The sequence below is a fragment of the Panthera pardus genome, unplaced genomic scaffold (assembly GCF_024362965.1).
Source record: "Panthera pardus isolate Hobbes unplaced genomic scaffold, ASM2436296v1 HiC_scaffold_17, whole genome shotgun sequence".
Taxonomy (NCBI): Eukaryota; Metazoa; Chordata; class Mammalia; order Carnivora; family Felidae; genus Panthera; species Panthera pardus.
In genome coordinates this window covers 20,478,082-20,590,107 of record NW_026526732.1, presented here as the reverse complement: position 1 = coordinate 20,590,107, position 112,026 = coordinate 20,478,082, and the positions used below count along the sequence as shown (strand labels likewise).

Below are 112,026 nucleotides of genomic sequence, written 5' to 3'. Positions count from 1 at the left end.
AGGTGCCCTCCTCAATGTCCATCACCCATTTTCCCCTCCCCTTTGCCCACGCCCCCCCCTCCCACCCCCCATCAACCCTGTTTGTTCTCTGTATTTAAGAGTCTCTTATGGCTTGTCTCCCTATCTGTTTTTATCTTACTTTTCCTTCCCTTCCCCTATGTTCATCTGTTGAGTTTCTCAAATTCCACATATGAGTGAAATCATATGATATGCCTTTCTCTGACTTATTTCACTTAGCATAATACCCTCCAGTTCCATTCATGTTCTTGCAAATGGCAACATTTCATTCTTTTTCTTTTCTTTTTTTTTTTTTAATTTTTTTTTTTTTAACGTTTTTATTTATTTTTTGAGACAGAGAGAGACAGAGCATGAACGGGGGAGGATCACAGAGAGAAGGAGACACAGAATCTGAAACAGGCTCCAGGCTCTGAGCTGTCAGCACAGAGCCCGACGCGGGGCTCGAACCCACGAACCGTGAGATCATGACCTGAGCCGAAGTCGGACGCTTAACCGACTGAGCCACCCAGGCGCCCCATAAATTTCATTCTTTTTCATTGCTGAGTAGTATTCTGTTGTCCATTCATCAGTTGATGAACATTTGGGCTCTTTCCATAATTTAGCTATTGTTGATAGTGCTGCTATAAACATTGGGGTGCATGTGCCCCTATGATTCAGCAGTTTTGTATCCTTCGGATAAATTCCTAGTAGTGCTATTGCTGGGTCATAGGGTAGTTCTACTTTTAATGTTTTGAGGAACCTCCATACTTCACATACTTCACATGTGTGAAGGTTCCAGAGTGGCTGCACCAGTTTGCATTCCCACCAGCGGTGCAAAAGATTTCCCCTTTCTCCACCTCCTCACCAAATTTGTCATTATTTTTTTATTACAGTCATCCTAGTAAGCGTGAAATGCTATATCTGTGTGTGCATGTTTTTTAAAATAGACTTTATTGTTTTGAGCCATTCACAGCAAAATTGAGTAGAAAGTACAGAATTCCCATATTGCTCCTACCTGCCCCCAACCTCCTTGCTGTCAACACCCTACGCCAGAGTGGTAAATTTGTTACAATAGATAAACATATATTGTTTTTACTATTGTTACAGTCAATATGCCTATATAGACACATTATTGCCCAAAGTCCATAGTTTACATTAAAATTAATCTTTTTTTTTTTTTTTAAGCCACAAGATTTATTACTTACAAATCCCAGAGATGAGAGTGAGTGTGCAATAAGCTGGGAGAAGGGCAGTCCTCTGTGCCAGGTGATGAATAAGCAGGAGATAGAGTTGGGTAGAAGCACTTATTACCTTTCAAGTTGTGGGGGCCGAGGTCATAACTTTTCATGGGCTTAACTCTAAGTGGTTATTTTGTGATTTTATTTTATTTGAGCATAGTTGACACATGATGTTACATTAGTTTCACGTGTACAACTTAGTGATTTGTCAAGTTTATAAATTATGCTATGTTCACAAGTGCAAACATCTCTCCCATTACATCGCTAATATATCACTGTCTTCTTTATGTCGTACCTTTTATTCTCACGACTCATTCATTCATTAACTGGAAGCCTGTATCTCTCACATCCCTTCGCCAAATGTTGCTCAATATCCATACTCTCTCCCCTCTGGCAACCGTCAGTTTGTTCTCTGCATTTATAGGGCTGATCTTGATTTTTTTTTTTAACTATTTTATTTTTTTAAAAGGGTTTCTCTCTCTCTTTTTTTTTTTTTTTAAGTTTATTTTTATTTACTTCGACAGAGACCTAGAGAGCAAGCTGGGGAGGGGCAGAGAGAGGGAGACAGAATCCCAAGCAGGTTCTGTGCATCACTGAAGAAAGAGCCCAAGGCGGGGCCCCAACTCACGAACCCATGAGATCACACCCTAAGCCGAAATCAAGAGTTGGACGCTTAACCGACTGAACCTCTCAGGTGCGCCGAATTTCTCCTTTATAAATAATCCTTCCGCTCAATATAAGTTCCAATACCTTCTTTCCACAGCTTCATGGATTGCATTGCCCGCTCCCGGAATGCGTGCCTGCCCCACTGGATGCCGTCGTGGACACCGGTGATACTCATCTTAAAGGCTTCCCCCCCCTCTCCCCCCCCCCCTGCAAACTTTAATCTATATAAACATTCAGGTCATGTCTAAACATTTTTGGGTATATTTTCTAAGACATATTACAATGTTATTTAAAAGTGGCACCCGAGGGTGATGTGTGAAGGTTTGGTCAGAGAAAACAAAACCAGTGGGAGAGACATTAAAGGACCTGTTGCAGGGCATCGGCTTGTGGTTGCGGAGGCTGGTTTGGCAAGTCCAAAGTCTGTAGTGCAGGCAGGAACTCTCAGCCATGAATGGAAGCTGCTGTCCACAGACAGAATTTGGGGGGGGGGGTGGAGTTGCACTTATTTTTATTAAAAATTTTTTTTTTACTGTTTATTTATTATTTATTATTTTTTTTATTTTAATTTTTTTTTAACGTTTTATTTATTTTTGAGACAGAGAGAGACAGAGCATGAACGGGGGAGGGGCAGAGAGAGAGGGAGACACAGAATCCGAAGCAGGAAGCAGGATCCAGGCTCTGAGCCATCGGCACAGAGCCGATGCGGGGCTCGAACCCACAAACCGTGTGAGCCGATGTTGGATGCTTAACGGTCTGAGCCACTCAGGTGCCCCTGGAAGTTTCACTTCTTCTCTAAAGGCTCCCTCCTTTTTTGTTAAAATTAAAAAAAAAAAAATTTTTTTTTAACGTTTTATTTATTTGTGAGACAGAGAGAGATAGAGCATGAACGGGGCAGGGTCAGAGAGAGACGGAGACACAGAATCGGAAGCAGGCTCCAGGCTCTGAGCCATCAGCCCAGAGCCCGACGCGGGGCTCCAACTCACGGACCGTGAGATCGTGACCTGAGCTGAAGTCGGACGCTTAACCGACTGAGCCACCCAGGCGCCCCGATGTTAAAATTTTTAAAAATGTTTTTATTTTTGAGAAGAGAGAGACAGGGCATGAGCGGGGGAGGGGTAGAGAGAAAGAGGAAGACAGAGAATCCGAAACAGGCTCCAGGCTCTGAGCCATCAGCACAGAGCCCGAGAGGAGGGGCTCGAAGGCACAAGCCGTGAGATCATGACCTGAGCTGAAGTTGGACACCCAAATGACTGAGCCACCCAGGCACCCCCTCCAAAGGCCCTTTTACTGATGGAATCAAGCCCATCCAAGTCATCCAGAATAATCTCCCTTTAGGTTGGCGAATTATAGACTTTAATCATATCTACAAAATACTTTTGTAGCAACACAGAGATCCATATTTGATTGAATAACAGACGATGGCCTAGCAGAGGTGACTCATAAAGCTCAACATCACAGGTGAGAATCACCTCTGTGATCACAGAGTATCACTGTTTATTTCATATTCCTATGGAGACAGCATTTGGCTTAAAAGTCAGCGGCTGTATGCAAATCAACCATTTTTTTTTTTTTTAAACAGTGCATGATGCAAAATTAAATGGAAGACCTTGTTATACAAGGCCCACCAAACTTGCAAACACTGCTGCTGCTGTGGGGGTAGGTCTCTACCAGGCACTTTGACTATGCTCCATGAAAAGGTACATAGAGCAAACTCACTCCAAGCATGGCTAGAAAAATTTGGCCCATTCCCTGCCTTGTTCTTAACAAGACATTGAAGACATTTTATTTTTTTTAAGCTTATTTATTTTGAGAGAGAGAGAGAGAGAGAGAGAGAGAGAGAGAGAAAGCACGTGCAAGCGGGGGAGGGGTAGAGAGAGGAAGACAGAGGATCCGAAGTAGGCTCTGTGCTGACTTGAGAGAGCCGGATGTGGGGCTCGAACCCCCTCATCGTGAGATCATGACCTGAGCCGAAGTCGGATGCTTAACCGACTGAGCCACCCAGGCGCCCCAAAGATACTTTAAAAATAGGCTACTGTAGTTCTCAAACTTTTTGGTCTCAGGACCTTCATATGCATCAAAATTACCGAGGACCTTAGTTAGGGCTTTTGTTTCTATGGGTTGTGTCCTTAGTTTGGGCTGCTATAGGTGCACTGAACTCTCTCCAGGGAGCTGCAGACTGTGTACCATTCAGGGAGGGGCGTTTGCCCTTGGAAGCTCATCTGAGGAGCTTCTCCCACCCTGGAAGTGCACGGACTCCAGCTTAGGAGTGGTTGGGCAGGGGTCTGATCAGTACCCTTTTATGTAGCAGTGGATAAACGGCTTTTCTGATACTAAGACATAAGAACAGAACAGATAGGAAAAAAAGGTAGGAACCGTGGAAGGAAGGAAGGAGAGAATTAAAAAGTGGTTTACTTAGTAAAGATCTTCATCTTAATGCTTGAAAGACCAAAACCATTTAAGAGGGAAACTTGCTAATCTTTTGCTGTATGCATAAAGATTGTAAGTAAAAGAATCATCCCTTTAAAAGAACTTATTGCATAAATTAGATGTCTGCAATAGGAAGACAGAAGTGCTATGTATTTATTTGTATCCTATCACGCCGGTAAGCAATCATGTGGGAGCGGGGTGGAAACGGTCACCTGCAGAATAAAAGCAGTAACCTGTTATCAGTTAGAGACTTAAAAAGTGAGAAGCATTGAGGAGTTTTAAGTAAGTACGGCATTCCACAATGATGCTTAACAGTTTATACTAATTGCTGATAAACTTCTGATACAATAAAGTGAGATCAGGCATTGAAGTACATTCTCTTCTTAAACATAGGTTTGCATTTACCAAAGATATCATTTTGTGACAGACAAAGGAAAATCTTTTCAACACAATCAACAGGGAACAATGCTCTCATCTTAATCAATGGACATTTTTTTTAAAGTTTATTTATTTTGAGAGAGAGAGAGAGAGAGAGAGGCAGGCAGAGGGGTAGAGAGAGAGGGAGAGAGAGAAACCCAAGCAGGCCCCATGCTCAGTGCAGAGCCTGATATGGGGCTTGATCCCATGAACTGTGAGACCGCATCCTGAGCCAAGATTGAGTTGGACGTTTAACCGACTGAGCCACCCAGGTGCCCCAGTCAATGGAAATTTTTAAGAAGAATCTGAAAAGATAACTGGCTGTAGCACTCATTTGATTATAGGAAGCTGGGAAACAGAAGGGCATAAGGTGCCTTTGTAGTTCCGAGTACAGAATTAGGGAAGTGGTAAATATAAACTAAATGGTCTTGAAGGAAGATAAACACGGGTAATCTCAGCAGACATACTCTAAATAAATTATTAATAAAGCGACGGGGAACTAGATTTCTAAGGAAACTTGGGCAAAATGTTTTCTCCAGAAGGCACCGGAGGGGTTGTCAGTGATCAGTTTTGTACTGGCATACGAATCACAGATCTGAAAAGACTTCACACGTACAAAATTGGTCCTTGGACAAAACTGTTCCTTGACCAGGCTCTATCTGGGGTGTGGAGCACAAGTAAGAACAGGTTTCCGGGCTTTGGAGAAACAGCCAACGGGCGTTGGAGAAAGACTAAGAAAATACTGAAGGGACGGGTTGAGAGGAAGAAAGAAAAGGTTACTGAACAACTTAATAACAATAGACACCTGTACAAAAGATCATCATACAGATAATGGAGGCTAAATTTTATTTCCAGCTTGCCAGAAAAAGAACCTGCCTACATAGGCGGCAGCACAAAGGATTCAGTTTCAATTTAAAGAAGTCAGTTTTGAGTCACTGATACTAAATAATGGGATAGGGTCCGCAGGATGGTGTGGGACCTTCAAAGACAAGATATGTGTGTCCCTGAAAGGCTGGCTGAAGGGAAGACTTAAGTTCCCGTATTTTCTGTACGTGATACTGCGTGTTCTCTAACTCAGACGCAACACTGCACACCTATCCTGAGATCCGGAGTTCCCCTGGGGTTATCAATTATCCACAAAGCCCTCCTTTAACGAAAGGCTTGTGACTGGTTCATATTCAACCCTTAATGTGATAGCACTCTTGTGGGCTTCACGATGTAACAGAGGTACATGGAGATTCTCATAAATTTTATAAAATATAGTTAATTGATCCCACTTTGAAGAAATTTTATGAAAGATTAGATTATCAGAATAGATAGGTTCAAGATGCATTTCTTGCACTGCACTGTTTTAATGACTTTTCATTTTTATATTGGTATGCTAGTTAAAAATTATGAATTGACATATTACTGGGGGATTTTGTTTAAATTCTAGAAAAATTGAAAGACACTTTTTTTTTTAAAGTAGGCTCCACACCTAATATGGGGTTCAAACTCAAGACCCTAAGATCAAGAGTTGCATGCTCTACTGACTGAACCAGCCAGATGCCCCTGAAAGACACTTTTTATTCAGTTTATTTAAGCCTGAGGTCATTCAGCATAGGTGATTTTTGCATTTCACAAAGTTTATTCTGTAGTTTAATAAACATTAAGAATTCAAGCACGCTAAATCTTTAATATACTAAATCTAATAGATGAGAGAAGATTTAAAAGACATTATGTTCCTTTGTCCACTTGAAAGGGTTGCTTAAGTTGATGACTAATTAATCTTGCATTGTTAAATTCCATTCCTAAATATTTTGATGAGTAGTGTTAGTTTGATAACTATTTGTAAAGTATTTGTGGTTATGTGTTGAATTCTCATGTCAATAGTTTTTAGTCTGTTATTATTAATATGACATGAAAAGGATGAATTCCTAAAAAAACAAATGCAAGAATCATTCTGCTAAAATCACGTGCAAAGAGAAAAGCTGAAGCTGCAATAAACATAGCAAAGCTATCTGGGTTTGAACAAAAGATTATGGAATTAGGCACTGTATGTAACTCTATCTTTTCAGTCCTAACAAGCTCACTTGGATTCATGCTTCCTCAGATCCAAATACGTTTAAGCTCTTTAAGGATTGGTACTACCTCATTTTTTCTCACTGGTTCATTAGTACAGCACCCACTAAAGAACAACTATTGTGAGCACAGTGATAGTTTAGAAAATATAAAATGAAAGAGGATGGAAGCAAAAAAGCCCTTTGCTTGCAGCCAAGAAGACGTGGGGATTAAATATGTATTTCTTTTGAACAACTGTCTGGAAGAATTTCCACAACTGTTTTGAGGAAATAAATGTCTATAAAATATGGAATTCTATAGTATAAACAATTTTGACATCTTTTGTTGAGAGACCAAAACAAAAAACATAGTGTATGTTCTGCGGCTCGGAAATTAATAAATCCCCAAGTTTCAATTTCCACTAAAATATTTATTTAATTAATGATATCTTACAGAAATAAATAAGAACGGTTTTTTTTTTCTAATACAGATAGGTATATTTATATATATATATTTTTTCTTTTTTTACAAAATTGAAGCATATCAAATTGTTTTCCCTAAAACTTTAGCTCAAAAAGGAATACTAGGAAACAAACAGAAATACTGAAACATGCTCATCATTAAATTACAACCATGGGCCTTCTGAATCTCAGTATGACACAGGATTTACAGAAAGACCATGAGATTTGGAGTAGGGGACCTGGGTTCCACTGCTTCCTTGCTACGTGTCACAAGCATGGCTCTCTGTATTTCTGAACCTTGGTTCTCCAACTTCAAAACAGGAATGATAATAGTTACATCAACTTCACAGGATTATTGGGCAAATTAAAGCTGAATGTGAATGTATAGGAAAGCTCTTTGTAATATGTAAAGAGCTACAAAAATAATAGTTTTGTTTAATTTCATATAAAAGAATTGATGCATATCTTCCTTCAACTGAGGAATAAGCACCAAAAACATGTGTGTGTTTTCTTCAGTTGAATTATGTCACCCTATAAACCTAGAATAAGAAAATGCACCTTAACTAAGCACCAAAGCTTCTTGGACAAATATGATATAAGGGATATTTCTATTACAGTTTTCTGGGCAGCTGAGTAGGAGCTAATGAGTCCTGAGGGTCATTTAAAACTCTGAAGGCTCAAAGAAAACAAAACAAGAACCTCTGTATTACATCAAATGGCTAGGATAAAACAAGCTACTCCTTCTTTAGTGACTTCAAAGTCCATTAATTCTTCACAGAAGAAGAAACACTCAGTTGTTATCAGTTGCAATTATTTGCTTATGTAAATATGACATTCTCTTGTTCCAAAGATCAAATACTAGTCCTTGAGAGAAGTCCTAGTGAAATAAAATAACAAATTATCACAAAGTTAGATACCAGTGGTTAAAAGTCTAGTTTCCCAAGAACACGGGAAAGGAAAAGAACCCAAAACATCAGTGTAATAATGATAAAAAACAAAACAAAAAAAACTAAAAAACCCCCACAAAACCCTGCCATAATTTCCATGTTATAATGATTAAGAACTAAAATTATAAAACTTGCAATATTTACAGACACATCGATCTTAAAACAAGTAAAAACTTAACGATAAGACAAATTAAAAGTAGAGAAAGCAGTTTAGATCATTTTACGGTAAATATGAATATACTTAAAATGCTAAAGTTCACTGCTTACGCTGACACTACCTAACACATCATAGAAATAAGAAGTGTTCAATGTTTCAATTGTTAGTAGCAACACACAGAGAAAGGAATTACTTGCCTAATATTAACTTATTGTTAGGAGTTGTATTACTGTAAAGTTACTATGCATGGAGTTACAGTCTAAAACTACTCAAATAACTAGGAGGTAATATAATTCACCATGTACTTTAAATACTACTAGCAAGATATTGGTGAATCATGTGCTAAAGATACCGAAGGCCCTTCCAAAACTGAGATTTATGTGGGTCAGATATACTAGGTCATATAAAACCAGATCAGTTTACTTTTTTCCCTTCCTCCAACTCTTTTTAAGATTGATCCTATCAAAAAAAAAAAAAAAAAAGAGTACACGTTACCTCTCTTAATTCCCTTGCCTTATCAGATACAGATATTCTTTGGGGCAAAAAATAAATGTTTTATTAGGAGTGTAAAATTAAAAATCTTTATAGATCTTTTGGAAACAAGATATTGGAAAGGACTCAGTAACTACTAGGACACTGTACAACTAAAAAAAAGAAAGAAATTCATTCAATGAAGAACAGTGTATTTACTGACATCTACTGGAGTTTTTACTTAAAACTTTGCTCTATAAGCTATGAAAAAATTTAAATACATTAAAGTCTGTGGATTGAATCAAGTGTACTTCATTCAAGTTCTTCAGTTTCTTTGGTAAACAGGTCTGCCAGATCAGCCAAGGTTAAGACAGAGGCCTCTGGATGCTTCACCGATGAGTTCGTGTGACTGCAGGATTTTCCAAGTGAGCAGAGTCAGAAAGAAACCAAGGAATAAATGATTATATTTGCCTTATATTTTGCTCTAGTCCTGTAATAATCTAAGACATTATGAGATAAGAATATAATATCCTTATAATGTAAAACCGTATTTGTTGATAAGTGTTTGTAAGTCCAGAAACTCTGAGTAGAAGGTTGGTGACAGGATCATTATTACTTCTTGTCAAAATTCGGGAAGACTTCCATACAGTATTTTCAGGCTTTGTTATAAAATGTCTTTTCTCTCCATGATTAATAAAACAAAGAAATAAAACCCATGCCAACAGCTACGAAGGCTCTCACCTTACAATTTACCTTCTTACTATCAAAAGTTAGTGTATTTCAAGAGAATTTCAACAGCTCTTCTAACTGGTATGTCATTTAAGTGGCTTAACTATAATCACTGAATTCTGTTCCACATGGAAACATGAACAAAAAGCCTTCATGTCTGATGCAAACAGCTTTCATGGCAGAATCTTCCCTTCCCATTAAACCACAGATGGAAGGAAACTTCTGGTTTCAAATGGTTTCTTTGCTATGCACACTACCTCTGTAGAGACATCCCTTCTAGGGCAATTATTCTTTTGTATCTTCCAACCATACCTATTTCATAAGGATGTAGTAAGCCACTGGTTTGTATTTTCAAAATGAGTTTATAGGAAATTATAGAATCAATATTAGAAAGTTTTATAATTCTAAAGTTAAGTTTTTAAAATTAAGGCTACCCGGGTCTCTCTGTTTCCGTTGTGCCTTTGGAACTAATCTCCCAATTCCCAGCTGAGTTTTAAGTCCAGATCTTCCTGTGTGTATGTAACTAAGATGTGTGATGTATAAAGAAACACTGTAAGTTTCCTTTCACAGATACCAGACTAAGGCTGTCAGGTGGGGCATAAAGATAGATTTCCTTAAAAAGTAATCCAATACGGCAAAGAAAAGTAGGACGTTTAAATATTTTTATACATTACAATCCCTATTAACAAATTAAATCAAATATAGGATGCCAGAGCATTAACTGGGACATTTTACACGGGGTAAAATGTCCCATCTTGCTTTTAAAAAGTATTTGCACTTAATATTTTTTGGTTGACTAGGTGGTCATCTAAGTGAAGAAGTCCCAAACACTCACAGGACATCATGTAAACAGGAAATGCCCAGGGGCTTGGATAAAGCGTTACCTACCTCTTCTCAGCAGTTTTCAGCATGGCTTGCATTCTTTCTTCTATTGTTGCCTTAATTAAGAATCTGTGTACAATAGTAGGTCTAGAAGGTACATAACAATGATACATTCAAAAACATCTTAAAACTAATTAGGACAAACATGATTTCACATATTATATGCTACATTCATCAGTCACTTAGTGCCACCTGGCAGGTACTCATCAGTGTGCTGGGGGGGGGGGGTGGCGGTCAGTGGTGAATAAAACAAACTAGCCTTAATGAACTGACATTCGAACAAGGGGAGACACACAATAAACACATAAATCAGATGGTACAGATAATGACACAAGGCAGCTGAGACATATGAGTTAAAATATGACCGATGGGAAGGAGGCCACTCAGCAAAGGAGAAGCAGGAAGAGCATCCAAACAGAAGAAACAATAAGTAAATGCAAGCTCTTGAAACACGCTTGAAACAAGCCTAAAACGTCTGAAGGGCACAAAGAAGGCTGGCGTGGCGGAAGGGTACTGTAATGTCGGGGTAGAGAGTGGAAGTGAGATTGCAGAGGTAGGCAGGGACCAGATCGTGTAGGGTCTGGAGGGACATGGCAGGAATCTGGATTTTTATTGTGGTTATGGGGGGAAGCCATCCATGGGTTTTAGGCGTGATTTCATTTGCACTCGCTTATACTTTAGACATCTCTTTGGCTCCTGCATGGGGGATGAACTATTAGGTAGCAAAAGTTAAGGAGTTCTGTAAGAGTCCAGGTAAGGGGTGGGCTGTACGCTGGTTGGGTCAGTGGCAACAGTACATAGCAGAAGATTTGGAGTATCTGGCAAGACAGAGCTGGCAGATAGAGCTGGCAAGACTTCAGTGATGGTGTGGACAAAGAAACAAATCTGGAAGAGTCCTAGACCTCTGGTCTGAGAAACTACACATGAGAGAGGCAGACTATAAGATGGGGAGGGCTTGGGGTGGGTGGGAGCGCAGCCTATGGGAAACTGGAGTTTTCCATAAGCTAGGTATCCAAGGGGAGGTGGAGTCCAGATATGTGTGAAGTGGCAGAACTGGGTGTGTGGGTCTGAGACGGGAGCTGAAGGGGCATGTCTGGACCGGGGACATGCGTCTGAGAGTCATCAGCACTTAAGTGCTACTTAGAGCTCTACGACTGGATGAACTCATTTAGGAAGCATAGATGAGAAAAAAAGAGCCCTCAGGGACCACTGGCAAGAAGTAGGTCATTAATAGCATTTTGAAACCTTATTTTGGTGGCACGGTGAGGACCAAAATCCCACCAGAAAGGCCGAGAGCGGAGGGGTAAGGAAGTGGATGGAGGTGGAATGCAGGGGAGTGTTTCTACAGATGGGTGATACTAAGACATATTTATGTGGTCATGTGTTACAAGAGGAATGCCCTTGAGAGAGTAGGAGAACGGATGGCACCCACGACAGGTGGAAAGGCTGGCTTTTGAAAGAAAAGGGATACTCCTCTGGCTGTGACAGAAGGGAGGGAACATACCGTGCCTTCCTGCTTTTTGCTACTGAGGAAACATCCCAATGCCCACCTACGACCAATGCTGCACTTGAGCGTTGTTTTACACTCTCTCCTCTCTTGCTTTACTAGTTGTTTCTGTCTTTAATGAACCATTCCTTTATTTCTCCCATATGAAAGGAAAAACAACAACAACAAAAAACCCCTCTTGATCTCATACTCTTCCTTTTCTCTGCTCTTTGCAGCAAAACTGCTCAAAATACGAGTCCTACCAGGGTGCCTGGGTGGCTCAGTCGGTTAAGCTTCCAACTTCAGCTCAGGTCATAATCTCGAGGTTTGTGAGTTCGAGCCCGCGTCAGGCTCTGTGCTGACAGCTCAGAGCCTGGAGCCTGCTTCAGATTCTGTGTCTCCCTCTCTCTCTGTCCCTCCCATGCTCATGCTCTGTCTCTCTCTGTTTCTCTAATAAATAAACGTTGCTGCAAGTCCTACCAGCAATGCAGAGGCAGCTGTGTGCTGTGCTTACAAGCACGGACTGGGGAGGCAGAGCAGCTGTTTGAAACCCGCCACCACTTTTGCTAGCTATGTGATCTTGGACAAGTGACTTAACCCCTCTGTGTTAGATAAGTGTTTGTTCATAAATAAATAAAACCCTATTCTCTCTTACACTCAAATCAGACCATCTCCTCCCCTACCGGCTCTCTGACTTCATCTCCTACTTCTCTCCTCTTTGCTTATTCTACTTTTTAGCAACCCTGGCTCCTCGCTATTCCTCAAATGTACCCAGCACACCTCTGACTTAGGGTCTTTGCACTGAGTGTGCTTTCTACGTGAATATTACTCTCCATGACACCTGCATGACTTTCACATCTCTTTCAACTCTTTGTTCAGATGTTAACTTCTCCATAAAAATATTGCATGCCATCCTGCCCAGCCAATGCCCCCTTAATCCTCCTTACCCTGCTTTACTTTTCCAGCTCCTAACTTAGTAGATGTTTTACTTCTGCTTATTGTTTACCATCTCTCTACCGGCTGTCTTATAACTAGAATTTAAGTTCCACAAGGGCATCTCAAATACTTAGAACAGTGCCTGGCACACAGAAGGTGCTCAATGACAATTTGCTGAAGGAGGTATGTGGGTACCGATGCAGGCAGACTGCTCAGGTTGGTGATGGAAAGATGAGATGCTTCAAATCTGAGGTATCTGTTTTGCACATGTGAGGCAAGGCTGCCATCAGTGGGGAGCAGGAAGATACAGAAGACTTTTAAGACCATCTCTTCAGAAAGTGGAAAAATCTATTTACTAGGGAAGCATAGTAAGATGAGTCAAGTAGTGTTGAACAGTCTTTTTAGACTGTGGTCTTACATATGAGCTGCGTCTAGTCTATGCCTTGGAAAACACTGAAAACACAAGAAGTCAATGTTTAAAAGTGTAAGAAAAAACAAACCAAAAAAACAACATAATAAGACATAACTGCATTTTAAATGATACTCAACAGGGCTTAGAATAAGCATGCATTTATCAGTTATGTTACCTTGCCATATTTTACTAAGGGTTTATTTGATGAACATGTCTCTTGCCTGCTAAAAGTTAAAAGCCCTCATTTGCTCTCTTGGCTATTGCTTACAAGGCCCTTCAGTGTTTTGAGTAGGGCACATAAGATCAGATCCCCTGCCACTCCTCTCCGCAGGCTCTATACTCCAGCAATCCCAAACTCCTTCCAGTTCCTAGGAATATCATGGCGTTTATCTGCTCTGTGTTCCTGCACATGCAACTCTCTTTGGTTGTGAGATCAGCCTTTTCTAGCCCAACGTTGAAATAATTATTTCTTCAAGACTCAACCCAATGAAGCCTTCTGTGACTTTCTAGGCACAGCCGATCAGCCCCTTTTGTTACACGGTACTTCTAATGTATTTTTGCACACTCTACTGCAGTATGTCGAATCTTCTGTTTCTGGTACTACACAGTGATTTCCTTGGGGGAGTAGGTTATGTCTTACTCAGTTTGAGTCTTCAGTATCTAGAATAATGCATGACATATAGTTGCTGCTCAATCAACATTTATTTAATGAGTACTCAGTATGGATTTTTTCTAAATATTCAAGGCATCTAATATCTAGGAGGTAATACATCTAAGAGGTCTTATGAAGGATAGTTTTCTATTCTAATATTTGAATAAAAGTAGTAGATATTACATAGTATTCACTATTAGGTTTGCTTTGGGTCTAAACTAAATATAATTATTTCTCAGAGTGGACCTATGGGACTGTCTTTCCCTAAGGGGAAGAATTAAAAAAAAAAAAAAATTTTGTTTTTAACATTTATTCATTTTTGAGACAGAGAGAGACAGAGCATGAACGGGGGAAGGTCAGAGAGAGAGGGAGACACAGAATCTGAAACAGGCTCCAGGATCTGAACTGTCAGGACAGAGACCGACGCGGGGCTCGAACTCACAGACCACGAGATCATGACCTGAGCCGAAGTGGGACGCCCAACCGACTGAGCCACCCAGGCGCCCCCTTAAGGGGAAGAATTTAAAAAGGGGTCATGAATGAGATCTGCCTTCTTTTAAATACAGGCTACTTTAGACAATCAAAAATCAATTCTTCTCAAAGTCACAACGGATATCTTCAACTCTGCAGCTGTCTTAAATATTTTAAGAAACTGTTTTGGTAAAGTGATCAGGGTAGAGTTTGAAGACAAAAATCTGGGAGAATTTGGGATTTGCTCGAGTAGGGAGGGCTGGAAATCGCAAGACGTCTGTTGGTCATATAATGATACTTGGAAAATTTAATACATAAGGAAATAATTAATGAATAGGTTTAATGAACATAAATGAAGAGCTTAAACACTGATTTGTATCTTAAAAACTCGAAGCAAAAGTAAGTGATGTTAATTTTAGTCCTTACTTGGTCTGTCCAATTCGGTGTACCCTCCCAATGGCCTGAAGCTCGTGGGCAGGGTTCAAAATGGGCTCCACCAAGAGAACATGAGTTGCTTCAATGATAGTTAATCCGTTAGAACCTGTGTGCAGGGGCAGCAGCAAAATATTGATTTGGGGATCATGTTTAAATGCTGAGAGGTTCTCCTAAAAAAAGAAAGGTACATTTAAATTTTAGCTGCATCAGTTAAAAATAAGAGCGGTATATTATAGCTCATATTAAAGAAGACTAGTGGTATCCAGGTCATTGTGAAATGTCATAATTAAGACAAGTAAATGTAAAATTATTAATTTTAGAAAATGTAAACTTGTTGTTTGACTTCATGAGGAAAAGTATCACATAAGCCCTCTTGTTCACTGCGATACGGTGGAGGCAAAAGATACATGTATGTGATGGATACAGATTAAACTACATGAGCTTCCAGGAAAGAGAGAGAGAAGGAATGTGTTAAGAGTGAGGATGAGGTCAGAGGTATGAAATCTGCTACATTTTCACTTGGTCTTTTTGTTTTTTGACTCTCAGGGTGTGTGCCTGTCATGCTGAGTGTCATGTAAGGTACTTGGGCCATATAGTTTGCCTGATGCAGTGTCTTGAGAAGTTAATCCTGGTACGATGGCCCTGTCCATTCAAAAGGTGAATCACAGGCTGTCTCCTCTATTAAAGCCAACACCCTCAAGTCAGAAGATCTTAAAAAAGAAAAAAATGATCTTGCTATAGGTATAACTGAACAGATAGAAAATTAATTAGTTTCTCCACTTTGCTTTTGAATGTTAATTTTATAATCAATAACTCAAACCCTTACAGAAGACAATAAATGGAAGTAACCTAGTTCGCAGCAGTTTAAATTTGCAACTAAATCCCCACCTCCCCAAACGCAAGTAAAATCTTCCTGACATACCTGAAATGTCTTAACACGGCTGATCTGAGCAAATTCCATGTTGTTGTCAGTGAGGGCTTTTGAAATAATATCTAATACGTCTTGCCACTAGAACGCATAAAACAATAAGAAAACAAATATTTACACATTGCTTTCACATAAAAAGGAGTTGAAAAGGGACTAAATGAAAATAACTTTTGTACCTCAGAATTCAGAAAAAAAAATCTTCAAATGTAGTACAATCAATAGTATTTAGTTCTATCAAAATGGTAGCGTTTTTGGTTGTTTGTTTGTTTGTTTGAGATCAAATGCTGGTTAAAGACAGGGTAAAAAACATGACTGTCTTTGGGAAATGAAGTTAAGATAAAGAGAAATAATATCAAATAAATAATGGAGTGCTTAACGGATGTAGTTGCTTACCTTTTAGAAATGAAAACTAGAATTTTTACTCATGATATATTTTTTTTAATGAGCAGCAGGCAAAAATTTAATTATTAGAATATAAGAACAGAAAGGAAGAATAGTATGAATGCTCTTTTTACAGAGAGGGGACATTCAAAAGTGAACGCCCCTTTACTCAATATTTTATTCAGCAGATTTTTTCTTAAACAACCAATTTCATTTGTGAAATGAGACTTTCAAGGTTATAGGTTCTCATTTTTAACATATTAATACCAGAATATCCCCATAAGCCACAAACAGGACGTGTAGCTGTAGAAATTGCCTTGTGAAGCATCACCAAATTCTTCTAAAAATAATTCTATCCTATGGACATGGGAAAATAAAACATGAACATGGAAAATCTAACAGTAATTCTAAATCTCTACTATATGAGGGTAAACACTAAACATGAACTCTCAGATATAAGCTGATTAGAGCCAGAAAGCCAGTGTGAGCCAAGACCAAGGAAGAACATGGTTGACTGTACCGTTGAGAAGACCAGTGCTTTAGCGCCCGGGTCTCTGAGCTGGATTCTCATCAGAGTTCTGACCACAGCTTCCACTTTGGTAGAATGGCTGCCCTTTGAACACAAAGAAGAAAACACGTCACTGCCAAATTAAGTCTAGTTTATAATGGAAAGGAAAACCAATATAAGACACTTTTTTTTTTTTAATTTATTTTTGGGACAGAGAGAGACAGAGCATGAACGGGGGAGGGGCAGAGAGAGAGGGAGACACAGAATCGGAAACAGGCTCCAGGCTCCGAGCCATCAGCCCAGAGCCTGACGCGGGGCTCGAACTCACGGAGCGCGAGATCGTGACCTGGCTGAAGTCGGACGCTTAACCGACTGCGCCACCCAGGCGCCCCTATAAGACACTTTTATTACCAAAACTACAGGTGCATCAAAACAAACTATCAGGTACATATGTGTCTACTCTTCTTTATTCTATATTTGCTGGAAGTTTTCTTTAGCCTCAAATTGTAGAAGTTATAGAATTTACACCCAGGGAAAATTCGAATATGAAACACACCAGGAAGTTATAAGTGATACGATCCTAAAGAGAAGATTCTTAGGTTAAAGTCGTTAGGTTTTGTAGTTGCAAGATTTTGTTATTTTAGATAAGCAGAATTGATATAGAAAACACTCTATATTTACATGGATATAAGGTATATATATATATAAATATACATATTTAAATATATACTTTATGTAAATATACATATTTATACAGATATTACAGCATTAGAAATGTTAAGAATACAATGAATCAAATTCCAATGCAAGCAAACTGCGAAGAATCCTTTCTTGCAAGGGAATTACAAAGGACAGGGACAGAGGTACAAATGACAGCCACCTGGACAGCAGATTTCCACAAAGCTAGATAAACACTCAACAAGTGGTTTTTGCATCTTCTGGAACCATTTCCATCATAAAAGTATAAAAATGCAAAAATAAAAATGGGGAAATAACAAAATGAGGAAATGAGCCAGTGTTTTTATGGCCTTCATAGAGAAACTTCCTCCTGGAATGCTCTGGGAGATGGCATGACATGAAGAAATTAAGGGCACGGGATTCTGAACGTGGTAAATCTAAATTCAACAGCCAGTTCTGCATCTCGCTAGTTATACAGACTACCCTTTCTGAGCCATAGTTTCATCATCTGTCAAGCAGGAATAATTTTACCTATTTCCAAAGATTGCTGTGATGGTTACATGAGAAAATACATGTATAACATTGAACTCAAACCTGGCAAAGAGCACTCAATACCTTATTATCTTTCTAAGACATTACATATGAGCACTATAATGACACAGATAATCCCATAAGGGCGCAGAGCTAACCAAAAAGAGTAAACCGACTCCACTCACCGCTTTTACACAGAGACACTCAAAGGTAAAATATATGAACAGATCAAGAAAGAAAGGCATAGCATTTTTAAGTCAGCAAGACAGAATTAGAGAAGTTTTAAAATTCTAGTATTAAAATCCCAAGTCTACATATGCAGATTTTCAATTATACTTAAAAGTTTGCAGATTGTCAATTATACTCGAAGGGTTAAAAAATAGAAGGGATCTGTTTCAGTCTAAAAACTGTCTTAAACAAGAGCAAAATTATCTCAAATATGAGAAAACAGGAAATCAGCATAAAGTGAGTGTTTAACGAGCTTAGACAGAAAAATCCATATCCTGGCAAGGTCTCGTGTTCAAAAATATTTTCAAGTGAAATATCATGATAACTATGAAACCTTCCATCTATTAAGCTGCTTTTTATGAAAAGTTCAAAAGAAAACATAATAATTTTCTATAAGCAACATTCTAAACCGGAGTGCTAACTCTCTGAAGGAAAAGACCAGAACATTCGCTTTGATCAAAGTTTGGCCAGTTCGGTGGTAGCTCTCAATGAGCCCTTGCAAACGTCACAGCTTGGAACCATTTGGTCCTAGTCCAGTTACTTCCACTATTAAAGAAGAATAATAAGGAAGTCTAAGAAATCCAAAACTCTGCTTGGCAAAAAGCTACATGGGAAGTGAGACTACCTTAATACCCTTTCCTTCCAGATGGATAGAAAGTGGCTACTGAGAATGAGAACAATAGAGGAAGAAGTGGGTGGCCCACATATATTGGCAGGTTTTGGTTTGAGCATGCAGGTCCTGCATAATGAAAAAAACCCAAATCCAATAAATGCAAAATCCTTATGTGAGGCCAATATGTTAAGGTAATTTCTGTCAAGATGAAAGATTCATGTTTTAGACTACTTGAAGACATTGATCATAAATGGTCACTGAAAATGTTGCCTCAAGTCACGAGAGGATATGTTGAGTTTATTTCAATAACAATTCCTAATTTGTTGCTAAATGAAAAGAAAATACTATGAACAATGAAGGATTACTGAGCTAAAAAGTTAACAGAGAAACGCAATAAACTGTAGGAGAAAAACTGAATAGAAGTTAGATAAGGATCTGGTTTCTACCTTACCTACTAGATTTATCACAGGCACATTTTAGATAATTTAGACTTAGGCATTTTAGAAGCCTACATAAAAATGCATACATACTCCAAAATATTTGTATATATGTCTTATAAAATGGCATTTTCACTTAACATTGTATCTTAGCAATCTATTCACGTAGGACCTTTATATTTACCTGACCTCAATGGCTGCACAATATTTAGGGTACAACAATTTATTAAACATTTGCTTATCAGTATACATTTAGGGTTCTTGTTCAGTACACATTAGGCTTCACATTTAATGCATTCTTTCTGGCTATTATAAACAGTACTTTAATGATCCTTGTGCTTACAGCTTTGGGTACATGTGCGAGTACTTTGTTGGATAGGCATTTCAAAGCAGAATTAATTGTTGGTCAGAGGCTCAAAGAACTTTAATTAGATACTTGGATTTCGGTAGATTTTGGTATATCAAATTGACCTCTAAAAATGCTGGAAGTTTTAACAACCAACAGTTAAAAATACTTCCTTCTTTGCATGCTTGTTAAAATTTAATTTTTTGCCAGTCTGATAGGTGAGATGAGGGGTCAAATTTTTATTTAGTCTACATTTCCCAAGGGTGAATTTGAATATCATTAATTGGCTATTTAGAACTCCTCTTCTGTGAACTGTACTCATATCCTTTGCCAATTAAAAAAAAAACTAAGTTTTCATTTCTTACTGATTTGTACGACCTCTCATATATTGTACATGCTAAATTTATGTTGTAAATGTTTTCCAACCTCTCTGTATGTAGTTCACAGTTGTGTTAAATGCACTAATGTCAACAAAAGTGCTATATTAATACACATTAGTTACAGTAACTCACAAATGTTTGATGAATGACCACTGGATTTAAAAACGAGGTGTTCTTTGATTTATTCTTTTATTAGATTCTTCTATGCTTGACATTTACTTAGTCTTTCATAAGGGAAAGATGAGAGATTTTATTTGGAGAAGAGCAGCTTTTTCCTCAATTAATTGCCCTGTCATGGTTCTTTTTTTATTTTTTATTTTAAGTAGGCTCCATGCACAATGTGGGGCTTGAACTAATGACCCTGAGATTATGAGTCACATGCTTACCAGCCAGGTGCCATTGTCATGGTTCTATATAATACGACTTCATATGATATTATATCATATCTCAGGGTATAGAACACTTGTCAGTATCAGTCAATATACTGTTTGAAGACAAGGACCAAATGGCATTTACTTTTATATCACCTAGAGCCTGGCATCATCCTTTGTAAACAGTATACACTCAGTCAGCTTATTTAACGCAAAAAAAAAAAAAAAAAAAAAAAAAATTTACATATAGGCTTCTCAATACCAAATATGCTGAGTAAAAAAATGAGTAAATAAAATTAAAAGGGGGTTAGAATACAATTTAAAACTCCCAACGTAGTTTTTATTGGTTCAGAATGATCAACAATAGGCAAATCAAATCTTGCGATTAATCTCTGGCTTTCCCACCTATACTAGCTAGAGACTCAGACAAGAGCAGTCAAGAAAGACAGGGGGGATTTGATCTAGCACAAAGCAGGCTCTAGGTGGATTCTGTATTAGATACTAGGTAATGAAATCACTGGAACTGGTCTTAAAAAAGAAGCCTGCAACTGGAGGGTGGTACCATTTCATTATATAGGTTGATAAACACTAAAAAAAAAATTTTTTTTTTTTTTTAACTGAACTATCAGGAGCTACAGGAGAGGTTAATAAAGTTGGCAACCCCAGTAGGCTTTTATTTTCAATCTTTAGAATCTCAGATTCCCACTACATTATGCCCTGATTCGTGAACTTTTCTTCTCTTTCCTGCTTGTGCTTTTTACTTCCAAATGAAAAAGCAAGAGTCCCAAAATAATACTGAAAAGACCATGGTTGTTCTTAGAGCAAAGTCAATGGAAGTGAACAAAGAGACAGGGCAGACTTTCTTCTGCATTTTCCTCGTAACTCAAGTCCCTCCAACATTTAAAGTCAGTTCATATTGATTATTCAAATCATTCATTTATTTATTCAACAAAAATTCCAAGAACTATATTAGGCACTGGATATACAAAGATCAAAAGATACACTCTGTTACTCTCCCAAATATACAGTCTAATGCAAGTTACAGAATACAGAGGAAAACAAAAAAGATGGTTTATACTGCTGGTTTGGCCTGGGTGCAATTTAAGTGAATGTTTTATTATACTGTCTTAATGAGTACTACACATATTCTACTACTTATTTATTTGTTTGTTTATTTATTTAAAATGATTATTTTTGAGAGAGAGGGACAGACAGAGAATGAGTGGGGAAGGGGCAGAGAGAGAGGGAGACAGAATCCGAAGCAGGCTCCAGGCTCTGAGCTATCAGCACAGAGACTGATGCAGAGCTCAAACCCATGACTGGATCATGACCTGAGACAAAGTCGGATGCTTACCCGACTGAGCCACCCAGTCGACCCTCTACTACTCTTTTTAATGTTTCTGTCTCAAATGCATAAATGAACTTTGGCTCAAATCTGTCAGTTTCTGAGAAGACTATTCAATGTTGCCACAGCTACAGAAAATAAATCTGTTAAAAAAGGTAAAAACAAAAAGAAGGGGATGGGTTATATGACAGGCAAGCCTGGAGGGGATCACAGAAGAGGCACAAAAGAGATAAGGATGAGGCGATGTGGACACCAATCTATCCTTACACAAGGTGTTAACAAAGTATGAATATTCTCAAGCCAGGTAAAATGGCAGCCTCAATCTAACTTGGCTTATTTTTTATTTTTATTTTATTATTTTTTAGCTATATCAGTAAATATACAGATGCAAAGATAGGTTGGAATATGTATTCTTGAGGAGGGTACATGGAGAGAGAAATCCTGCAAGACTACTAGATCACTTAATATATTAGGTTGATAAAGTTACATTATAAGCACCTTTGTCCTCTTTGGAAATTTTTGTCCCTTTTCTCATTACCATTCTTTCTTGATAGTCTCTTCGGTTTTTCCAGATACATATCCACCAAACCTGACTTTGTGATCAATGCTTGGCTTTGATCAAGTTTCTGAAACATCAGTGATGAAGGCCCAGCTTTGGAGTAAAGATACATCGTCTGTCCCCTGCCTTCCCTTGACCTTATCTTCGTGGTTGCTCTCCCTAAGGCACTAGTTCTAAGATCAACTGGAGAGCCAGGATGGGAGACATACAAAGTACCACCAGTCAGATCAAGTCAGTACCTTTCCTGGTGTTCCACTCATGAGATAAGCAGCCAAGAGTATTATAACAGTTAATGAAGAAAAAGGATGGGATTTTTCTTCTTTACAGCAAAAGAATCACAAAATGTTCTTTATGAAAATCTTTGTTCCCTTGCTTGTAATTTAATCAACAAAATCAAATAAGGTCTCTAAACTACATATACAGGAGGACTTTCACTTTCTGGAAAATAAACTGCAAAGTTAAAAGTTCTAGACTTTGGGTAGGATGTCAAGGCAATGAAAACATAGCAGATACCCATTTGCACCAAAGGCCAACAAAGACTATTTCTTATGAAGTCTGGCTTAGAAGTTGTCTAGTAGCATAACTAAAGATCAGAAATGTCATGTACCTCTTATCTACTCTAAGTAGGTGCAACTAGCTTATTTTCATCACAGAGTTAAATTTCAATGGAGTAAGGAAGCCCTATAGTCTTAGGTTCCTGTTTTAAAATTCTGAGAACCTAAAGTTTGAATTAAAATTTGTTACATGTGTTAAAAGGATGGAAAACTCACTTTTGTTTCTTTATCATATATTCACTAGATTGAAAGAATTCTTTTTTTTTTTTTTTCTTTTTGATGTTGATTTTTGAGAGATAGTGTGAGGAGAGGGGCAGGGAGACAGGGAGACACAGAATCCGGCTCCGAGGTATCAGCAAAGCCTGAGGCGTGGCTTGAACTTGCGAACTGTGAGATCATGACCTGAGCTGAACTTGGACACTTAATCGACTGAGCCACCCAGGTGCCCTGAAAGAATTCTAATAATAAAGTAACCAAGGAGTATCTGACTTAGACTTTGATCAACCCTTCCCCTCAAGAATGTGATTAAATATCTCACCAAGTCATTCTTAGAGTGAAATACTGCTTTTCATTGTCTGAAGTCTTATTACTGGGGAAAGGGGCGGGAACAGGTAAAATTCTTGAGTATGGTGTAGAACATATGCAGTGGTTGGCTTTAGTCTATTCCCTTCACATCCATTTCCTGTTGCTGAGAATCCTTATTTAGGGAAGGTAGGAAAGGAAGGAGAACAGACAGGAGATCTCCCTAGTACAGCAGCAACGTGCTACTTGCACTTGATTTAATATAAATAAAACTAGTGTTCTATGACTGGAGAGTTATTATTGCTTTGTATTATATTCCTTTGTCATCAGTCTTGCCTTTCTCCCTTGAGCCCCTCTATATTCTATTTATGTAATCTCTCCACATTCATCTCCCACTTTTCTCTGCAATATCTATGGATTCTCATGGTCATGGTTTGCTCCATTAGTAGAATTAAGGGCTAAAGTGGCTGCTGGGTCCTGAAGAACATCAGAAAAAAGTCGAACAGTGGAGATGATGAATGCACTCAGTCTTATTTCTCATCAAACATTAGAGAGAATATTCATGTTTAGAGACTACTTTATGTCAACACACAGGGCATATCTTTAGAGATTTTACATGTATTATATGTATTCCATATATGTGAAATACATACACACTGGTTTATGTGAAACATTTGCAATCATGTCTTACATCAAAGGGTGCTGTCAGTCACTTATCACTTTATAGTGAAGTAAAATTGAAGTCATTTTTTGAAATTTGCCATTTACACACTCATCCTGCTAAAATTTCTTGAAGCAGTATAGCACAGTGAAAAAAAGAATATTACAATGATTACATGGATATTGGTGCCAGATGAAGTTGACACAGAAATTAAGGAAGATTTCTAGAAAAAAGTTCGAAGTTTCATTAGACTGGGGTGCTTGGAAGGTTTTTCTTTGAAAAGCAAATTTTAAATCTACAGGATTAGAATTATATTCCTTTCCACATGTCTTCAATCACTCTACCTGGTTCCACAGTGAAAATATTGTTCACTATTTACTGACTTTCTTTGATATGGAAGACATATCTACAATTAGGTAATAAAAGGTTTATGATACTGTAACAGAAATTAGGATGTGGAACAGAGAAGAAACATTGAAAGAGGAAGAGATGCGCTAATTTCCGCATACTGTAAAGTGAGGAGAGAGCATATACTGTCTACGGTCTCCGGCTAGTATTCTAAGTAAGAAAATCTATGTGTGTTACCAGAAGTCATATAGGTGACCTTTACAACGAACAACAGGAACTGATCGCTGTGGTAAGACAAAGAGGGGAGAAGGGAGGACAGCATTGCTTTTCACCGTGTGCCATTCCACTTGATTCTGAATAGATTTTTCTTTCTTTCCTACCCTTATCTTACAGACGGACAAGAGATTTAGGGGGCTGGATGAAGAGCTGTAATTCTGGGACCTTTTTAACTAGTTCGCCCCACAGTACGATCAGCACTGTGCTTATCCAAGCGAACGGGCCCTCTGAATGTGATTACTCTAGTGCGGCGTGCTACTGCACCTGCAGGCCTCTTCCTGCCCGAGGGCCAAATGGATGCCCAGCCTGTGCTGTCTGCCACAGATGAGGGGTTTCGGCTTTGGGAGAGGTGAGACAATCACGTCTAAACGGAGCACAGATTTTATTTTCATCTCTCAGTTATTAGATGGATTGATTTTTGCAATCTTTGAAACATTCTACATGCAAGAGTCAATCTTAAGATTAGAGATTTTTTGAAGATTTCATCTGACTGAAAAACACCACTTTAAAGAAGACAGATTTACACTACTTAGCCAACCCCCACCACCCACGAAAAAGAACTATGTTCTCTAATCAGTAATATGACCAACTAGGATTACAACATGGTTATGGTGACAAATAATACATTTTTTTTTCTTTAGGTTTCCATGGTGGGCTTGTAACTTGCAAATAACCTGAATATTCCGTACAAAGAAAGTCATTTCTGTCTTGGTATTGCCTGACATTGAGTACTTTTATTCTGGACGTTTCTTTTTAAAAGAGAACTAATTCTTTGAATGCACCTGTGCTGTCCATAGTAGTTTCTGCTGAGTAAGATCAGTTAACATTGTTTTATTTCTGTCTGCACCTGTTCACCATGCTAAAAACCCATGCTGGTAGTGGCAGATATAATTTAGTGCAGTTATACAGCTTGGTCTGATTGGTCTCATGAAGTAGGAGTGTTTCTCAAGCACATGTCTGGGGCAAATGTTGGGTTCTTCAAGCATTCACATATTACAATAAAGTTCAATGGAAACACCACCTATGCTGTGGGAAAGCTTACAAGTGCCCTAGGCCACCAAAATATCATTCTGTCCCTTTAAGTACTTTGCATAAGGATTTCAAAGACATAGGTTAGCAACTGCAAAAAAGTTAAAAATTTGGGTGCTCCTGGGTGGCTTAGTCGGTTAAGCATCCGACTTTGGCTCAGGTCATGATCTCACAGTACATGAGTTTGAGCCCCGCATTGGGCTCTCTGTAGTCAGCACAGAGCCCGCTTCAGATCCTCCTCTGTCCTCCTCTCTTTCTGCCCTTCCCCTGCTCATGCTTGCTCACTCACTCTCTCAAAAAAACCCATTTTTTTAAAAAAGTTACGAATTTTGTTATATCCAAAGGCTTTTAGGGATATTATATGTAAATACTATTCAACTATTTATGTCCATCTGTCTGTCCATCCATCAGTCTATCCATCCCACTATCCACCTACATACTCAGTACCTGTTAACATACCAGGCATTGTTCTAGATGCTGGGGATACAGTAGTGAATAAACCAAAAGTCCTTACCTCATGAACAGTGTCCTTTCCACATTTTAATGAAGTGTATACCCCACAAAGTGTTAAGTTTTTCAGAACAGTAATCTCATAAAGATAATTTATAATTTGTATCTTAGAAGTCTCTATTATGTGCTTGATGTTTGTAAGCTATTGCTAACTTTAACACAAGACTCACTAACAGTTCAGAATTACAAATGCTAACTTGGCCAGTGAATATAAATTGCTTTTTGTGACCATAATTATACTTACTCATGACATTTTCTAACAAAAATAAATGAATGCCCTCTAAAATTATCAGTTAGTGTTCATATAAAAGAATCTTATGTAAAAGTATTTAGGTAAGTATATTGAAATATAATTGCTTGCGGATTATATTCACCAAATTATTTTAGGATCAGCCAGAATTCTGGAATCAGTTTTTTCCCATCCAGATGTTTAATTATATTAAGAAAATGTAAGATAGACTTTACAACTCATCCTTGAATCAACTGAACAAAAACTCAAAAAAAAAAAAAAAAAAGAAAAGAAAAGAGGGGTGCCTGCGTGGCTCAGTCAGCTGGTTAAGTGTCTGATACTTGATTTCGGCTCAGGTCATGATCTTACAGTCATGGGATCAAGCCCCGTGTCAGGTGTCAGGCTGTGTTGGGTATGGAGCCTGCTTAAGATTCTCTCTGTCTCCATCTGCTCCTTCCCTGCTCACGCAGGCTCTCTCTCCCTCTCAAAAAAGAAAAAAAGAAGAGAGAAGAAAACAAACAACAGAATTCTACACATACAGTTTCACACATGATATCGCTAAAATACTCTGGGAGTCTGAATGTAGAAATATAGTTATTTTTGTTTTCTCTACAAAGAGGCTGTGTAAAGACATCTCTATTATCAATAAATTTACTTGTTAAAGATGCAGATTTCTGGACCAGATTCCAGATCTAATGAGTTAAAATTTAAATGGGAATGGGGCAGGATAAATATGTCTTTTTTTTTTTTTTTTTTTAAGAAGGAGGCCAATTATTAGACACTCAAATGTTTGAGAAGCTGAAATGGTTGTGCACCTGTGCAGGATGGTGGGAAGGCTGCCGTTTTGCTGTGGCTAATACCCATGTAGTGTATTTTCTCCTGGGTAGAAACTTCGCATGACATAAAAACCTTGCCCATCATAGGGACAGGGTTTCCACTGACAAAAATGCTTTGTATGAAACCTCTCCAAACTTAGAACACAGGGAACATGCCACGTGGGGCATATGTTCTGCCAGGAAGCCTACTTCACCATCCAAAATGCCTGGCAGTTGTCAGAACTTGCAAGGGGAATTTTGTTTACTTTGTGAAATGCCCAGTAGGTTCCAAGGGTCATTTAGGAATACTGTCACAAAGCCGTTAGGGTAGATACAGTCTTTAACTTAAGTGCATCCATTAAAGGGAACACCGATTCAGTTTGTTTCTATGGTCCATCAAAAGGATTCCTCATATTGTGAAATACCAGTAGAAAACAGGTCATGTTATTTAATACTATTTTTGTTTGTCAAATATCTCTTATCTAAGACCAGCTACATGATTAAGCACTATGTATGATATATACTGTCTGCTCTGAGAGTCTTGACATGAATACTTAAGAGTGAAGTAAACATTTCAGGTAATACAAAAACTTCAATGAAATAAAAAATTTATTTCTCAGTCTTGTGTAATAAAGGCCAGAGATTTGATAATCCACAATAAAATAAAAAATCCCTAGGTTTAGCAATAGTTTGATGTAATACTTAACAAAATTTCAAAATAATGCCCTAATTATTTACATAGAGTCATCTTTATTTTATATATGAATACTCCCTCAACTTCACAACTGATGATGTGACTATTCAGTAGGATAGTTTCAGATGCAGGGAGTCTGAAAAAACAATAGGCAGATGCTTCAAAGAGAAGGTGGCAGACAGTAGGGCAGAAATGTGACAACAGTCAGAAAAGGGGTGGGCAGCAGAAGGCAGAAGTGGCAGACAGAAATGGTGACAGAAAAGGCGGTGAGAAGCAAAAGTAAATGTGGCAAGAAGCAAAACCTGCAAGCCTATCAGGTCCAATATTCATTCAGTCACTGTGCTTAATAAAAAGGGAATACAAGTATTGATGCATCTGTGACAAAAGAAAAGTTAACTTTAGTAAATTCTGTAATCTGACAACTTTTTATGAGATGCTCCAATTAATTCGTGTGTTCATCAGTACCGAGGTAAGACAGGAAGAAGTCAGAGCATAATAAACAGCATTTGTACACCGATATTCCCGTCCCAACAGGACAGCAAATCTAACTGCCTTGATCTCTCTCCTGTGTATCTAGGAAAGATGCCATAAAACGAACAGGTGTTTGGGTTTGATGGGCTCAATGACTCAGTTTCACAGAGGCCGTGCTGTTTACTGGTAGCTAGAGCAATCACTTCCTAAACTTCACGGCAGGAAGCCTGACACAGCACTTCTTTCTCACACTCATTCCTTATACTGTGATGAACGCTTTTATCCAATAAGGGTCAGCAGCCCTTCTTAGCCACGAATGCCATCTGTGGCCTTGGGATGTCTAAGGCCAAAGAAAGGATTAGAAGAGAAACAAGGGCTAAGAAAGACTTTTTTAAGGGAAGGAGAAGGAAACTGCAGGATTGGGAAGAAAGGGAGAGAGGGAACGTGGGAAGAAAGCACTTTTAAAAAAAAAAATTTTTTTTTAAATCTTTATTTTTGAGAGAGAGAGAGAGAGCGAGCAGGGGAGGAACAGAGAGAGAGAGGGAGGAACAGAGAGAGAGGGAGACACAGAATTCGAGGCAGGCTCCAGGCTCCAAGCTGTCGGCACAGAGCCTGACATGGGGCTCGAACCCATGAACCGCGAGATCATGACCTGAGCTGAAGTTGGACGCTTAACTGAGCCACCCAGGTGCCCCAGAAAGCACTTCTTTGGGTGGGGAGGAAGATCAGGTCTAACCATCAAATGCCTCAGGGCTGGTCAGCAGATTGCACCACAGACCACCTTAGTCTTCCTTCACTCAGTAACCCTTTGGCATGTGGCTTAAAAATACACATTTATCCAGGGGATTCACAAGGATCAGGGCTACATGACCCCTTTGAGTCATGATCCTCTCATCACTCAGTCTGCCCCATTCTGTGACTCCCCTACTGCTCTGCAGTTCCCTCCCACTCCCCGCCCTGCCTTTTCTCTTTCTGCTCCCGAACTCTGGTGGTTCCCCAGGAATGAGGGCTTTATGGCCAACAAACTCTTCTACACTTTTAACCTTTTGTGGAAATGCTGGTCTCCACTTCCTTGCTTTAACTAGAACATGGCTGTCCTTGGAGCACACCATTAGCTCAGCAGGCCTCTCGATGGAGACAGCCACTCTAATATTCCTTACACTACGAGCTCTGGTATCCTCTGGTCCCTGATGCAGGTTTCAGATCATTCTCTCTCATTTTTGTAAAAATTTCCATTCTTTTGGGCCTCATGAAGCCCAGTTATCCCCTAATTCTACCCTTTGCTGCCATCATTTACTGAACACGATCTCTCATTCACGAAAGGATTCAGCGGCCTATCTCAAAATCGTTAACTCTATACCTCAGCTCTAGATAGGGTACACTGTCCATGTGGATAACCCCTTCAACATTCGAGTTACCTCTTCATTTCTAGCACCTTTTCTCCTCCACCTCACTTGGGTCACCTACTTCTGCAGCCACATCTGGAGTACTGAATACCTGTCCTTTCTGAAATGACTAAAATATCCCATCCTCTGACAAGTGCCCTTACAGCTTATTTGCTCAGTAGCCCAACCTCTCTGTTATTTGATTTCAGTGGGATTTCCACTTTCTCTTTATGTCAACACTGTCTTTTCAAGAAACTTACACTGCAGATTATCCCTTCTCTCTCTTATATCTTCAAACTATCCTTCTTTGCCAGAGATTAAACATACTGCAGAACATCTATCTTAAAAAAAACCCAAAAAACTCTAAAACAAAACAATCCCCCTTTCTGCACTTTGTATCTCCTGCTGGTTATAATTCTCTCTTTTCTACCTCATAGCTAAATTTATTATAAAATATCTGGGCATTTTCTCTATTACTCATTTTTTGTTCACTCCTCATTCCCTCCTAAACTGTTTTCTGCCTCTACGTTTCCAGGGAAAGAGCTCCTTCTGAGGTTGTCAATGACCTTCATTAGCCAAAATGGTCCCCAGTGGCTGAGCCCCCTTCAACATCACAGATACAGCTGATAGCTGCCTCCTCACTGAAGCAGTCCTCCTGTGGCCCCTGTGGACAGCATTCGCTCCTCAGCTGCCCATGGCCCCAGCTCTTCCTTCCTGGTCTCCTTTTCTGCTCCTCCCCTTTTACTCAACTTTCAAACAGCCCTGGAGTCCTACGGGACCTGGTCTGAAGCTAACTTCTGTGTCTCTTCTCGGGTAATCTCATCCACTTCCACAGCCTCCAACATCACTTATGCCAGTGGCTGCGATGCACAGCTGTACTTGAGTATCTTAGGCATTTCAAACACAGCATGTTTAAATATACCTTCTTCCAAATACCATCTACTGGCATCTGTACTACTTATTATCCACCTGATTTTTCACTTCAGAAACCAGGGGGTCACCTACAAAGTCTGCCTCATCAACTCCTCCAGCATTCTACCTTACCATTCACCTTACTTTAAATATCTCATGACTAGATCTGCTTCCTTCTGTCTCCACGACCAGAAACCTAGTCAAAGCCACCATGGCTACTGCCGCAGCCTCCTGAACCGGTCTCTCCAAAGTTTTTTCATTCTTCTCTATTCCTGCTAATCTAATTTCCACACTACAAGGAAAGGGATCTTTTAAAGATTCAAATCTAATCATGATAGTTCTCTGCTTATAACATGTAATGCCTTTCTGTTCATATGAAAAGAAAATTCTCAAATCTTCAGATGGCCCCTCAGCCTCTGGCCCCTTTTTGGTTTCCAGACGCATTTCATTCCCTTGTGCCTTCTACACTGCAGCCAGTGAGTTCCACCGAGTTCTTTCTTGTCTCAGACATTCTATGTATTCTATGTATAGAATTCTGTGTATAGACGTTCTATGTATTGTTTTTTGCTGGTTTCTTTCTGGCTGCAGCCTCCTCCCCACTAATTCACTTCTCTCCTCACCCCAGCTGGGTTCATTCATTCATTCTTTGGACATCTATTTAACTGTCATTCCCTCAGAGGAGCCAGGTTTGATTTTCTTTTGTAGGGCTGATCATGATTCTAATATATTAATTATCTGTGTACTGTCTGTGCTTCCTGCTCCAACTCAAATTCTTTCCCCAACATTGCCAAACCGTAAAATCCACGGGGGCAGCACTCATGTCCGTTTTATTCAGAAATGTACTTTGTATCAGCGAGGCTCAGTACACTGCCTGGCACACACAATGCATCCAATAAACACGTATGGTATGAATGAATGAATCAATGAATGAATGAAAGGAAGTTCATTTCAACGTCGGGATTCTGTTTATCTCAACACACTAGAGAGCAATGTGACTGACATTTTCAGGTTTTACTCAAATAATAGTAGGAATAAACAGCAATTACATATTCTTTAATTCAACCACACTTTTTTCACGTGGGGGAATCCTATCACCTGCCTGACTCCTGATAGTTTCAACCTGTAGTTAATTTTCTTCAAAAAATACAATCCTTAAAAATAAGGATTTTTAACTCTCAACTACTCCTTCAGGCCTATATTCCCTGCTACAATCATATATTGATTTGTTCTTTGTCTAAGTTTGGTTAGGGAAGAAAAAAAAGCATGTTTAAGGAAGACAAAGAACAAAGAATTCTAGTAAAGGTTTGTTACCAAATAGATGCCCCTTAGACAGAAAATCCAAGTACAGATCCTATTTGGATTTCAAATTCTAGTCACTTTCTTAAAATTTTAGATGAAGCATGGGAGAAATTAGGAAAATAAAGCCAAATTTTGGCTATATCATGAAATACCAATCCATGTCATTTGAAAGTATACTATCTCCCTTTTGGGTTACCTGAGTGGCTCAGTCGGTTAAGCATCTGACTCCTGATTTTGGCTCAAGTCACGACTGAGCCCCCAAGAGGCTTCCATGATCAAGGGTCATGGGATCGAGCCTGGCATGGGGCTCTGCGCTGAGCAAGGAGCCTGCTTGGGATTCTCTCTCTCCCCCTCTGCCCACTCCTGTCCCCCAATAAGTAAATAAACATGAAAAAGAAAAAAAAAAGTATACTATCTCCTTCTTGTGACAGTCTTAATTTTAGCAACCACTGTATTTTTTCTTCCAATTAGGTTGGGCTCACCCCTTTTCCCTGCTATGTAGGGTAAATGAAAGAATGAGGAAGAAGCTTTCTTTAAGTAAATCTCTAATTTAATCAGAGCTATATTTGTAGTAGACAGAAATATTATTGAAGATGATAGAGAACTGAAATTCTAAAATGTTACTTGCTTGCCACAGTGGACCTGACGATGGCCAGCCATGTTTGAAAAGTGTTCTTGTGTTTCTCCCACACAGAAAGGAAAGATGGTAAAGCTGAGGCTTTTGGGCAGTGTTCCTACGGACAGGAACAGTGGTTTCCACACGGTCACGGTGCCAGCCTTGTTCTGATTTTGATGCTCTCACTGCTAGTTACGGATTCCTATTGCATTGCTCTGACTATGCTTCTGCACGTTCTTAACCTACTGTACCTTCACAGGGATGTCCTCTTCCTGGCTGGCTTTCTCTGAGGTGAAGACGTACGAGATTTCTTTGTGAGATGTGGTCTGGCGGCAGATGGCACACTTAATGGAGCTTCTGTGAGACCCTACGCTGTACTGTTCAATAATAATTGAGATGCATTCATTACAGAAGCAGTGTCCACAGGTCAGTACTGCCCACTGGAAAAGAAAACACACGGAACACACCTCAGTGAGATGCTATCAAAGATGCCTTCCAACGTATAAACATATTAAAAGGAGAAGGGAGTCATTTCACTTCCTAAATGTTTTATGACATTAATATTCTTTAAGTCATAAACGCTAAGTTGTACTTTAAAATTAACTATTTTTTAGTCCAACAAGAGTAAGCTTCCATAGTCTTTAGTTCCACTCACACTAACTGTGAGCCTAACAGCCAGCCAACCATTATTTTCTAAGTTGGTGTTCTCATTTCAGTATTTAGGAAGAATGCAAATTACTCTTAAAAAATTTTTTTTAAATGTTTATTTATTTTTGAGAGAAACAGCGCGGGAGAGGGGCAGAGAGAGAGAGAGGGAGACACAGAACTGGAAGCAGGCTCTAGGCTCTGAGCTGTTAGCACAGAGCCCCATGTGGGGCTTGAACTCACGAGCTGTGAGATTATGACCTGAGCCAAAGTTGGACGCTTAACCATCTGAGCCACCCAGGCGCCTCTGCAAATTACTCTTTTAGCACTGTAACAGCAGATATAATGGAAGGACTGAGAACAACATTAATTTGGAGATAATATCATCATCAGTATATTCTATATAACTCATTAAATGGATTTACAACTTCACATGTTACAGTAATCATTATATTGATAATGAGATGGGCTAGTATCTCACATTTATTTTAAAAGTGGTTCTGCGGGGCACCTGGGTGGCTCAGTTGGTTGAGCATCCGACTTTGGCTCAGGTCATGACCTCGCAGCTCGTGAGTTCAAGTCCCACATGGGGCTCTCTGCTGTCAGTGCAGAGCCTACGTCAGATCCTCTGTCCCTTTCTCTCTCTGCCCCTCCCCACTTGCACTTTCTCAAAAATAAAGAAAACATTTAAAAAATAAAATAAAAGTGGTTCTGGATACATTAAAAAAACGTAATAAATAAAAAGACATTTTTGATACCCCTTTGCCCTATTTCAAGAAAAGTACAATAATTCTGACTCTTGGAATATACCATGGAGACACCCTGTGTTAGGCAATGAGGGACGCAGAAGTCTATTGGTTTTAGGTGAGATGTCAGTTCTGAAAGCTGTACATCTTATGCAAGTTATTTAACTTTCTCCCCTGGTGAACAACAACAACAACTGAGCAGTGTTATGAGTGACTAGGTCCCTAAGCACTAAGCTGTATTTTTCTAGGGTTTGGACACATATGGACGTGCATGGAAAGAAGGTGCATGGGTGGGTCCACCTGAGGAATTTTGCAGGACAGACTAAGAAGCCCCTTAGGAAAGAATTCACAGTCAGGGAAGAGAAAAATGAGGCATATCAACTTGTTTTTAAAATAGTTTTTGCCAAGGGGGAGGGGCTGTTTGGGGCTTTACTGGCTGATGCTGTTCATGCTGTTGTTCAGCTGCACACGTGCTCTCAGGGACTCGTGTCATTCGTCAGGAGTTGAAGCTGCAGTAAAATTAAAGAGCTGTTTCATGCGCATTTCTGTAGACACAGCAGCACTCTGCTGTACCTGTGTGCCTCCACTGCTACTGGGGGTGAAGGGCACTTCCTCCGTACTTCCTCCAATAAGAGAGCTTTTGTGGCTCATGACAGCTTCGCATGGACAGCTGAACAAGATAAATTCACCTATATCTGCAAATCAGGAGACACCAGAGACACCTGGCCCTGGGGCCTCAGGGGTGACTGGAAGTTGACTGAACCAGCCCAAACCCAAGACCAGACAATTGGCAATGGCTCCAGGGATTATCTCTGGATAACCAAAGATTATCTGGATAGCCAGTTATCTCTGACCGATTCTCTAAATCAGGAGGGGAACAGGAGAACCAGGAAGCTAATCTAGATTTCCTACAGATTGTGGCTAGGAACAGAGTTAAAAAAGTAAAGTTTTGTTACTCTTATTATAATCCAGAATGTTCTCCTAAGTGTAGGAAATACAGGTTATACTACAATATGGGCTGTACTAAAATTAATGAAATAATGTATATGAAAGAACTTTAAAAACTGGAAATGTTTAAGACATAAATTAAACAAAATTTCTGATTCATCCAGTTGCATGAATCTCATCAAAACTAAAAGTAAAAAAGATACTACTTACATCATGATTCTTTCCATTTTTATCACTTTTATCACATTTTCACCAGTGACTTTTCTCAGAAATCACCAGGGTCTGTACATTTCTAGTCTCAGTTTAAAAAGTAGCATCTATCTATTTAAGATTTATTATCAATAAAATGTCCTTTAAAAAATATCACTTTCTGCATAACTTGTGTAAACTAAAAGGTACTTTTTTTCCTGATTATTGCTGGTCAGAATGTGGAGCTCATATATTTAACTTTCTACTCTCAGTTCATAGAAAAAACAGCCAAGAATACTTTTACTCATTTCCAATTTTGAGGAGCAATTAAAATTAACATTGTATACATTGATTTATCATACAAAGTAGAAATTTATACTTCCAAAAATCACAGTTGGTAGGATAAAAGAATCTGAGGAAAACTAATACGGTGCCATTAAGTTTATAGACATTTGTACACCAACATTCAAAAAGAAATATTCTTAACTGACATAATGGGCTTGTAAAAATCACATCTAAATTCCCCCAGGAGAGATATTATTTATACTTTAAAGCCTGGTATTACTAGATATTAATAATCCCAAGTAAATGCCATGCTACTATACCCTTGTAATACCTTACATAAATCTATATATGCTATATTTCTGTACGATTACCAAATAAACATGTTAAACTGACAAAGTCAAATTACTTAGACTTGATCTTGTGACTGGAAACAATAAGCAAAACTATGCACCTTTAACGAAAAACATGGGGTTATTCTAGAAACATGTTTTTACCTATCACTTAAGGAGGAACACTGCTCAAGCATATGTAGCACTAAAGCATATCACCTAACCTTTGGCCCTATCTTAAGATGGAGGGAATTTTTGCCTTGGAAGTAAAACTGTTATGAGAAAAAAAGAGAGATTGTAGGTAAATGCCTTTGAAAGTGTAAAGTGTTTTATAAATGCATATGATATTTATTATTATTTCACCTGTTTTCCCAGCTGCCGAGCACAGATTGGACAAGGTTCTGGATTAATGCCTCCTGATGTTTTATCTTGAGACTGTTCAAAAAAATAAAAACTAGGTTAGTTGCATTTTAAAACCTGATATGCATTTTATAACTCATTTATAAAAGTAGATGCTGGCAATTTCTATTTAAACGATCTAGTAATTAAGGTGATTTAATAATATATTATTATAGGTGCCTGGGTGGCTCAGTGCACTGGTGCAGTGGGTGAGCACTGACTTCAGCACAGGTCATGATCTCAGGGTTCCTGAGTTCAAACCCCGTGTCAGGCTCTGTGCTGACAGCTTAGAGCCTGGAGACTGCTTCAGATTCTGTCTCTCTCTCTCCCTCTCTGCTCCTCCCTAGCTCACACTCTCTCTCTCAAAAATTAATAAACATTAAAAAAAAATTAATACTAATATTCCCAGGTTTTACAAATAACAGTCAAGGAACAACAACAACAAAAAGGAAATAAATTGCATTAAAGTTTGTTAAGAGTTATCATATTACTATATATGTGACTACTATAGCAGGCAAAATGAAAAGCACAATGTGATATAAAAGGTAAATTCTCAAAATTTTATTTTCAAGCTAAATTTTGTTATAAATAAATATGTATTATTTTAAAAAATGTAATTTGGAAGTCTGAAATAAAGGCTCCTTAAAAACTGGAAAGATAGTATTTATTCTGTACATCCACTGGGTTTGTGATCATAGACTTGGGAAGAGGCAGCATTTATTTACAGGTCTCCTTAGGTTTCTTTTCAGTATCTTTTGTAATCTCATTAGGGCAAAGCAAAATATCTTTGATTTGAGACTTATTTCGCCTGGAAATTATACTGAAGTATAATAGTTCTCTTCAAAATCTCTTTATAACTATTTCAAAAATTTTTGAGCTTCAAAAAGGTCACCAAATTGTCAGGTTTTAATGCTGAGGAAACCATAAAAGAAAGTAAATGACTCACAGATCACTGAAGTTGTAAGTCTGTGGTTTCACTGACCAAATAAACATTTAAAAAAAATTATTTTTGATTATCCTTTGACTTTTGTAAGTAGTTAAAAAAAAAAAAAGGTAAATTGTGCATAGATTCAGCAACTGAATGTGTTCAAAATGATTCCTTTAACTAAAATATAAGTATTTTTTTAAAAAGCTGAATTATTCTTTTTTTCTATTTGTTGATTTTGGTTTCAGACAACATATAACAAACCACCTAAAATCTGAGTGGCTAAAACAAACATGAACTTCTCATGATTCCATAGGTCAGCTGTGTGCTCTGGGACTGGATGGTGCACTATGGCGCCATGTTGATGTCTAGAAGCCAGAAGACTAGCTAGTCTGGAGAGAGGGCTGAGCTGAGGTTTCTGCTCCTCAACAAAGATAACTAGTGCTACTTCACATAGGTTCAGAGTTCCAAAGAGCAACAAGGTTGGGAAAACTCTAATGTGCACATACTTTGCAAATCTCTACGCTTGTGTCACATGGCCAAAAGTCAGTGCGGGAGTTTATCCACAGGCATGCATATAATAAAGGGCATTATGTAGCATTCTGTAAATAATTTATCATAATTTACAACATCTCCTCTTTAGATTTGAAGTACGATTACTATTTTTCCATAAAGGGCCTGGTTGGTTCAGCTGGTTGAGAGTCTGACTCTTGATTTTGGCTTAGGTCATGATCCCAGGGTTGTGGGATTGAGCCCTGCATCACTCTCTGTACTGAGCGTGGAGCCTGCTTAAGATTCTCTCTTTCTCTCTGCCCCTCTCCCCCTCTCATGCATGATCCTTCTCCCTCTAAAAAAAGAAAAAGGGCCTGGGTGTAAATACTGTAGGCTTTGTGGCCATGTGGTTTCTGTTGCAACTACTCAACTCTGCTATTGTAGCATGAAAGCAGCCATAAACAATATGTAAAGGAATGAGTGTGGCTGGGTTCCAACAAAACTTTATTTACAAAACAGGCAGTGAGCTGGATTTGTCCCACGTATGGTACGTTGCAGATCCTGACTTAAAGTTATAAATTTCCTCTAAGCACACCTTAGCTGCACATTGTCACATAATTTTTATTTTTTATTTTTGTTCAGAACGTTTTCTAATTTCCATTGTGACTTATTTAACTCACGGGTTATTTAGGAGTGTGTTGTTAATCTCTGAATATTTGGTTCTTTACCTGGTTATCTTTCCATATTGATTTCTAGTTTAATTCCTCTTTAGTTAGAAAACATAATCTTGTATAATCTTAATCCTTTAAGAATCTTAAGAGTTGTTCTTTGAATCAGCAGAAGGTCTATTCTGGTGAGTGTTCCATGTACTCCTAAGAAAAGTGTATTTTGTATTTGCTGGGTATTACTGGTCTGTGTCATTTAGGTCATGGTTGTTCAGTGTTCAAATGTTAGATATCTTTACTGACTTTTTTGTCCATTTTTCTAACATATGGAAGAATCTTGTAATAGTTTAGCTCTGCTTACCTTCTTCCTCTGTGTTACAGTTATAGCTTTCAGAGTTCTGTATATGATGTATATCCTATACAACAGTACTATTGCTTGCAGAGTCAATATTCTTTTTTATTTACCTACATATTTATGCTTTCTCTTAACCTGTGTTCCTTCCTGTAGTTCCCTTCAAACTGGGATAATTTCCCTTCAGTCCAAAGAACTCCCTTTAATATTGGTTGTGGTGTGAGTCTACTGGGAAGGAATTCTTTCAGTCTTTATCTAGAAACATCTTTATTTTACTTTTTGTTTACTTAACATAATTTTTTTTTTGTTTTTTTTACATTTATTTATCTTTGAGAGACAGAGAGAGACAGAGCACAAGTGGGGTAAGGTCAGAGAAAGACGAAGACACAGAATCTGAAGCAGGTTCCAGGCTCCGAGCTGTCAGCACAGAGCCCGACACGGGGCTCAAACTCACAAACCGTGAGATCATGACCTGAGCCGAAGTCGGATGCTTAACCCAATGAGCCACCCAGGCACCCCTTTGTTTCACTTTTTAAAACAGTATTTTAAAGATGTTCTTCCACTGTTATCTGGTTACACAGCAAAGCTATGGAAATGTGGTAACAGTGGAATGACATCTTTAAAATGCTAAAAGAAAACAGTTTCCCTGTGTAGTCAACAAGGAGAAGGTATACAGTCACCATTTTTATGGTGCTACTTTGAAAGTATTATTCTTTTTTTCTCCCAGTTCTAGTTGCTTATTTTTTTTTCATTATTTTTGGTTTTTAGCAGATTGATTAAGATACTCGTAGGTGTTTAAAAAATTATTTATTCTGTTTGGGGTTTTCTGAGCTTCTTGAATCTGTAAGATATTATCATATTATCTTCCAGTTTTGGAAAATTCTTAGCCATTATTTCTTCATGTTGCTCTAGTACCATTTCATCTCTTTCTCTCCTGGAGCGTCAATTACATGTATGCCAATCATATGACTGGTGTCCCACATCTTTCACTTTATGCGGCTATTTACTTTTATTTATATGCTTCTTCAAACTGGGTATTATTTGTTGAACAATCCTTGATTTCACTACTTCTGTCATTTTGTGTCTGGTCACCATCCAACGAGTATTTAATTTCAGGTACTGGATTTTGCCATTCTAAAATGTCCATTTGATTCTACTGTATATATTCCAATTCATTTTATCTATGTTGTCTAGCTTTTCCTCTCTTTAATGTATTAATCATAATTACTTTAAAGTCCTTTCCTGCTATGTCCACAATCTGAATTATTTATAGATCTGCTCTGACTGTCCACTTATTACCTTTTAATTACTGGTCACATTCTCCTGCCTTGCACATTTCTTGGAATTTCTTATTTCCTAGTTTGTTTATATACAACAAACTGAGATACAACAAACTGACAAAATTAGATGTTATTTTCCTTCACAGGGATTACCCCTACCCCAGTAGGCAGTTAGGTTAAGGGGTGAGTGGCTAATCAATCCAATAAAAAACTGAGCTGGTTTTGGGGATCTGTTTTAAGTTTAGTTAAAAACGCAGGCCACTATGGTTTCAAATGTCTCAGTGGTGAGACCTGTTATGTTCATTGTTGGCTCCTTGCTCTCTTGGGGACGAACTGTTTCCTGAGTGCTGTGAAACTAAGATTTCACTGTGTATTTCTACTTCAGGCCTAACTGTCAAGTGTCACTTAGCAAACGAGTAAAGTTTGTTGTGCATCTGAGGCTCCTCTAGGTTCAAAATATAATACTAACTCACCTGGCCATCAGAAGTACTACTGATTTCTCTTTCTCCTGTTTGAGTCCCTCTGCAATACTGACCTTAATCTCAGTCTGTACCCAGGTATGGCAAATGTTTTCAGGCAAGACAATGGCCAGCAATCTCAGCTAACCTAGGAAGAGCTCTTCTTTTCCTAGAACGTCATTTCACCTCAACCTTTTTGCTTCTATAGGTCTCTACTGTCTTTAAAAACAAAATGTTACTAAGGTAATGGCAAGACATCACTGCTATTCCCATATAGAAGTAGCAGTCCTCAAATTAAAATAGAGTACTAAAGATATCATGTGGTTGCTTAGTATTCAGACAATTTCTTCTGAACAACTTATTTTTTTAACTGAGATAATTGACACATATTAATTTAAGGTGTACAACACAGTGACTCAATATTTATGTACTGGAGACCTTCTTTATGCTTTGAAATCTTATTGGAAATTTACCAGTTTTCTCTTACCTGATACTGAAAACTGCTGATTAACAGTGTAACACGTTCATCTTTAAATTTCTTCAGAGCTCTTAAATGTATACCGCTCTGCTTTAAGTGATTAATTTATATTTTATTTCCCAAGTTTAGTTGACTTGCTAACTAACATCTTATTAAATCACTATTTGATCAGTGCTTATGATCTGTCTACATCAAATTACATCAAATCACATTAAGTTCCTTGAGGCCAAGGACCAACTCTGTCTATCTCAAACTCCTACTATAATGCATATACGTCAAATGGTGCTCAGTAAGTCCCTGCTGACTGCCAGAAAATTTTAAAAATTTGTTTAGTTTACTATTTTTATTTACTTTAACTAAACACAGTCACATATAATTGGGATTATACTCCATTTATAGTTTTATTTTTTGTTTAATTTTGTTATTTTTTTCTCTCAACTTTCTTATTATGAGAGAGAGAGTGAGTGTAATGTTGCAATAAATATCCTCATATCTAATTTACCCCCCAAATTTCTGTTTCAGGAAAAGTTCTAAGAATTACTGAGTCAAAAGATATGAATTATCTAAAATTGTTCATATATGTCCAAGTATTTTCGGGAAAGGGCTATATAAATTTATATTCCCATTGGTAATACACAAAATATCCATTCACTGCCCTTTCACCACTGTGGAGTGTTAAAGATTTTTTTTTGGTTTATTTATTTTTGAGAGAGACCGAGAAAGAGCATGAGTGGGGGACAGGCAGAGAGAAAGGGAGACAGAGAATCTCAAGCAGGCTGTGTGCTGGAAGCACAGAGCTCGATGTAGGGCTTGAACTCATGAGTCATGAGATCATGACCTGAGCCAAAACCGAGAGCTGACACTTACCCAACTGAGCCATTCAGGTGCCCCCGTGGAATGTTATTTTAATAATCTTTCCCTATTTGGTGGCAGGAAATGGTATGAGCTTAATTTGATTTTTCTTCACTTACAGATTAAATGTTTTTTTCTTATATTATTAGCTGAATTGGGTTTTCTAGGCAGATTATATATTCTTACTTAGAACTTTAATTAAAAAAAAAAAACCATTCAACAAATCGATATCCTGATTTATATCCTATAACTAACAATTACCTATTTCTTTGTTTTGACTTTCACATGTAAAGTGTAGAAATCTAACATTAAAAAAACTCACATTTAGGAATAAGAGGAAATTTTTTCCAAATGTTATTTCTCTAGTGCTAGCATTTTGCATGAGACCGACTTTTAAGTTTTCTCCCATCTTTTTTCTCCTGCCAGGATAACAGCAGTCATCATAGTAATATTAGTAATAATATAATAATATTAATAGCAAAGACCTAGTAAGTGCTTAATAAATTAGGAACTGCTCTAGCACTCTTCCTATATTAATTTACACAGTCCTCAAGAAAGTCCTGCAAGATAATGTTATTATTCTCATTTTACGATGGGGCAAAGAGAGGTCAATAACTTAAATAAAGACCTACATGTAGAAAATAGTGGTGTCAAGAACCAAACCTGAACTGTCTGGATCCCAAGACTATCTTCTTAGCCACCGTGCTGTTTTACTTATAATGAATGTTCAACTTTTCATTTTATCACCACTGGGATTTACAGACCCACTTAAATGTATTTTGTATCAGTTTTCAGGACCAACTCTAGTCTACTGCTTTCCTTCACTTGTCCTATCCAAAAATCTACTGTATCTCTTTCTGGAAGGTACTGTCAAAAGCTATTTATTCTCACAATCAAATGGAATTACATTCATCAATGTCCAACACAGTATGTTGCTCACGACTCAGAAAATGTGTTTTGAATTACATTAAATAATTCATTGTTATATTTTCTGATTTAGTAGCCTTCCAAACATTTTATAATTCCAAATAACAAATTAAAAGTCTATTTATGTATTAAGGAATGCGTGTGTGTATATATATCTATATATAGACATATATATACATCTATATATAGACGTATATATATAGGTATAGAGAGAGAGAGAGAGAGAGAGGAGAGGGAGAGAGATTATACAATGTAATCTTTGCCTAGAGGTATGTTGTAATAGTTCCACTATTCAAGGTTTTGAACTACAATCTGTTTACATTCTTCTATACTCTACAGTACACATCCTTTATAGAATCTGTATAACACAATATCATCTGTTGTGATCTGTGTAGCTAGTGTAGATATAACTTGTGTTCTGACTGATACAATTAACACACACAAAAAAAGACTGATTAAAAACAAAATGCTGTACCATTAATTGTGGGACTAACAGATTAAAAGGAAAGAGTCACTAAGGTTTACAGGTATACAGCATGGGAAAAAGTAGCATCTTTTAAACACAATACCTTCTCCAAGTTAGTTAGGTAAAGAAGCTGCCCAAGTTTCTTCTGAAGTTGTGATGTAGCAACAGCTTTATCATTTAGTAGTTTTATACGATTTTGTTCTACCTAAAAACAAAACAAAACAACTTCTTTACTGTCTCTTAGAAAGATTTTATTCTATTAAACATGCACAATTCTTCCTCAATAATTTAAGGGTGTCCTATTTAAGCAAATCCATTGACATATGAAAACTCAAATTTGCAAAAACGGATACTAGATATTTCAAAAGGGAATCTCTCTCTCTCTATATGTTGCTCTACAAAAGACAAACTTCAATAAATACGAAGTTTCCCCATAAACTTGAAGTTGGATAAAAATCAACCCAAATTCTATTTATGTACCATTTTTCAGTAATACCCATGAGATAAAGAAAAACGAAGTAATTTGCTGCTTTGGTCAGAGCGATTTTATGAAACCCAGGCAGCCTCTCCCTGCACACACACACACTCATATCCCCACCGCCACCCCGTCCTTCTTTTGCCCAGTAGAAAATAACAGACAGAAGATTATAAAAATAAGAGGAATTTGGTTACACAGGAAAAAATTACAATTCATGGTTTAAAGGCTGACACAGAAAAAAATGAGTATTTCTAAGTTTAACTAAAGTATAGTCTCCAAGCTTTAGAAAAGTAAAAAGATTTAAAAGATAAAACACATACAAGGAATAAAATTATAAAGGAAATTATATTTAAATATGGGAGAGAAAAGGTTGGAAGAGTCATTTTTTATTCCTGGGATATAAAGAGATTTATTAGAAGATACGTTATTACTATCTGTTCATCATTAACAAAGGAAAATTGCAAAAAGAGGTTTTTTTAAATGTTCATTTATTTTTGAGAAAGCGCATATGCATGTGTGCATGCCTGCACACATGTGAGCAGGGGAGGGGCAGAGAGACAGGGAGACCGAAGATCTGAAGCGGGTTCTGTGCTAACAGCAGAAAGTCTGATGGTGGCTTGAACTCACGAACCATGATATCAAGACTTAAGCTGAAGCTGCACGCTTAACCGACTGAACCACCCAGGTGTCCCGCAAAAGAAAAGTTTTTGATTGTTCTTACAGAAGCTTTTTCTGTTTCTGAAAAAACTGAGGCAAGGACACAGGTCTAAAAACTGACTGAGACCACCTTAAGATTCTGACATACAGAAGGTGCTCAGAAAAACACAAATATGCAATCTGGAGAGAAACAAACCAAAATAGTAAATTCTGTGCATATGTTAGATAGGATATTTCTCTCCTTGTCTATTTTAACCTACAAAACCAATCACTTTTATATGGTTTAAACTAAGAGCAGAGATTAAACACATTCTTAAAGAAGAGATCACTGCCTTGACTCTCTCTTCTATGGGCCTTGGATTTTTGTGACACTTATTGGCTGTGCTCTTTTCTGTGATTTACTTGCAAATTACCTCATGTGGTTCAATGATATGAAGAACAGGTGGGTTGGGCTTTGGCTCCCTAGGATGACGCACTCTCAGTCGTTCTGTAGCCATTGCAAGTTCATCAATAGCAGATACACGATTCCTTAGAGCCATCCAATATTCATGAAGCAACTGAAAGAAAACAAGAAGACAGTGGTATTTAATGCACATAATTAAGATTGGTTAAAACCACCGAAAAGTGCCATGATCAAAAGTCTTCAGTGAAGTCTAAGACATACACATTTTTTCGTTAAGTTGTGTCTAAGACACAAGCAATTTTGGGGCCATTTTTTAAGATGAGGACATATGACGGAATAACCTCCATAGGCCACAGAATAATATGGTGTCTTTAGAATCTTAGAAACAGAACACCCAAAGATACCTTGGTGGCACCATAGATCTTCGTAGGTCATTGTAAGCCTGGTGGAATCTTTATTTTTTTAAGAAATATTTTCATTATAAACTATTTCACATTTTCAAAATCATATATTATATATGTATATACATACATATGTGTGTGTGTGTGTATATATATATATGTATATATATATATATATACACATGAGATAATGAGACTACTAAAATACACAACTGAGTACTCAACATCCGATTTAAGAAAGAGCAATACCAATGCCTTGGCGAGCCTCTGTGCTCCTCCCCAACTGTATCACTCTTCCCTCACATATTCTTCCCTCATCCCTACAGTGGACTAACCACTGTTCTGAACTGGACTCCCTCTTCTGTACTTTTCACTGGAGCTATACTAATCTACGCATTCTTAATAATTTGGTTACACATTTTTCTCAAATTTATGGAAATGTATCAGTGTAAAATCTTTCATATGCTTTCTTCACTAACATTATGCTTTGAGGTAGACCCCAACTGACGTGCATAACAGTAGCTTATTAATTTGCATTGCTGTACGAGAGTTCAGTCTGCAGTGTTACAGAGAAAAAATTCACAAAGATCTGAGAAAACAGACACAGGAGGTCATCAAAACAAGCGCAGAGGAAAAATGCAGGGGCAACTGGATACTGTACAGAGTACTGTCTTCTTCCAATCACTTGCTGTAATTAACTATGTTAATGTGCTTTTGCATTTAGAATAGTAATGTGAGAAGAAACAATTTAGTATGAATCAATGATTTCAACTATAAAGGTATTATCCCCCAATTTATCAAATATATGAAATGATACTACAGACCACATATTTTCTCTTTCTGGATAGAAATTATTATCTTGCTTTAAAAGTCAAGACCTTCAGATTTTTAAAGAAATATATAAAAGGAATTATAATATTATAAATAAAACTGTTCTTTCATTTCCTCACAGATTTCACCTTCAAAGCAGGATAATGGATAACAAATCCAAATATAAAGAATAATTCAAAATCAACGAATTTTGGAATCTCATTTCAAGCAAAGTTGTAATATGATAAAATTATCAAAATATAAACATAAAGGGTCACTTTCTACTTTATCAACTGCAATGGTTTCCAGTGGTGTAGGGTGAGAAATATTTACTGTGTTCTTCAACCTTCGAAATTATTGGTGTTTGGTTATTACTCACAGGGCAAAAGCAAAACAAAACAGCAAAAACAAACAAAACTCTACTTTCACAGAATTGCAGTGTAAGATCAAGCTAAGAAGAATGAAACACTTTCACAGCTAAATTAAAAGGCTTCATATCAATTTCATTAAAAAAAAAATTTTTTTTTAACGTTTATTTATTTTTGAGACAGAGAGAGACAGAGCATGAACAGGGGAGAGGCAGAGAGAGAGGGAGACACAGAATCTGAAACAGGCTCCAGGCTCTGAGCTGTCAGCACAGAGCCTGACGCGGGGCTCGAACTCACGGACCGCGAGATCGTGACCTGAGCTGAAGTCGGACGCTTAACCGACCGAGCTACCCAGGCGCCCCTCAATTTCATTTTAATAATGACTTTCTTTTAGTAATTTAATATATAGAAGTTCCTTATTTGTTCAGTACTATTGTATTTATTATTCTTCATAACAACCATTACATTTTAGGGAAAGAGAAATTATGATACCTCAAGTCTCTAAAGCAGATTTTTAAAAACTGAAGAGAGAAAAATAGTAATAATATAAAGAAGAAAAATTCTTAATATTGGAAAAAATATTAAAATACTATACCTTATATTCCTTTTTCCATGCTTCAAAAAGATCCATTGAAGTACTTCCTTCATCAATGAATTCAACATCAAATCTATGTGATTTTGCAAATGATAGCAATGCTTTCATAGATCGCTCTGTCTCACTTACTGCCCACAAACCCCGGCTGGTGGTGGGTATTCGATCATCCACCAGTCCTTCTTCATCTTCTATCATCTCCTCAAATATTGCAGTCTGGCCTTTGACTCTGAAAACAAAGGAGAACAAAACAACAGTAACTACTGTCAGTGGGTAACAAGCATGGTAAAAGTCCTACTGGCAGAGCCAATCGAGTAGCAAGGTCAGTAACTTTTCATCAATAACTTTCAATATCATGTCTACAAGATCATGCCTTCAAGTCTTTGGAAAACTGCAGCAATTCTGAAAACGCTGGAGGCATAATAATAAATTTGTCCAGTGTCTTGACCAGCAGTCTGACATCATAAAAAACGGCTATAAAGTTCAGGATAAAATCTAGCTATGAGAATTACCATAATATAAAACACAAACTACCACCACCACCAACCATGGAAAAACAAACACAACAAAATGATAAAATGATCTCAAGGTACACTGTTGATCTGTTTATTTAAGGTGACCAGAACTTAGCCTTTTCTCAATTTCTGTTTGTAAAATAGGAATAATTTTGCTATGCCATAGCTATTATGAGTCACTGGGTACCTTAATCCTTGACAGGGGATGAAAACTTCAAATTTGTGTTGGAGAAAGTATATTGAAAACTAACCTTTTATAGAACTCCTACCATGTACTATGCTAAGCAATTATGTGCATTTTAAAATTTAATATTCATAAACAACTCAATGAGGTAAGTGTTGTTTTTATTATCATTTCATGAATGAGGATACTGAGGTTTAGAGAGGTAATCCGCCCACAATAGTGGGGAGGGATCTGAGTTACAATGTGTTGGACTTGAGAATCTGTCACTCCTCTAAACTGTCCCTCCATTACACATTATTAGATGACATGAGTATTTGGAAATAACTTTTTAAAAAAAAAATTTTTTTTTTTTTAACGTTTATTTATTTTTGAGACAGAGAGAGACAGAGCATGAACAGGGGAGGGGCAGAGAGAGACGGAGACACAGAATCTGAAACAGGCTCCAGGCTCTGAGCTGTCAGCACAGAGCCCGACACGGGGCTCAAACTCACGGACCGTGAGATCATGACCTGAGCCGAAGTCGGACGCTTAACCGACCGAGCCACCCAGGCGCCCCTGGAAATAGCTTTTATGTAAGTAAAACTGAGCATGTTAAATGATCACATGCCAAAGTTCACTGAATTGATGTAATTAAAGAAAAAAAAAAACACAGGAAGGTTCCATGAGGAAAACACAGTCTTATAAATCGAAACACCAAGTCTTATAATGGTTTCACTTTCCTGATGGTAATCAGAGAACTCACGTGTGGGAAAACAGCTTTGATTCATACTCTGTGAACAATTCATCCGCCTTACAAAAGACACAACTGAAAAAGAAAAAAAATGATCAGAGAGATACTTGCAAACATAACAACAAGGTAATTTCTAAAAGAGGCTTATTAGTATTTTATATTTCACTTTTTCTTTACAACAAATAGGCCATTTAAGAAAAAAAATTACAGAAGCGCCTGGGTGCCCTAGTCGGTTAAGAGTCCGACTTAGCTCAGGTCATGATCTCGCAGTCGAGCTTCAGATTCTGTGTCTCCCTCTCTCTCTGCCTGCGCCCCCCTCCCCCCACCCTGTCTCTCTCTCAAAAATAAACGTTAAAAAATATTACATAGTTTTCAGTATGTGATTCTTGAGAATTTTTTAAAAAGTACATTAATAATACATCTCTTTCCACTTTTGTCTGAGTTTAAATGAAGAAACTTTTATTAGATGAGCCACTGTTCCTTCTCTCAGAAGAACGCTAGCATAATGGAGTGATGCCATTTCACTGCATGACCTCTCCTGTCACCTACCAGTTGAGAGGAAGTCTGGTTGGTCGGAGGTGGCAGATTGTTGCTGATTCAATAACATTACGAGATGGAGGTCCCTCCAGGTTTTTTACAGCCTCTCTTACTAGCTTCTGGAATTTATTCAGCTCTTCCATTTGTGTTGTAAGTAAGAACTGAAGACCTCTGCAGTCATGGAACCTGATTCACATCACCAGCATCACCACACAAGGCAAACAAAAGAACAATGGGTCAATTTCCTCAAATTCACAAAATGATCATCAAATAAAGTGTCAAAGAAATTGTGCAACATTCTACGTAGCCTACCTTAAGTGAATTTACTTTAGTAGTATGTTCAATCTACTAGGAGACAAGGTATAACAACATTGGGTTATTTACTGTAAAAGATACCAAAATTCCGATAGTCCCTGTCCTCAGGACCTAAAACAGAGTCTGCAAAATCTGTCTCTGGCTCAGGTGTCTTTGAAAGACCAAGATTGCCACATTTTTTTCTTTTTTAATGCTGATTTACTACAAATGTCCCTCCTGAAATTCTTGTTTTATATATGGAGAGGGAATTATAGGATGAAAAATAAAGAGAAAAATTGAAAAGAAGAAAAACCGTCAAGAGTTCTATTCCTTGCTACAAAGAGTTTACAAATACGTACACACATATATATGTGATATGTGTATATATGTATGTTATCACATATATTTATATTATTTACATACATATACATTTTATTAAGCATTCACTATATGATGTCAGGCACTTTGCCAAGCTCTTTCCCTATATAATCTCAACAGATACTATTGTGCTCATGTTATGGATGAAGCCTAATGAATCAAAATGATTTAATTAAAGTTAAAAGTTATCATGTAGGAGTTAAACCCAAACACAATGCTCTTAACTGTTTTTAATAAACTGAGTAAAATGTGCTAAGGAAAGAAATGTATGGGTGTGTATGAATGGGTTTACGAAACAAGAAAGAAAGCCTAGAATAATAAATCAGAAAATGAAAATACAAATGGGATTTGTTGGCTTAAGAGTATATCCTTCTCCTTCCTAAAATGCCATAGACACTTTTCTCCAAATTGTTCAAAAGAGTCCACTCTCCTTTCTGAAGGCTTCCTCAGTATTTTACAACACTAATCAATATTTCTTTCTGTCCATGAAGTTTATTGAGAATATCATTCATATTCGTCCTTTGTCATCTTCAAGTTTTTACACATACTCATATTTCTCAAATTGTTCACGGGTTGGTCTTCTCATTAAGATAATATTTAGAAGATAAGAATTAGATCGTATCTTTAAAAAATATGTAATACTGGGGCGCCTGGGTGGCTCAGTTGGTTAAGAGTCAGACTTCAGCTCAGGTCATGATCTCAGAGTTTGTGAGTTTGAGCCCCGCATCAAGCTCTGTGCTGACAGCTCAGAGCCTGGAGCCTGCTTTGGATGCTGTGTCTCCCTCTCTCTCTGTCCCTCCCCCACTCACACTCTGTCTCACAAAAATGAATGTTAAAAACAAAATTAAAAAAATTTTTTTTTAAATATGTAATAGACACAGAACAGGTGCTCAATAATTTCTAAAAGAATTTGCACAGGGATACAAGAACACAATTAGGTTAGGTATCAGTATTATTCACAAATTATGCGACTAGGGACTAAAAAATGATCACGATCAGCATTTAACAGTGTTAGCAATATTCTCTCTCGTAAATCCTTTAAGTTAAAAAGAACACATAATAATAACATTATACTAAATGGTATGCACTGTTTTAAGTATGCAAGCACCTTGCAGATATTAATTTACTAATCCTCACGATTATGCTGTGTGGTTTTATAGATGAGGAAACTAAGGCACAAAGAGCTTAAATAACTTTCCCAAGGTCACAGAGCTAGTACGTGGGGGAGTTGGGATATGAACACAGGCACCCTGACTCAAGAATCCACCTGTGCTCTTAATCACTAAAATTTTCCTTTCCTAAGAAGTGTTAAGAAACAAACATGGATAATTTGGCTTCTGAGACTCTGATCTCACTGAAAAACACAGCAGCAGTGCTAAAATAATCTTTGAATGTATATTTAATATAGAAAATATTAACTCACCTAGAGGTAATGTAAGTTATACTTTTAAAAATTTTTAAATTTTATTTCCAGTATAGTTAGCATACAGTATAAGTTACACATTTGGAAGTGTTTTCTTACTTTCTATTGACATCTAATGTTTCTGAGAAAAATGTGTAATAAATGGTATGTTTTACATTACCTATAGGTCCCATTATAGCCCTGGGACCTACTTTTAACAGGACTATGTTCACATATACAAGAATTTGCAACTTTTAAATAGTTTCTATGTGACTTAAGAAAAAAACCTTCAAAATAATTTTAATATTTTCTTATCAGCTAATTCCACAACGCTGGCAGAACACATTAGCATACAGCTCTAAAACTGGATAAAATGAATCACGACTTAAATGACAACTTATCCTGGAATGGTGACTCTTGGGTTTAAGAGAGAAAAACGAAGTGCACTAAAGAGTATAATGTCCTGCATATATCTTAGAAATGAAGCCTTCAAGTTCTGTATGGTGAAAAGGAGGATGACTGTACCTCTGAATTAGTAATGGCACATGGAAAATGTAGTAGACATTTGGAAGGGCTTTTAAAAGAGTAAAAGAAAACACTTTAAAATGTTTTAAAGATATTCTTATGCTGAAAACTAACACTAATCCCAAGGCTGACCTTATACTGGGATATGATCTGAGAAGCAATAAAAGATCCTCTCTCTTTCCCCTCCCTAGAATCAATAGTCCTGCCACAACATCTCAATTCCTCACATTAGAACGACATTCCTTTGGGTTAAACCACTGAATTATTTTTGAAAAAAAAACAAAAAAACAAACAAACAAAAAAAAACTTTGGTCTTTGGAAAGAATTATTCACCATTTCTACATCAAGAGCAATAATCCAACTTACCTACAAAGACTCTGAAGAATGGTGAGCGTTGATGAGAAGAGAGAAAGATGGGGGAGACCGCAGGAAACTCTAGAACACAAAACCTGGGCCCCTCTGGTGCTATGATGGTTATTAGTCTGTGGGGCTGAGTTACACAGTGGAAGCATGAATGCCTCACCTCAATTCTCCAAAACAAAGTCTTATTTCAAGACTTTGCTTAGAGTTGGCTTTGGGTGTGTCCAATGAAGATACAAAGAATATACTTTAAGTATATTAAAAAAAAAAAAAAAAGCACTAAAAGGGGAATATTTTAAGATGACTCATATATAGAAAACAGGTTTCCTTTTTCAGACTTATATCTAACGTTTTAGTTTGAAATCTACTCTTAACAATATGTAAAATCCAGATGTTCATAACCACAGTATGTTCTGATATTTAATTGCACCTCTTAACATCAAATTATCTGAATATTTGGGGTCACTACTCATAAAGTTATTCTATTCTGTACTATTTCCTTACTTCTCTGACATAGAAAGCTTCCCAGTTTGTTGCTTGTAGTGGCTGGTTATTTCATTTCGCACTCGCTGAACAAGTTCCTCGTCAATAGAGAATTCTATCGCTCTGTGGATCACATTCAGCCACCAAGGAGAATTTGAATAAATCTGTAAAAAAGACAACAGCTGATCGGTTCATGTTTTTTCAGTACTATGTTTTTGTTTTTTAAAATTTTTTTTTAACATTTATTTATTTTGGAAAGACAGAGACAGAGCACTAGTGGGGGAGGGGCAGAGAGCGAGAGCGAGAGAGACACAGAATCTGAAGCAGGCTCCAGGCTCTGAGCTGTTAGCAAAGAGCCTGATGTGGGGCTTGCACCCACAAACCGTGAGATCATGACCTGAACCCAAGTCGGACGCTTAACCGACTGAGCCACCCAGGCGTCCCATTACTCACTATGTTTCTATCACTGGGAAAGGTGCTGTGAAAAAAATCAAAGGAAACAATAGCGTGCTACTTTCCAAGGAATTATAAGGAAATATATATAGACTGTATACTCTATATATAATGGGTGTGTACTACCTTTGCATACATAAAGAGAATACCCACCTGTTTCCTGACTACTGTGGATAAATGAGAATTTACTGTATATATACTTGTGTAACAAAGTTGTGCTAACAAAATACATTATCAAAATGAAAACTCAGTATTCACTGTATATATTTGAAAAGGTGGCAGGTCTCTTTCTCAGCATAATAAAGACATCCTGCTAATCCTCAACCAACTGAACTAGATTCCACTCCATAATACTCTGATAACTGGCAAAATTATATGCCTGAATACTAAATAATTAATGCACTAGGAAGAATAAAATGTGGAGTAACTGGTTAGAATAAAAAAGACTGTGTGTTCTGTGTAGACTTCTCTTCAGGCTTGCTACTGATTTCATAAAAAAATTTAGAAATGACAAGTGGCACGTGTTCCATAAGAAAAATACCCATGTTTCTAATGTTCTGACATCTTAAAAGAAAAGATTTTGTAATATATACACTAAGATCAGAAGGAGGTGAGGCAAGTCTTTCTTCAAAAGACAACTTGTTATCTCACCAGATAAGAGAAAACCCATCAGAGCTTAAAAAAAAAATGAAAGAGAACAACTTCCAAATGGATGATTTATCTACGCATCTGCTCCCATCCAAGTACTAACCAGGCCCGACCCTGCTTAGCTTCCGAGATCAGACGAGATCGGGCGCGTTCAGGGTGGTATGGCCGTAGACTCTACGCATCTACTCAATCAACAAACACTGCTAACAGCAAACATATGTTTATTATGGGATAGGCATCATCCTAGGTGCTAAGAATTCCAAGATGACTAAGAAAGTTCAAGTTCTTCTCCAAAGCAAGACACAACCCGAAACGCTCCCGGAGACAAGCACAGGTAAGGGGAGGCCTTCTGGGGACGCACCTTTCTCTGGAGCTCCCGGACGGTCTGCTGCACCGGCTGCACAGCTTGCTGTGCTTCTGCAACTTCCGTGTTACACTTGCTCATGTAATGCTCTCGCAGCTGTTTGGCCTGTGTTGAATCAGGAAACAAATATAAACTTTCATTCCAGGCCTAGAAAAGAATTCAGTATAATGCTGCAAGAACAACGTGGTTATTTTATATATGTAAATTTACTTAACACAGTTTAAGCACAAAGCTTCCAACTATGCTGTCAAGGACATAAAAACCATGCTAGTAATTCCTAGGATATATATGAAAGAGATCACATCTATCTGTAAGTCACAAAATTTAAGAAATCCCAAGGTCTGCTTCCCAAATTTCTAAGTTTTTAACCAGAAAAAAAAAGCCGGGGGGGGGGGGGTGGTGGGGAATGGGAAGAGCAGTAGTAGTTCAAAATGAGACAAAACAACATTTTAGAATTTGTCTGACTTACTTATTTCAATTTCTTGGAATTACTTCAGCTTAGAAATAACACTTGAGAATATACAGTAACATAGGCGTTGTGGACTAAACTGTGTTCCCTCAAAAACCATACGGTGAAGCCTTAACCCCCAAATTGAAGACAGGGCCCTTTAAGGAGGTAATTAAATTAGTAAATGTAGTTAAATGAGATCATAAAGGTAGAGTCCTAATCCAATATGACTAGCGTCCTTAAGAAAAAAGAAGAAAAAAAGAAGAGACATCACGGATGCAAGCACACACAGGACATGTCGTGTGAGGACACAAATGAAGGCACCATCTGCAAGCTGAGGAGAGGGGCCTCAGGAGAAACCACTGCTGCTGACGCTTTGGTCTTGGACTCACAGCCTCCACAAGGGTGAGAAATAAATTCTTCTTGTTTAAGCCACCTAGCCTGTGGTATTCTGTTAAGGCAGCCCTAGCTGACTAATACAAAAGGATTTAAAAATTCTTCCCCTTTCAACTTTCCCAGGTAAGAAGGATCACATTACTTGCAAGCAAAAGAAATACTGAAAAATTTTGCCCTTATTAATTCCCACTAGGAAACTTATACAGTTCTCTACTCTCTTCCATTTAACTGAAATATTTAACTGGTTCTTGAAACTACTTTATGAAAAAAGAGAGGGGATCAAAGGTGATATGGGATAGTGGGAGGAAAACCAGAAAGACTACTGAACAGGAAATCCAAACGTTTCCACTTAGAAGTGGGTTGAGCCATGTGAAGTTGTCAACACCAGACCCTTGGACTTACAAAGATGGCAATTTCATGAGGTTCCACTGAACAGATACATGTCTTTGGATTAGCCACTTCCCTGGGCTTCTGTTATTTCATTTGCAAGAGCTGGAGGTTGAAGTAGATAATTTCTTGGATCTGTGGTTTTACATTCTATAGGAGTCAGGCAAAACTGATACTATGGTCTCCTTGGAAATATATCTATACAGTGCGATACGCTTTTCTTCTTCCTTCTCTCATGATGCATTTTTCTTGTTCCTGTCACAACCTTCCAATTAATTTCTGTTAAAATTCCTTGGCTATAATTATTTGATCATCACAGCTATCTACCAACAGACTCGACGGCCTCCCAGAGCTTCCTGTCGCTGAAGGCATTTAAGCCAAGAATTCCTGATGTATGTAAGGTGAGACGCCTGCACAGGGAAGAAGATTTCACTCCAAAATCTCCAACACTTAGATTTGCCATCTAACATCAAGAAAGGCCTGTACACACTTCTACAATCTCACTTTGTATTTTAATTCAAATAAAAAAGGTCCCACTTACAGGTTCAATTCATTTCAAAAGTATCTACTACTCTTTTGATTTTAGCTTTGCTGTCTCTGACTTTTAAAAAGGTAAAAATCCATGGGGCCACTAGCATATCAGGCTCATTAACAATTTACAGTGAAACAATCTGTACCATTCTTTCCAATGAAGCAAGACTCACTACAGAAGTAACTTCTTTGAGAGCACACAAGAAACACCACCGAAATATTGAATTTATTTACGCCTAGGTAATACACAGAAAGGTGGAGGAAGTGCAAAACTTTTTATTTTTACTAAACCACATCTTTTGCAGATCTGTCACGAGATCAACAAGGTCTTCCTTCCTTTCCTTCCTTCTTCCCTTTTGCTTTGCATGTGCTGCTGGCTACCAGCAACCTTATCTACAAAAGCAGTTACCATATAACTGCAAGTGGATTACAAGAGAAACAACATGATACGGAGTACTGCAACTGTCTACCATCCAAAATCTCTATGCAATTCTCTACCAACCGAGGCAAAATTTGGAACATAAAAGCAGCAGAAAAAAAATATCATTACTTTTATTTAGATGTGGTATGCCCTAGGAAATGTTAATGAGATGGATTATTAACATTACATGAGATGGATAAATGTTGAGATGGATAAAGTCTGAAGAAAATTCTTTTATAGACTGAATAAAAAATTAATTACCTCTTCTTCAAGTCTGCCATCTCGTAAGGTAGGAGGTATTCCTGGGTGCTTGGCTACCAACAATTCCATCAAGTTATGGGTAGCATGAAGTCTCTACAAACACACAAAAGGCAGTAATTTTGAGAGCCAATGCAGTGGACTCTAAAGGGCGAATCCACTATTAATACAGCATATAGATTACTAACACATTAAGATCAGATCACTGAAAACTTTTCCTCTAACACAATTTGAGCACCAACTTCCTCAGAGAAAACCAAAATCAGTTTCATAGTAAAGGTCTTAGTTCATAATGGCATAAATTTTCTTCATTTAAAAATATGCAGTCTTACGAAATATACCTATGCATTTAGCAGGATGTCTGATACAGGTACATGTCTTCTATTATACGTGCATATGTCTACATATGGAACTACGTATGATTACGCCAAGTAAGTCCAGTAAAGTAGAAAGGCTGACTGCGCAGACTTGACTCCTCTTCTGGGAAATGAGTCTGCATGAACCTACCAATTATATTATGATATTATCATAATGAAATACATAGGAAAACACAGCTGTGACCTAGATCTGTTGAACTGAAGGGCTGGAAAGGGGAGAAGCTGGAGGTAAAGACTATTGGAAGAAGGAGAAAACTGTATCTTTTATCTCTGTATTCAGTATAAACCAGGCTTCTCACTATGATACTGAGTTTGCAGCTGGTTAAAGGCTCCCCCTGGAGTCAAGCAAGGGCTGTGAGAAGAAATAAAGTGAAAGTAATTTCTATCTGTTAACTTGACTCTTTACTTGGGAAGACAGCTAAGGGCTAAAGAATTATCTGAAAGAGTCCTGGTAACATCTGACTTGGTGCCAGTGATTCGAGACTATAAAGGTTTATTGTGTCTGGCTACAGATTACAGGCCATGGTAGAGATCTTTGTAGAGTTCATCTCTGAAGAGTCACTTCAAATGTCTTAGGTCTTTTCAGCATGGCCACATGAATAATACAATCAGCAACACTATCCGATTTAGTAGCAACAACAAACCTGTAAATAACATTACGGAAACAAAGTGGTAGCAACTCAGCTCCTCTTCTCTGTGTGTGCCTGTGGAAGAGGACTTCTACTGCTTCCTGAACAAGGTGGAGGAGTGGACTGGGAAGAATACCTCTTTCCACCCCCTTCCACATTTTATCCCAAGGGAGCAGAGTGGCTAATCTGACTGAATAGAGCAAAACATTCAGTGGGCCACGGTTTACCAGTAGATGGGATTATTAAGACCAAAAGGAAGAAACAGGCTGATTGATTACTCTTCACTCTTGAACCATCAGGCACACTGGACTTAACTGTCTTCTTGCCCACTTTTCTACTTTTATTTCCTTTATTCAGGAGCATGTTCTCTTTGTACTTCTTCCTTCTTCCACGAGGCAAACACGTTTGCTTCTGACCCAAGGTCTGGATTCTATAATCCTTATCCCTACAGAAGGCTTGTATTTAATTTTCTCCTCTTTCCCCCCAAACTCTTCCTAATACTCACTGAGGCACATGTGAACATGTGGGTCCCAAGGTCCAGATTCTGAATGATAAAGAAGTCCCATTATGGACTCAAATCTAAACTTACTAAGACTAATAAAAGTAGTCCTTATTTACCATTTAGCTAGAGAGCCTTGTCTATATGACCCACTGGACAGAAATAAGAAAGGGAAGAGATTCAAAATTTAAATAAATGTTGAAATTCAAATATTCAACTCTTCCTAAAAAAACCTCTAAAAATTAAATCAGAAGATCAGTGGGAAGGTTTTATTACTAAGTTCCACTGCTTAGTTTACAGCATTTTTCTTCTTTCAGTCAAAACTATGCCACTGTGTTAACATTTATATGCAAAAGTGATAAACCTCACCCCGTTCTTTTAAGCACAAATACTTTAACCTGTTTTTCTAATGTTGGTTAGATTTATCTAGTCAGCCTTGTGCCAATAATGGCCTGAACATACGGAACAGTAGTGATTTTCAAACTTTCATCTATCTACAAATCACCTTGAGTGCTTATTGTTGAAAGCACTGAATCCAAAACTTCATCCTCAGAGATTATGGCTCAGTCCATCCATTTTGTTACCCTTTATCTTCTTAAATATTCCGAAAAATTATTTTGTAAAAAACCAATGGATGATATACTTGAAATTGTTTAGTTTTTACTCACTTGGAGTGAATCGGTTTTGAGCTTTCCTTTGTGTTCCTCAGATGAACGCAACACTTCTCTGTACAGTTCTGCTGCCACGGCATACTCACCTGATGAATTAAGGTGATTTAAAGCACAAGAAAGTCATCTATTTCGCTCCCAATGTGATCTGGTTATCTAGTATCTGAAAAGATCTACTATAAAAATGTAACAATGATTAAAACTCACTACTTTTTAAAGAAAAGAAACTTCACTTAATATGAACGTCCCAATAAAAAAGCTGACGATAGCTGCTCTTGTTCACTCCATTGCAGAGAACACCAATCAGAAATATTTATGTTTTAAAATTATACTGAAAAACAAACTAAATTAACTTTCAATTTAGACAAATGATTTTCCTCTTACTAAAGTTAAAGGGTGCCAATTAGTAGTCATTTTGATGTTTGAAATTAAGGATAAATTTATAAATATTCAAAACACTATGATCAACCTATACATAATTCTCAGATAAATCATATATTCTTAATAGGTATTGTTCTTCTTGGTGGCCAAATGATTTGCAATGAAAAACCACATTTCCAAAACTTAGGGATTCTTTCCATTTCTGGTCACATGAATCTCAATCAGTCTGAAATTAATGATTTTTTAAATTATTCATAACTAGCAACTCACTCAAATAAAGTAACTTAAAAGTATCAAGTAAAGTACAGGCCCATGGGTCATATCCAACCCTCTGCATTTTTGTAGGGTATCGGAACTCAGTCATGCTCATTTGTTTATGTACAGTCCGTAGCAGCATAGCAGCGTTTGCATTACAACAGTAGAGCTGAGAGGTTGCAACAGACCTTCTGGCTCAAAGCCTAAAAGATTTTTTTTTATTAAATTTTTTTTAATGTTTATTTATTTTTCAGAGACAGAGAGGGACAGAGAATGAGCATGGGAGGGACACAGAGAGAGGGAGACACAGAATCCAAAGCAGGCTCCAGGCTCTAAACTGTCAGCACAGAGCCTGATGCAGGGCTTGAACCCAAGAACCGTGAGATCATGACTTGAGCCGAAGTCGGACGCTCAACTGACTGAGCCACCCAGGCGTCCCTAGCCTAAAATATTTATTATCTGGTTCTTTCAGTAAAAATTTTCTGACGCTTCAATAAAAGGAGACAGGAAACATTTTAAATGGCTTGAATAATAGAACTTATCCTATTTGCTGCCTGAGGAAAACCTCAAAACTGATTATTGAGAAATATAATTAAAATAAAAATCTAACAGGAAAATCACAAGATACAAAAAAAAAGAAGAGGATTTTGCTTTTGTTTGCTGAGAAAACTTTTTTCATAATCATCACATGCATTCTTTTCTTTTCACTTCAAACTAGTTTTATTAATATCATGGATTTAGGACTTTGTTCACAGCCACAGTAAGATATTTATATATATATAAATTATGTTGGTTCTCTTTTTGTTAAATCTGATTATATACATAAATATATATACTTATTATGATAAAATATTCCTAACATAAAACTTACCATATCAACCATTTTTAAGTATGCAGTTTAGTGGCATTAGGTACATTCACATTGTTGTGCAAGACATTTGCTTTTATACCATTGCTTTATATTTAGTTCTACAAGCTACCAAATACAAAGTTTTCTAAAGCATACATTTCACAGTATTTTACAGTCAATTTCTATTGACTTTGATAAAGGAGAATATTACTTTTGCAAAATTACTATCACATTATAATGTAGGAGTAACACTCAATTATCTTCACACAAGAAGCTCTCTCTTTTTAGTTTTGAAGATTCTTGTGAAGCTTTTCAAAAGACTGCAAAAGATTCTATTAGTATTTATACTATTATTTATAAAGAATAATTCACTTAACAATTCTTTCTTAATAACTATACTTTTTAAAGGTGGCTAGCCTATAATACAAGCAGTTGAATTTTAACTATTCACTATCATACTTTTTAAAATGTTTATTTAAAAAATATATGCTTTCGGGCACCTGAGTGGCTCAGTCATTAAGTGTCTGCTCTTGGTTTCAGCTCGGGCCATGATCTCATGGTTCATGAGTTCAAGCCCCACAATGGGCTCTGTGCTGGCAGTGCAGAGCCTGGTTGGGATTCTCTCTCTCCCTCTCTCTCTCTGCCTCTCTCCTGCTCTCTCTGTCTCAAAATAAACAAACTTAAAAAAAAAAATGCTTTCTAGGAAAGACCCAAAAATATGCACGTTCAAGAAGTTATACAAGTTTAAACCAAATTTAGAAATACCCATTCTTTGCCACTTGATGGCACTAACCTTTCTAAGTAAACTAAATAGTACTGAATTTGATACTTGCCAAGCTAATTTTCTCCAAAAAATATGTCCAGAAAACATACTGTACAAAGTTGGAATAACACGTTTTTAATAGCATGATCAGTGAGGGCCTTAGAATATGCACTGTATATCATACATATTTGTATATAATATAAGCAAATCCCTCAAATTTGCAGTTAGTTTCAGATTTCTTTTAGAAGTCAGATCTCCACTGTCTGATTTCTATATTGGAAAATATTAAATCTCTAAGTCAAATATGTAATGTTACCTCCAAAAATGGTTAATATACTACTATTAAGCAACGGAAACCACAAGTAGTAAATGTAATTACTAATTACAATTAAATTAAGAATGGACATAACCTTTATTAATGCACTTTCTGATAGGAATTTCTCTTAATCAACCAAGTTTTCATGCACAGAAAGACAAAGAACTCTAATGGGAATGCAGTCGAAGCTTTTTGAAAAGAGCAGTAAGACACCTCCCGTTAGGCCTCAGCTTGGTATTTTGCCTCACAGCCCACTGCACACTGAGCCTTCCAGAGTGCTACATATAAGTGCTTAGAAACAATCAGATGAATCATTCCTTTTACAATCCTCTACCACACATAACTTCATAGCAGGGAAAAGAAGGTAATAAATCTGAAAAGGAAACTAGAAAAGAGGCCAAGGGAAGAAATCCATTCACTCTCTGAGCTTGAGTCATAAAAAAATAGAATAAAATGATGATTGCAGTTTTAGAATCAAGATGGGAAAACGAAATTTATTTTTATTATTGTGATAATCTGCAAGTAATATATTAGTGACTTTAGAAATCTTTGATGAAGAGCTTCAACTTACTGTAGATAGCATAATATTGAGGTTTAAAATGTCCATTTGATAAACAAGCAGACATAGTACAATAAAAAATTAATTTTTAGTCAAAAGATTCAGGGCAAATTCTCTGTCGTTTATTAGCCATAATCTTGAGAAACCACCTAAGCCTTCTGAATACCAGTTTTCTTATGTGAAATGGGAATAATACTTTAATCATTGGGCAATAATGAGGATAAAACAATATATATTTAAAGATGTTAGGTATAATACAAAATGCTTATAGAAAGTGATCATTTCTCAGATATGATGCTAGATTTTAAAGACTTGAAAATATTTTAAATAGTACATTGATTATTCACATATCTCTAAGAAGAGGCCTATGTATCTATGTGACACTCAAGTATTCTGTAGATTTTAGTCACAATTATCCCACTCAAATAATTTGGGACTGTGACAGAATATTATTAGATAGGACACATAATTTCCCAATTTTTGCCTAATTACTTCTAAGCTGAAATAAAGGAAAGTTAAATTTTTTGAAAAAATTTTTTTTCTATTAAAAAGTCGTATGGTGACAGATGGTAGCTACACTTGTGATGGTCACAGCATAACATATAGAGCCGTCCTATTACTATGTTATACACCTGAAACTAGTGTAACATTGTGCTTCAACTATGGTTCAATTAAAAAGAACAAAATAAAACAAAAACGCTGCCTGATACTCTTTCACTACGCATTTTAAAGGACTGATCGTTTTAAGATTTTAGATCGATTCCGGAAGACTATAATCACAGGCACACTTAGTAATTGAGAGGGCAACGACAATAATGGTGATGATTAATAATTTGAGAAAATCCAGATTTGCAAACACTGCTAGCTAAATTAAGTATTTCTCAGGCAATGTCCTTGAGAGAAGATTTGTACATAAAGTTGCATGTACTATATTTGTACAATTTTTAAGAAATATGTAATAATGTCTTTTTCCTGTTATTAGTTATTGATAATAAAAATCTGCATATGAACAGGTTGAGAAGCGGTAAGAATCTGAGGTTACTTCATATTACCATGGTTACTAACACCACTCTTCATTTATGTTTCTATTGAGTTTCCAATGTACATCAACACTTCACATTAAGAATAATAATACTTCAAGGGGGGCTAAGTGAGTGGTACTATCTGTATTTTATTGATAAGGAAACTGAGATCCATAAACTTTGCACAATATACCTAAGTTCAGAGTGCAAAAACTATAGCAAGTAAGAAGGCCCATCTTTTTCACAGTTCTTGTCTAGAGCTACTTCTACTCATCTTCTGTGAGTATTCTGAACTCTACGCAAGTATTCAGGACAAGGGACACTTTCTAGTGCTGGTTCTGTTATGCTGAAAAACTAATAACCAAAGACAGACCACTCAGTTCAAAGAGGCTTAGAACATTTCCTTGTATTAGACAGAAACAAATTTCTCTGGGCAACTAATTTCTTTAAGGTCTTATTAGGTAAACAAGAAAAATGGAAAATTCTCTCCATGACTGTGTACCCAAAGAGACTAACTGATTAGCAATCTTTGTGGGAAGGTCAAAAGAATTGGAATTTATTCCAATATGCCTTTTTAGTTCTAACAGTGAAGAGCTATATACATGACTGTTGTGAGGAAGGTAGAAATAAAGAAGCATTTACATATCTTGAATTATAAAAGTGCTTAAAACTGTACCTGACCATTATGAAATACTTGTATGATTTTAAGAACTATATTCTACTTAGTTCTGGAGAGAATAAAATCAAATGATCTAAACCAAAGCTGTAAGAGAGGTTTTAAAGGTAGTTTTGTAAAAAGGCACATTTACATCAGTAATTTTCTCATTACTTACAAGAAAGCTCTTAAACGTCATGGTATAAAAGCTATAAAACTATGCAATCTTATATTACAAATACAGTAACAGATTAATAACAATAGACTCTGTTGAACAGAATATTCAGTGATTCACTACAGGTGCAAAAAAATAACACTTTAGTTTAGATAGCCAGAAAAATTACCATAAAAATTTAGAATAAATTTCTCAAAGAATGAATGCTTCCAACACAAAGATAGAGGCACTGTGCTTAGTGCAAGTTTAGTATAAAAGCTGAGGTCATGGAAATGAGGCTAGTGAGTAACTGAAATAGAATGCTGATTTTACAATTTTATATTCTCAAGAGCACTGTATGAATGAGAATTCCACTTGTTTCTACATCCTTGCCAACATGTGATCTGTTTAATTTAAGCCATCTTAATAAAGGCATATAAGGGTGTTCTTGTGGTTTGAATGTGCATGTACCTAATGACTAATGATGATGAATATCTACCTTTTCCTATGTTTTATTTGGCATCTCTGTATATTCACTGAAGTCTCTGTTCAAACATTTTGTCTATTTGCATTGGGCTGCTTTCTATTATTGGTTTTTAAGAGTTCTTTTCATATTCAGAATAGAAGTCCTTTCTCAGATATGTGATTTGCAAATATTTTCTCTATTCAATGCCTTATCTTTTCTTTCTTTCCTTTCTTTTTTTTAATCTTTACTTATTTTGATTTATTTTTGAGAGAGAGACAGCAAGCACGGGGAAGGGGCAAACAGAGGGACAGGGACAGATGATCCGAAGCAGATTCTATGCTGACAGCAAAGAGCCCAACGTGGGGCTCTAAATCAGGAACTGAATCATGAGATCATGACATGAGCCAAAGTCGGTTGCTTAACCAACTGGGCTACCCAGGAGCCCCTATCTTTTTATTTTCTTAAGAATGCCTTTTGTGGGGTGCCTGGGTGGCTCTGTCCATTAAGTGTCCAACTTTGGCTAAGGTCATGATCTCATGGTTCGTGGGTTCGAGCCCCGTGTCAGGCTCTGTGCTGACAGTCAGAGCCTGCAACCAACTTCAGATTCTGTCTCTGGCTCTCTCTGTCTCTAAAATAAACAAACATTAAAAAAAATTTTTTATAAAAAAAAAAATGCTTTTTGAGGAGTTGAGTTTATTAATTTTGATGAAGATAAATATATCAATGTTTTCTTTTATGGATTGTGCTTTTGGTGTTTACCAATCTGTTTATCAATCTTTACCTAATCCAAAGTCATAATTTTTTTATCCTTTGTGTTTTTCTCTAAGTTTTATAGTTTGAATTTTTAATTTCAGTTTCATATCTTCTGTATTATGAACTGTTTATACAATGCAATGTTAAAGTTTTATTTTTTGAGTGTGGATATCTAATTGTTCCAGCACCATTTACTGAATATATTAACTTTTCTCCACTGAAATACCTTTGCATCTTTGTGGAAAAATCAAATGAACATAAATAAGTGGGACTATTTCTGGACTCTATTCTGGTCCATTGGTCTACTTGCCTATCTTTATGCCTATGTCACACTGTCTTGATTATTGTAGTTTTAAAATATGTCTTGACTCAGGTAGCATAAATCTTCAAACTTTTTTCTTTTCTCAAATTGTTCTGGCTAGGTGAATTTCAGAATCATCCTGTCACCTGCTATAAAATAGCCTGTTAAAATTTTGACTGGAAAATTCTGATTGCATTAACTATGTATCAATTTAGGATGAATCAGTCTTAACAATAAAGAGTTTTCTGATCCACAAACATGGTATAATTAGGTGTTCTTTAATTTCTCTCAGCAATGTTTGTAATTTTCAGTGTTTTCGTGACTTTTGTAAACATCTTACACATCTCTTTTCAAGCTGATGCTTAAGTATCTCATATTTTTTTGATACTACTATGAACAGTATCATCGTAATTTCTAATTATTCATTCCTAGCATATAGGAATAAAATCAGTTTTTATATACTAATCTTGTATAATGCAACTTTGCAGAATTCACTTATTAGTTCTAGTAATTTTCCTACATGGATAATCATATTAGCAAATAAAGACAGTTTGATTTACTTTTCCTATTCAAACTGGTAACTTTTATTTCTTTTGTCTTGCAGCACTGGAGAGAATTCAGGTAATGTGTTGAACAGAAATGGTGATGGGACATTCTTGACTTGTTCATGATCTTAGAAAACATTCAGTTTTCAACCTTTAAGTATAACATTAGCTATAGATTTTTCAGAGATGCCTTTTAACAAAGTGAGAAAGTTATCTTTGATTTCTAGGTTGCAGAAAGTTTTTTTCAGGAATGGATGTTGCATTGTATCAAATTCTTTTCCTACATTTATTGAGAGGCTCACAAAGTTTTTCCTTCTCCGTTAATTTCGTGAATCATGTTAATTTTTTTAAATTTTATTTTTAATTTTTAAAATTTTACATCCAAATTAATTAGCATATAGTGAAACAATGATTTCAGGAGATTCCTTAATGCCCCTTACCCATTGAGCCCATCCCCCTCCCACAATCCCTCCAGTAACCCTCAGTTTGTTCTCCATGTTTATCAGTCTTTTCTGTTTTGTCCCCCTCCCTGTTTTTATTTTTGTCTCCCTTCCCTTATGTTCATCTGTTTTGTCTCTTAAAGTCCTCATATGAGTGAAGTCATATGATTTTTGTCTTTCTCTAATTTCACTTAGCGTAATACCCTCCAGTTCTATCCATGTAGTTGCAAATGGCAAGATTTCATTCCTTTTGATTGCTGAGTAATACTCCATTGTATAGATATACCACATCTTCTTTATCCGTTCATCCATGGATGGACATTTGGGCTCCTTCCATACTTTGGCTATTATTGCTAGTGCTGCAATAAACATGGGGGTGCATGTGTCCCTACGAAACAGCACACCTGTATCCCATGGATAAATGTCTAGTAGTGCAATTGCTGGGTCGTAGGGTAGTTCTATTTTTAGATTTTTGAGGAACCTCCATACTGTTTTCCAGAGTGGCTGCACCAGCTTGCATTGCCACCAACAATGCAAAAGAGATCCTCTTTCTCCGCATCCTCGCCAACATCTGTTGTTGCCTGAGTTGTTAATGTTAGCCATTCTGACAGGTATAAGGTGGTATCTCATTGTGGATTTGATTTGTATTTCCCTGATGACGAGTGGTGTTGAGCATTTTTTCATGTGTCAGTTGGCCATCCTTGGAATGACATCCAAGGATGTCTTCCTTGGAGAAGTGTCTATTCATGTCTTTTGCCCATTTGTTCACTGGATTATTTGTTTTTTGGGTATTGAGTTTGATAAGTTCTTTATAGATTTTGGATACTAACCCTTTATCTGATATGTCATTTGCAAATAACTTCTCCCATTCTGTCGGTTGCCTTTTAGTTTTGCTAATTGTTTCCTCTGCTGTGCAGAAGCTTATTTTGATGAGGTCCCAGTAGTTCATTTTTGCTTTTGTTTCCCTTGCTTACGGAGACGTGTTGAGTAAGAAGTTGCTGTGGCCAAGATCAAAGAGGTTTTTGCCTGCTTTCTCAAGGATTTTGATGGCTTTCTGTCTTACACTGAGGTCTTTCATCCATTTTGAGGTTTTTTTTTGTGTGTCTGGTGTAAGAAAGTGGTCCAGGTTCATTCTTCTGCATGTCGCTGTCCAGTTTTCCCAGCACCACTTGCTGAAGAGACCATCTTTATTCCATTGGATATTCTTTCCTGCTTTATCAAAGATTAGTTGGCCATACGTTTGTGGGTCCATTTCTAGTTTTCTATTCTGTTCCATTGATCTGAGTGTCTGTTCTTGTGCCAGTATCATACTGTCTTGATGATTACAGCTTTGTAGTATAGCCTGAAGTCTGGGATTGTGATGCCTCCTGCTTTGGTTTTCTTTTTCAAGATTGCTTTGGCTATTTGGTGTCTTTTCTGGTTCCATACAAATTTCAGGATTATTTGTTCTAGCTCTGTGAAGAATGCTGGTGTTACTTTGATAGGGAACGGTAATTAATTTTTAAATAGTAAACCAGTCTTGCATTCCCAGAATAAATTCTACTTTGTCATAAAGTATTATTTTTTTTTAATATATTGTTAGATTCACTCTGTTAAAAATTTTTAGAGAATTTTCTATCTATGTTCTTGAGTGACACTGGTCTCTAGTTTTGTAATCAGGATACTGGTGCCTCGAAGTAAGTTGAAAATTATTTTTCCTTTTTAATATTATAGAAGAGCTTATATGGATTTGATATTATTTCTTCCTTAAATGTTTGGTAGAATTGACCAAGGAAGTCACCTGGGCTTCTAGTCATCTAGAATTCACTTTGTGGTTAAGTTTTTTAACAGTAAAATTAATTTCTTGAATAGATACAGGGCTATGCAGGTTATCTAGGTTATCTATTTCTTATTGAGTTGGTTTTGGGAATTTGTGTCTTCTAAAGCACTTGTTCATATATGTAAGTTGTCAAATTTCTGGCATAAAGTTGTACATAAGATTCCTTCACAATTTTTTTTTTTTTTTTTTAAATTTTTTTTTTTCAACGTTTTTTATTTATTTTTGGGACAGAGAGAGACAGACCATGAACGGGGGAGGGGCAGAGAGAGAGGGAGACACAGAATCGGAAACAGGCTCCAGGCTCCGAGCCATCAGCCCAGAGCCTGACGCGGGGCTCGAACTCACGGACTGCGAGATCGTGACCTGGCTGAAGTCGGACGCTTAACCGACTGCGCCATCCAGGCGCCCCATGATTCCTTCACAATTTTTTAAAGATCTGTAGACTCTGTAGTGATGTTACCTGTCTCATTCCCGATTCCTACTAACAGTAATCTGCGTCTTTTCTTTTTTCCTAAACAGTTTGACTAGAGGATTATAACTTCCCACTGATCTCAAATAATCAGCTTTTGATTTCATGGTCTCTTTTTACTGGTTTTGTTTTCTTTTTAATTGATTCCTGCATTGATCTTTATTATTTCCTGTCTTTTCCTGACTTGGTATTTCATTTGCTTTTCTTTTTTTAGTTTCTTAATTAGGTATCAGCTGAGGTCAATGACGTACAACTTTTTTCCTAAGTTAGTGTTCAGTCCTATAAATTTCTCTTTAATCACTGATCAAGATTCCACAGCTCTTGATGTTTTCATTTTAATTCACTTGAAAATATTTGCCAGTTTCCCTTTTGATTTATTCTTTAACCCAAGGGTTACTCAGAATTATTTTAATTAGTTTCAAATTATTTGGGGACTTTCCAGTTATCTTTGATACCTAATTTAATTCCATTATGGTCAGAGAATGTACTTTTTAAGACTTGAATCCTTTTAATTTTTTTTAATGTTTATTTATTTTGAAAGGGAGTGTGAGAGAGAGTGAGCAGGGGAGAGGCAGAGAGAGAGAGAAGAGTGAAGAGAGGAGAGAGTTAGAGAGTGAGAGTGAGAGTGAGAGAGAGAGAGAAAGAGAAAGAGAATCCCAAGAGGGCTCAATGCAATGCGGGGCTCAAACTCATGAGCCGTGAGATCATGACCTGAGCCAAAAATCAAGAGATGGATGCTTAACTGACTAAGTCACTCAGGCGCCTCAAGACTTGAATGCTCTTAAATTGACTGAATTGTTTTATAGCCCAGAACATGCTCTGTCTCGGTAAACATACCATGTGCACTTGAAAAGAATGTGTATTCTTTGGTGGGGTAAAGTGTTCTATAACTGTTGACTATGTCAATTAGTTGCTACTGTTGAGTTTTCCATGCCTCTTATTTTCTGTCTTCTTGTTCTATCAATAATTGGAAGAAGGATGTTGAAATCTTGGACTATAGTAATGAATTTGTCTATTTCCAATTATAGTTGTATCAGTTTGTGTTTTATTTACTTTTAAGCCTTGCTTTTTGTTTTTTAAAAAAAATTTTTTTTAAGTTTATTCATTTTTGAGAGAGAGAGAGAGAGAGAGCAAGCGAGCATGAGCAGGGGAGGGGCAGAGAGAGAGAGAGGGAGACACAGAATCCGAAGCAGGCTCCAGGCTTTGAGCTGTCAGACAGAGCCCGAAGTGGAGCCTGAACTCATGAACCGTGAGATCATGACCTGAGCCGAAGTCAGATGTTCAATACACTGAGCAACTACCCAGGAGCCCCTAAGCCTTGCTTTTAAGTGCATAAACATTTAGGTTTATTTTCCAGTGATAAAATAACACTATATCCTTGGTAATACTCTTTGCCTGGCAGTAATATAATCACTCCAGCTTTTTTTGATTAGTGTTAATACAGCATATCATTTTTCATCCTGTTACATTTGTATCTTTAAATAAAAAGAGGGTTTCATGTAGATAGTGTATTATTAGATACTGTTTTTTTTAAATATCCATCTTGAAAATCTCTAATTGGGGCATTTAGACCATTGCATTTAATGTAACCACTGATATGCTGCTTCTGGCCATTACAAAATGAGAGAATGAATTTACCCTCCTTTCTGAAACGTACAAAATATATGAAATAATAGACTATAAGACACCGGATGTTAGGCAATAAAAAACAGTATCCCTCAGAGATGGGAAATACCAATTAAATATCTTTCCATGAAATAAAAGATTCTCAGGGCGCCTGGGTGGCTCAGTCGGTTGAGCGACCGACTTCGGCTCAGGTCATGATCTCGTGGTCCGTGAGTTCGAGCCCCGCGTCGGGCTCTGTGCTGACAGCTCAGAGCCTGGAGCCTGTTTCAGATTCTGTGTCTCCCTCTCTCTGACCCTCCCCCGTTCATGCTCTGTCTCTCTCTGTCTCAAAAAAATAAATAAACGTTAAAAAAAAATTAAAAAAAGAAAAGAAATAAAAGATTCTCTATTAATGTGCTTAAATTTTGTGTATAATGTATAACACCATAACTATATCCATACACATTGTGTGTGTGTATTTGTCTATCTCTCCTTGCTAAGAATTTAAGGTCCAAAAGATCAAAGACTTACTTTGCTTTACTCTATTATCTTTAGTACTGAGATCATACCTGGTGCAGAGCAGACATGCTAATATTTGATGAAAGAATGAATTTACAAATAATTTTATTTTGTCAATTGATGACTAGCATTCCCTTGAATGTCAGAATTTAACCATTCTTCTATTTCTAGGTATTTTACTCATTTTCAGTTGTTTGCTACTATAGACTAAGGTGAATAATTTATTGCCAAATCTTTGTTTACATCCTTTCCCAAACAACAACAAACTTCTACAAGTGGAAATGTATGGTGAAAGCATATGCAAACTTTGACGGTGTTTCAAATGTTCTGCACAAGTGCTCTCCATTAGGTCGAGCCTACCTAAACTAAGATCAGTAGTGTATAAGAATGCCTTCCTTGGGGGATTTTAATTTCTACTCTACCTAATCTGCCTCATTAAGTATTTAGAAGAATCAGAGATAACAAAACAATCACCTTCTACCTTTAATGATGTGGATGCCTGCTAAGCCATTGAGAGCGCAGACTAGTTGCCGATGTGCTTCTTCACACTCTGTTCCACATTTCTTCTGTAGAGATGTTAGCAGCTCTTCCATTGTCATGGTGCTAAAAGAAAAGGTAGATTGTTCCTGAAGAGAAAATCCTAAGTGCCAATATTACATCACATAAGATCAAGAGTATCAGACTCTTACAGAGTCTTTGTATATCTTCGGGATCTTTCTTTCCACTTCCATTTTACCACTGTCACTTTCAACTCAATTGCCTCTTACTATTCTGGCAAGCATTCTATTACCTGATCCCATCCTCCTTTACTTTTTCCCAGTTAGGTCAATGGAGAAGGGAAGTAGAAAAATCTTCCCAAAATATGAAGTACTAACATGATATGTTTGAAACAGTATGGGTGTTAGAAGATAAGATTAAGTCTGAATCTCTAGCATTATAATTTAATGAATCTCCATAAGCCTGAATTTTTTTTTATCTGTAAAAAAAATGAGGATTCTTCAAGGATCAGATCAAATGCCATTGCTGCCAAAAGGCTGTCTAACGTTAACCATTTATATAGAAATTATTTCCATATTCTAACTGTCTACAGCCATGTGTAAGTACCTCTTATGAAGTAGGTTTGCCTTATTTTATAGGAATCACTAATCTTTGTCATTTCCCTTATTTGTCTATAAACTGCTTAAAGGCAAAGACAAAAATATAATTCCTCTTTCTATATATTTTTAATAACACCTTATCTTTTTAACACCAGGTGCTAAAACAAAACAAAACAAAACAAAACAAAACAAAACAAAACACGCCAGTTGCTGAGTCACAGACTGATGAACAAACAATTTCTGGGATAACAGTGGACTAGATACTGTGGACACAAATTACAAAGAAAATATAGTAATCTAATTCAGTTAAGTTCCTGATGTAGGAACAAAAAATTAGAATAAGAACAAAAGCCTTTCGTATCTGAAGTGCAGCAAAAAATACACAAAACAAAAAAACAGAATAAAACAATAAAACCCCCAAATAGTCCTAACTTTAAAAGAAATGTTTAAAACCATGAAAATAATTTTGAGAATGTGGCTCTCTTTCATAAATGGGGTTCATGCCAAAGAAAAACCTCACTGCTAAAAATAACTGACAACAGCTCATTTATAAGACCCTGAATGAAACTGGGGCCTAGGAAGCTAATAGCTTAAACACTGTCTATCACTAATATAGTGTCAATTGCAGTGTAAGGAAATTGAAAACAAAACCTTTTCTGGAGTGGCAAAAACTCCCCACGAACGGCCTGTGGGTGGCAGCAGGCCTGCCTGAGCCTCAGCAGTGGATACAGAATGGAGGTGACCGTCCTTCGGTCCAGGCTGCTGAGCTTCAGTGCCCAGTCAGAAATCTTCCTGAGCTTTACTACTGCATCCTGGCAGCACACTTCATGCTGGCGGTGATAGAAATGTCTTTCCACTGGAGAAAAGTGAAGCCAGTGGACTTCTTCTGTCTGAGGGGGTATCTGGATCTGTAGGGAGAAGAAAAAAAGGATTTCACCTGAAAATTTAACTTTCCATCCCAGCTCTCGCTTCCCTTTTCTTGTAATGTCCTTAATCAGTAAAAACTTATGCTACTGACTTGGTCAATCACATCTTTCTTTGCAGACCTCCATAGTATCTTGGCAATAAAGCTGTAGAGGAGCTGAGGATTCTTCCTGCAGTAAGGGCGATAGAGAAGTCGAACCCACCAGTGTTTGACACAGTAAGGTTCAATACCAAGAAAGACCACCAACCCAAAAAGATCTGAGAAGAAAAAAAAAACAACAACACATTGAGAATAACTGTTTCTATATTTCTACATTACTATTTTGAATAACCGCTTTCATAGATATTACACAGCACATAGTACTTTCCATGAATTAAAACGCAGATTGTATAGACTCTTGAATCTGAAAGTTAATTCCACTTTGACTTACGTTTGTTGATACTACACTAGGTTTTGTGTTAGGAGCTAAAATGTGTAACCATTCCACAAACCTCGTATTTAATTCAAAAGTTTGAAATTTCCATCAGAAGTAAAACTAGAAAATGACTCACTTGTGTGCACCTGATCAAGAGATACATAAGAAGAATCAGGCACTCTCATGAGACTACTGGATTTAAGGCTTGCTGGATTAGGAAAGAAGTCTGAATGACATAGGTGATATGAAGAATATTCACTGATCCAATATTCATTACATTTTTTGGTCTAGTAATTCTACTTTTGGGAAATAAGACTAAAACCTTAATAAAAAACTAGAGACAAGATTAATCCACACAGTGACATTCATGCCAACAACATATAGAATAAAAATGACTCAAATAAAGAAATGATTAAATAAATCATATAGTACTCTCCATAAGACAAAACCTTTCTTTTCCTTTTTTTTTCAAATTTTTATTTAAATTCTAGTTAGCAAAAAATACTCGTTTTAGGAGAATTTAGTGATTCACTTACATATAACACCTGGTGTTCATCACAACAAGGGCCCTCCTTAATGTGCATCACTCATCTAGCCCATCTCCTCACCCACCTCCCTCCCTCCCTCGACCCTCAGTTTGTTCTCTATAGTTATGGTTTGCTTCAGCCCTTCCTTAGTTTCCCTCCTTCCCCTATGTTCATCTGTTTTGTTTCTCAAATTCCACATATGAGGGAAATCGTATGGTATTTAAGATAAAACTGATCTTCTTCTAATCCAACAGGCCTTGTGTTTGTTAGATTTACTTCGTTGTACTTGTATGTTTTATGATTGGGGAACCAATATTATAGTCCATGTTTTGCTCACTTAACATTATACCTTACAGTGTTTGCATTTATGATGGATTTTTAAAACATGAAAAATTGCTTAGAATATAATGTTAAGTGAAAAAAAAGGTATAAAATTATGCATGCAGTATGAGGACAAACATGCAAACATTTATATAAAAAAGATTGGGATAGTGGTTATGTCTTTAAATGAAGATTATGGCTCAGTGTAATTTTTTAAATATTTTTCTGCATTAAACATGTTCACATTGGGCTATATTCTCTTTAGAAACCATGAAATTTTTTTTCCCCAAAAACGTGATGCCCCTACCCACAACATTTATTCTGAAGATGCCTAACAAATATTTAGGTTGAATTAAGTTACTTTGACACTTTCTGAGAGTCCATTAACATCTAAAAAGAAATACTGCCTACATGCAGATATCAATGGAGTTGTACTTCTGTTTAAATCAATCCAATTGCCTATGTGCTATCTCTTCTTTGAGGTCCCAAAAGTGCCTCAAGCTCAACTTGCCAAAATCAAATTCATACTCTTTTTGCCCAAACATGCTTCTCCTCTAGTGTTATTCACCAGGAAATACAGTCACTGTACATGGAGTTATGCTACTTCGAAGTCCTGGCATCTCCCCATCACTGAATAAGCCTTATTAATTTTTTTCTTATCCACTTTTTTGCATTTCTTCAGGACAATCCTAGTTAAAACTCAGGGTGTCAGTATCAACTTGCCTAGATTACTTATTGTAGCCAACTGAGATCCTAGTATCCACTCTGTCCCACTTCTAAACCATTCTCTACACTGCAAATAGATTGAGTTTTTGAAATCCAAATCTAACCACGAGATGATACCCAACCACTTTGTTTAAATCTTTCGAATAGCTCCTACTATTCTTTTTTTTTTTTTTTAAATTTTTTTTTTTTCAACGTTTTTTATTTATTTTTGGGACAGAGAGAGACAGAGCATGAACGGGGGAGGGGCAGAGAGAGAGGGAGACACAGAATCGGAAACAGGCTCCAGGCTCCGAGCCATCAGCCCAGAGCCTGATGCGGGGCTCGAACTCACGGACCGCGAGATCGTGACCTGGCTGAAGTCGGACGCTTAACCGACTGCGCCACCCAGGCGCCCCTAGCTCCTACTATTCTTAAGAAAATAAACAAATAAAATTATTCATCATGGCCTACAGAGTCCTCCATGGTCTGATCTATATCCACCTATTCAATCTACTGGGTTTTCCAGTTTTCCAGCTCTCTGTATTCTAGCCATACTAATATCCTTCCATGCTCCTCCTGCCAGATCATCTTGGTATTTTCTGTTTCCTTTACGATAGAGAATTCTTTCCTATTTACTTAACTCATATTAATATTTCAGATCCTGGCTCAGCTGTCCCTTCCTTCGACATCCCTATTATGTGATGTCACAGAATGAGACATCTTTTCTGAAGCCTATTATAGTTTGAATTTTACATTTATCTTATACATTAAAGTTACCTTGACTACAGTCTTAACATTTGTCTTAAGTACTTAATAAATACATCTTCCCTTCTAAGCTGTAAGCTCAAGAAGGTCAGGAACCGAGTCTTTTTTTTTTTTTTATTATACTTCACAAAGAATAAATGAACCAATAAATGTACTACAAAGTACTTAAGTAATTTAGAGTCAACACTTTCGAAGAAGCTAAAATGAATACACAAATATATAAATGGGAAATAAGAACAACAAAAGCAGCAGTGGAAGCAGCTACCACTCACTGAATATTTAATACCTGCCAGGTACCATGCTAAATGCTTGCATACTTTATTATAACTAATCTTAAAACATCTTACTTCGCAAATAAGGAAAATAAAAATTTGAATGTTTATGTCATTTCTTTATGGACATACAACTGAAAAGTCAGTATGTCACCATGGTTCGTATATCCTGAAAACCAGTGCTTTGTATACTATACAAAGAAGTATATTACATAGACATGGAGTGGGGAGGATGGGAGGAGAGGGAGGCGTTCTTGCTACCTGGCTTTATTTCAGCCTGCCTGTAGAAACATACTAAAGGCCTCACAAATTATGGAATGAAAATATCCTAGCCTCATGTCCTTGCTCAGTGTGTAGTCAACCTGGGATTCACAAGATCTCTGGTTGTTGCTAATTAATAAATCATCAAATCTGGTTTATCTCTATCAGTCTAGCACAGTGGTTCTCAATGGAGGTGGAGGTGGAGTGGTATGATTTTGTCCCCCAGGGGATAATAGGCAATGTCTAAAACACATTTGTGTTTTAGAAGTGCTACTGCCATCTAGTGGGAGAAGCTAAATATCCCAAGACGCATAGGACAGCTCCCAACAAAAAAGAAGTATCCAGGCCCAAATGTCAATGGGGCCAAGGTTGAGTAATCCTGCTCTAACACGAAAAGAAAACCAATGAGACTTTCATTTTCAACTACAACATCGTGACTATGCATCTTTTCCTTCTCCTCTCTCTCTCTTGCTACCTTCTTTCTGTTTTCTACCTACCACTTTGGAGCTCTGAGTTCAGTTTAGACCTGCATCTACACTGCTCAGGAGGGCACAATGACTGTTCACCTTAGGACAATGGGACTACTCACCATCTATCCATTCTCATAAAAACAAAAACCATCCAATTCCATTTAAAAAGATGAATGCTTAAAACTACTAGGAGTGAAATATATGTACAATCACTTACGTAAGGATTTCAACAAAGGCTGAAAATACTTGTTCCTAAAAACAAGCAAGCTTTTCAAATATAGGCAAAATGTGAAGAAACCATACATTACCCTCCAATCCTCTCTGTACTGGAGTGCCACTGATACACCAGCGATTAATCCCACTCAAGCGCTGAGCCATTTCTGCAGCCTAATGAGAGAGAAATAGGCAATAAAAAGAGAAGGAAAAAAAGGCAGGGGAAATTAGGAATGTTTACTCCTGAGAATAGCCCGTGAAAAGCTATGCTTCAGGTCAGGCACACTCTCTCTTATTCACAGTTATCACACTCAAAGTTGAAGGTCATATTCAATGGGCCATCTTCTAGTACAGTGGTTCTCATTAGCAGAAGGTTGCCATGAGCCCTCCCCAAAAGAGGAAGAATAGTTCAAGTATGTATAGAATGAAAAGGCTCCCTGAATGACTGAGACATCCCCAACGCCACCCATCCTTAAGATGTGAACCAATGTACTAACAGATAAGATTCATAAATTGAGTGCAGATTACAAACTGGCCAAAGAAAATGGAATAAAGACATATGAACAAAGGCTAAATCAAACTCTATCTTCTAAAGTAGTATTTTCTGTTATGATATGATCTCTCCGATAAAAAGGTCAACTTTGGCCCAAAGTTATCAGAGCCTACACAATGAACTTTCCACTTAGCAGAAATGCTAGCAGAAGTCCCTAAACAGAGTTTACTTTGATCTGCATCACACATAAATTGCCATCTTATTCAAATACATATGGGCATTGCATATAAAGCAGTAATTCCTACAGTACCAAAATAACTCCTGAGGGTTATGTAGTTCAGAGCACAAAAGCAAATTACTATGTTTAGCAACAAACTTTTGGCCAATGTCAACACTGTAGGTTAATTACACTTAGATTATTAATATTTTTATGGACAACTTCCTCAATCTCTTTCCTCTTTTTACTCCCCAGCCCTCAGAAGATTCTGCAGAAATTCTCACTTTTACAGCAGGACATTCAACCATCTGGGCTTCATCAAGGCAGATCCTCCACCACTCCACAGCTACTAGGGGGCTGGGAATGGCCATATAGCGCTTCTGGTTCCGTAAACGACGCCCATCCTCACTGTTGCTATGTGGGATATCTACATAGTTAAGTTCTGAACGAAGGACATCATAGGTAATGATAACTATATCCTGTTCAGCCAAAAAGTGAGGCTGTAAAAAACCATCTTTCTTCACTCCTTGATATACCTAGGAAACAATCACAGACACAGTTACTGCAGAAAGGCTCATTAAAGATAATGGAAACATTCATTCTTACACCCTTACTGAGTTCTTTCCATTGTTTAGTTTAGTACAAAACATGCTATGAGATACACTCCATGTGTATCTAGACTCACGTGTCTAGATACGCGTCTAGAGAAAGCCACGTTAGGGTAGAAGACCGGTAACATAAGCATCATGAAGGGAAATGTAAGAGAAGTGAAAGTGATAGCACAGTGGAAAGACTAATGCTATGGCTGAGAAGGTAAATTCAGAGGAGTTAAAATTTGAGCTGGCTCTTAAAGAACATTTAGGAGTTCTCACAGGTGGAGAAAGGGGAAAAGGACTTAAGGGTAGGTAGGTAGGTAGGTAGGTACAAAAGCACAGAGGTATGAAGAAGTAGAACAAGAAGAGCTATAATTTCCTGAATGCCTTTTATATTTCAGACACTATGCTGCACTTTATCTCCTATCTTCAGCAACAATCTCATTAGTGGTTACTTTTATTCCTATCCCACACATAAGAAACATGAAGTGACTTGCTCAGAACTTGCAGAGCCTAGATTCAAATCAAGGTTTATCTACCCAACAAAACTGAGCTCCTCAATGGCCAAGAGGAGGTTTCACTTATTACTGTGTTCTCTCTCCCTGTCTATGGTAGTAGATGAAATATTGAACACCTTAAATAATATTTGTATGGAAAGAAGGAAGGAAGAACAAAGGGAGTGAAGAATACTAACATTACTCAACAAAATGGATTTAGAGGGAACATACCTCAACATAGTAAAGGCCATATATGACAAACCCATAGCTAACATCGTACTCAACAGTGAAAAACTGAAAGCTTTCCCTCTAGGGTCAAGAACAAGATAAGGATGTCTACTCTCACCACTTTTATGCAACATAGTTGAATAGTCCTAGCTGCAACAATCAGATAAGAAAAAGAAATAAAAGGTACCCAAATTGGTAAGAAAAACCTGTCACTATTACCAGATGACATAATAGTATATAAAGAAAACCCTAAATATTCTACCTAAAAACTATCAGAACCAGTAGTGAATTTAGTAAAGTTGTAGGACATAACATTAATGTACAGAAATCTGTTATACTTCTATACACTAATAAAAAAGAGAAATTAGGAAAATCATCCCATTTACAGTTATACCAAAAAGAATAAAATACCTAGGAATAAATTTAACCAAGGAGGTGAAAGACCTATACTCTGAAAACTGTAAGAAATTGGTGACAGAAATTGAAGATGACAAATAGAAAGATAAACCATGATCATGAACTGGAGAAATTAATATTGCTAAAATGTCCATAGAACCCAAAGTAATCTACAGATTCAATGCAATTCCTATCAATACCATTAGCATTTTTTCATAGAACGAGAACATATATTCCTAAAATTGGTATGGAACCACTGAAGACCTTGAATAGCCAAAGCCATCTTAAGAAGAACAGAACTGGAGGGGCGCCTGGGTGGCTCAGTCGGTTAAGCGGCCGACTTCGGCTCAGGTCATGATCTCGCGGTCCGTGAGTTCGAGCCCCGCGTCGGGCTCTGTGCTGACAGCTCAGAGCCTGGAGCCTGTTTCAGATTCTGTGTCTCCCTCTCTCTGACCCTCCCCCGTTCATGCTCTGTCTCTCTCTGTCTCAAAAATAAATAAACATTAAAAAAAAAAAAAAAAAAAAAAAAAAAAAAAGAAGAACAGAACTGGAAATATCACAATCCCAGATATCAAGATACACTACAAAGCCTGTACTAATCAAGTATATGGCACTAGCACAAAAATAGATACACAGATCTATGGAACAGGATAGAGTCCAGAAATAAACTGATGCTTATATAGTTAATTAATCTATGACAAAGAAGGCAAGAATGTACAATGGAGAAAAGATAACAAATGGTGCTGGGAAAACTGGACAACTATATGCCAAAGAATAAAAGTGAGCCACTTTCTTACACCATACAAAAATTAACTCAAAATGGAATAAAAGTCTAAATGTGAGATCTGAAGCCATAAAATTCCTAAAAGAAAACATAGGCAGTCAACTTTCAGATGCTGGCCTTAGCCAAATATTTACAGATATGTCTCCTTGGGCAAAGGAAACAAAAACAGAAGTAAACTGCTAGGACCAGTGAAAATAAAAAAGATTTTGCATAGCAAAGAACACCATCAAAATTAAAAGGCAATCTAGTAGATGGGAAAAGACATATGCAAGTGATCTATCCATTTAGGGGATATTAGCCAATATTCAAAATATATAAAGAACTTACAGAGCTCAACACCAAAAAAAAAAAAAAAAATCGATTAAAAAATGGGGATTTTTTTAAGAAGACAAACCGATGGCCAACAGACACATAAAAAAAATGCTCACCAGCACTAATGACAAATGCAAATCAAACCACAGTGATATATCACCTCACACCAGTTAGCATGGCTAGTATCAAAAAGACAAAAACAAGTGTTGGTGAGGATGTGGAAAAAAAGGAAACTCTTATGCACCGTTTGTGGGAATGTAAACTGATGCAACCACTGTGGAGAACAGTATGGAAGTTCCCAAAAACATTAAAAATAGAAATACTATATGATCCAATAATTCCACTACTGAGTATTTACCCAAAGAAAATGGAAATGCTAACTCAAAAATATAGTCACCCATTTTTACTGCAGCATTATTTACAACAGCCAAGTTATGGAAGCAACCTGTGTCCACTGATAGATGATGGATAAAAAAAATGTGGTATATATAAACAGTGGAATATTAGTTACAAAAAAGAATGAGATCTTGTTATTTGTGACAACATGGATGAACCTAGAGGCATTATGCTAAATGAAAGATGTCAGACAGAGAAAGATAAATCCCATATGATTCCACTTATATGTGGAACCCTAAAAAAACCAACCAACCAACCAACCAAACATAAAACATAAAACAGTATCATAAATACAGAGAACAAATAGTGGTTGCCAGAGGGGAGGGAATTGAGGGGGTGAGTGCGTGAAATAGGTGAAGGGGATTAAGAAATACAGACTTCTAGTTATAAGATAAATAAGTCACAAGGATGAAAAGTACCGCATAGGTAGTCAATAATACTGTCCTAACATTGCATGGTAACAGATGGTAACTCACTTGTCTTGGTGAGCATAGCATAATGTACAGAATTGTCGATTCATTGTTATACACCTGAAATTAATATAACATTGTATGCCAAATATACTTCAATTAAAAACAAAATACTAACATTAGTAAGTTACAATGAACTATGTGCCAGCACTTTATCAATTCATTTAACCTTCACAGTAAGTCTATGAAGGGGTATTAATTTTAGAACTTAGCACAGTTCCTGGCACGTTACAGGTACTCAATAAATATTTGCTGAATGAGTAAATTCTTATTTTACAGATAATGTAACTGAGGCCTCAAAGGATGACTCTGGATCTAAGAGGTAGAGATGAGACAGGCAGCTACTATTACACAATGCTGCCTTTCTGTCTGAGAGTGGAAATGCGTATATGAAGTCTTTTTCATTTACATGATGGATTTTTTCAAAAGCTTCCACATCTTTTAACTCAAAGCGCTTTAACTTCTGAAGTTCTGATGTCAGAAAAGAATACAGAGTCTACTGTTTCATTTCCCATTCTCAATTTCCTCTTCAAATTCTGATTTCATAACTATCTTATTAATTTTTGGGATAAACAACAAAGTGATAAAGGTTGTAAAAATTACCACAGGGAAGCAAAAATTGGGATTTTCCTATTCATTTAAAGAGTCCAAACTGCCTTACCAAGACTCGAAGAGATGATGACCTCACGTGCCTATTGATTTCATCCACCCACTGATGACAAATGGAACTGGGCGAGATGATCAGAGTTGCTCGTGTTGATACTGGCTCCATTGCAACAAGGCAATGGGGGCAGTAAAAAGGCTTAATCTTCAGATTCTTCTCTTCATAATTCACACATTTTGCATGTTGCCATAGGTGGCATTTCAGGCACTGAACACGAGGTTTACGGTCTACCTGATCAAGCTCACCACATATGCACTCAAAGCGATAATCTGAGGAATTACAGGGACTCCCGATATTAGATTGTGGCACATCACCGTCGGTAGGGTTTAAAGATTCAGCTTGGTCCTTTGCTCCACGTTCTTCCTTGATTTCAAAGATACATGTACTTTTAGATGTGGTAACATCAGTAATTCCAGAGTCACTGGTAGCTGGACAGTGATCTTGTGAACTGAGATTGATATTAGGCTGACCTTTTCCCTTTTTTGTGGATAGAACAGGCTTTTTCTTGAATTTACTACGATTTTTCCGAGGCTTATAGTAATAATAATAAGGATCATCATCATCATCAGATGTGTTTGATGGCAAGTATTCAGAATCTGTGTCTTTGTTCCCTGATTTTCTGGATTCTTTCTGAATTTTCCTTGGACTCCCTATTGCCTATGAAAAATATTATTTAATTAATTTATATCAATATAATTACAATACTGAAATTAAATCCCCAACCTTACTTATAAGCTTTCCATAAAAATCCAATAGCCACTCTTGCTACCATTTTCCCACTAGAAGAATCACTCCTGATCACTGGCTTTCAATCTGCCCTCTGTAAGAAGCCTCTCTGTGGTCTACAGGTCTAAAAAGGAAGGCTCTACTATTGTATAAGTAAAAGCTGAAGAGAATAAAAATTAGATAGGAAGCTACTAATATTTTGACATTAACCTCTTATAATTCATATTTTGTCTAAATCAATAAAAGACTAATAGTTTATAATACATAAATATACAAACTCGGGCAATTAACATATCAAGTACAAAAATACAGCATTTAAAGAAAGTGAAAATCTATTAGTTACTGCAATTAGCAAATAAACTCCTTCTTTCTTTCTGCTTTCTACCTGTACCCCTCCTGAAATTATTTACTGGATAACAATTCTGTGCCAGGCATAGTGTTAGATGCTGGCAATACAAATATGAGGAATATTTAGTTCCTGGTCTCCACGAGGTCTATTGGAAAAGAAAGAACAATAAAAAGTGAAACAATGGTACAAGAATGCCTAAGAGGAGTACAAAACAGACAGGGGCTGGGATGGGGAGGTAGGTGGCAGCATGAGCTTCCTAGAAGTGATGTCAGACCTGAGGTTGAACAGATGAGTTGGGACACTTGCCATGAATGGCACTAATTGAAGATTTTCCTTTTTTGGTGACAGAAGGATTATGAGAAGCATAGAAGTTCACTGCAGCTTTCTACCCTGGTTGGGGAAAAATGTTGGGAGACTCCCTACTCCAGAAAATGAACTTTTTTATCTGTCATTTCCTTCACAGTAGACAAGCTAGTAGCTCCACACTTTGATTTACTGTTATTAGTCTTTACTGGATTAATGGATTGATTTTAAAGTCTATTTATTTATTTTAAGTAATCTCTATACCCAACCTGGGGCTCAAACTCACAACCCCGAGATCAAGAATCTCATCTGACTAAGCCAGTCAGGTGTCCCATTTACCTGATTTATGTTTGCATAGCTATGTAATTATTTTTTTTAAAGCAAGCTTGAAATTAATAGCCCCCCAAAAGCAGTTTTATAACAAAATGTAAAAATTTTATAAGATGACATGGGAAAAATGAGAACTTACATAAAAGATTGAAAATGTATATAAAAAGCTAAGCAAATGTAAGGTATCATTAATATTTTTAAACTACAGAACAGATTTTTAACTGCTGACAACATTAGGATAAGGAGAGAGTCGTTTTATTTTTTTTCTCTCTCTTTTCTTAACGTTTATTTTTTTGAGAGAGAGCAAGAGTGCTGGCGCACGAATGGAAGAAGGAAGAGAGAAAGGTGAGAGAGAATCCCAAGTAGGCTTCTGTGCAGAGCCCAGTGCAGAGCTGGATCTTTGAACATGAACTTTGAGATCAAGACCTGAGCCAAAATCAAGAGTAAGACGCTCAACTGACTAGCCACCCAGGCACCCCTACTTTCTTCTCTTTTTTAAAAAAAGATTTTTTTGTGTGTTATTTTAAACTCTTTAATATGCTTAACCCACCGGGGGGGTGCCTGGGTGGCTGTTGGTTAAGCATCCGACTTTGGCTCAGGTCATGATCTCACAGTTTGTGAGTTTGATCCCCACATCAGGGTCTGTGCTAACAGCTCAGAGACTGGAGCCTGCTTCAGATTCTGTGTCTCCCTCTCTCTCTGCCCCTCCCATGCTCATGCTCTCTCTTTCCCAATAATAATAAATAAACGTTAAAAAATTAATATGCTCAACCCACCAAAATAATTCATTCAAATATTTATTGAGTACTTGCTATGTGCCAAGCACTCTTCTCTGGGACTAGTAAAATACAGTTTCTACTCTGATGAAACTTCCACTCAGGAGGTAGAAAAGAGATGATACAGGCACATGTGATTTTCCTAGTTTGTTTTTTATCTTCAGTCTCTAAAAGCCTTAGTGTCAAGTGGGATCTGTCCACTCCCTCTATAAGGCATCACACAGAGCAACTTAATAAATGTTCTGTTACCTGCTTTTTTGTTTTATCATATGTATCTTCTTCCTTGTAATTCTTCCCCAATGTAAAAGTCCCAGAAAAACCATGCCCTTTGATCTGTTTCACAAGACCTTCAAAAATTAAACATTTCAGCATCCGTTTCAGAAGACTCCTGTTCCGCTGAACATCGTATCTATATATAGAACTGACATACTTATAGATGGAAAGGATGGAAACTCCTTTTTTTCCATTCATTTCTTTCACAGCTGTCAGGATCATCACACGTGTAGCTATATGCAAAAGGATATGCTAACTTAGAATAATTGAAATTAGAAAAAAAACAGAAACATATTAAGAATAATATGCACTGAGAACTAAGACAAAAAAAGATTTTTATTGAAGATATGTTGTCTGTATATCATTTTGAAGAATATGTAATAAAAATTATCTCAATATATTAATAATATACTATGATGGAAATAACCTAAAGAAGAATTGCTCATTAATTTGTTAATCTACCAAAGCAACTATCATTTAAAATTATATTCGGGGAAAAAAAAACTTATCACAATTGTCCATGTATATGCTACCATCAGTAAAGGAAACATTTGTTGGTTAGCAGAATTTGAAGTGGCTATGCTGGAGAATAAACAAAGCCTGGTGTAAACTGTAAGCTCAAGAAATTTAAATACAACAGACTGAACAAGATCTATACCGAGAAAGAATGAATCGATCAAATGAAAGAATAAATCTTTACTTTTGTTAAGGTAATATGACTTGTAATTGATCCCATTTATACAAAGTATAAACCATGAAAACAATTATTCATAACAACTACAAGATCTCTCCCTATAAGAAATGCAAGAACTATGACAAAGATGACTGCAAAAAGGTATTTTCTTTCAGAGATTTCATACTTACGGGGACACTGAACTTTTTCTTTTGGTTCAAATTCCGTATTTGGGGTTTCTGTGTTTTTTACTTTTCCTCCAGACTGATGTGATGGAATGAAATAATTCACCACTTTTCCCTGATATAAACAACATTCAACAGTCACCCAGTGCTTTGCTTTCAGTAATTGGAGCTGCTTGTTAAAATTAACCCTTCTATTAGGAGATGCAAAAGAGTTGTAAAAAAATGATGAAAGAAAGAGCTAAATATGCTATTCACATATACAAACCTTATGTTTTATTTCAGGGCTACTGCTAGCTATCACTTGAAAACTGTGCATATTATCTTAAGTTACCTAAATGTTAAGTGTGAAACTTCTGAAATTAACTTAAAAAAAATTTTTTTTTAATCTTTATTTATTTTTGAGAGGGAGAGAGAGACAGAGTGTGAGTGGGCTGAGAGACAGGGAGGCACAGAATCTGAAGCAAGCTCCAGGCTCAAAGCTGTCAGCACAGAGCCTGACGGGGGGCTCAAACCCACAAACTGTGAGATCATGACCCAAGCCAAAGTCAGACACTTAACAGACTGAGCCACCCAGGTGCCCCTTCTGAAATTAACTTTTCAAAGGCTTGTTTAAATATGGAATTAACATAGAAGTTACCGAGAGTTAAATCATATAGTTAATATAGAAGTTACTGTAACACTGGGGCACCTGAGTGGCTCAGTTGGTTGAGTGTCCAACTCAGGTCATGAGCTTGCAGTTCATGAGCTCGAGCCCCCATCATCTGCTGCTGTCAGCATAGACCCTGCTTTGGATCCTTTGTTCCCCTCTCTCTGCCCCTGCCTTGCCTGAACTCTCTCTCTCTCAAAAATAAATAAACATTAAAACAAAAAAAAGTTACTGTAAAACTATATATTCCAACTCATTTGTTTTTTAACAACGAAATAGATATTTTCTATTCCCTACTCAAATCTACGAGGTTAACTTTGCAAACTTGACCCTACCAGAAGATCACATTATCCCTAAAGTTGTGGGCACAGTGAGCCCTACACGTAATGATACTCTTACCTAGTGTGTTGATTTTAGGTTTTATTACCGGAAATTATGAACTATGAGCTGCACGTGCTTCAGTGGAGCTGTTTCTTTTTTTCCTCCATAAACTCTAAAATTTGTATTTCTAAACACAATTATATATTTTAGAACAAGGACTCAGAGTTTGATTCATTTAGCAATCTAATTACAAAGCTATTTAGCCTTTAACAAAGTTTGAAGTATTAGATTCTATGACTTACATACCTGAGATTTGTACAATTAAAAAAAATTACTTTCAAAAATATTTACTGGTAATATGGAGGCTTGTAGTAGTGACAAAACATTTGAGGGAGTAACAGTACTTTCCTATGAGTTTCTCTGCCAACGAGAAGGAATCTTGGTGACAGCATATCCCCTTTCCTAGTTGGCCAACATCACTTAACAAAAACCCTGCCAGGTCACAAACATCCTATTCTCTGTGCCCGCTTGAGGTTAACGAATAACTAGTACAATTAATTAGCCTCAGAGGAGACTAAAAGTGTTGGCTTAAGTGCCAAGCAAATGTTCAATATATGATGCTTTTTGAGAACATATGTCCCCTGCTTTCTTGGCCCTATGGTACTACTCCTACCTCAGGAAGAGTGAGAGCATCTTGTTTGACATCTTGTCGGGTATGTGTCAGAATCAGAGCCAAAACCTCCACTGTCTTTCCAAGACCCATCTCATCTGCTAAGATTCCGCCAAGCAACTGTGGCCCAGCATTTGGGTAATCACGGATGATGCTGAAGGAAAAAACAAGAAAAACGTATCACAGGAAGGCAAGTAAAAATTATACTATTCCTAAAGAAAACTGGAAGAAATCCATAAAAGTCAAAGTTTTTTTAAACTACATTTTAGTGTGAAACAATCTGAAATGCTAGGTCACTGAATAAAGAACCATGATAATCAAAAAACTGCCTGAGCTGACAAGTGAGTCTGCAGAAACAGGAGTGGTACTGGTAAATAACATCGTTCTTTTCTCTTCTTTAAATAAAAGGAGGTGTGTCTGCCTTCTTTCTGTGTCTGTGAAGAAAAAAACGAGGATAATAACCACTGATTCACCTATGATGTTGCTATGTTTAATGACTCCTACGACTTTAATAAAAGAAATTAACAAATCTAATGAAAATATGAGAACTGGTCCATAGAAAGATGACATTTTTATTTAAAATTATAATCTCTTTAAATATGAGTAACTAAGCTTCTTAAATCCATTATTTTCCATTCATTATAGAAAAATGACAAGTACTATTAATTTCATATTTGTCTTACCTATAAAAATGATAAAAATATAAAGTCTAGTAAGACTTCGACTTAGTATTCCTTCCTAAGGTACTGCCAAGGCTAAAGACATATGCGACCAATGTCATACAGGTTTTTGTAACATTTACTTTTAATATCTAGCACATAAAGTTTGCCTTACCAGCCTGTGTACGGATTGTAGTAGAGTTTCAAACCCTCAGATGTAACAATCTCTCGCCATAAGAAATGCAGGGTATTTTCTAAAAAAAAATATAACCATAAGAACAAGTTTTTGTTTGTTTTCCTTTCTGCCAGAAAATCACGTTAAAATAAAAATAAGTTAATAGTCAATATACTCCGGGAAGCTACATACACATGGAAAAAGGCTAGGATCTCATTCTTTTTTTCAGGTATTATTCTTGTAATTATTCTTCCTTTGCTTTGGGCACCAATATTTTCCACATAAGTGTTATGCAGAAAAACGAAGTACAGCATATCACAGAGAATTAACAGGAAAAGAAAATGAATACAGGAAAACAACTCCTACCCAATGAAGGAAAATAGCTTATCCTCTATAATTCCTTCAAAAAGTTGCCGAAAACCTTTAAATAACTCAACAGACATATGCTTGTGGGCTAATACGTTAACTCAAATCAGACCTAACCTTTTAGAGGGGTCTGATAGCAGGAGGAAAATCTTATTTAACTGAAGAAAAAATATCTTAAACACTGAAGTATTGTGTATTTCAACCAGAGTCTTCCATATTTCTTTCCCTTAATATTTTAAGTTGTTTAAACCAACTGCCAAATTAGGAAGAATGTCTGTATCTACCAGTGAAATGGCAAGTAATTTTGCTGCCTGCTTTAGGGATTAACAGGTGAAGTAGGAATATAGATACATAGGGTTTATAAAATGAAAAAAATTAAAAGATTAAAAAGCTTCAATTTATGGGAACCACAGGGAACATAACTATTAAATGGCACATGGGATTTAATCAACAAAATCCATTCTGTGGATAAAAAATAATAAAATACTGCTATATGCAGCATGGATGAATCTCAAAAAACATTATGTTCAAAGAGGCCAACTTCTCCCCCGCCTCAAGTGTCCGCGTTTTGCCATTCTATTAATTGTTTCAAAAACAGGCAAAACTAACTTATGGTGGCAGTAGTTGCCTCCTGAAGGGGTTGAAGTAGGAGAATTGACTGGGCCATGAGGGAACTTTCTGAGGTGAGGGAAATATTTCATGTTAGCACTGTATCATAGATATAAAAAGACAAAATCAATTTTAACAATTTTATTTAGCTTAACATAAACAAAACCTTATCATTTCCATATGTAATCAATATAAAATTATGAATGAGATACTTGGCCTCTTTTTTTGTACTATTTGAAATCTGGTATATATTTTAAATTTACAACACATAATCTGGGCAGTCATTTGAAGTCTCAAGAGGCACGTGTGGCTAGTACCTTCTGAGAAAATCTAGTTCTATGTCTTAATTGGGTCATTGGTAACACAGATGCATAGATTTAGCCTAATATATCAAATTGTGCCCTTAAGAGCTGTGCATTTTACCCTAAGTAAGTTATACCTTAATAAAATTATGCAAAGAAAAGTTACTGCATTTTGGAGAAAAAATAATCCAGTCTGTAGGAAACTACAGAGCTAACAATTTCCTCAATGACTAAATTATAAGAAAAAAATACAGAATGTGAAGAGATAAAATCTATGGATTAAAGAAACTTAAGTGACAACAATTCCAATGTATGAATGCTAGTTGGTTTCAAATCTGAATCAACTGCAAGACAGAAAGAGAAACAGAGAGAGAGAAAGGGAGAAAAAAAGAAGGAAGAGAGGAGAGAGATTTGGCAGTATTAAAGAATTACTGGGTTTAAAAATCCATCATAACATATATACTTTATATCTGTTTAAAGCAACCCTTTCTTTCATTGAAATAAACTGTGACATTACCAGATTAAATGATATGATATGTGAAATTATTACTTCAATATAATTTAGAGTACGGATGAGAAGTAGGAAGAAATAATGTTGGTTATAAATGAATATTTTCTAAAATTAAAAATTAAAAAGTGACATTTGCTGGATTAAAAAAGTATAAACTGGAATCTACGGGAGAAACAAGTAAGAGCTATACCTCATTAAAATAAATCTATACGGAATGGAAGAGAAATGGTCAACACTTCACTTCCTAGAATCATGCAAAAATCTCATCTTCTGCCCATTCCTTTAAAGATAGTGATAAAAAGGCATAAATGACTCCGATAAACTTACTTTCACAAAAACACTTAATCGATAACATTTTATTTTATTATTTATTTTGTGGAGTAAAGAAAATAAATGCAAACCTAGGAGAATTAGTCATACACCAGTCTCCCACTTCTGTAAATTTGCTTTCTGTTGCTAATATTCATCATTAAATTGTGAAGCTTCTCGCAGATGATTAGCAAGATTCCCATTTGATCATGTTCCAAAAGCAATTCTTAGAGTTAGAAAGGCATGTAAAAAATTTATTGGTTTTAAAAAATTCCAATCAAGGCAGTCTTTATTCGGCAGGAAAAATTAGTTTAAACGCTTATAGTTGAGGGAACTTACAAATGAATTTCTCTGCCTTTCAATTTTAAAGAATTTCTTAGACTACCATTTTGTTCACAGGAAAATTCATTCAATTATAATTAATTCCTAATTATCTTTCATGAAATCCCTCAGATCAATTTGTCTTTGAGCATCTTATACTTGCCACTAGCAGGAGCGCTTCTGAAATGCTCTTGTTGTAGCATCCAATTGACAGCCTCTCTTTGGTATGGTCTCAGCACAGGAATCAACGCAGGATGCTGGACATCCACTTGGATGGACTGCGTTTCTTGCTGATGTGTCTGCTTCACAAACTGATAGAGCTCATCGATGTCCTGTCCCTCTGGCTCACTCTCTGAATCTTCTTCATCCTCTTCCAACACATCTGTACATCCAACAACAAATGTACTCAAAACAACCCACTTTTTCTAACTATAAGCAATTCTTATTCTAAGAACATACTATGCATTTTCCAAACTCTGGGGTCCTGCTCAGTGTGTTCTGGGAGTAGAAGGCCCTATCGTTAATTCTTCACTGATCGAAAACCTACCCATCTATCCTTCAAGATAGTTCAACTTTTTCCATGGCATTTTCTTTTGTTGTCCCTGGTTAGAATCAATGTATTCCCCTGTGTTCATGTAATACCCTTCTATTTGGATATAGCAATATATTGCAATCTGTCTGGTAGTGCAATCATTTATGTGTATTCTTTCCTTGTGCACTGAACTGTAATGCAAAGGCTGTCTTTTGTTTTTATATCTCCTCAGAGTAGCTGGCATATGCTTTGCTCAGTGCAGATATTTAATAAACATTTGAATGTGAATATCTTTTACAGTTTATAAAAGGATAATCTATTTCACTTTTACATCTTGACATAAAAAAACTCCATATGCAGACATAATTTTTCTGTCTAGTAAGACAAGGGTTCCCATTTTATTTCTTATGCTAAAAAAGGACAGGCATTTGGTAGCAGCAGGAGCCAACTAAGAGAGAAGGGCGTAAGCCATTAATACAAATTTGTAATGACATCAGATTCATTTGTTGGGCACAACTGCCCTGTGAGACTTTTGTGCCTACTAGAACATGAAAAAAAAACCCCTCAAAATCTTGAATAAATGTACAAACCCATTTTAGCTTATGATTTATTTCTGAACTCTTTCAAAAGACCTATACACTTTTAAAGAACATACCTCATATGCCCTAGAATGAAGATTGTACCACAAAATACTTAATTTACTTTTTTCAATAAAAAATATTCCATGTGAGATTTATTCTTACTATTCTTGTGTAATCTAGTATTGATAACTAAACTGGAAGTTTTCCTTTGAAATCCTTTGATGTTTTCCTTTGAACAGTTCAACTTGTAGTATTTTTAAAAAAGCAGAATAATTCTTACCGTACCCTTAAAAATTCTAGATGTACTTAAAAGCATCCCTTCCAATCATGAAGCCAGAGACTGTCCTCCTTTTAAAGTCTTCAACATGCAAAATGATTTACTTTTATTAGTAATTTATTATTTTTTTAATTACGTAGGCTTCACCCCCAACACTGGGCTTGAATTCATGACCCTGAGATCAAGAGTTGCAGGCTCTATTGACTGAGCCAGCCAGGCGCCCCTACTTTCATTAGTATTACGAAGCTTTGCAAAGAATGTACTACAGAAACAACTCAACAGTCAAGCTTAGAAAGTGATTTCCCAAATATTCCAGTATGTTCTACAATTTGCATCTGAAATAATGCTGACCCACCATGAGCAGGGCTTGGAGAATTTGAGCCGTTTTTCCAGTAGTGTTGATGGGCTGCACCAAGCCATCCACACTCTCCCCTTGGGAACCAATGGCAGACAACTCTGAAGCTGCAGTCCTGACCAAGGATGCAACATCTTGGCAAGAAACAGTAGCAAAGTTAACTGGTCTTTATGGGAAGCAGGCTCTTGAGATTATTTGTCAGACTGCAAAGGAGAGGTGGAATAAGGCCAGCCAAGAATCTCTGGCCATAACAAAATAAAAGCACAAGAATAATGCAAAAATTCCAATCAGCTCAGATCCCTTTGGACTCTATGGACTCTGCAAACATTTCTTGAGAACCTGGTCTGGGCTAAGCACGGTATTTAGCAAATAAAGACACAAATTAGTGGGGGCATTTCAGATATGTGTAGTTTTGTCACACATTGATTTTATAGAGGCTGTTTAATTTTATGATGGTTTTATTGTTTTTCTGATTATTATGTATAGGACTTGGGAAAAACCCACAACTCTCAAGTAATGTCAAATTTTTAAAGTTTATTTATTTATTTTGAGAGAGAGAGAAAGAGAGCACGTGTGCACATGCACAAGCATGGGAAGGGTAGAGAGAGAGAGAGGGAGAGGGAATCCCAAGCAGGCTCTGCATTGTCAGTGCAGAGCCCTATGGTGGGGCTTGATCTTGAGAACCATGAGATCATGACCTGAGCCAAAATCCAGAGTTGGATACCCAACCGACTGAGCCCCAGGTGTCCTAAGTAATAGCAACTTTTAAGTTTACCTGGAATAATAAAATTGTACAACTTTTCCATCACTCTTTTCATAAGCTGATTAAACTTCTTCATTCTTGAATTTGCATCACTCAAAAAGTCTAGTTTTGCTAGGCCACCTTCCAAAAGATAAATTCCAACCTACAAAGGATTAATCAACACAAAAATAGTATTAATTGTACTATTACATTCTTCATGAGGACATTAAAAAAAGTTTTTTAATACTGTTTTTAAAGGTATTCACAGTATATGCCCCACAATCGTTAAATATATACCTACCAAATCTCCGTCACAAATTTTTACTTTCAATAACAAATTCATTGTACAAATGCAGTGCCTACTATGTGTAAGGCACCATTCAAGTTGCTAGAAAAAAATACTTCCCAACCTGGAACCAAACCTGAGATAAGGTGATAAGAACACCCATTCCACCTACCAAGCCAAAGATTTCCAAATTTGATGAGTATCAAAATAATCAGTTAAATTGGTTAAAAATGCAGATTGCCCCAGAAGATTCTGATGCACATGCCAGGATTCTTAAGCACAGTTTGGTGTGGGAATTGCCATTACTAGATCAAACACTACAATGTATAGGAAAACAGATCTTGATTGATGTAAGATAGTTTAATTCTGGTAAAACAATGCAGCATGAAGTTCCATAGTCAAAAGACTTGAAGTTGAATACTAGCACTGGTATTTAGGAGCTAAAAAAAAACAGGCAAAGTAATCGATTTATTTTGACCCAAGCACTGTCATTTGCAAAATGGAGAGAAGACTATTATGAGATAGCCTAGGTAATACAGTTTTAAACTTCCTAATGGTATATACTCACTAAATGCATTTTCTTTCTTTTCCCTAAATTATCCTGGACCTGATTCCATAATCATGCAGAGTCTCATATTCTTTTACTAAAGAACAAGAATCCAAACCAGCATTATATGGGAATAAGTAACAAAGAATGTATTTTTGTATATATTTGTACTCTGCCTTGTATACACCTAGAGTTAGCTTACTATAGCAGCAAGAAATGTTTAAATATTTATACAAATTGGGATAAGAAGACAGAAGAGATCAAGTCTATGGGGAACATAGACAGAACACAGATAAACAAGCCATGAATTCTTACATACTTCCTATCACCGAGCCACAATTTGGGCTTTCATGATCAACCAGGAGAGGGAATACGTGGTTGCAAAGTTTCATTGCCCAGGGAAGAATTAATTACAATCTAATGCTTCCAACTTTTTTCCTTTCCTTTTGTCAATTCTGAAACTACAGATAGGGCTACAATACAATTGTTTTTTAACGTGAGAAAGACAAAAAAGACACAGTTTTCAATCGAACAAAGGTGAATTTAATAATTTTAATCTTTATGTTCATTTATTTTTGAGAGACAGAGAGAGAGAGAGAGAGAGAGAGCAAGCTCATGCAAGTGGGGGAGGAGCAGAGAGAAAGGGAGACACAGAATCCAAAGCAGGCTATAGGTTTTGAGTTGTCAGCACAGAGCCTTACACAGGGCTTGAACACGTGAACCATCAGATCATGATCTGAGCTGAAGTCGGACACTTAACTGACTAAGCCACCCAGGTGTCCCTGAATTTAACATTTTAGAATTTCTTATCCTTTCAAGTTTTGGCATGAAGGCATATTAACCTGCTTCACAGTTTATAAAGTACATCTACTTACATTGTCTCACCGGATTGCCAACACAATTGTATGAGGTAAAAGGAATGATTATTATTTACATTTTATACAGAAAGATGCTGAAATTAAATGATTCACATAAAGTTACTTGGCTAGTAAATAGAAGAGCCTGAAATGAATTACAAATTTACTCATTCATTTGCTGAAAATCTGTTCAGTATGGGGCATTTTACTAGGCTGTGAAGAAAAAATGACTTCATAGTCTACTGAAGGAGAAAAATTTTAAATCTAAGTACACTACAAGTGGCCAAGGCAAAAATAAACATCTGTACAGTGTTGTGGAGGAAGGGCATGTAATACCATCCATGAAGTTTAAGAAAAGATCTCCCTCGAGAAGTAAACTCTGAGCTGAATATTAAAGAATGTCCAGGAGTTATTAGGGAACAGGAAGGGAACAACCCAGGCCGAGGGAAGTGTGAAAGCAAAAGCACAGATGCAGAAATAGAGCCAGAAAATGTGCAGGACACAAGTCAATTCGGAATTTCTGGAACAAAATAAAAACCAGAGTGGTAAAGGATAAGGCTGGAGAGTACACAAGGGTCTATCAAAGAAAGGAGTTACACACAAGATTACACTTAATTCTGTAGGCAGTAAAGAACAGAATTTCATTTCATTCATATTATACCATCCCAGAGACAAAGCAGATGGAGTTGAAAAGGCCAGCAGGGCAATAAAGAACGGCTACAGGAAGAGGGAGAGATGAGGAAGACCAAAAGAAGACACTGAGAGTAGAGCTGGAAGGGAGGAATCCGGGATGTCTTGAAGAAGGACAGCCTGGAAACGATCAGCTAGAAGTATATATTTCTTATAGCTACTGAAAGCCCAAAATAAAGTACACTTTGAAACTTAACGATGAAAGGCTTATTGCTGGATTTTTACACCTTCCTTCTACGTTAACTTCAAAATGGGACTGCCCAATGCAGAAGAACCTTAAAAGACACCACAGAAATTGAGTACCTTAATAATGTGATTCCCTTCTGGTTTTTGATAAAGTTTTATTCTTCTCTTCTTTTGTAGCCACCCCAAATCTTCAAGCATTTCACCACTGAAAGATGATTCCACTCGAATACCATTATCACAAATACTGACTGGCTCATTGAGTCCTTTTTCTTGTTTCTCTGCATCTTCACTTTCTGAATTAACATAAATCAGGAACTGACCGCTTGACTCTGAACTCATCAGTGTAAAACTCCTTTCTGAAAAATCTTCAGTTAAACTCTGTTCGGGAAGGAGCTGAAGAGTGAATTCTCCTAGAAATGCCCTCCAAGAATTATCAAAGTGATAGGGAGAAATCACAATATTCAGCTTTACAGACAGAGGAGAAAGAATGCCACTGGTCTCTTCTTTATCAACCGATTTTGCGATGCTCACTGCTTCCAAACACCTCTTCTTATCTCTGTGAGCCACTTCTTCTTGTAGGCTATCACCGAGGATGATGCAGTGAGCAGAAGAGAAATCTGAACCCGAGCAGGGGTGCTCCTCATCAGTTAGGATGAGAGGCTCATTCCTTCTGTCTTCATGCATATTCCAGCGAAGCTGCTGTTGCTTTGCTTCATCAACTCTCACTGGGGGAGCACGTTTCCGTCGGCTGCTCATTTTCAAGTTTTCTTGGTTGGCAACTGTGAACTCTAGAAGACAAAGGCAACAAGTAAGCATTCCAACAGAGGATTTTAGTATTAAAGTGCTCCCAGATGAAGAATTCACCACAAACTAACAGCCCACATACACAATATGAACTCTTTGGAGAGATAAAGCAATGGATAATTTTTTTTTTTAGTAAGTCAAATACAGGTAAGGACCACATTGACCACAATCTCACGCATCATAGAAATTCTAATGGTCATAACAGTACTTTAATGGATACATTTAATAAAGTTAACATGCTACATAAAATAAAATACATTTAATGAACAGTAAGACAGTAAGGTAAATCTCTCAAATATCCTGGAAATGCATAGTTGAAGAGTTCTAGGAACTCATAATCATCACAACAAAAGTTCATTTTTGTTTTATAATTCCAAGGAGTTTATAGAATTTTTAAAAATTCTGAAAAATATATTTTCTCTTTTAAAAGAGGAAGATGAAAATCCAGAATGTATTTCTTTTTGTGGATCAGCAGATAAAAAGGTAACAGGAATAGCTGGGAAGGAATAAGGTGGTGATGGCAACCAGAGGAAATGGAGCAGAGACAATAAAGGAAGAAGAGAAAAAAAAATGTAGGAAGAAAAAGAAAAAGAAAGCTTTGTCATCTCAGAAGAGGAACTGGTCTGACAGCAGCCTGTATTATGTAGGCCCAAACTAAACTTTTCCCCAAATAATAGCCAATTCCTATATGAAACACAAACCAACTCACAGAGATTAAATCATAAAGTTGTGGGGCGCCTGGGTGGCTCAGTCGGTTAGGCGTCCCACATCAGCTCCGGTCACGATCTCGCGGTCTGTGAGTTTGAGCCCCGCGTCAGGCTCTGGGCTGATGGCTCAGAGCCTGGAGCCTGCTTCCAATTCTGTGTCTCCCTCTCTCTCTGCCCCTCCCCCGTTCATGCTCTGTCTCTCTGTCTCAAAAATAAATAAACGTTAAAAAAATTAAAAAAAAAATCATAAAGTTGTAATGATGGCTGATGCCTATTCCACCTATTCTAACAATGTAGTTGGGGAAAAAGAAAAGGATGTATAAACAATTAAAATTTGGCTTCAGGATAGTTTAAGAAATATTTTCAATTTGGAATGTTTATGGACTGGAAGATTCAAGATGTCAATTCCTAGATACTGATCCACAAAGTAATCCCATTCAAAATCCCAATAGGCTTTTTATTTTTTTATTTTTTAATTTTTGCAGAAGCTGACAAGTGATTCCAAAATTTATATTAAAATGCCCAAGATCTAGAAAAGTCAAAATAATTTTGAAAAAGAATAAAGTTGAAAGACTTACACCGACTCCAGGACTTACAATGATGGTAATCAAAACAGTGTGGTAACGGTACACAGACATGGTAATCAAAACAGTATGGTAATAGTATATGATAGATATATAGAGCAATGTAACAAAATAAAGTGTTCTGGAATAGACCCAAACACATATGGTCAATGATTTTTGAAAGAAATTCAAAGGCAGTCAACAGGCAAAAAATATCCTTTTCAATAAACAGCCATATGCAAAAAAAAAGTGAACCTGGACCTTTACCTTATACATGTCAAAATTAACTTGAAATACATCAAAAACTGAACCACAAAAGCTAAAACTATAAAACTTCTAGAAGAAAACAGGAGAAAATCTAAGTGACATTAGATTAGGCAAAAAAATTTAATTTAAATAGGTTACAAAAAGCAGAGAATATAAAAAAATTGATAAAGTAAGCTTCAACAAAATTACTTTGGCACTTCAAAAGATACTGTTATAAAAATGAGAGGGGAGCCAGACAGGGCACAGTATTTGTAAAACACCATCTGATGAAGGATTTGTATGTGGAATAGAAAAAGAACTTTTACAAATCAGCAATAAGACAACCTTATGAAAAAATGACACACACTTCACCAAAGATGATCTACAAGTGGCAAATAAGTACATGAAAACATCTTCACCATCATCAGTCATTAAGCCAATGCAAATTCAACCTACAAACCACAATAGGAAACCATGTATCCACTAGAATGGTTAAAATTTAAAAGACAGGATGTACAGCAGCCAGAACTGAACTCTCAAACATTCTAAAAGGACAAATTTGTCAATTTCTTATAAAATTAAACACAAACGTTCTGTTCTGCGCAGTCTAGTAATCTTGCCCCTCGATATCTACCAAGAGAATTAAAAACATAGATTCACAAAAGAGATTTAAATTTGAATGTTAATAGCAGTCAATTATTAGCAGTCAATATTGGAAACAACACAATTGTCCATTACGTGGTAAATGGATAAACCGGTGGAATACTACTCTGTGATCAACCACTGATAAAACATAGATGAATTTTTAAAGCATCATGCTAAGCAAAGGAAGTCAGATGTGTAAGACCATATACTGTATGATTCTATTTACATGAAATTCTAGAAAAGGCAAACACCTACTGATAGAAAGCAGGTTAGTGGTTACTAGAGGCTAGGAAGTGCCTCAGATCTCTGGTCCCCATCCTGCCACATTAAAGTTGGATTACTGTAATATATAATTTATACTTCTGAGAGCTACCACTCATTGAATATATGCCAAATTTCTGTTAACCATACTATTGCACTTACATTTTTTTTAAGTTTATTTATTTATTGAGAAAGAGAGAGAGAGAGAGAGAGAGAGAGAGAGAGAAAGAGAGAGAATCCCAAGCAGGCTCTGCCTTACCAGTGCAGAGCCTGACTCAGGGCTCAAACTCAGGAAAAACCATGAGATCATGACCTGAGCCAAAATCAAGAGTCAGAAGTTTAATCAATTAAGCCACCCAGTCACCCCTTAATAAATCTGATTTTAAAAGCACAAAAAGTAAATACAGGAAAGATTTAAAATTATAAGAGATTATTAAGAACAGCTTTATTCTAATAAACTTGAAAAGTCTACATAAAGTGAGCAATTTACTAACAAAATATAAATGAATAAAATTTATTTTCTTAGTAGCCACGCTGCATATGGCTTTTTAACTTTAAATAAAATAAAGTAATACCATAAACTCAGCTGCTCAGTCTCACCAACCACACTTTAAGAGCTCAATAGCCATATGTGACTAGCGGCTACTACACTGGACAGGGCAAATATAAAACCTTCACAAAACTGCAAAAAGGCTATCAAGTATTGTTGGTCTAAGTCAATCATGAGAATTCCATTTCCTTAGCACTGACTGCTTTATGAATGTGCAGGTAATAGACTAAAAATCAATCTCTTACTATGGTTAACTATAAGCATCATATCTCCTCTATTATCTTGGAAGGACAATACAGGAAGCCCCTAATAACCTGTATGTTTATCTTTGCCCAATTCTCATCAGAACACAGGCTAGAATACTGGAATTTGGTCATTCTGGAAGTTTGAAAAGTTCTGCTCATCAGCTTATTAGTTAACTATGACCACAAATATGCTGTATAACACACCATCTCAAAGCTCAATGCTTCGAGAGAGCAATCACTTATTCTCTTAGATTTGCAGGTTAGCTGAGGGTTGGCTGACCTAGGCTAGGTTTCTGGAGGAGCAGTTCAGCTCGGCTTGAATCCTCTTTGGACCAGCAAAGCAACCCACAAATGTGCATAAGGCCATGGGTGAGGTGTAACAGTGTAAATCCAAACACACAAGTACTCTTCAAAGTGTGGTCATAGCAAAAGCACAAGGTTCCACGAGCTAAAGCAAGGCACACGAATGGACCCAAAGTCAAGGGGTGGGGAAACGTACCGTACTTCTTTACTGGGTAGAACCGCTCATGACAAAGAGTGTGGATATGAGGTAGGGGTTACACGATCTATGACACCAACTCTAATATTAATAACATGGTGATTATGGAATTGTTAACCCTGAAAGCCCCAAAACAAATGGCTATAGAGTCTCACATCTGTAAAACAATGTGGCTTACAGGAGAAAAAGAGTCTAATTCTAGCTTTGGCATTGAGTGACTGTGTGGCAGAGGAATAGTTATCTAACCGCTCTGTGCCAGTTTTCTCATTCCTAAAATGGGGATGACAGGACTGTGTTTAGAAATAATATTGGGGTGCCTGGATGGCTTAGTCAGTTAAGCGTCCCACTCTTGATTTTGGCTCAAGTTACGATCTCGTGGTTTGTGAATTTGAGCCCTACACTGGGCTCGGCACTGGCAGTGCAAAGCCTGCTTGCGATTCTCTCTCTCTCTCTCTCTCTCTCTCTCTCTCAAAATAAATAAATAAATATAAAAAAATACTGTAAATGCAATAGTATAGTTAACAGAAATCTGGCATATATTCAGTGAATGGTAGCTGCTATTATCATCACCCTCAGAACTATAAGCTATACATTACAATAATCCAACTTTAATGTGGCAGGGACCATAGATCTGTGTGTCTCAAACTTTACACGTTAGAATCATTTGGGGAACTTAAAAAAAATACTGATGCCCATGTATACCCCAGCCCGTTAAACCAGAACCCAGCACACATTCATGATTAAAAAAAAAAAAAAAAAAATTGTTTTGGTCGACTCTTTTTCTAAGGGATTTCTATCCAGGGATAATTTCTTGAACCAAAGAAGATGTTATTTGATGAAACTACTTACAACCATAATGTTAACTGGAAGCCAAGAAGTCAAGTACTGGTAAAATTCTATAAATCTCTAATCATATTCCAAATACTTCTGGTTTTCTTCATACCACATGAATCCCATTTTTGGTCATTGTATTTCTTATTGTTTCCTCTTAAATATCAGCGTTTGGGTAAAACATTATATACAGTTTTTTAAATACGGACCACGCTTTATACAATAGTCCTGCATTTAAATGTAAAAAGCCTGTTGCTTGAAATGCCCTTTTACACTTTGCTGTCTGTTGCTGTCCCAATCTTCCCCAGAAAACTTTCCATGAGTGGGCATGCTGAGTTAAGGGCCTTTCCTCCTTGATCCCAACTGCTACAGTGCTCTAGCTTGAAGGACTTGAAAGCTGGGCAGAAACAGTATCCTATTCCCCATTGTACACCCAATGCCAGGTCAGTGCCAGAATGGAAATGATATTCCAAAACAAGGTGAAACAAGTTATCTTGAACTCCCTGAATACCGAATATCCTCCCTCTTTTTAAAGTGCCATGTTTCTTTTTGGACAAGAGTCTCTTAACCACGTTCTAGAAGATTATAGGTAATGTGAAACTATTCTTTACTATTTCTGGCCCTGAATGAGACAGAGAAAACTGACTGACCCATATCTTCGACAGAAAACAAAGACAGCTGTTAGAAAAATAAGCATAAAATGTTAAGTTACTATGACATTGTAACAAACGATTACCAATTAAACTTAAATTCAGATTTTTTTCCTCTCCGAATTATTATCTCTCTATTAAAAGACACCTACAAATCCTAAATTACGACAAATCCGTGGTAGACCCAGGTTTAGGCTATTAGGAGCAAAAAGTATACATCTGTCACCCTGCTGCCCAAGGTAAGCCTTACGTAAGCAAAGCCCAATCATTGCTGATTAGTGAAAAGCTCTTAATGATCTAGCATTACCACGATCCTTCTGTAGTTATAACTCCAACAAGATGAGAGTATTTTAATCTACCGAACCCCAAAATATATGTCACATAAACTTAAAAAATGCCCCGGTAAGAAGCTTTTTCACCAGCACATTCTGTTCCCACAAATCTTTGTAGGCTGAACTCTTAATAAAAGATTTGTTTTAATAATTCTACAAGTGCAGTTCTTTTAGGCTTGGGCAAAAAGAGGACATATACACAATAGCATCTTTCAAAAGTAAACTATTTTATTCTCAACTGTTAGCTTATTGGTTAACTCGACCTGGGGAGCTCTAGAAAGAGCAGGTTATCCAGTACAGGCACACTTATCTCGCTAATGCTCAATAGTACTCAGCTTCCAGCATGGTTTCTGATCATAAACCAACATCTAGGATTTCTAACTCCTGGCTAATGTCCAGTCACTTAGAAAAAAGTCACGAGATTAATGCCATTATTTTAAAACACTGTATATCTGACAATGACAGTCAATCATCAGATAACAAATCTCTGTTCATAAACCTAGCAGCGACCACGGAGCCAAAATGTACAACGTGCAAGGGTGGTTGTGAGTGCGAATGTAATTAATCTGACTCTAAAGGTAGCTGAGAACTTTCAGACTAACTTAGAAGCCTCGCCTCCCGTTTACCACATTACAACCCCGCGCACCTAGAAGCTAGGTAGTCAGCTGCCCAGTTGCAGCCTCCAGGGGCGTTTGTGTTAGGAATGGCGATGCCTACTCCGTTTTCCTCCAAAACTCAAAAGCGGTTCAAGGAATCAAAGCTGGGCTGTCAGCGCCAGATCGCTCCCAGCAGGCCCGGCAAACAAGCTACCGCGAGGCCGAGGAGCGCGACAGCCCCTCGGGCGCTCGATCTAAACACCGCGGGCCCCAGCCCCCGGGGAGAAGCACAGCCTCCTTTCCCACGGCCCTACCTTCTCCCTGGGGGGCCGTGGCGGTCCAGAGGCCCCCAAGTCTGGGATGGGAAAGGGTCGGGGAGACTCGCGCTGCGGTTCTCTCTCAGCCCTTTAGCTTCCTAGGCTCCAGACAACTACTTCTTCTCTCCCAGGGACCTCCGTCTCCGTTTGGAGACGTCTTCCGTCCCCAACCTCTGACCCCTGACCCCCCATCATCCAAGAGCCTACCTGGTTCTCCAAGCCTCTTGAGACACTCTGCACCAAGGCTCGGGGCTCCACTAAAGCCCCCCACAAGTCCCGGGCAAGCATTCACCACCCACCGAACACCCGTCTGAGATGGGCACGCGCGCTTTACGCTGGTTTGTGTTGGGGTTCCCGGGGGGCCCAGAAACCAGAGGTCCCAGCTACCGGGTGCGCGCTGGAGCGTAGGGTCAAGGTGAACGCGCACGTCGGAGCGCCCCGCCCCTTTTCTCCAGCAATAGCTTCATACGTCGCTTCTGCGCAAGTCCACACGATTAAAGTCTCGCAGAGGATACGTTGGGATCTCGCGATAGCTTTGCCCCAAGATATTAGGAGTACAGGATTGGCTGGAACCTCTAAGGAGGGGGCGAGGCTCTAAGCAGATATTAGATGTGGGCGGGGCTCCCCGCTGAAGGGGCGGTACTCCGCTTGAAGCAAGTGATGGGAGTGATTGGTGGATTTAATAAAAAGGCAGAAGAGAGTTCTGCAAATGCACCTTTGCTATTGCTTCTAGAAAGCAGCTGCTATCTAGGTATGGATGAACCTTATCTCTGTCAGAAAAGTTATTTTAAAAGGCTTCTCAGGAAAAGTGAGTAAGTAGTTTAAGAGGAGAGAAAAACTACATGTACTGAAGCAGGCCTTCCAATATCTTAGTTTTTTTTTTTTTTTTTCTTATTCTCTCCGAGAGGTAGCCTCTTTCTCATGAGTGAAGGCGTACGTTTAGTTAACTGGAATAACTCTGAGAGGCTTCAGGGCCAAGAGCTTGTAACATGACCGTCAGGAAACATCAGGCACTCAATGACTAGTGAGTACCTAATGAGGGTTCAGCATAATGCTCAAAAAGGGGAGTCTCGGCATGTGTGGTCAGAAGCACAGAAGTAAGTTCTTGTCTAAGAAAACATCTGTTGTGGTTGCAGACAGTTCAGAGTGGTCGTATCCTACACAATACAGAACTTCATCACAGACTTCTAAGCCTGAAAGAAGCCATTTACATAAAGTAAACCCGGTAAAATTAGGTGGAAATCAGTTACCTTCTCCCAGGCTTCCTGAGGCAAGTTGAAAAAGGAGTACAAATGCTGGAGCGTTTGTACTGGCAAGCAGACTTCTTTGGAGAACCGATCATTTTACTAAGTACAAAAAGATGGGCCCTTTCTTTTGGACGTGCAAGCTCAAACTCACGTTTAAATGTATATTGAGCTGTAAAAGGTTATCTTTGGTATTTTTATGTCACTTCTTACCATTGGAGCAGAGAATTAAGCTCATACTTCGGCTAAGTCCAACTGGTGCCAGACAGAAACATGTGAAAATAAACACAGCATCATTTCATCTTTGTTCACATTAATTGGGGTAATGAATCTCTACAGACATAATTATTGTTAGCCTGTACAAATATTAAACTACAGAGATTCAGTTGTAAGTGTGCAGAAATGCAGTTTTAACTATAGAGATGGAATCTATGCACTATCAGTAGTTACAGTTAAACAAAGTTCTTCCTATTGAATATTCCAATGGTGTATTCAATCCTATATTTGCAGAGTGTCCTGTATATTCTTTGAAAAATGTTCTCTATGGAGTAATGTGTTGCAATATCAGAATCACCAGAGCTAATTTTAGAAAATATGGTTCATTTTTGCACTTAGGTATCTGGAAGTTCCCAGCTGTGAGACACCTTTTTACCCCTTACAAAACTGAGTTCATCCACCCTTCAGATACTAATGATCTAATGCCATTTCACAAGTATAACCCAGATACAAACCAATAAGTGAACTACCCAGTGTTTGTAGAGTTCAACTACTTCTTAAAACTATAAATGTGATCATTTATAGTCAGATCATTTGCTTCCTGTGTGGTCTCACTAGACCAAAGCTATGCATCAAGTTCCTTTTGGGGACAGTAGCTTTATTATAGCCATATCCTTAATTAAAGTCATCTTTTTGGAAATTAATGTTCTTTTTTAAAAAAAATGTTTATTTTTGAGAGGGAAAGCACAAGTGGGGGGAGGTACAGAGAGAGAGGGAGACAGAGGAAACAAAGCTGGCTCTGTGCTGATAGGAGAGAGCCCTAAGTAGGGCTCCAACTTACAAAGGTGAGATCATGACCTGAGCCAAAGTTGGATGCTCAACTAACTGAGCCACCCAGATGCCCCCCCTTTTTTTTAAATAAAATGCTAATTTATTTTTGGAGAGAGAGAGAGAGAGCGTTTATTTATTTTTGAGAGGGAAAGCACAAGCAGGAGAGATGTAGAGAGAGAGAGAGAGAGAGAGGGAGAGGGAGAGAGAGGATCTGAAGCAGGCTCTGTGCTGACAGCTGAGAGCCTTATGCAGGGCTGGAACTCCAATCTTGAGATCATGACCTGAACTGAATTTGGATGCTTAACTGACTGGGCCACCCAGGAGCCCCTGAATAAGTTGGTCTTAAGGAGGAAGACTGGTTGAGAGAGAATAGATGAGTTAAAGCAAATTTAACTCCCTTTCTGGGTAGAAACAAGGTAACTGATGATTTATGAGTAGAACTTTCTATTTTGCAAGGCTCTTTCATGTTCGTTTTTCTGTGAAATACTTAAAATTTCATGAATTTTGGAATATTTAAAATTAATTTAAAATTTAAAATATTTAAAATATTTAAAATTCTCATTTTACAGAAGAGGAATCTGAGAGTCAGAGAAATTTGGTGATTTGCCACCGTTTAGCTCTGAGAGACAAGAGGATATAGAGCTCCCTTGACTATTCTGTGTAGGCCGTTGCCTCTTATTACTAAGTCATGTATTTGGCTATCAGATAAAAATAAGCAATTATCACCAGACTTCCTGGGTTGGCCTGCAAAAAATGAAGGCAAAAAGTTTGTAATTATTTGCTGACACAGGGCTATGTATATCAACAATAAGGATCATTCGGGTCCAGGACTGTTTCTCCTTAATAGATCATTAATAAAATTGCTTGAGAACTTTATTCCTTATTCTGCTCACCGTTGCCTGCTCTCTGGAAGTGAAGATAACGGCCACTCAGTATGACTGAGGCTTGCCAAAGATGACTCTTTTTTGCCATTTCCTCCACTACCAGCCTGTCTTCAGACTACTTTTTCTCCTCCTGACCAAATGAAAGTATTAGGGTCAAAGTAACCATTCCAGAGTGAATTGCAAGGGCCGAAGGCCATTGTTAAAAATGTGTGTAGTTTTAACAGAGAGTGAAAGAAACACAGTCTTGCAAAATTGGCTCTGGCAGGGGTGATCAGCTGTGACCAAGGGAGTGATGCCAGGTCAAACAAACAAAAACTGGTATCAGAGGGATTATGCATGCTTTGCTGTAGTGTGAACAGGATATGTTGAAGGGCAGGCGGTGTGTGACCTGAACACAAATCTTCGTGTGTAGAGCCTCACAGCTTTTCCTCAGGCTGGCTGTGGATAAGTCTAATTATTAACTTTCAATTTAATTTTCCCACAATGATTTGCAGGTTGGATTTATTTCAAACTGCAAAGTTTGTCCTGTCTCCCCTGCTGAAAACTCAACCTGAAAAATGAAAACTCAAGCTGTGTCCCTTCTGCCTCTCATAATTTGTAAAACAAAATTCGTAAACTGTACACAAAAAGCTGCACTGGACATGAACTTGTGACTTAAGGAGAAGGTAATTCGTCATTTCTTTCTGTTTGTCTTTGTTGTCAATAAAGCAATGCTTATAAATTAAGTAAAAGCAAGGAGCAGTAAAAGCAAGGCTGAAGCTGAGTCTGTTGGGTAAGGAAAGATGTGAGATTATATTCAGTGTTTCTCAACGAGGATGACATAATCAGTACCATTGATCCCTTTCATGGCCCTTTCCACTCTCCATTCCCAACTGTTACTTTTGTTCTAATATTCTTTTCCAATTGATTTTTTTCAATACGGCCTCTAGGCATTAAGCAACAGGAATATTGTAGATGATTCTACTGATGCTTATGACAAGTAATATTTATTATGCAGGTTTGGAAAAATACAAATAAATGTCTTTTGAATATTTCAAGGGTTACTATCAGGTGTCATTGTAAAGTACAAAAATAGTTATGAAACACTTTCAGAATGAATCTAAAATCTCAACCTTGGTCATAGTAGCATAAAATGATACTTAACAGAGAATAGAGTCTTTCCAAAGCTTCCATCCACCAGAAGGGTAGCACCATGCTCAGACCTTACCACTGGTGTATTGGTTAGGTCAGTTCTTGAGGTAATGTCGAAAATAGATCTGAGTTTCACCTCCTTTAAACTCTGTTGAATTTTTTATTTATTCTTTGAGCCCTTAAATAAATTTATATAATTAAAACCTTAAATACTACACAGTAATAGTATATAATGATCAATCATATCCACATGCTGTAACTGTTAACTGTTTGCTCCTGTGCTGACTGTTTGCTCCTGAGAGTTAATTTTTAAACAACAAACCAATCCATCCAACCATCTCATATAATTGTAGTGAAACTAATTTAAATAAAGAGAGATATTTAGGAACCACTTGAGTAGATAAACTCCAACGTATGACCTAATTGATTTCTGGATGATTAAAAAGCAAGCTCACATAAATCAAACCCTTACTTCCTATAGCCATGATGTTATAAACTGAAACCCATTTTATACCTTAGAAATACCAAAGTCAGGGTGCCGGGGTGGCTAAGTTGGTTAAGCGTCCGACTTCTGCTCAGGTCACAGTCTCTGGGCTGGGAGTTCGAGCCCTGCGTCAGGCTCTGTGCTAACAGTTCAGAGCCTGGAGCCTGCTTCAGATTCTATGTTCCTCTCTCTGTCCCTTCCCCGCTCATACTCTGTCTCTCTCTCTCTCAAAAATAAATATTAAAAAAAAGAAAATTGAAAAAAAACAAAAAAGAAATACCAAAATTACTTTTATAAAAATTAACTCTCTATGAATCATAGACTTAAATGTAAAATACAAAAGTATAAAACCCCTAGAAGATAACAGGAGAAAACCTAGATAACGCTGGATATGATGATGACTTTTTAGATTCTACACCAAAGGCACGTACATGAAACAAATAGTTGATAAGCCAGACTTCATTAAAATTAAAACCTTCTGCTCTGCAAAATAACATATCTAGAGAATTAGAAGACAGGCCATAGCTTGGGAAAAAATATTTGCAATAGACCCATCTGATAAAGTACTGTAACTACAACAATTGGTTAAAGGATGCACAAGATAAAAAGATATAAGATATGACATCAAAAATGTAAAACATGGGGGGGGGCACAGAGTAAAACTAGAACTTTAGAATGTGATCAAACTTAAGTTGTTATCAACTTAAAATAGACTGTTATAGCTGTAAGTTGTTATATATAAGCCTCATGGGAACCACAGAACAAAAACCTATAGTAGGTACACAAGAAATAAGGAGATCACTAAAGAAAGTAATCAAATCACAAACGAAGAAAGCAACTAACAAAATGACAATAAGTACATAGCTGTCAATAATTTCTCTCTCCCTTTCTTTCTTTCTTTCTTTCTTTCTTTCTTTCTTTCTTTCTTTCTTTTAACATTTATTTATTTTTGAGAGACAGAGAGAGGCAGAGCATGAGCAGGGGAGGGGGAGAGCAAGAGGGAGACACAGAATCTGAAGCAGGCTCAGACTCTGAGTTGTTTGTTAGCACAGAGCCTGATGCGGGGCTTGAACTCATGAACTGTGAGACCATGACCTGAGCTGAAGTAAGATGCTCAACTGACTGAGCCACCCAGGCACCCCAATAATTACTTTAATTTAAATAAACTAAATTCTCCAATCAAGTCACATAGAGTGACTGAATGGATGAAAACATAAGGTTCATCTATATGCTGCCTACAAGAAAGATTCACTTCAGATGTAAGAACACGCACAGACTGAAAGTGAAGGTATGGAAAAAGATCTTATTTGTGGATGGAAACCAAAAAATTGGGTAGTTATATTTATATCAGACAAAATAGACTTAAAAACAAAGACTGTAATAAGAGACAAGGAAGAGCATTCCATGATGACTAAAGAGGTCAATCCAACAAGAGAATATAACATTTATAAATATGCACCCAACATAGAAGCACCTAAATATGGAAAGCAAATATTAACAGACCTAAAGGGAGAAATGGCGGTAAAATATATTAAGGAACTTTAATACCCCACTTACATCAATGAATAGATCATGTAGACAGAAAATCAATAAGAAAATATTGGCCTTAAATGACACCTTATACCAGATGAACTTAACAGGTATATACAGGAACATTCCATCCAAAAGCAACAAAAGATACCTTCTTCTCAAGTGCTCATGGAACATTCTCCAGGACAGATCATATATTATGCCACAAAAGAAATCTTAATAAATTTAGGAAGATTGAAATCATATCAAACATTTTTTTAACCATGATAGTATAAGAGAAGAAAACCAGAAAATCCACAAATATGTCACATGCTATTGACCACAAATGGTTTAAAGAAGAAATCGAAAGACAAATAAAAAAATATCTTGAGACATTGACAATGGAAATGCAACAAACCAAAATTTATGGGATGCATCAAGAGCAATTCTAAGAGAGAAGTTCATAGTAATAAGTGCCTACATTAAGAAACAAGAAAATCCTTAAATAAACAACCTAATAACAATATATAACACTACTGCTAATAATATAATAAATATATAATATAATTTGATGTTCTCAATAGATGCAGAAAAAACATTTCACAAAGTCAACATCCATTTATGATTAAAGCTCTCAAGGAAATAAATACAGAAGAAATTTACTTCAACACAAAAAGGCCAGCTGAAAAAGCCAATAGTTAACACCATATTTAATAAAGCTTTCCCTTGAAAATCCAGCACAAGGCAAGAATGCCCACTCTCACCACTTCTATTTAATGTAGTATTGGAAATCCTAGCCAGAGCAATGAGACAAGAAAAGAGAAATAAAAGGCATCCAAATTGGAAAGGAATTAGTAAAATGATCTCTCCTTGCAGATGACATGATCCATATATGTAGAAAACCCTAAAGACTCAACAGCAAAAGACTATTAGAACTAGTAAATGAATTTAGTAAAGTGAAGGATACAAAATCAACATACAAAAAGCAATCACATTTCTGTACACAAAATAATAAGCCATCCAAAAAGGAAATGAAAGAATAAATTCCATTTGCAACAGCAAGACGAAGAATAAAATATTTAGGAATAAACTTAGTCAAAGAGGTAAAGCCTTGTAAACTGAAAAGTATGAAACACTGATGAAGGAAATTAAAGAAGACACAAGTAAATTGAAAGACATTGTGGGTTCATGGATTGAACTTTGCTAAAATGTCCATTCTACCCAAAGCCATCTATAGATTCAATGTAATCCCTATAAAAATCCCAATGGCATTCTTTACCCTAAAATTCATAATGCAAAATTCATTCTTTACCCTAAAATTCATATGGGACCACAAAACACCCTGGATATCCAAAGGAATCTTGAACAAGAATAACAAAGCTGGAGGCATCACATTTCCTGATTACAAAATATATTACAAAGTTATATTAAAACAGTATAGTACTGGCATAAAAAAGACATATAGACCAATGTAACAGAATAGACAGCCCAAAGTAAATCCATGAATTTATGGTCAACTGATCTTTGACAAAGGTGCTAAGAACACATAATGATGAAAAGATAGTTTCTTCAATAAATGGTGTTGGGAAAACTGGGTGTTCACATGGAAAAGATCTAAACTGGACCCCTCTCTCACACCATGTAAAAAAAATCAACTTTAGTGGATTAAAGAATTAAACATAGGACCTGAAACTGTAAGACTACTAGATAAAAACATAGGGAAAATTTTTGTTGGTATTGGTCTGGGCAATGACTTTTTTTTAAAATATGGCACCAAAAGCACATGTAACAAAAATAAAATAGACAAATAAGATTGCATTAAACTAAGAAGTTTCTGCACAGCAAAGGAAATGATTGAGAGTGGAAAAGAAACCTGCAGAATAGGAGACAATATTTACATACCATCTATCTGATAAGAGATTAATATCCAAAATATATAAGGAGCTCAAACAACTCAACAGCAAAAAACCCAAATAACCCAATTTAAAATGGGCTAAGGACCTGAATAGGACCTTATTTCTCAAAAGGACATACAAATGTCCAACAGGTATATGAAAAGGTGCTCAACATCACAATTCATAAGATTAATGCAAATTGAACCCACAATAAAATATTATCTTACATTTGTTAGAATGGTTATTATCAAAAAGATAAAAGATAACAAGTGCTGGCAAGGATATGGAGAAAAAGGAACCCTGGTACACTGTTGATGGGAATGTAAATTAGTACAACCATTATGGAAAACAGTATGGTGGTTGCTCAAAAATGTAAAACAGAACGACCATATGATCCAGCAATACTATTTCTGGGTATATATCCAAAAGAAATGTAACTAGTGTCTCCAAGAGACATCTGCATCCCTACATTCATTGCACAGTTATGCACAATATTTGATGTACAAAAACAACCTAAGTGTGTATACACAGCTTTAAAATGGAAAATAATCTTGCCATTTGCAACAACATGGGTGAACCTGAAATATATTATGGTAAGTGAAATAAGCCAGACACAGACAAATACTGCATAATCTTACTTATACATAGAATCTAAAACATTTGAACTCTTAAAAGCAGAGAGTAGAAAGGTGTTTTCCAGGAACTGGGGGATGGGGAAAATGGGGAGATGTTCAAAGAGTTTACAGATTCAGTTATGCAGGATGAGTAAGTTCTAGAGATCTAGTGTAGAGCATGGTCATTTTAATGAGTAATATATTGTATACTTGAAATTTGCTGAGAAAGTTGATCTTAAGTTGTTCTCACTGCTCCCAAATATAGTAACTATGTAACTATGTTAATTAAATTGATTGTAGTAATCATTTTACAATGTATATGTATAGTAAATGATTAGGTTGTACACCTTAAATACATACGCTAAATTTGTCAACACTTCGATAAAACTGAAGAAAAAGACTGATCATTGAGAAATTTTAACAATTTGAACTGTTCTTATAAAAAATGATTCATTTGTAATCAACTAGGTATTATATATTTCATTATATTTTGATCCTTTGAAAGATAATTTTCTATGCAGAAGAAATTTTTAGCCAAACAGTATGACAATAGCAATAATGCATTGCCTGCCCCTAATATTTTGAACAAGAAGCTGTTTTCTATGTTTTGTTTGACAAAGGGATGGTAAGTAGTGTTTTCTCTGTTTTTACAGAAACCAATGAAGGAGTCCTATTACTTTAATGTCTTTTTTCTCCTGTGCAGAATATTTCTTCAATTTCTTTCCAGATGAGTGTGATTTTAATTTTTCATGTTAAAATCAAACTGAAAAGTACAATTTTTTTTTATCATTGAGGAGGGTAATTTATAATGTATGTGTTTGCAGAAGTGAGATATTTAATCAAGTATTTAAAATAAATTTAAATCATCAGTGCTTATTGCCCTGATTACGAAAGAGGCATCCTCTTATGTAAAATAGAAATTTATGGACGTGTGTTTTCAATCATTTTGAGTACAGATATGCATTTAGAAAACTCTTCAGGTTTATTGAAGTTCCTCTGCTCTAAAGGACCAGTTTTAGTTAATAGGTTTTTCATTGTCTTCATCCTTTTTATGGTGCACAGTTACAGGAAATATAATGGAATATTTCTATAGTGACAGTCATTAGAAAATCCAAGATATGGAAATGAATGTTGGGAAAAAAAACTATGTTTGAAGACGTAAATAAACCTTGCTTCTAGATTCTCTGTATCATATGCTTTATTCTCTAATTAGAGATAAATATAACAACATGGAAGCAACAAAAAGTGTTTAATTGCGTTATCTCTTTATGGGTTCTTTTGCTGTTTCAGAGTGTTTTTTAAAGGCATTAAAATCATTTGTGGCAGTTATCAAAAAGTCAGTCTTGACAGGTTTTCTAACAGTCTAAATTCCTTACAATTTAATAACTTGAGTGCCTTGCTATTGTGGGATCAAGTCATAGGAAAATTGTCCTCACCCAC

At 37.0% G+C, this 112,026-nt stretch overlaps 1 protein-coding gene across 3 annotated transcripts; it reads right to left on the bottom strand.

The window, feature by feature from the left end:
• Positions 1-7,194: 7,194 nt before the first annotated feature.
• On the bottom strand, positions 7,195-102,203 carry SHPRH (SNF2 histone linker PHD RING helicase). Of its 3 annotated transcripts, none has more exons than XM_019425039.2 (31): positions 101,986-102,203; positions 94,650-95,320; positions 92,000-92,129; positions 89,643-89,861; positions 87,062-87,140; positions 86,231-86,381; positions 84,597-84,705; positions 83,709-83,965; positions 80,973-81,632; positions 76,920-77,171; positions 76,021-76,099; positions 72,070-72,233; positions 71,703-71,959; positions 70,436-70,557; positions 58,083-58,171; positions 55,913-56,005; positions 53,466-53,573; positions 52,025-52,167; positions 48,574-48,747; positions 48,037-48,099; positions 46,599-46,824; positions 44,435-44,578; positions 42,990-43,091; positions 35,956-36,027; positions 32,702-32,890; positions 16,654-16,746; positions 15,747-15,833; positions 14,816-14,994; positions 10,439-10,519; positions 9,103-9,230; positions 7,195-8,123 (listed from the first exon to the last, which is right to left on the bottom strand). In XM_019425039.2, the coding sequence occupies exons 2-30, from the start codon at positions 95,286-95,288 to the stop codon at positions 9,134-9,136; spliced, it is 5,058 nt and encodes a 1,685-aa protein (XP_019280584.1). In that variant the 5' UTR covers positions 95,289-95,320; positions 101,986-102,203; the 3' UTR covers positions 7,195-8,123; positions 9,103-9,133. The 3 variants fall into 3 exon arrangements, with proteins under 3 accessions (XP_019280584.1, XP_019280586.1, XP_053760378.1); XM_019425041.2 differs by lacking the exon at positions 101,986-102,203 and adding an exon at positions 101,776-101,932; XM_053904403.1 differs by lacking the exons at positions 92,000-92,129; positions 94,650-95,320; positions 101,986-102,203 and adding an exon at positions 91,225-91,379.
• Between the last annotated feature and the right edge of the window lie 9,823 nt (positions 102,204-112,026).

What these genes read in the sequence shown, in the direction of transcription:
- SHPRH (XM_019425039.2), bottom strand. Translation starts at nt 95,288, where the DNA reads ATGAGCAGCCGACGGAAACGTGCTCCCCCAGTGAGAGTTGATGAAGCA. An exon ending in TTGAATGTCCTGCTGTAAAA is followed by an intron (nt 76,100 to 76,919) that starts GTGAGAATTTCT and finishes CTCTCTCATTAG; the next exon opens with GCTGCAGAAATGGCTCAGCG. An exon ending in CACCGAATTGGACAGACCAA is followed by an intron (nt 10,520 to 14,815) that starts GTAAGGACTAAA and finishes TGTACCTTCTAG; the next exon opens with ACCTACTATTGTACACAGAT.